General features: G+C 37.7%; 1 non-coding gene across 1 annotated transcript; it reads right to left on the bottom strand.

The window, feature by feature from the left end:
• Window positions 1-10,523: 10,523 nt before the first annotated feature.
• LOC111754076 (U6 spliceosomal RNA) lies at window positions 10,524-10,633 on the bottom strand. The gene has a single exon (XR_002788802.2). It is a non-coding gene; the product is annotated as a U6 spliceosomal RNA (small nuclear RNA).
• Between the last annotated feature and the right edge of the window lie 133,546 nt (window positions 10,634-144,179).

The following is a 144,179-nucleotide window of genomic DNA, read 5'->3' as shown; positions in this document are numbered from 1 at the left end:
CTGTTTATTGAAACTCCTTGAAGTATTCACTATCACCATACCACAACTTCAGCCATCATACTCTCCAAAAGTGTTGTAATAAAATATAATCACTGGGGGGATGCAGAAAACATAAGGTCATAAAAATAGAACTCATGTACATTAGAGATCAATCCTTGTGTCAGACATCAAGGGTCATGAAAAATCTACTACTTTTTTCCTTCCTGATCTTGCTGTTCTGCCTCAGGTGGACCACACAGCATTCATCATTTCTTCTAGAGTCTGTTCAGCGCTATTACCATTATGCATCTTGGTGTGGTTTGAGATCATTTTAATGGAGATGAGGCAGTATAAAATCAGATATCTCTAGATTTTTACCTTCATTTCACAGAAGTCTGTAATAGCTTGTGATATAAAAGAATGGTACTGGGGGCAGTGCCTTACTCTCCTTCAAATGATGATGACTGTCATTTCTGAAGCACTTCATTGTTTAAAAAGCACTTTATATGCATTATTTCAGCTCATTCACCCAGGTTTTGAGCGCCTATTTTATGCCAAGCACTGAGAACACAGAGTGAATCACACCCCGTTCATTTTCCTTAAATTTCTCCAATCGATTCATATAACACTCAGAATAAAAAGTCAATTTTATTCTTCCCAAGAAGCTGCCCCTTCCTAGCTGTCCACCTTTATCTCCCCTCACTCTATCCATTCCCATGTCCTCTTTAGCCACCAAGGCCTCTAGCTGCTCCCCAAACATGCTGAGTGCCTTCCCGCCTCAGAAACTCTACTTACTTTTATCTGGAATGTTCTTTCTCCATGTTCATAGAACTTACTGCTCCTTGTCATTCAACTCTCAGCTTGTTACTTCTCAGAAAGGTCAAAACATCCTGCTTTGAACTATCAAATACTGAAAGCAAAAGAATTTTACCTCCACCAAATCATTACTTGATTTACCTGCAATCAGTTAGTCAATAAAAAATTGGTGCCCCATTATGAGTGAAGCAGCATGCTGGACACTATGACCACAGTGGGCAATAGCTCGTCATTCCCCTGACTTCTTGGAATGTGCATTTTCTTAGTGCCAGACAGTTTTCAAATGGACAAGATCTTGCTAAAAGGTGAGTGATGTCAGCCTAAAAAGGATGCTGTAATCCTCTCAAATCCCTTGCCAGGAACTCCCATTTGTTTCTTCTCTTTAATTTCTAATCTGCTCATTTATAAACTCAGATTCTGGAGGAAAAAGGATTAATTTTCAAAGTGACCCAAAAGCTCTCCAAGAGCACCATTAGCCTTACCTATTTAGGAACCTGGCCTGCTTCCCGGCTCCAGTTCCAAAAGTGATTCACCCTATTTAAGTGAGGACACAGAGGCTTAAACTCACTCGTCCTAGTGTTTGCCCACAGAATGTTCAATGGACGATCTATTTGACTTTTTTATTTTCCCCTCCTTGTGAGGAGTTTGACTAGGGCTAGTTGCCATGGTGACACAAGATGCTGACACCCTTGAGTTGTGCTTCAGGGAAGATTTTCTTTGTTCTTTCTTCTTGGTGAAGGAGGGGTAAGGTGCATGTGGTTGCAAGATTGTATCCTGGAATCCAAAACAGGCAGATATCTCTATTCAAGAGGCCACTAGCTGTGGCTTTTAATCCCCTAACCTTGTTATAGTTAAACTATGAAATCCTGATAGGTTACTTAGCCCTATTAGCAAAACCTATTAGTTTTCTCTTCAGAAAAAAATAGAACAAGCAATCCTGTTTTAGAAACTCTTTGAAAAGTACCAAAATTTATTCCTTTAAGTGCTTATGACAGTATCTGGTGTTCACAGTTATTACTTTATGACATGATCATCATTACTTCACCGTCATTACCTTCACCATCACAATCATCAACATCCCCAAACAGAATGAAGTTCCAATCCTGACTCCACCATTTCTGAGCCATGGAATTAATGTAGTGTCTTGGTTTCTGAATCTATACGATGAAAAGAATAGAATCTATTTTTCAGGGTTATTTTGAAGATTCAGCAAACTTAGTCAAATGATAATGTCTAGAACACAGTAAATGCTTAACACAGATTAGCTGACCATGGTTTGGAAAAGAGATCTAGCAGGAATACAGCCTTTGATTTTAGGATGGTAGACATTGCTAAAACTGGAAACTCTAACAATTAAAGAAAAGATAAAAATGATATTTCTCTCTCCAAGTATTGGGAAAATAGAGTATTTTAAAACCTGTTTGAAGTATAGTCAAAGTAGTTGAACATTGTCAAGTTCATTTGGATTCACCAAATTGCTTGGCATCCTATATGTGACTCTGTTCACTGAAGAGGTGACAGTGTAAATGTGTGGGCTCTGGTATCTGACTACTTTGGTCCAGTGTCAGACTACGTTATGCAGAGCATTTGCTGAATATTATTTGAATGTGTTACTAAATATCAAATGAAGCTCCAGTTATAGATGACCAATAAATATTTATTGAATAAGTAAAGACCTGCATTTGTATTCTAGTTCAGCTATGCATTAGCCGTGTGATTGTGGGCAAGCCATTTAACTTTTCTGCACCTCTTTTTTAATCTGCAAAATGATAATTTTGAGAAATGAGTTTTCTTTCTCTTAATACGTTTACTTAATACTGTAGTTACCAACTATTTCATTCGTTTTACGAACCTTTTTATTTCCTGCTATATATGTGCCTGGAAGTACACACACTGCCAGAACACTCTGGTGGTAAAAGTATCTTATTGACTGTTCTTATTCTCCTTTATGTAAGGAGTTATCTATAAAAAGAGTCTATATTAGATACAGAAATAAAGAAGTCTTAATCTGAAAGCTTCCCGACTGATAGAGAAAAATGAAGCATTTATGTGAATTCTGAGGCTTGAGATCACGTAGTAGGTCAATAACAGTCCATAATAAGATTTTTTAAAATATTGCCATCAAATATATGACTCACAGTCTGTGACATGAAATTAGAAGTAATTGCTTTTCCCACAGTGTGAGGAACTTTGATATTTGTAGACATGTGTACATGCTGCAGAGGGAAGGAGGATGGGTGGTAAAAAGATGAGGAGGTTAGGGAAAAGAAACGGAAAAGATGGTTGTGGGGGTCAAGGTCATTGGCTAACAGTCCCCCCTCCAGTGCCCTAAAACTTTTGATGGAATAGCTTGGATGAGCAGTATAGTTTGTTACTTTGGATGTGAGCCAAGTTCATGTACTAATCTTGTTAGAGGTTCTGTTTGATCTCGTTGAGTGAGATCAGTTGTTTTAAAATGATTCTCTTCCCTAATTCCAAACTACCCCCACTATGTGACAGCCCCCAGAATAATTCCTCTATCTTCATCCAAAGTGTCTCAGCACAAGGTACACACAGTAATGAAGAAGGAGATGGAAACTATTCATTCAGGAAAGGAAACATCAAGGCAGATGAGTAACCATTAGTCTGATACAGAATGTGGAGAAACTCACTATAAGGCCCCATTTGAGCATCTCCTGTGTGCCAGACCCTATATAGATAATTTATACACACTGTTAAAAAAAGTGTTCCAGAAAATCATTCTTACTGTTTTATAAATGAACAAAATTAGAGCAGAAATGGTGTGCAATAAAAATAAGTTGGCAGTAATCTAAAATTATTTTAAAAATTAAAAAGTTTGAAAAGTTGCAGTTAATTTGCTTCCTAAGCATTGACTTTTGGTTGCAAATGAGAAAAATCTTATTAGTTTTAAGGTTGACTCATGGAAACCAAGGAGCCGTATGGCTGGACTCTAATTAGAACCATGGACTTTTGAGTGCTCTTGTGACAGTGTCTTCTCGCAGCTCATCTCATCTCTGCATGGCTGTTTCATTTCATTCTCTCTATACAGATCAGCTTTTCCCATTTCTCTGTTTTATAAAAAAAGGAGACTTAGGTGCCAAGATTTACATGTTGATAATCCTGAATACAAATGGAGCTTCTTAATTTCCATATTCCCCAAATCTCATAAGAGGACCCTAACTGAACAATATGGTTATTCAAGGACCACATGGACTATGGTAACATTTTGGGGGGGGAGTCATTGTTTAATACACAGAATTCCATTTTGTCAGCATTAAAAAGTTTTGAAGATGAATGCTGACAGTTGTACAGTACAGTATCATTAAGGCCACTAAAGTACACAGATAAATATTCAATTTCATATGGTAACATTTTTCTAACATGAGCTTCTAGGGTAAACCTGTGGATGTGCTGAGTGTGGCACATACCTGCAAATATAGCACTAAGATTGCGGCAAGAAGATCAACACAAATTCGAGGCCAGCCCCAGGTACACAGTGATTAAAAGGCCAGCCTGAACTACATAGCATGGCCTTATCTCAATGCACACACATACCACAGAATAAAGAGAAATAACAATAAGAAAAAAACCTGTGGATAGGGGCCAAGAGGACTGAAAAGATGTTTGGGCAGATACTCAGTATGGTGGTTAAAGAAGCTATATGGTATAATAACAAGAAGTTTGATGTTGTTATTGCAACATAACTTCTCTAATACACCTGCCAACCCAAGCTTCCTATACAAGAGGCCTAGCTTTAAGTGTTAGGAGTACTCATATTTATGGTCTAGACTTGATTTGAAGTCCTGTATTGCTCTCACCATCTTGTTTTGACTGATTTTACGCTATTCTGTTTTGTTCAATAGTATCAAGTTGGAGGACATAGGCAACTACTTTGAAGGCAATAAGATTCACTATGATGCCCATTTGTTTTGACTATTATCTTCTTTTGAAGTCCTGTAATGTCTCCAATGCTTATGTTTTATTGGTTTTGTTCTTTACTGTTTTGTTCAATTTTATTATACCTGATGATATAGGCAATTCTTTTTAAGGTAGCAAGAGACATTATGGTAACCATTGGTGATTACCTTGTATTCTGTTTTTACACCATGTACTATGTCCATCCCTTGTCTTGACTGACTCTGCTTTGTTTTGTCACATTTGGTTTTATTCTCTTAAAAAAAGTAACAAGAACTGAGGGAGTAATAAAACCCAAAATGTGTAATTGTTATTGTAAAAAAGAGAGGAAAAGACAGTGTTCTAAAGGATACAACTGCAAATGTGTTTAGGTGTGTAAGGTAGATGACCATATTACTAAGTTTTTGTTGGATCATTGAACACAACTGTTTGCAGTCTCACTGTTTGAATGTACACTTTGTGTGCTTTAAATTTGTAACTTGAACAACTATTTCTAAGATGACAATATGTAATCTATTAACTAGTGATTTCTTATTGTTTATTTTTTTTGAAATTCTGTATTACTTGTACCCTTTTACTGTTTTGGTTTTTTTTTCTTTCTTTAAATAAATTTTTAAAAAAGAATAAGGGAGATCAGCTGAGTCTATATCTTGCATTGGGGCATTTTATACATACGTCTTATTAAGCTCTTACCCCTGTTTTGCTGACATGGAAACTGAGGCTCAAAAAGGCAAGATAACTTGCTCAAAGTCATACAGTGGTGAAGACAATTCTAAACTCTGCAATTTTTGAATCAAGCTGAGACTGCCACATGCTCTTGAGACGACCGCTCCTTTCAAGCCATCTCCCCTCTGAATGGCTGTTTCACTTTCATTCCCTCTATCCAGATCAGCTGTTTCATTTCTCTGTTCATAGAAGCCAAGATTTACATGTTGGTAGTCCTGACACAAATGGAGTTTCTTAATTTCCATATTCCCCAAATCTCACAGAAGGACTCTAACTGAATTATATGTTTATCTAAGGAATATATGGGTTATGGTAACATTTTTCTAACATGGCAGCTTTGGATAAAATTGTGGATGTAATCAAGTTGGGCTGTTTTGTGACCAGTTTTCTCTTCTTCCTGATGTCTTTTCAAACTCAGAAAAAGTTTACAGAATAAATTTGGCAAATATCTTTTCTTTCCAAACTCCATAAAGCATTTGATTTTTCTCTGGTCTCAGGGGTGTTTGCCAGAATCACTGAGTCAGTCAAACTGTCCCTTATAAATGAAAAAAAAATGCAACCCAATTCAGCCCTAAATGATTCATGACATCCAGCATACATATTTATAGGCTATCTCAAAGAGTGAAATCCACTTAACACTCTCTTGATCGCACCCCCATGCATCTGCAAGCCTGTGTTAGGCACTTGCAAGAACCAAAGATCACGCCGCTTATTCACTCACACGTGTCTATGATGGGGTCTGAACTCTCAGTGAACCACCACCAGCCCTCAGAGCCAAACTCTGAGTGCCCATCTGTGCAAGCGGAGTTCTGAAATGAGAATTCTGCTCCTTCCCCACCCTGATATACTTCCAGTTAGTTTTTCTGTGCATTGCATATCTCAAACCCAGGATAGATAGATAATAGATAGATAGGTAGGTAGGTAGATAGATGATAGACTTCAGATTTGGAGATCTGTTCCTATTAATTCTGCAACTCTTGCATGTTATTAGTGACCTGTCTTATGAAACTTGTCATGAGGAGAGTGTGGGTAGGGCTTAAGGAAACCTAAAAGGCACAGTGAACATCTCAAGAGTATCCACAGAAGGCAGGTAATAACTCCTATGCCTGCAAGGAAAGCCTCGTGCCCACAAAAGGCAGCTGTATGGGGAAGCCAGAAAACAGAGACTGTGGTCTGCAGCAAGGGAATGTAGCCAGGTCACCCATAGTGACTCAGAAGGGAATGTACCAGCTGATCAAATACCCTGACCATGCTCTTTTCTCTCCCTCTGACTTCCACTGGTGCCTCTCACTAGGTGAACACATTCTCTCAGTATTGGTTAGCATCCTAACATTAAGGGAGGATGGACAAGATGTGGAGGAAAGACAGCAGTGGTCAGTTGAGAACCCACTCAAGTTACAAATAAATAGCATCATGCATGTGGAGTGTTGCACCATACTGTGGGATGTGTTATGTGCGTTTGATAAATATTGACCCTGATTACTTAATCCATGTAGATAGAATTAGAGAACTTCCATACTGTGGTACATTTCCACTTCAAATTTGATGTTTAATTTTACAGAAAACTTGGGAAAAGATAGTTTCCATTCTCAGTGTTATTGGCCTGTCCCATCATTCCAGCAATGACCTCTGGCTTTCTACTTTCCCTTTAAGAGAAGAATACATTCTTTCACTGATTCATTCAGCAGTGATTTACTCAACACCATCCATGTGCAAGACATGGTGCAAGGTGCTGAAGACATGGTGGTGGACATACAACAGGTCTCACATATTTGCAGACTGGTGAAGATTGGAGACACACAAACCATCAGTTAGGAAATGGTACATGAGATACAAGATTGAGGAAAGACAGGAGGCCGTGGAGGAAACAGCATGCTTGGGTCTCTGGGCTGACACCACCATTGCTAAACATTTGAAAACAAATGCTCAGGAATATGTAAAGAGGAGAAGCTTTGCAGAAGTGAAGACCAGTCTTTAATTGCAAAAGTTCAAGGATTAGTGAAAGCAATTGTTCAGCTCCAAGTTTGGTGTCTCTCCAACTGTTTGGTGTCTTTCCAGCTTTGCGATGGGGTGTGCATTTAAATGAATAAGACTGAGGTTGGTCCTAATTACCTATAGAAAAAAGACTCTTGTTCACGGGCTGAGTACATTCTTCACCAACTAATTAGTTTGACAAAGCAGAAGAGAAAGTTGTCTCTGACCCTCCCTAAGCAATTAAACATAAATGTTTTATCGTGTCTACAATGCTTCTGAGTTGCTGCTGCCAAGGAATGCTGCACAGGGGCTGGCCACACATATCACTCCTTTTGTAGCAAAGGAATCACTGTGGCATCAGGAGGTCTAATCCTGATGGTTTCCTTGGATCATTATTAGTCTCTTATTTGGGTCCGCATATAAAGAAAGCTTCCACAGCAACTGGGGTAGGAATCTTACATGGTTTACTACAGAGGATGCACAACATAGCATGATAGAAAGAGCACATCTCGGCCAGACATTGTGGCACATGCTTATAATTTCAGTACTGTGGGAGGCTGAAGCAAGAGAATCACAAGTCTGAGCCCACCCTGAACAACTTAGTGACTTAGCAAGACCCTGACTCAATATTTTAAAAAGAGGACTCAGGACGTAGCTTAATACAAAAACCCTGGGTTCAGTTCCCAGTAATGCCTCTCCCCCCAATGCAAAGTAATCTATATTTATCTTAATTTAATTGTATCATATTGTATATAACTATTCAAATATCATATTATACTATATGAATGTATACAATTTTGATTTATCTATCAAAATTAACATTGTTAAAAAAACAAAGCTCTGGAATGCCCCATACCATTATCATCTAGAGAAAACAGAGGATAAACAGAGATGGAGGTTGTTCTGAGGTAGCTGCATCAAGAGTATCAAGGTTCTGGGTGACCAGCAATGTCTGGAGAGCAGAAGTATGCTGGCACGGTGGTGAGTGCCTTAGGCATGTTTCCTTCCCTGTTTCATGAGCTCTGAGAAAGAGCAACCAAATATTTCCTATGTTCAAGAAAGTATATTTCCTGCACAGTGCTAAGAGTGACTGAGTCTTCAGTGGCTCTGCTTTCATGAGCTGGTATAAGCAATTTGCAGGAAGAGGTGGCACAGACTGCTAATCACAGAAAAATCAAACATCACCTCCTCCAGCACAATGTCTCCTAGTAATCCACAAAAATTAGTTACAACTGTTTGAGAAAAAGAGTAGAGTCCTAAATAGCCAACAATTTAGTTTTCTTCGTTTGGTGGAATTGAGGTTCAAGAGAGAAATGGGCCAAGCAAAGCACAGGCCCAGGAGTCAAAAGAACCAAATAAAGGAGTCTGATCTAGTGCTAATTGTTGGTTAATAACTGTGAGAATCCACTTTGAAGGTGAGATAACTGAAATACAGGGAGATTAAATAACATGTCAAACTTAATATAGCCTACAAATAACAAGAATAGGTTGCAAATTAGATCAATCTTGCCCCTGAGTCATCTTGTCTTAACAGACACTAATCCAGTGGTGGTGAGCCTACAGTAGGCATGCATCAGAGGCTATTTGTATCACTGATAATTCTAAAAGGTTCACCTTCATTGTATTATTCTATGCTTTGAAAATAATATAATTTCACAAATGGTGATTTCTAACAGACAGGTTTGCAGGTGATCCCTATTATCTGGTGATATATATGTAACAAATGTTTCACTGACATCTTCTAGAGCCAGTTCACTGGGTTTTACAAAAAATCACAAAGAGAAATTCTGAGACCCTCAGAAATTCTGAGACCAAATGGGCTAGTGATACAGGTTGAGTAATGGCCTCCAATGTTGTCCACATTCAATACCAATTGTCACTTTACATGACAGGGACTTTGCAGGTGTGACAGATTTAAGGACCTCAAGAGGGAAAATTATCTTGGATTATCCAAGAGCACCTAATACAATGACAAGTCCCCTTCAATATGGGTGCCTGAGAGTGAAGAATCAGAGAAGGGCTGTGACCAAGGAAAGAGGGAGCGGTGCTGGACCACAAGCCAAGGAAAACTCTCCTGAAACTTTAATTTTAGTATAACAAAGGACTTCTAAACTTCCAGAGCTGTGAAAATGGTCAGTTTGTATTGTTAAGCCTCTATGTTTATGATAAATTGTCACATAAATAAAAGAAAATCAGTACAAAGTATTACCTGTGCGAACATCAGAATCATCAAGAGTGTTGTCAATCAACTGACATCTTGCTCAGTATAGGACTGGAACATAATCCTGAAAGGCATAATCCTGCACTGAATAATTCCAGAGTTGAAATCCTGAAAGATCAACATCCCTTCCGTCTCAAATATAAAAAGAACAAAATCCCTAAGATGTAATTCTGGACAAAGTAATTTTAAAAATTCTTTAACAGGTTTCATTTTTAAAAGGAGATTTACTTGAGGAATATAAAAACACTTCAAAGTCCACTTTTACAATAAAATAGTTTATAATAACATAAGCTTTAAAAATCTTTGTCAATATATTTTGGCCATGTACTTTTCTATTAGTGCATTTAAATGTACCAAATGTTGGGCTACAGTGGGACATTTTCAGAAATCTGTAATATACCTTGATCCTCTCTATCTTCTGTATTACCTTCCCTTAGCTTTTCCTCTCTTGATCCCTTTGTCTGGTCTAATAATCTCACTTCTACTTTAATGTTGTGAATGTTAAGCTTAATTGCCAACTTCATTGGCTGGGAGCCATCTAGGAAATTAGTAAAGCCCTTGTCTGAGCGAGTCTAGGACAGTCATGAAAACATGACCTTGATGACTGTGTGTGGTTGCTTGCCCTTTACTCTCTAGCATGTTCCCATATTCTGCTAAGTGCCTTTTTAAGCAATACCTCTCTGAGATGGTGTTTCTACCTTAGACAAAGTGACAATGGACTGAATCCTTTGAAACCTTGAACCTAATAAACCTTTCCTCCTTTAAATTGTGACTGTTGAATAATTTTCGCAGCAACAAGAAATCTGTTTAATACATATGCCATTTTTTCTTTCTTCAATTTTACAAATTAGAGAAAACATGGATACTTGTCTTCCTGATTCTGACTTATTTCAAAAACATAGAGCACTTCACAAATATATATGCCCTCCTTGAACAGAGTTTATGTTAATCCTGTCTGTATCTTTCAGTTTTAGTATGTGTGTTGTGAGTTCAATAATATACATTTTTTGCAAGGCTAAGCTCTCAGATATACTAACAGATCAGCAGTTGCATAGATATAAACAGTTAGGAGCAGATGAACCATATCAATAAATAGGTCAAAAAGCAAAATGTGTAAATGCACTTTACTATGGTTGGTGTTTCCTGCTGTAGTTATCTGAAATGCTGTGAGAGACAATTTAAGTCTTTTGATGAAATCAATCAAAACCCAAAATGGGTTACCATTGCCTGTGCAGCCTAGGACCTCTGCAGGCCAGTGAGTCTGAAGTTCTGATATCTACCGCAGCAGTAGAAAGCTGTACCAGCTCCTAGGAGAGACTTCTTAACCTTTAGTGTGTGTCCTCTATGAATGATTGGATGGTGCCTCCAACAGTAAAAGAAGATCTTCACCTCCTCCTCTGCTCAGACTTATCCCTTATCTCCACAGGAAACATCGTCACAGATAAACCCCAAATAATAATAAGTATGGCCAAATAATAATAATGCTGGTTTTCTGGGTATTCCTTCTATCCTGCATGATACGACTACCCTGTGTAGAACTTGAAATGCACCTATTCTTTCCCCAGAATTATTGATTCAGCCCTTTTCTATATATTTTCTCCAATTGCAGTTAGGGCTTTTGATGTTTTTTTTTTTTTTGTTTGTTTTGTTTTGTTTTTTTTTTTGTTGTTTTTTTTTTTTTTTTTTTTTTTTTTTTTTTTTTTTTTTTGTCTTTTTCCTTTTTATCGGTACCAGGGATCAAACTCACGACTGCCTGCTTCCAAGGCAGGCGCTTATGTCGCTGAGCTAAATCCCCAGCCCCCAGTTAGGGCTTTTGAGAGTTCAGCTTTTCAGATTTCAACTTTTGGGACTGTGATTTTAGGAACTTTGGACATTAGAGATTTTGACCTTCCAGGATGTCAGCATTTGGAAGCACAGTGATTGGTGTTATGTCTTTCAAGACTGTGATTACCCACAGTTAAATGCGTCCTGACATCAGTGTTTATTTAGTCTGATTCCAGTCTGTGAGGCTGCACCACCCTTGCCCCCTACCTCTCAAGGTGATTCTGATTCAGGAAGACTGGGAAACACCCAAGGAGGCAGGTGAAATCTTAAAAAATATTTCAAAGCCTGAGTGAAGGTTTTGAATATGTTTGGGAGAAACTCTAAACCATAGGGATTATTTATAAAGTCTTTGCCTATTAGAACTGGAATGAAACTTCCAGTGTGATTCAGTCCAATTCCTCAATTTTACAGAGGCAGGAACTGAAGCAGCAGAAAGTCCAGGGATTGTGGAAATCTAATAATGGAGACTGAGTCTGGCCCAGAATCTAGTACTGCTAAAAAGAAAACAATCCCATTGGGGCAAAGCATTCCTTCTAGGAACAAATCTTTGGTTTTGTGCAGATAACATTGATTTGAAAGTGTATATTTCCAGATGTTGTTTCTGGACAATTTAAAGGCAAATTTAAAAACTAGTTTTCATGCAATCCTATGTAATCCTGTGGAAGGTACATTTGTATAGTAATCTTTTTCCTTAGTCTTTTATCTCCTTTCTCTCTTCTTCCCTCTTCTCTTCTCCCCTCCAGTCTCCCCTCCTTTCTCTTCTCCCCTCCCCTCTCCTCTCCTTCCCCCCTTCCCTCCTTTGTCCTCTCATCCCCTCTCCTCCTTTTCCCTGACCTCCCCTCCTTTCTGTTCCCTTCTATTCTTCTTTACTTCTTCTCCTAGTATTTTACAAAGTTTTCCATTGTTGAATTTTTAAAATCCGTATTGGTTTTTGTTTCATGAAAAGGATTTATCTTTAAAATTTATTGTGGAATAAATTGTTGGAGAAATATACAAAAATGGGGTAAAAGACAAATCAAACATGAACTTAGATAACTGCAGGCATCCCTGTGAACTGCTTCCTTCAGTAAGACCAAGGGCAAGCAGGGTTCTCACTCATGTTAGAATTCAAGCCCTCACAGACCAGAATTATGTATTGCATGCTGTCATTAATAGTTCCTGTAGGAATCTGCCTTTCTGGAGAAAAAAAAGCACTGGGAATGTGTGTGCACATGTGTGTGCGCCTGTCTTGGAGATATAAAGAGATGAGTGCAAGCAAAAGACAAATTAAGTGCAATTTTCCCTACGTGGCAGAAGTTAATCCAGGAGAGTTTGCAATGTATGACTCTGTATAAGGAAATTTTGAAACTCTTGACAGTAAGAGCAGAACTTTGGCAGTGGACCCCAGAGCAGGAAACACAAGGAATAGGGAAATGTCCTTCCGTGGTTTGAGATCTCTTTCATGTTTTTAAAAATATACCTAGAAAGTAGAAGCTGTCAAGTTCCTGACATGTTCCCCTTGGCAGGTTTCCTTTTTAGTTAAAGAAACTTAAAGAAACAACTTTGTAGAGGAGGGACAGAAAGAATTTCGTATGAAAATTCTAAGATTTCCTCCAAACTAAGAAGATCCATGTTCAGAGTAAAACAAGTATCCAGAATGTAAGATGGGGAGAAAACCAGCAAGCCAAGTCTTTCAAATGCAGATTTAAGTCTGGATTCTCTCTCTCTCTCTCTCTCTCTCTCTCTCTCTCTCTCTCTCTCTCTCTCTCTCAGAAAAAGACAAGGAAAGAGGAAAGATTACTGGACAAAGATACTTGATAACTTTCACTCGGGGCCACGCTAGGAGCCCTCTTCAAATCCACCTCACCTCCCTTTACGATCCAAGCACATCAGAGCCCCAAGAATTTATCAAGCTATCTAAAGCCCCCATGATTTTGTCTGTCTGCCTTAGAATTCTATCTCTACTTTTGTCTGATAAAACCCTTCTCTCTTCCATCACTTGCTCTAAGAGAACTTTTCCAGTGGACTTTTCCCATTCTAAAAATATCCTCTAGTGTGACCCAAGGGTGCCCTGTGATTCTATCATGACACTAATTATGCTGCATTAAAATAGTGGTGTATGATTGTATTTCCTTACTCACCAGTAGGCTGCTGAGAAGGGAAAAGTATATTATTGTGCTTCTTCAGTGGTTACCTCAGTGCACGGTAGATATTTCGTAAGTATTTGTCAGATCTCCCACAGTGACCAATGGGCTATATTACAGAAGAGTGAAAAAAAAAAAAAAGAATTCAGTGGTGCCTATGGCTGACTGACAAGAACCCAGGCAAGGAAGGAGGTGGGCTAAGGGGAATGGAAGTGAGGTCTGTACAGTCCTGGCTTCTGGATTCCTCCGGTAAATCCTGGAAAATTCAGCCAACTAAGAGATAGGTATATAAGGGCTTTGATGTGTAAGCACTGTTTGATATCAGATTCTTGTAACTAGTTTCATAATGCAACAAAGTATTTTCTGTGTCTGAGCATACATATATACTGATTTGTTTCTTCTCTACAGCTTAAATTCTATGGAGGACCATCACTGTCTTCACTGTCCTGTGTCTACCATACTTGAAATGTATTGGTTGAATCGGTAAATAAGTACATGATAAAGAAAAGTTCATGTGTTAATAGAGAGCTTTGGCAAACTACACAATTTTTCTCACATATAACATCCCTGATGTATAATCTTTCCTTGTATGAATGTGAATTTCCATATTTATGTATATTTATAGAAATATATAAATGTATATATTTCTTTTAAAAACAGTAAGATTGATCCTTAATTCCCTTCTCTCACATTCTATAGCCAATCCCTGAGTAAGCTCTGAGAACTCTTCCTTCAAAATGTAGTCCAAATTTATTTCCAATTTTCTGTCTTTCTTGTCATTATATCTAAGCGAAGTTTTTTCATCCTCTGAACAACTATAAAGCTCCCTAAATCATTTCTTTACTTCCATTCTTTCCCCATATAATCTATTCACTAAACATCAGTAGACTGATATTGTAGCACAGGAAAGAACTCATAGCAACTCCCTTGCTTAAGATCTCTCAGTTGCCTGCCATTGCACTTGGGATGCTGTGAAACTTTGGACCTTACCCTGCACTCTTTCCTCTCTAAGTAGGCTCCTGCCAGCACCTAATGTACAGCCTCAACTCCTCCTGTCCTCCTCACCCCAACACACTGGCCTTTTTTGATATTTTTATAACCCATCATGATGTTGCACTAGCTACAATTTCCTTCTGAACTTTTCACATTGTTGTCACATTCTTGGCGTTCAGATTTTACTGTATATGGAAACTTTTCAGAAATGTCTTCCCCCAATGGCCTGATCTAAAGTCATCACTATCTTTATCTTTATCACATCAAATGTTTTAATAATTTTGAAAGATTTGCTCGTAGTCATGAACTTTTATCTTAGTTGCTTATTTGATATTTATTGGCTGTGTTACAAGAACATAACTCCAGGGGTGGAACGCGTTTATGTTATGTCCACAGATATACAATAATTCTAACAATTCATAAATAATTGTTGAATAAAATAGAAACTCATACATCATAGCATAGTTGCAAATACTACTTGAGATAATTTATGTAAAGCTCAGCATCTGGCACTGAAATAGCAACCAATGAATAAAGTTGTTTTAATCATTTATTACCTTGCTTAAATGAAAAATCTGCAACTGTCGGTTTCTATTTCTGCATCAGTCCTATCCAGCTCATTGTGAATTGGAGAGGGGGAGATCCTCCTAGCAAAACTGAGCTGTGTCTTTTGTCTATGTCTTGCATAGTGATATAAAACAATATTCTATGACCGTTGGAGGATAGGAGCACAGGTCAAAGCTCAGCTACAGGTAATGGAAAACATAAAAAACATTGACTCAAAAGAGTATTTTCCTTTTGCACAAGAAATCGGTATATAAACAGCCTAGAACTCTTACCCAACATCCTGCTATCTTCCTGCTCTTTAGGGCTTACAGTATGGCCACTCACATACACGCCACAGTGCCCATCTTCAGTGTCAGCATTTACATTGCACTCAGACTCCTTTTCACTGTTCAGGAAGAGTTTGATGTAGATCAGTTCCTAAAACCCAAACACCCTCCTTTTGACTGTTAACATATTCATACTGTGCTAAGGTCACTAACCTGACCCCATCTTCGTTTGTCTTTGCAATTCTATATTACTTACACTAAGAAGCAAAGACAACAGTTCAGTCTTTCTTTGGCCTCTCCTTTGTTTCCACTATAACACAAGCTGACCTGTATCAAACATGCTGTGTAAGAAATGTCCTGTATCACAGTGACTTTTGATTATCTGTGACTGAGTTCTCTAAGACTGTCACATTACTCAGGGTGAGATAGACTTATCTTTGGTAAAAAACAAAGCTTTAAATTCTAATAGATTAACACACAAATGTTGATCTCTTCTTCATTGAAGTCCATTGCAGTTAGGTATATCCTGGGAAACTTTCTTCCAAGATCTCTTTGAGATCCCGTCTATTTCCTTGTAAACATCTCAAAGGCTACATTCTGAGATTGTCAGTGCAAGGGAATCAAAAGATAGTTAGAAGGGGGTTTTATTGCCTCAGCTTGGAATGGAGTAAGCCATTATAATGTTGTAAGCCACTATAATGTTAATTTATTGATCAACATTAGGCATTTCTTAAATTCAAAGAAGCAAAAAATTCAGACTTTTATTTTCCCAGGATGGAAAAAGGGGAGACCTAGGTTTATTTTTTTAATGTATTAATAATTTCAGACACAGCATTGATTCCTGAGCTATGTACAGACAATTCAAATTTTGAGATGTTAACAAAATAGCAGTCTAAAACATTTTAAAAGGTATATGGTGCAATAAGAGTTTGTGAGGACCATACCACATACCTTCAGCTTTCCTGACTTCAGAACTGCTGCTAAGGACAATTCTGCAACATTGTTCTATGTGTCTCTCATTCAAAGTATGCCCTGTTATCTTTCTATCCATGATAAACTCAGTCACACAGAGGTTTAAGATGCTCAGGGCAACTCTTAAGTCATAAGAGACTATGAAGAAATAGTCTCTTTCTTTCTATTCTCTAGTGAGGCAGTTCTATGATGCTTTCTACATCGATCTTTAAGGGGGCTCCAACAGGATGGAGCTATGGCTGGTTGTACAGAGCAGCCACTAGCTCATTAATGTACAATAGCATTCTCCCCACCCTGATTCTTTTTCCTATTTCCTCACTGCTGTTTCCTAAAATCATCTCTTAATAAAACAACTACTCTTTATTTTAGGGTTCATTTTATGGAAACAAAACTAAAGTATTCATGATAAAATAAATTTGTGAAATATTGGGTTGACCATATTTTATTAACATGTTTTCTTTGAAAAGGTTTTGGAGCCTTTAATACGCTAACACCCATTATGATCCTTCCAGGGGGAAATGTAGAAAGTGAAGAATCCCAATCTTAGACTGTAAGCTTTCCTAAAGTCAACTTTCAGAATTGGCACTCCAAGAAACACCTGTTAGGAGGCCTGATCTAAATTTTTAATAACTTTTCTAATTTTTTAATAAAGAAAAATATTAAGATTTCTTTAAAATATAGAAGAATAGATAGGGGAAAGAAAAGGGCTTTAAAATGTGTGAAACTATAAGCAGTTCATTTTGTTTGGCCAAGAAGAAAGAATCCTTTAACATGAAGGTATGCAAGCATGGGGTCATGAGTTCGATCCCCAGTTTAAAAAAAAAATGTCTAATCCAAAGGAAATGTTTAGCGTTGGGTTACAAGAGGGAAGGTTAAATGGCCAACCATTAGAAAACTTCATTCAACTTTCACTGGTGAATGTTGCCACATGTTCTATAGTTGAAAAGAGAAAACTCTCAAACTCTCTCTCTCTCTCTCTCATATATATATATATATATATATATATATATATATATAAAACTGAGCTTTTTTTTCATTATTATAACCTCATGGCTTAGGTTAAATAATATATATATATATATATATATATATATATATATGTGTGTCACAGACCAATATACACCCCTATTACTATGCCTGACAGTGAAATTAAAACCAACAGGTAAATTTTGGAATGTCTCATGCTCTGGTTAATTGTATCAGTCTATGGAGACTGATTAGCATAATTAATCTTAGCCTGTGATTACCCTGAGGAAGAAGATGTTCTGAATTTCACAGGTAGGGTGAGGGGAATTAGTGACTATGTCTGTCTCTAAGTGCCAAAGAAGCACAGGCGGGAGAAGACTTGGGAACAAGGGCTAGAGTCTCCTATGATCATGGAACTTGGATTAATGGAATAGGAGAAGAGAGAGAAGAGGCAGTTTGTGAAGCCAACACCAAAGCAGAGGATGCCTGGGAATGCCGGGTTTCCTCTCTCTGATAGGACTTCATTGAGGAGCAATGTCTTCATTGAGGACAGTGTCAGTGTCTTTAACCTCTACAGTTCTCTCATCACTTGGGGCAAGGATAGATCTCTGATTATTTTGGATAGAAAAACATGGGAAAGAAAAATATAAGAGAAATACATGATGGAATTAGAGGAAGAAATGAAATATATATATACACACACACACCAGGGATCAAACTTATGACCTCATGCTTGTCAGGTGGACACTCATACCACTGAGCTAAATCCCCAGCTCTGAGAGTATTATACTTACAAGTTAGGAGTAGATGGATGATGATATATGTCAATGTAAGGTAGATATAACGACGTTTACACTGCCCATGTGCTAGGCTTGATACATTTTGCTTCATATATAGCATCTTGTTTAATTTTCAAAAAAATTCTCTATACTAATTGGTTTAAGACTCGTCAGTGCATATGAACAACCACTAATAGTTAGTTGTTTGCTGTGGTCTATATCTAAATATGTCCCCAAAGCCTCATGCAGCCATGCTGGGTGGGGAGTTTTTAGGGACGGCTAGATCTAGAGTGTGTGGTGCTGGGAATGACTCATGGTGCAATGTGATGATCAACAACAATAGGGTTAAGGAAGGATGTGACTGCTACCCACCCTAACTAGTCACGCATAAAGTATAAGAAATAGAAAGAGCGGCGGGCTTCCCTCTTGTTTTGCTACTTCCTGCCTACTGTGGACTGCTTTTCCTTTTTAATGCTTGTCTGCCATGACACTCTGCCTTAGGGTCAGCTGACTGTAGACTGAAACCTCTACAAACTGTGAGGAAAATACACTTTTCCTCCTTTTGCTTTGGATATCAGGTATTTTGTCTCAGCAAGGAGAAAAGTAACAACGGTTGTTAAAGGAAGACTTCAGGACATAAGAATCTGCATCCTTAAGAAGAAGCACTTGTGATTGCACTTGGTCGCAGAGCCTAGTTTTGACATGCATTGTCTCTTTATGAACAAATGGATAAGCTTTTTGAGGAAGTTCTTCTCATAATCATTTTAGAAAAGTATGGACTGAGGAAGAGAGTGAAAGAGTAGTTTATTGAAATTCGCACTGTTGGAAATGTCATATATGCTACATATTTGCTCTCCCTGATAGATCATAATTTAAGAGAAAGTTATAAAAGAGACCATGAATGCTTTTTAGCCCAGTCCTTACAGAAAAAAGGGTGACAGATGTTCAGGGAGGGTGTGCCCAGTCTGAATACTGTAACTCTTTCCTTCATTTAATCAATATTTTAAGCATTTAACCTAAGCCATGGGGTTATAATAATGAACAAAGCAGTTCAGTTTACTATCTTTATGAAACTTACACTCTACAATAGATAGACATTAAGAATATTCTCACAAATGTCACTTCATAAAAGTCTTTAAATATTCTTATCAGTATGTGTTTGCAGTATATAAGAATAACAGTCATTATGAGAAATTGTTACAGGGATATAATATATCTAATTCTTTTTAGTTCCCCTCTTATCTTTCAACCCCCCCATCTCATTCCTTTTTGAGGATTCTGACTGAAACTATACAGTACCCATCACCACCAGAAATTAAACCCAAGGCAATTATGCTGAACTACATCTCTATCTTTTTTTTCAGCATTGGTCTCAAAATTAAGTTGTCAAGGCTGGACTCCAACTAGCAATCCTCCTGCCTCATTCTCAGAGTGCTAAAACTACAAGTGTGCATCAGTACATCTGGCATGGTCTTTAACTTAATTTTAGTTTATTTTTATTAGTACATGTTTGCATGTTTGATAATATTTATATTCCTGTGCCTTATATATCTCTGTGTAAGAAAAGTTACAATAGGACCTTTTACACTCTGGAAAATTTTCCTGGTTTAGCTCGCATGCCACTCAGGAATATGAGTTAACCAAGTCAACGGGGCAGTGAAAAACACAGGTGTAAAACCTGAAGTAAAGGGTGGGGAAAGAGAGCACATGACTTGCAAAACTGAAAGCTTATGAGTTAGGCTGGAGTATTCTTAGAACAACGTTTCCTTGGAAGCAGAATAGCTGGACAAGATGCATCTTCAGTAACAAAGGTGGCTGTGACTGATAGTTTAGGACTGGATAAAGGCAAAATTATCTCACGGCAGGGCTATATGTTGGAGAAATTAGATATAAGGAGGCTATTACCAGATCAGATCTTGTTTGAAATGTAAAGATGGTCTAGAAGGATAGGTTTGGGAATAAGCTGCTGATTAAAGTGAAGGAGCTGGAGACCTGCTTTATTTGATGTCAGCTGCAAAACCCAGAAGATTCAAAGAGTCCTGTGGGATTAAACAAGTTTTTTGAAGTCATAAAGAAAGACAGAAAGACAGATTCTTCCAATCCCACTTTCTTGTCATGAATCTTGATGCTTTGTAATCCAAAGTATGAAGGCCATATTGGCCAGTTAGCCAGTACTTGAATACTGAGCACCATGTGACAATATTTATAGGACAGTGAACAGAATGAGAATCTGGGACCAGAACTAGTAAATATTTGCTGACTCAGTGGGCATAAACATACTTATTTTCCAGCTGTGAGCTTTCTCTAAAGTAGAGTGATTTATTCCCTCTAAAGGGCCTCTTGAAACATAAGAACAGCTTTTCTAAATGGTGTCTTGCTGTAGATTAATATGTTCCAATATTAGATGAGAAGAGCAATAAAACCACATCCATTTAAAATCTGACAGGCACAGGGAGGTTATAGCTCTCTCAGTCTAATGGTGGGATAGAGATGGGTTTTATTGTAGTGTTAGTTGTTGTTAAGCTTCTCAGCTCTTTACAAGGGAGATAAAATACCATCAAGTATAGTGATATCTACAAGTGAGTTTCAGGTACATTCACACATGCAATTTGCGTCACAGATCTTACTTCACGAATCCTTGTCACTTTTCAGTCACAGGATTTGGAGATGAAACCGGTGTTGACAAATATGGAAAAAACAAGAAATATAGCTATGCTCCCTGACTCTGCACAGAAGAGAGTTGTTTGTCATGACCCAGATTACAGGATCTGTCTCTTGGTACAGGATTGGAGAACCCAGCACCAGAACCACTTGGAATGAACAGGAAAATGAGACAAGCCAATACCTTACTGCTATTTGGCTCCAGCCAGTAGGCAACCACTGGAGAATATCAACAAAGATTCATTTTCTAAACTATGGATTGGCAATTTTTTTTCAGCAAAGGGCCAGACTAAATCAATTGGGCATTTAGGGCAGTGCAGTCTCTGTTGCTTTGTTCATGGCACAAAGGCCCTTGTAAGTAATAGGTACGTGCAGGGATTTTCTGTACTGCAATAAAACTGCTTATAAAATCAAGCAAAGGGCCACATCTAACTGATGAACTATAGTTTGCTATCTCCTACACTAATTGTCTTATGAGCTTCCTTCCTCTCCCCGCTCTCCCAGAAACAGAGGAAAGAGAGAAAAAGATACAGTTAGACAGCTGTGGGCTTGAACTTGGCTCTGCCTTCCCAGGTATATAGACTTTGTGGTAAGTCGCTCAGTTTCTTGAGAGTCTGCAGAGGACATCTGTTGTCTTGCTGCCTAGCATTTCTTTCTTCTAAAGACAAAGGGGTTTGGTTTGGTTTGCTTTGGTTTGGTTGGATCATCCTCTTCCCAGATCTCCTCTTGAATAGTCTGGTGAACCACTTTACACCATTGTCCTGTCTACAGCAATTGCTAATAGTGTCTAGTGAACAGAGGCCAAGGGTGCTGCTAAGCATTCTGTTATCTACATCCCATCTTCCTGTAACATATCTATCCTCAGTATTAATAGTACTGAAACATATAATCCGGCTATAAAGTCAATGACTAATATAGCGTTTTCTTTGACAAAGATACGTGTTCTAGAATGGGGTATCTGCTGTCTTTCAAACAAAACCTTTGATCATCTCAATCCCTAAATATTAATATTAGAAAGAGACTACTCCATTTTTAAGCCCTTAGAGAAGTCTTTATCTAGTTAAGGAATAACCCATGACCTTATTTTTCCTAACCTATAAAAAGAGTCTAGAAATAGAACCTTCTTAGGAATTGTATGAAGAGGAAAAAATAGTAGGCATATTGCCTACAGGCTCAGAAGTACAGTTTGTGTTTAGAATATATAGCTCTGGTCTGGCTTTCAGTACCTCCCTAGAAAATGAAGGATAAAAGAAAGGATATTATACATGTGAACCTCTAATCAGGGTGCCCAGTACTTGGCCAGCATTCAATTTCAGTCATTGTTAATTTCCTATATTATTCTTTGTCAGTCATATGTTAATTTACCATATATTATTCTTTGTAGTCGACGGAAAAACTTCCTGGTTGCTCTATTTGGGGAATATGAATCAATGTTTTGGGAATGAAGGAAGCAATTCCAGCTTAGAGCAAGACAAAAAAAAAAAAAAATGAAGTTCCAAGAAGGAAACTTTAGCTTTAGAGGATAAAGTCTAGTTCAGGCTCATGTCACAAAAGGGAAAAGTAGGTTCAAGGCATCTGAATGCTTAGGCTAAAATGGAGATGCCAGCACTGAAGTTGCAACCGTGTGAGTTTTGGACTGATTTTGTGTGAGACTTAGCAGCTACCCTTGAGAAGCCCTGATGACACAGGCTTAGGAACGATGAAGCCTCTCACATGCAGTTTTAAGATGTTTTATTCCTCCAATAGGTCAGGGAAGCCCTGGTAGCATCTCCTCTGCAAACAGAATGATATTTTTTTTTGTCTTTTTCTTTTTTATCGGTACTGGGGATCGAACTCATGACTGCCTGCTTGCAAGGCAGGGGCTTATGCCGCTGAACTAAATCCCCAGCCCCCAAACAGAATGATTATTATCTGTAATCGTTCTTCATTCACCTCTAAGTGCCAGGCAAGATACTTACTAATCTTCACAATTACTCTATAATGGAAGTGACAGGGTTAATAGAATTATGCCCATTTTAAAGATAAGGTAATGGGGGCACAGAAAGGTTAAACAAAGGAACTTCTAGGTAATTCTCAAAATGAGCAAGTACTGGAGTAGGAAGAAAGGAGTCTGTGCTTTGAATGTGGGAGAGCCTAGGCCTCCCTATTAATTAGCATTCCCTTTGGGCATAAGTGAACCAGGGAAAAAAATTAAAAAGAACAACCTTGGCAACTAAATAGTGAAGTAATTAGATAAAAGTCAATATTAACAAGCTTGTGCCATTCCAGGGAGCCAAAGGCATAGATTCTGAAGCCTCTACCACTTAGCAATTTTGTAGACTTGTGGCCTAAGGGCAAGAGATGTGAAAAGGAATCGATTCTTTGTCAACTGATTTGTTGCTCGATATTTTCTTAGCAGCCAAGAGTCCTGTCCCAGCCATAACTACAAAGATGCTGCCAACTGTAACTGGTTAAATAAGGAATCATCTAGGAAAGCTTTTTTCTTCAAGGACAGAGTGCCCTCTCTGCTATATACCTACACATGATTTGCAGGGGTTTTTCTTTCTCAAACTTGACTACCCAAAGCACCAAGAGAAGTACCATCACCATCAACATAGTTGACATTCAGTTCTCTTATTTCTGCAGTTGTTGTGGGTGAGATAGTCCACTGAGCATTCTGCAAAGAGTAAGTCAAATCTTCCGGTCAGAACAAATCCAAGACCCTTTCCAGGCTCCTCTATATGCTCCAGGATTTTTAACTTCAGTACCTTTTCTGATTATCAATTGCTGTGTAAGAAACTATAACACAGGATTTAACACTAAAAGACTTACATCACTTGCATATCTTATAGTATGAGCAGGGCACATAAAGAAGGCTCCACTCTCCATCACCAAGGGTCAATTGTTGCCGCTCAGCTGTGGACTGAAGATCTGCTTCCAAGATGATTTTTCTACAGGTTGCAAATCTGGTATTGCTGGTTGTTGACTGGGAGATTGACTGGGACTAAAGTAACTCTGTCTCTGCATGAGTGTCTTCATGTTCCTGACTGGTTTCAAAGGTGACTATCCCAAGGCAGGGCTATATTGTCCACTAAAGCAGAGTCCTGGGAATCACATAATATCATTTTCACCACTCTTTTAATCTAGACAGCTACAAAGGCCATCCAAGTTTAAGGAGGGGGAAGAAAGTCTACCTCCTGATAGGGTGGCAAGGCTCTACAGGGCATATGGGACAGGGAAGTACAAATCTACCATAGGAATACTGTAAAAAATAAAACTAATGTATATGAAATTCTTAGCTTGGTATCGGGCACAGAGTATACATTTCACAAGAATTCATTAGGTCAATTAAAAATAAAAAATTTCAAGAGGGGAGTAAGATCATGTGCTGTTAATTTCTGTATCATCCATGCTTGGCCAATGGCCAGACACACAGCAGATATTAAAATAATGTCTGTTGAATAAATAATGATGTGTTGGGAAATGGTTTTGTACCTGAGGGAGCCAAAAATACAAATGGAAAGGTGAAAGTATCTTTAAAAGGAGGGCAATAAAGGACGAGGATGGTTACACTCATGCCACACTGAATAGCTGGTTGGAAAACTCTGATGATTCTGGAATCCTAGTTTAGTTTCTCTGAATGTGGAGCATATGGTCCTGACCTCAGGACCTCCTCACAGGCTTCTGCAGCCTTACAAATACAGACCACCTGTAATTGACCTAGGATGGGTCCTTGTAGGAAACCTCATGTCAGGACATTATTGGAAAGGAAGGACGGAAGGAAGGAGAGAGAGAGACAAAGAGAGGGAAAGAATGGAAGGAAGGAGACAGTAGGAAGAAATAAAAGACAAGCAACGAAGGATGAAGAGAGGGAGGAATGAATTTATGTGACTAGGGAGAAATTCTCTGTAAGATTCTGCCTAAAGAGTCCCTAGACATATTTCTTATTTGTCAAAGGAAACTATTACTCCATTTAGCTTTCTTCTGACATTCAGTAAACAAACTACTCAGGCCTTCAGTTCCCGTTTGAGGACTGTCCAAGTTTAAAGGGTGATAATAGGACGTTTGGGGGATTGTGATGATTGGTGGTTGTGTAACCAGTACAAAGAAACTCCCTTCAAGAGGGATGAGTATTAACAAATGGTAAAATGGTTCCAGGTCAGTTAAAAGAACAAAGGAGATCAAATAGATGCTGGAACAGTTGAAAACTCTACAGAGCTGATATTGGTATAGAGCATCCGCCAAAGAGAGCCCTTCAGCATGAAGGCTGTGGGCTGAACTTGGTGCTGGGTCTTCACTGATATGGTACTGTGCAGCAGGGATAATGGCTTCAGAACTCACAAGACTACTCTCAATTCTGGTGCTAATTTCAAGTCAGACCTCACAAGACTACTCTCAATTCTGGTGCTAATTTCAAGTTCAGGGGTAAAGGGTAAAGCTATCTTCAGTTTTGGTAATCAACCAGAAATATGGATAGAACTCACTCAAGTCATATAATCATAATTTATTACAAAGAGAATGCAGGTTAAATCAGTCACAGGAAGCAGCAGGGCAAGATCTAAGAAAAGTCCCAAATACCAAGCTCTCCATGGGGAGAGGACATCTACCTATGTATACAGAGTAATATGTACAGAGTATTGCCATATGGGGATGCTTACTCATGGTTTGATATCTACAGTTTTGATTTGATCTTGAATAACAGATTCTCTAGAGTTAGAATTGATAACACAGGGCTAACCATTAGGCTTCAGTCTCTTTGCAAGTAGAATTGAGGCTCTAGAAGGCCAATACCTCCATCATCAGTCACATTGTTAATGGTTGAGTGGTGAAGATCTCCAGGCTAACAAAGACATTCTATCAGGTATGACATTCCAAAGGCCTATCAGTTGTAAGGCAGTAGCCAACAGCAAAGACTGAAACTCTCTTTGGCTAGGATTAATTCTCCTCTGCTGATGGTCCCCGATTTACACAGCTTGACTTACATTTTTTTTTTACCTTGTAATGTTGTGAAAGTGGTATGCATTCAGTAGAAGTCATACTTCAAATTTTGAATTTTGACCTTTTCCTAGGCTACTGATATGCATGTGACTTAAATATACCGCATGAGGTAAAGAGGAGCCCTGAGCCAGATTTTCATTCCATTTTATTTTCTTGGCACTTATTACATCTGAAATGGTCTTGTTCATGTGTATGATTAGTGTTTATCTCTCCTAAAAGAGCAGCGAATGGTGCTTGCCTGTCTCTCTCATCACTGTAATCTAGGAAGAGTCTCCTGGGTAGACATGATTATTCATTTGTTAAATAAATTTGATTTTCATCCTATGCCTGAAGGGTCTCTGAACTCTCTAGATATAGAGATTATGTTTCTCTAGCTAATCAAAGAAAAGCATACTCCTTCCAACACTGTATAGCTTCCTGTCATCTCCTTTCATTTCTTCCAGCAGGAGGATGATGTATCAGGGGAAATGGAGGTTTCTGTGAGCATGGTTCACATGTCCTTTTAGACCTTCTTAAAAGCTGAGGGATAACTGCAGATGTAAATCTGCTCCCTTTAACTGTAAAACTTCACACTGATTTAATAAAGAGTTGGGCACTTAGCATTATGTTTATGCATCTTAACAGGTGAAGGCACTTTGAAAAGTGTTGAATGGACATAATTATCAACTTCCACATGCATATTATTCAGCTGAAGACAGGCAAATGCTTTCTTGACACTTTCTAGGTGGTTGACAGTGGCAATGAACATTTTTACTTAGTTCTGTCACTCACTATGTCAAAATTGTGTCACTTGTTTTGGACTCTTATCTTACTGATTGCCAAATAAATCCTGGTAAATGTAAAACACCAAAATCATACCTGAAGTCTAGTTGCAGTTAGGGGCCAAAAAATCTGACTTATTTTTCTGTAGAGTAAATAATGCATACATTTTCTTGGGGGGGGACATATAAATTGGCTGAGAATACTTGAGGCAGTACAGAGGCGGTCTTTCATTCTCTGGGAGATAAATTCAGACAAAGTTTGGGGCAGAGGACAATGCAAAAATATTGAATGGAAAGAAAATCTTTTGTTTTGAAGAAGGAATGCATATTGAGTTATTTCTATAGAGTGAATTTAACTAAATGGATTATAAAGGTATAATTATGTGGTTACATATATTTGGAAATAGTCTGCTGTAGAAATTGAATGAACTAAAATAGTTGAATAAGAACATGATTTGGGCAGAAAGATAAAAAGAGTGGTAGCTGGTCATGTTTTTGTGACAGTGATAGTGAGATGAGCCAAGGACACAGATTAAATTCACCAGGTCACATGGAGTGTCCTACCAAGGGTAAGCGTATCTCCAAATTGCTTGTCTTCAAGACTCCACTCCCTCAGGTTAATATAGTGAACAAAACTAAAAGCATAGAAGCATGAAACTATCTGGGACAGAATGACTCAGGTCTAGTAGCTCTAATTTGAGAACCCAAGGTGGGACATGGAAGAAATGATTCTCCTTCCCTCTGTCCATTGCTGCTGATCCACACTCCATGACCAGTGCACGATATAATGGGCTACAAATGCTCAGTGTAGCTGCTTTCTTCAATGTAGCTGAAGTACAGAAGTCAGAGCAAACCTGCTGAGATTTGTATACTAATCCTGGCTATGTAGTTCTGAATAGTTTCCTTTCTGACTCTTCCTTCTCATCAGTTAAGTGAAGATAACAACAGAACCCACCTGTAGTGTTATCAAGAAGGATCATTGAGAGTTTGTGTAATGCCTGACATGGAGGAAGTTGCTCATCAAATATGCACCATGACAATAGGTAACACTTCAAAGATAGGACCTGTGAGTGTGCTTCTGGGTGGGGAGTGGAGGAATGTCAGTGACGGTCAGCTCCTTCCATAAAGATGTTTCCTATACTGCCAGCATCATTTAGCTCTTCTTCATTCATTTGTTCCCTCATGCTTTCCTTAGGGGTTTACAATGAGATTGTTTCTCCGTCATTTCCTAAAAACAAACACACACTTATAGGGAAATGGGGCGTACAATGTTTCTGGAAATGTCAATTTGTTATAACTGTGCGTAGTCGATTAAATATATCCTGTAGGGGGAGCCATCTCCTTTCCCTCCCATTTTGTAACCAGTCCATGAAAAAGAAATTACTGACCACTCAAAAAGATCAAGTAGCTATGGCTGCCTTCTCTTTACCTCTCACTAGACTCTTAAAAGAAGTAGTTCTTACTTGATGTATGCAAATAAGGAGATTATAACATAAGTTGGACCAGTCTCGCTAGTGTTTTAAAACTTAGTAGCTTCGAACAACAATAATCATATTAATAGGCTATCTGGGTGGTTCTACCAATATGAGTGAGTTCTTTCATGTACCTTCAGTCAACTTGTGATTGATGCTGGCTTATACAGATGACCTTGACTGGGACAACTTAGCACTGCACCATGCATTTCTCAGTCTCCACAAAGAAACTGGCTACTGGGCCCAGGCTACTTCTCGGATGATGACAATTGAGTAAGAATGTGTGTAAAAGGGCAAGAAACCCACACGTGCTTTGCACATCTGCTCATGTGAAGTTTGCTATCATCCCATTTTACAAAACAAGTCACATGTCTGATTCAGACAACTGCAAAATTATAGGCAAAGGCCATAGATGAAGACAGGTCATTAATTAGGGATATAGATACAGTGAATATACCCCAGACCCAAGCTAACCATTTGGGAGTCAGTACGCAGATTCCTATATTGTAAGAATGAGAACAAAGTGAAAAAGATTCTTGAGTGAAACTTTGGAAGACAGGCATGTATTCTTTAAAATGAAGCAGGATAAACCAGGAGGAGAGCCCAGCTCAAGAAAAGCTCAGAGGCCCCACACTGCTTGGTGTTTTGAAGAACTGGAAATAGCTTAGCAGAGTAACTACAAAGGTGGATGATGAGATCTGAGGTTGAATAAGGTTGTGCTAAAAAGCTTAGGCTTTATCTTGCAGTCTAAGGGAAGCCACAAAGGTTTTAATGCTATTAAATAACATGATCGGCCTTCCTTTAGAAAGATAACCCCTGTCCAAGGAGTAGGGAGAGGAAAAGAGACTTACACCCACACGATCTTTAAGCCAGGAGACTTTTGGCGTCAAATAATACTCTGTCTTGTACCCACCTTGCTTTGTTTAGATCTATTGTTTCTCTCAGGAACACAGCTAAGTGATTCTAATTCACAATCCTAGAAGCCAGCTCTTTTCATAGTTGTCAGACATTAACATATCTGGCATTCTGGCCAAAGGAGAAAAAAATACTGGAAATAATGGCTGAAATAAGAAGCAAAGCCCCCGTTTGAGGCCCTTTCTTGTATTTTCATCCTGATGTATCTATAATTAGGCTGGAGAGAAATCATTTACTTAATTCATGCTATTTCCTGCAATATCATTAGCAAAACTCAGTCTATCTTTATTACCTCTGTGCTTGCTCCTTCTCTAACCATTGAGAGCAACAATGGGGCTTTACTTATCTTCAGGAAGCCAGCCCCTTCTTTCGATGAAGGAAAAATGGCCCATCCCCAGGTTGCCATAGACACTGGAGAAGGCTGTCACCAAGCTGCAGTACACCTATTTCCTGGTGACATGCAGAATTAGAGGTATTGGAGAATCAAAGGGAAAACCCACTGGATGAAACAAAGGATACCTTCAGCGTCTCCTGACATCCTTCTTTGCGGAAGCAGCCTTCCTCTGCCCTTCCCCTCCTCCCTGCAGCCAGGTGAAGGGATCTGAATTGCAAGACTTTTAGTTAGAAGAGTGAAAACAATAACCTACATGCAGGACTCAAATTTACTTGCAGAGCAGGACTTCATGTTAGTGGCTTCCTGGGGCACCAGACGTCTTGACATTTCTACAGGTTTTGAAGGTCTGTCTCTTGCCCATTTCCAAATCTTCAGTCACTATCCAACTGCAACACAGTCTTTCTTTGAGTTCATAAATATGCAAAGCATTTTCTCAAGTTGGAGGACTTTATCTTGTATGTTACCCCTTCTTAGAATTCTCTTTCTTTTGTTCTTTGTGTGGCTGGCTCCTTCCTGTTTTCTGGTCTCAATTTAAAGGTCACTTTTCATGGAAATCATGTCTACCTGTTATATCTAAAAACAATTCTTCTCTCCCACTTACTTTCTATATCATTATTTTGGTTCTTTCCTGGGAATTGTCATAATCTATAATTATTTCATATTTACTGTTTTCTTATTTATGACTGATTTCCCTCACTAGGGTGAAAGCCACATAAAGACTTGTTATAGTTTAGATCTAAAATGTCTCCCTAAGTGATTCAAAGTGGAAAGTCATTTGATCTCATTGGAGCCATAGTTACCAGTGGATTCACCCACTGATCAGTGCAGTAAATAAATGTGCTGCCAGAAGGTAAGGTCTGATTAGAGGTGGGTCATTGGAGATGCAGCCTAAAAGGATATGTTCTTGTCCCTGGCTTCCATGATTTGAGCACCCCTTTCCTTTCCCATGCCACTCTGACATCTTTTTTCTGCCTTGGAACCAATTGACTAAGGACAGAAACAATAAGCCAAACTAAACTTCTCATCCCTTGAATTGTGGGTGTTGGACACTTTTTTTTCCAGCAATGGAAAACTGACTAAGATAAGGCAGGTCCCTGATAAATACAACATTTTTGTCTTTGCTTGGTTTTTTCCTCAGTCAGGGAATTGGGTGGTTCATTTGGAAGGTGAAAGAAATGCGTAAGGAGATGGAAAAGTGAAGCAAAAAAGGTAAGGCAGGAAAAAAGGGTGTGTTCTCACATAAGTTACACTTGGGCAACTGGAGTATTAACCCTCCTGAGGATCTGTAGACTGACTGCATACCTCAGAATTACAACTCAGTGGTTGGAGAGCTGGGGTTGCTGCCCGCCATGCTGCATCAGTCACTGAGGGCTGTTTTCAGGGAGTAGCCCTTTTCAGTCTGTCATGTCCCTGGGCAGAGTGGGCTTCAGTGGCCAGAGAAGAGTTTTAAATGAGGAGTTGTGGATGGTGCCCTTGGAAGTTAGGCTTTATGGACCTGATGTTAATAAGGTCTAAAAGAAAAAGGAGAGAAACTGAGAGTATCTGTCTTCATGTATGAAAGAGTGGTGCCTGATGCTGATGACATCAAGATCAATGCTGACTGTCAAGACATTTTCAAGCCTAAGAGAGTAGAACCCTAGCTCATATTAAAGAAGAAAAACACAGATTTGGGGTTTAGAAAGAACTGTACCCAAATTCAGGTTTACAATTTAGACCAATCTTATGTTTTACACTGAAACTTCCCCCTCTCGAATAAAATGGGCATAATGATACTGGCCTCACAAGATTATTATAAAATGATTAGAGATATTGTATGCCAGGTTCATAATTGTGCTGTCATAGAGTGAGTGGCCAAAAAAATGTCATTTCTCTTTGCCATAAAATAGCAACAAATTCTAAATCAGAGTTTGTGGTTAAAGGGTAAACTGGGCCACAAAAACTAGAAGATTTATGCGAATGAATATGGTCATGAGCAAGTTAGGAATGCTCGGAAGAATGACTTAGGATGTTTTTGAGGAATGGTGAGGGTATTCTGGATCAGTAGTGAATGGGAGACTAGTCTGGCTAACAACAGTGTTTGACTCTACTTATTAGAAGCCCACCAGATCTTAAGACCCTGAATGGAGCTTTATACACTTAATCCTAATCTGCACAATACAACCCTACAAGGTAGGTGTTATAAACTCCCTGCCCTCGGCTTTAAAAATGAAACGAAATTAAAGGAAAGTTAAATCCTGAGGGTTACATAGCAAGTTAAGTTGCACAATATAGATTAGAAGTAGGAATTGTCTTTGAAGAACTGTGCAGAAAGGAAACCACATAGTTCTTCCCTGCAGTTGTCTACAATTTTTTTGGTACCAGGGATCAAACTCACGACCTTGCACTTGCAAGGCAGACACTTGTGCTGCTGAGCTAAACTCCCGCCCCCCCCCCACTTAGTTGTCTACAATATAAAGATGAAAGTAGGACCATGTAAGTAGGAATGACTTAATAGGAGAGATAGGAGCCATGTGGAAATGGGCTGGCATGAAGAGCACAGAAGAAAGACAAATGAGAATATCACACAATGAAAGGGTCAACAGGCTGTGTTTTTATGTTTCAGGGAAGGTTTATAAGGTGTGTGCATATGTTGGCACAGCCCAATGAATTTTTACTTCTGATTGCAACCATATAACCAACCCCAAATCAAGATATAGAATAGTTATACCGCTTCAGAAAATTCCCTTGTTCCCCATGCCACTGAATAGTTTATATTTCCTTCAGGGAATTACTCTTCTGACTTTTACTTCCTCTACCCCAGTGTTAAAGATTAGGTATTTAAACTAATATCTTCTGCATAAAAGGAAAATTTAGACAATACAAAATAGATTGCAGAGAATAAGTTAAATCACTTATATTTCCATGGCCTAGAAGAAACTTCCTTGAACATTTTGGTCTATTTCTTGCCTTCTTAATTGTACATTTTAAAACATTAGCCATATTGTATATTCGATTTTACATTCTGCTTTAAAAAGAATTATTAGGACATATTCATTTTCCCAGTATGAATTCTTTGTAAACTTCAATTTACACAGCTTCAACTATTCCATTGAGGAAGTGCTTTCTGAGTTCCTAAATGTTAATTCCTTTAATATGTTCCCAAGACTTCAGAGTCATTATCACCTTTTCCCATAAAGCTCTGAATTTGAGATTTTATTAGGAGAGGAAGATCTTCATAAACTAATACGCATTCTTCAGATTCTTGATACCTATTATCAAAAAGCTTTCTGGAAAGCGTCAATTTAGATTCCCATCACCTGGATCCAGAAAATGTGCCCATTGCCCAGCATATTTACCAGCATTAGGCACTACTGGCTTAAAATTCTTTTTAAACTTGAAGGACTTTCCAGGAAAGTTGAGAAAAATGCTTGAACTAAAAGCTCTGTTTCGAACCCACTTTGAAGGGCTATGCTGCTTTGTCTTTTGCCTCAGATTCTGTAATGCTCAGATATTCTGAATAAGGTGACCTCAGAAGTCACTTTGTTTCAACATCTGGAACCACCAGTGAGCTGTAAGTACAGAGGACAGGGGAGAGGCCTCCGTGTCTTGCCTTGGAGCAGGGTCACAGATGGCCTCCTGTTATGTAACCCCCTTCCAAGGAGGACATTCTGTTCACCTCTCATATCATCACAGGCATCGAGAAGGAAAAAGCTGACAGATCCACCTGTGACTTGGGCAGCTTCAGCGGGTGCTTTTGTGAAGACCAGAGCAGCAGGAGAGTTAATAATTACAGAACAGGGCACAGCCAAGAGACATAATGATCGGGACCAACCTAACATTTAGGTCAGACTCTATAATGGAGCCTTTAAAGGCATGTTCTGCTATTTAAAATTACCTCCCATCTCCAGGAACTCTTGCCTTTTTCACAGGAATAAAAGGACAGGATATTTGTGCGTGTTCTCTACAAACGCCTCATAACTTGCTTCCAGGAAAATCACTCACACGAAATTTTTAATTCAGATGAGCAAGAAAACTCACTTGTAGACTTTCAAAAAATTCAGAGGAGTGAACCTAATGATGGCTTGGCAGCAAGGGGTTCATGGGAATGAGCAGTCTTGTTCTATACCTAACCTGTAAGTTCTGCTTCCTTAGTGAACATCAGATGCCCCTGGACCTATGTTTATAGAACATAATTTTTCTTTACAGTTCTTCTCTAGGTGATTTTAGGTCATGAGAGAGTTACTATCATCTAATTACTTCTGTATCTCTTTCCTCAAATCTGTCATATACTAAAATAATAGGCACACGATAATTTTTGTTGTGAATACATGCATGATTTTTTTCTAGGAGACATTTATTAGGTGCTATAATATTTACTCATGACAAAAGCCATCACAATTCTATTGCAGTCTTTCAATACTTGGGATAGAAAAAAAAAAAGAAGAAAAGAAAAAGTGTGTGTGTGTGTGTGTGTGTACAGATGGTAAATTTGTACTCTTCAAGTCTCAATAACCATCATATTCTTGGTTCCTTTGTGTTTATTCTATGTTTTGCTACTTTTTACTGCATATCTCCTTCCTAAAGAAAATGATTCCAATTTCCATGGAGATTAGACTGAGACTGAAAAGGCAAATTTCTGTACACTGGACATCCCAGATAGCGTGGATTTATCCACAGATGCAGCCTTTGAAGTTAGTGGCATGGCAAATGCTTTTTTTTCTTTCTCTATGTGCCCCACATTTCTGGACCAGGCCCCACTTTCAGACACACTGTGAGGCCAGAGACTAGGCCCCCCCCTATATATATATATATATATATATATATATATATATATATATATATTTCAGTCATTCTATATATCTCAGTCATTTCTATATATCTCTCAGTCATTCATCTGACCTTCTACCAACTCCTTGGGGGGAAATGGAATGTAAATTCCCAATGCCTATGGAATTCAGCCACTACTTTCTAGAGTTAGGAATACTCCTATTGCTCCTGAAGCTTATGACCAGATGACATAAAAACACACATATACCATAATCCACATATTCGCTTTAATGAGCTTTGGAGAATAAAGATCTGTTAAGGATATGGGTGATAGTCTCAGTTTTTGACTCAACATACGCATGCTAAAGGCTCACAAATGCCAAACTGCCTTCATTGTAAAGGGGTGGGGAGAAAATAGAAAACCAAATACAGATGAATCCAGACTTTGATGGTTTCTCACAGTGACACACACACACACACACACACACACACACACACACACACACCAAACAAATTGCCCTGTCATTTGTATATTTTCTTGCTTATCTTCTTATTTTTCCAACTCCTGGCTCAGAATCTCCTTATCTTACGACACTATACCATTGTACCAATTAAAATCAATTCATTTCTTCCTTCTCCTGATCTTATTTTATTTGCCTTATGAACTTATCATACAAAATTAAATTTTTGTTTTATTGACCATGAACATCTTGCAGGCAAGTACCAATTGTTTTCACCATACTAGCTTAGGATTTAACCCAGTGTCAAACACATAATAGAAAGTCAGTAAATGTTCTTAATTATATTGAGTGTCACAGAAAACCTCCTAATTTGTATAATAATAAAAGTGAACATCTACTACGTGATAAGTGCTATTCTAAGTTCTTTTGTGCTTACTCCTTACCCATATTGGAGGTAATGCATTTACCTCCACTTTACTAATGAAGAAACAGAGGCCCAGAAACATTGCTGAAAGTCACACAGCTGGCATATATTAAAGTCAGGATTTGAGTCCAGGTAGCCTGGCTATAAGTAGAATCCACAGGTTTAACCTGCCATTATCATCTAATGTTCCCTGAATAATCTCATAGAACTGTTATTTAAGACCAAAGAATTCAAGCAAAGGAAAAATTAGTGAATAAAGTGATTTCAAATGACCTAAAAATAGTACTCCCTTATTATCATTAATGCTTAGGCTCATATACCATACGTTCACTTGTTTCTTTCATTCATTCTACAGCATTTATTGACTTCTGTGTCCTAAGGACTGTGATAGAAACTGGATTTCAGTTGCAAACAGAAAAAAACACAGCCTTTATAGCCACAAACTTAGCACCTAAATTCATTTCAGTTTAATTCTTTTTCAACAAACATCTTGAACCTGCCTTGTGATGAGATTGTGCTAGGTGCTAGAGACACAAAAGATAAATCCAGGAGAGTCTGAGCTCTTTGACAAACTTATAAATGGTGGTGACAAAAACGCATAGCAACAATTACAATATAAATTAGGCATGGCACTGTGTGCCTGTAATCCTAGCTTGGATTTGACAAGCTTGGACAGGAGAATTGCAAATTCAGGCACAGTCTGGGCTATTTAGCAATACCCTGTCTCAAAAAAAATAAATAAATTTAAATTTAAAAAATAAGGTATGGAGATCTAGCTCAGTGCAAAGTCTCTGAGTTCTTTTCCCAGTACTGCAAATAAATAATTAAAATATAAAAGATGAAAAAGAAAATAAATCATTTTCCAGCTATGGAAGACTTCCTAGAGGCGATGCAGCAGCTCCTGAGCCTTGAGGAAGCTATACCCAAGAAGCTTTCCGGGGAAGATGTCTGTAACAGAATTCTTTCCCTCCCCAGTCTTCTCCCTGATCTTTGAAGCACCTCTCCCTCTCACATGATACTTTAAATTGGAAAGTGAGGCCTCTGTGTCTAACACTAACTCCTCTCTTCAACTCATATGAATTGACTTTCAGAAAACCAGTATGTCTGTCTGAAAAGAAATGTCCATGATGGCCATGGGATGTTGAAATTTGGTTCTGTTTTGATAAGGAAAAGAGAGGAAAACTGAGGTCTGCCGAGGAAGGTTCCCAATCAAGCTGGCACTTTCCTCTTTATCACCTCAGTCTACTGCATTTTCTCCATACGACCCCCCCCCCACCAGCAGAAGTGACAAAAAGCCCCTCTGTGTTTATCAGGGTTGATGCTAAATAAAACTATTTCCTTCTACTTATTTGTCTCTTTAGTCTTTTTGTTGAGGAGATGAGTGGTAAACCTTAAATTCTGCTAACGGATCCAAAGAAATTAGGGCAGCTGTCTCAAAAGTCTAGAGATGAGCAATTACTCTCTGCCTGTCACCTCTGAGGAGTCTGGCGGATGCTGGAATACAGAGAGGCAATCAATGACAGGCGTCAAATTGAAGAGTATGAAGAAGATGGACAACAGAAGATCCTGGTAAAATGAAAAAAATTTCCAGGAGACCTAAGAAGACCTCCAGCTTCCTACATAATGCTTAAAAGGAAACAGCCTGGTCTTCATGAAGAGGAAAAAAGGTGTGAGCTGCTTTCTAAGATAGTCCTGGAGACAGAGATCTGGAAGATGTACCACTACTGCATGACAATAATTATTGATATTGCTGTGAAAACTATTATCTTAACAATACAAGAAGTGTTTTGGAAGGAAGTTCCTGGACTTCCAGGCTGGAATCATACTTTGTACTAGAAGGACAGCGCACTTAAACGTGATTGATGACCTGATCATTCTAAAGCGACAGAAAATAATGTTAAGGGAGGAGGGAAAATGAATAAAGACAGGACTAAGAAGAATAATGAGGGGGGATTAGTGGGTGGTTTATGATGTGTGGTATTTTGTTAATGTTAAAAGTTCCCAGGTGTAGCATATAAGCTACAGAACAAGGTGCTAGATGGAAGTTTTATTTTCTTGTTCAAACTATGAACCATTGCAAACTAAATAACAGTATGGGGGCTCGAGTATATGGGGAGCTGATTACAAGGGGTATAAAATTGATCACAGGGCTTTTGGCCTACCATGTAATAAGAAAAACAATCATCACCTCTTATGTGTGTTTTCTACTTTAAAGATTATCAAAGACTTTCAGTTTGTATTATTTCACGTGATCCTATCTCAGACCTGGGAAATGGAGATTTATACCATATCCATTCCATAGATAATGAAGGGTGAGATGAACAAATCTTGCCCAAGGTCTTTCCAGGATTTGTCAGGAAGGACACCAGAATTCACTCTCGGTTGCATTGATTGTAAAATGAATTTATTCAGTCTTTATCACCTCCCCCAGCAGTCTCCTCTAGCCACAATTCCCCCAAGAAGGTTAGCATCCCTCCACCTCTATAGTCTAACATTACATTAACCATCAGTTCTTATAAACTGTCTTCTATATTGACAAAGCTCATTATTTTTGTAATAACTTGAATTCCATAAACATTTTTTCCACTTTTCTCCAGTGAACTTCCCCAGAAGAAGTAGTTTTTGTGTTAAAAAAAAAAAATGAAGCATCCCAAAAAGTCCTCTCTGGCAATACCTCTTACTGATTTAGGGCTTTGAAGATGCAAAGCAGCCTGTGGAACTGGAAGAATGCAGGAAAAATGTGACTGGCAGCCTACTTTCATTTGGTTTGCAGACTGTTGTGTTTTAAGCAATTTCTCTTCCTTTCTCTCTTTAGTCTCCTTACTCTTTTAAGTTTGAAACATATATGCATATATTCATTGGCAGATACAAAAGTAGTACAGAGAAATCCCACCTACCCTTCCCCTACCTTCCTGCAAAGGTGACATCTCACCTATCTATAGTGTGTGAACACGGCAGATTCTTTCCCCTTGAATTAGTTCTCCAATTTAAAACAAAATAAACATCAACAGTAAAACTAGCAGTTCTAACATAAAGCTTGGATTTCTGGCCTTTCTTGGAAACTTGGAAGATTTGGCAGTGTGTCCTTGCATGGACACTATCTATGCCCAACTGGTGGTTGTGCCCTGTCAATAGGCAAGTGCTATCCAGGTCTGTAAACGTAATCCACGCATATTATCCATCTGACCTCTTCAGTCAGCTCCAGTAACTTCCTCAAAGTGTGTGAAATGTTTGTATCTCTCTGACCCTACACAGTTGAAGCATTTTCATTCTAAAAGAATATATTATTATTATTGCTTATGAGTCCTCACCTATGATTCAACTCACACCAGCCCGTTGGACAGAAATAGAGTCTTAAGTACATCTCATATATATTTTTTTCAACTCCTTTTCATCTTCTCACAAGAGGTCTTTGTGAAATAAAATTTATTTTCTCTCTGCCATCTACTGTGCCTCTATGTTTCCTTCCCATTCCTGGTCTCCTTCTCTAATTATTGCTGCTGTAAGCTGGTTTAATTTTCTTCACTTCCTGATGATTGCTCACAGGATGGAGAACATGCCCAGACTCCCTTCTCTAAACAAACACAGGCTAATGGAAAAGACTTTGGCAAAAGAAGAAAATGAGAGACTGCTAATAGATTAACTACTAAAAGGTCAAACTTCATACTTTTTAAATTTATGTATCTTACATTCATTCTGTTTTAAAGCTAACCAATGACAAAGAATTTCTTTTTCCTTTTCATCCTTCAGTAAAATAGCTGAAACTATTCACTTCCTATCCTGAACCAAGCAGGGAACAGGACAGATGGAATCAATTGACAACTCCAACCTAAAACCAAAGAGTTGAGGAGATAAAACACTTCTGGGGGAAATAAAGGCATTAAAAGGATTAAGATTCCCTGGATTATGAATGGGAATTAGAGAGTATATAAAAGACAGAAATTCCTTCTAAGGAATGGGAGCCCCAAGTATCTAAAATAAGAAGCTATCTGCAAATTCATAGATTCTGCAAGTCAGATACCTGGGAGAAGCTGGGCCTGGTAATCTGCCAACCTCCTCGCCCAGCCAAGGAGACAGTTTTACCAACAAATACAGGTACATTGACCCTGCTGGACCACAAGTCTTCCGGCAAGTGGAGACACCTGCCTAAGTATTAACAGCCCCTTAGCAGCATTTCATCTAATCATAGCCCCAGCTACCCATGCTGATAAATCACCAAGATCATTGCCTTCTAATGGGAAGTTTGGAAGGTTAAAAAAAGCAGTGTTGGCTCCCAACTGCGATTTCGAGAGCTGATCTTTTATTTCCTCTATGGCTCTGTGGCAAATGCAAGTCCTTATTTTCCAATTAGGTCCTAGTAATTGGTTAACACAATGGCAGCATCAGAGACCTTGGCAAGATGGAAACTAAGATTCAAACTCAAGGAATTTAAGATTTGAAGATTCTAGAGACCACCAAATGTCCTATTATCTTCTTTTGGTTTCTGGTAATTTTTAATAAGAATGCAGTAAATCTTTGTAACCCCCTAAATTCCAAGCATGTCACACCTGAAGAGCAAGCTTTCAGGACTGTAACTCTAGAATCACTTAATATACCACATTTGTCACTCCACAGTTACACCTGGATACATGTGAAAACACTGAAGATTGACTCTGAACTTGAAGACTGAGGCATGAGGATTGCTTGAGCCCAGGAGATTGAGATTAGCTTGGTTAACATAGTGAGACTCTGTTTCAAAACAAAACAGAAAAAACATACAGGCATAATCCCAGCCCCTGAGGAGTCTGAGTCAGGAAGTTTGAGATCAGCCTCATCCACTTAGCAAGACCCTGTTCTCAAATAAAAATATAGAAAGGGCTGATAATATAGTTCCGTATAAAGCCCCTAGGTTAAATACCAAATATCAAAAGAAAAAGTTATGAAGATATATGTTCCTGGAAAACCTTAGGTATACAATACAGTATCATTAACTCTAGCTATCACACTTGACATTAGATCCCCACAACTTATTCATCTTAAAACTGAAAGTTTGCACCCTGGGACAAACATCTTCACTTTCCCCACTCTCCTGAAAACAACTTGCTGTTCTACTCTCCACGTCTATCAATTAGACTTTCTTACAATTCGCATGTGAGACCATGTAGTGCTTTTTCTTTTTGTTCCTTGCTGATTTCTCTTAGCAGAATGTTCTCCAGGTGCATCTATACTGTCTCAGGGCAGAATTTTAAATGTTTGCTCTCTCGAGTAAAAATGTCCCAAGAAGTGCCTGCATTTCCTTTGCTGTCTTTTAAGGTCATTGCCTCTAGTTTTCTCATTAGCAGAGATAAGAGCAGTGGAGGGATGGAAGGCGACTCTATCTGCAAAGGAATGAAGACAGTAATTAAACTGCCGTTTAGTCTTTTCTTCTGGGCTAAATAATCCCAATTATTTTTAACCTTTTCACATGGGCCTTTTTCCCCTGACCTTTTAATGAATTTTCACTACGTATGCCCACTCCTTCTCCGTGGGTTACATACTCCTCACACTTTGCCAAAGCTTTTCAATACTAATCATGAAATGATTACTATTTTCCCCCCCGTTGTAATAGCAGACTCCCATACATTTTTGAAAATCATCTAATAACAATGATAAGCCTAATTTTTAGTTACGTTTCTGCAAGGACATCAGTAGGATTTTTTCTTTTGACATTTCAAGCTTTACCTGCAAAATGAAATGATTAAGGTTTATTCAAATAGCTATTGTGGCTGGAATGGAAGTGTGTGCTGGGTGCTACTGTAAGAGATGGAAAATAAGTCGATACTAACAGTATCTAGGAGACGCCTGTGATTTGAACACTGTCATGATGAGCACAGTGAACTGACTGGTGACTTTGAGAACCTAATTATGTGTAATACATACTTGACCAATTTAAATACTACCAGAATCCTTGCAGAATGAAAGGTAATATTGCCACCTTCCAGATGAGAAAATCAGGCCCAGGGAAGACAAATACCTTGAAGAAGTTCTCATAGTTAATGAAATAGTAAGAAAAGGACTATCAACCCAAACTTGTCTTACTTTAAAGCCAATGCAATCATCCTTTATTGTATTTGGTGATTAATTCCAGGATGCCCCACAGATCGCAAAATCAATTTGTGGTCAAGTCCTTCATATAAAATGCCATAGTACTTATTATGTATATACTTTGCACATCCTCCTGCAGACTTTAGATCATGTTATTTATAATACAATATATAGTACAATGTAAATGCTATAGAAATACTCATGCATATTGTTTAGGGAAGAATGACAAGAAAAAGTCTATATACTTTTTCCCAAATATTTTTGATCTGAAGTTTGGCTTAGTCTCCAGTGGGATCTGTAGATGCAAAGAGTTTGACTGAATGTGAAATTTTCAGAACTTTCTTTTTGCTCACTTATAGGACCTTGGATCCCTTTTCCAACATGTCAAGGGTCTCCTGGAAAAGACTAAGATGATATTACAAATAACTTCAGAAATGCTATTATGTCTTGGAAGTCAGTGGGGCAATTCCCAGGAAAGATAATTAAAAGCTGCCAGCGTCATCTTAGTCCTTTATGGCTATTGAGATAAGAGCACATGTGATTAGAAAGAGTGTTAGATCCTTAAATTTTTAAAGTTATTACAGCAGGTCATTGCCCTTTATCTCCTTCAGACTACGCTCCTTCCCTTCAAACACACTTATTCCATCATTCTTGCTATGTTCTGAAGGAGCTCTGGAAGTCCTCTTCCTAAGTGTCTGTAATCACTTTCTCATGACTTCCTCAATGTCCTGAATTGATTCCAGATGAACTTCTGAAGTCCTTTTGACTTTGGGGAACAGTCAGAAATCACATGGTGTCAAATCAGGTGAGTAAGCTGGATGAGTACACACTTGAGTTTTTATTAAGTCCACTTTTCCACTGGATAACACTGGGCAGCAGCATTCACTGGATTTTGGGTCACACCTCACGAAGACACTCAGGAAAGAAGTTTTCCACAACTGCTTCAGAGCATAGCAAGAAGAGTGGGATAAATGTGTTTGAAGTGAGGAGATTAATAGAGGTGTGCTTTAAATGTAATTTAAAAAATAAGATGGCCCCTTGTACAGACCTAGAGTGGACAAATGAGCCCAGGAAACAGGCTGGCTTTCACCTCAGGTCCTCGTCTGTGTGGTTATGGGTGAGCTTCTTCACTGCTCTTTACTTCCACCTTCTCATCTATAAAATGGAAAACTTGATAGTGTCCACCTCATTGTGTTGTTGGGTATATTAATACGTTTAAAGTGCTCAAAATTGAGCCTGAACTAGATAAACACTGAGCAATTAGTAACCATCATTATCACAGAACACTTTTCTCCCCGGGATGTAGCAGGGGGAGCCTTTCATTGTCCATCTTCTCTGCAGCCACATCATTCTTATGGTAACCATGGCAAACAGCCTCTCCAGATGTTTCCATGACATTTTTTTTCCTTCAACAACAATTTGAAAATCTCTTTTGAGAACCAAAGGATATTTAATTTTTTCCAGACCAAAAGGAATCTAGTTTTCTATTACAGCCATAATAGGTTTTAAACAAGGAGATGGGGGATTAGACAGGATGACCTGAAGCAATTAACTACACAAATGGTGAGGAAAAAAGTCAATCTATAAGAAGCAGAAGGTCATTATATTTTAAGGTGACTGCAGCAGCTTAAAAAGGAATCGAAATGGGAGAGAATTCTAAAGTGTCCTTGCTTATCTGAGTAGTTTATTCCTTTCTATTCTTTCAATATAAAATTTATATTAAAATATAACACAATATAAGAAAAATCACAAACTCATGAATTTTTACAAAGAAACATATAGCTCACAGAGCTGGAGACAGAACATTGCCAGAATCTTTTCCACCTAGGTTTACTTTCTATTTTTCTTTATATGCATAGCCTAATGAAGATTGAAAATGTCTAAATGTTTAAAAAAATAAACCATTTTTCTTTGAACTGTCAGAGACTATGGGATGTATTATTTTTCTCTCAGATTTTGAGCAATGTTGAACCCTCCAGAAATACTTTTCAAAGGGTTGGAATAGTTTGTGTAATAACTGACTCATTGAAAGTTCTTTTTTCTAGTTATTCTCCAATGAACATAAAATTTTAAAAGTAAAACTTTTTTGGAGGAGATGTTATTCTCTACTAAGTTGGGCTCAACCCACAAAGGTTTCTGTCCTTCTTTGCAACAAAGTTTACTGTCATTTGCCCAGTGTTTTATTATTTAACTTTGTTGTATGATTTTACCTTATCTTCTGAAACACATTTCAGATTCCTTGAGGGAAACAGTTCTTCTGAACCTCTTTGAAGTTTTTGCAGCACTGAGTGCCCGTAGTTATCTCAATTATTGATTCAAAGAATGGGTACATCTATCTTTTCAGGCAATAGATATTGTTAAAATAATAGGAATTTTACTACAAAAACAAAACCATGCTATATTCCTGGAAGCTGAGGTTTTCATTAATCAGCAAAATGAATCCAGTAAGGAAGGAAAAATTATGTTTTAAGAAGAACAGAATATCTATAGAGCTGAAATCTTACCACACATTTGCAATTTTAGCATATTTTTCACTTTAAAGAGAAATTATTAATTAAACCTAAAGGCAGTCCATGCTCACAGTATCCCTTTTTAAGAGCACCAATATTTTCCTAAATAAAGTATCCAACTACTTTGTAATAAGAGTACTGACTAAAGGGCTGATGAATGCTATGTAGGTACTTTGGATTATGTCCTGCTGAAAGCTCAGAATGCCAAGTCTATTTAATCATTAACTTATTTATTTCTGTTTGCTGACAGTCACAACATCTACTGTACGCCAGGAATACCTTTCTAATACAGACATTTCACCAAGCTTACAAACATAAAATGGTGTATGGTCCAAAACCAAAAATACCATGTTATCTGTCCTGATCAGAAGATAAAAATCAGGGCAAAATTCTTCCTCTAACCTCAGCTCAGATTCTAGCTACCTCTTCCGTGAGACTGTCCAGCTACAGTATTTTCCTTGTATTCCTAAAGTTATTAGCAAACTCCTCCTTTCACTGATTTCCTTTTTTGTTACATTATTACCTTGGATGCTGTGAAACACAGGGCTAAGAATGTGAATCTTGTCCTAATTTTAATTTTGACAAAATTATAGGAGGCCACTGTTTTAGAGGATTCTCCTGTACTGGAGACTAGATTAAATATTAAAATATGAGACCTCCATGCTGAAGCCCCATTCACCAAACTAGATTAAAGTTGTTTTCTGAGTTCTGGAGAAATTAGGAGAGAGAGAAAACAGCCCAATTTTCCAAACCGGCCAGCTGTTTTTTGTTTTGTTTTGTTTTGTTTTGTTTCATACCAGGGATTGAACTCATGACCATGTGCCTGCAAGGCAGGCTCTTATGCCGCTGAGCTAATCCCCTGCCCCCAAATAGGTCAGTTTTAATAGGTATGATAATGAAATTCCTTCTTACTCTTTACACAAATAAATTAACTTTAAATGATCTGATGCTAACTTATTGGCTCATTTTTCTATTTTATCTCTCTGTCCCAGTCTAACAAGCAAGACGTGACTTTGAAAAGACAAATCCACTTTGTTCTTTGTTCCTGCTTTCTTCAGCCCTGTCTGTAAAAGCAGTGTCTTCTGCTCAACTTATTGCAAAGCTTACTCTATTTTATGGCAGGAAGTGTTGCTTGATTTTAGAACTGCAAATAAAGTCGATTAAGATCTTTAAACAAAATCACTGTCATTTTTGTTCTTCGATAGCTGTTACTTGCTGTGTCTTTGAACACACTGATTAACCTACACTGGCCTCAGTTTCTTCACCTGTGAAGTAGTGGGAATACAAGATTGCCAAGAAATACAACCTATGTAGTATATTTCACAGAGAGAGAGAGAGAGATGATAGTAATTATAACTAACAAATATAGCACTGATTACATTTTTAAATTAACTAATTAGATAATTAAATAATTGCATATTCACCCCTGTAAATCTTATAATAACTTTGAGAATACATTGATTGCTTAGGATTCACAAATGAGCAAATGAGATGCCACAGAGATTGAGGATCTGTTCCAGCATCGCACGATAAGTAATATGGTGGCCCAAGATATTGTTAAGGTTTCTGCCTGTGTTCATGATTTTACCATATGCTGATGTTTCTAAAAGGACATATTAGGCATTATAAGTGATAGCTATTATTATTCCTGTAACAAACCCAATTGTAAATGCCTTTTCCTACCTTTGTGTTAATAATCCTGGAAACAAAGCCCCATCACACTCATCTTCCCACTATGGAACTAAAGACACAGTAGGGCCACAATATTCATGCACTGGATTGAATTGAATTGAATTGAATTGAAATGCACTTCCTAAAAATAAAAAATCAAAGTAAAATAACACAAACAAACACATACATTATGTTAGATTTTTTAATTCTATCAATTTTGGTGGATGGATGTTTTTCTTCCATAATGCAGGAGTGTGTGAAAAATGTAAATCTTTTAATACTTTAGAATGTCACTCTCCATTTCAAACATTTCACAGCTTATCAGCCTCTAAGTTTCTTCTTCCTCTCCCAACCCCTCAGCATAAGCCATTCTTAGAAAATAATTCTCATTTTACCTTCCAAATTTGCTACCTCACCTGTCCAGGGGACCAGGGGAATGGCATCTATGCTAACAGGTTTAATGAAAATGTAAGTGTACTACATCTTCTGAACTTGAAAGTGTATATGAAAGGGGTTGTGGAGGACTGGCTGGCTTTTGCCTGTTGGCTGTGGAGCTTTTTCATTTTTTAGAGAGTACAGAGTAGAAATGTATAACACAAAACTTTACAAGACTGGATGCAATACAAAGACAAGTGATTTTTAATTTTTTGAGTTAAGTATATATTTCTTAACAGGTTTTAATTCCAAGACAGGTCTTTGTCTATGAACTCACTGTTAAAAGGCAAAAGTGATGAGTCCTTTAAGACAATTTTTTTCAGATATACCAATCAAAGAAAATTCTGACTACCACAAAATGGGCCATGGGGCATTGTGTTATAGTGGAAAGAACAAAAAGCAAAAATATCCAAAACAACAACAACAAAAAAACCACAGTAGACTGAATGTTTGTTTTCTCCTTTGCTCTTGCCTCAAGCTGATGTTTCAAAGCTGGTTATTTGCCCTAAGAAGACCTTGATAAACATAAGCTGGATGTTGGAAAATACAACCAACAGATCACATATTTGAGATGTACAGAAATTTACAGATGTTCAACTTCAACTACCTCTACAAACCTCTTTTGGTTATTCAACTATTTTACCAACTTGACAGCTGAGTATTTACTCAGTCTCCAGCACCACAATGGGTGGTGTGGCTCCAGGGTGTGTAACAGGGACCCTGTTTCAGAGGAGCTCATGTGCAGTTGCAGAAAGAGGCACGTAAGTTTCACAGAGTCAAGGTCAAGGTGCTGAATTCAGGTTAGATGATAAAGGTGATCTGGGCAAGCTTTCACAGGTAGGGAAAACTGAGGTGGGTATTGGAAGATGTGTAGGAATTTTCTCTTCTCTAGCAAAAGAGGTTTTCAACCACTTTTAATGAAGAGAGCCTTTCTCCTCCAGTACTTAACCATTCTAAGACAGCACCCCACCTAGCCAGCTTGAACAACATGCATTTCCTCACAGATCTAGAGGTTGCAAATCTGAGCTAAAGGCCTCAGTGGGTTTATTTTTCCTCTCCTAAGTCTTCTCTCCTTGGTTTGTAGATGGCCATCCTCTCCCTCTGATTTCACATCCTATCTGTACTCTAATCTTCTTTTATAAGGATGGCAGTCATGTTGGACTGGGACCTAGGTTAGACTTTAATAAATGAATTGTGAGAGAGCACATTTCAATGCATCACAAAGACATATAGCTACTGTTAATTTTTACTCATTTGCAAGTACTGACATTTTATGTTAACATCCTCATCATTTTCAAACTACATAAGTTTGTAAATAACCCCGCACATTCTGCTTCTTACAAAGCCATTTTAATTACATCTCTTTGAAATGGGCCTTGTCATAGCTTGAGTAATGTCCCTCTCCCAAATTACATATTAAAATCTTCATCCCCAGTTCCTCAGAAGATGACCTCACTGGAAAAAGGACTTTCACAGACGCAATTAGGGAATAGAGGAAGTCACTAATCCAACATGGCAGGTATCCTTATAAAATTGAGAAATGTGGACACAGACAGAGATACATCAAGAAGGAAAACAGAATAAAGGCACAAAGAAAACAATATGTGAAGATGAAGGCAAAGTCTGGCAGTCATTCAGCAAAATCCTGGAACACCAACATTGCTAATACCAGGAGCTAGGAGAGAGACACAAAGTAGACTATCCCTTCTATCCGCAGGAAGAGTTAACTCTGGGGCACTGGATCTTGGACTTCTAGCCTCTAGCACTATCTGACAATATATTTCTGCTGTCTAAACCCCCTACGCTGTTTGGATGTCCTTATGACAGCCCTAGAAAATTAATACAGGTGCCCTCTTCCATGATTCTGTAATACAACTAAAACCGTGGTCTTACCTTCTCTGATTATTGCAGTCAACTTCAGTGATCTTCTGTACTTCAATACTTTTTCTTTCCATCTATCTTCCTCCAAGCTTCCTAGTGATATTTCTACAATTCAAGTGATCTTTATAAGGTATGGTCATTATCCTCAGAATATGTCCCAAGATCATCAGTCCAGCATACAATTATAAGATCCTTCATTAATAAAATCACGTGTTTTCCCTGAGCCTCATCTGTCTCATTTTTAGACTTCTTGAATTTCTTCTAAGGGGTCAGAATCTATTTGGGCATGAGAAGGAAAAAATGGTCCATTTCCAGGAAGAGGCACACACATTTCCATCTATGCACAGAGTTAAAAATTACCAGGGTACTCAGTGAAAAATTCTCTCTTTAGTTAGCATTTGTGATGTTGGATTAAGGAATTTTAGTTATTTTGAGCTCTTGAGAGTCCAGCTCCTAAATCTTTCTGGTGGTAAATCAAGGAGGGTTCCCACTGATCAAGTCAAGTGGAAGAGAGTTGTTTAGCTTAAGTGTTTTATGATTGACTTTCTCTTTCTCTCTCCTTTTGCTGATGATTGTAAGGACAAATAATCAACTTCATTACACTAGGCTAGAATACGCCTCCACAGAAAATTACATCAGATAAAAGCAATTCCATATGAAAGTCACATTCACTGCAGGACTAGTTAGACTTGACCACAGTTTGCACTGGCATTTCATCGTTCTTGTTTTCTTGGCTGTTTGCCAGCATGTTGGCTTTCTGAATCCTCAGTGACAAATTCAATCTAGAAAATCTACTGCAAGTTTCCCTTATCCTTAGGTTTCAAGTAGTTCTTATTTTTTCCTTGGGGTGAACTCCAAATTTCATATACCTTTTTCTCAAAGTGATTCAATGTACAATAAATATTTATTAAGTAGGTACAATGTGCCAAGCACTCCAGAAATATTACAATTCTATAAAGATGGGACTTTGCCCTCATTATTGAGTATATTTATGCCTTCAGTGACTTTTTATTGTTGTGTATAGGAGTTATTCTAGAATAATACTGTGTTTTAATTCCCTTAAGGCTGGAAAATAAGACCAGTAGTCTCTACTTCCCTTATTTCCTGCTGCCTCATGACTTACCTCCTCTAAAGTTACTGCATACTCTTACCTTAAAAAACCAACTTATCCTGTACTCTTCTGTCTCTGAATCTTGGCTTTCCTTTTTCCTGTGGGATGACTTAATCTTTCCAGATTCAATTCAAACCAGATCTCCTCCTCAATGCCTTTTAACTTTTCTTTTTCAGATGCTTTATCTCCAATTAGAATTACTCATTCTCTACAATTCTTTTGAGATTTTGTTGCTATTATTTAAACTACTATTGCATCTCAGTCATTTTGTATTATGGTAACCTGTTTAAACATTTATCAGAAAGTCAAATCTTGGCTCAACAATTTATCAAGCTATATAACCTTGGCTAAGTTTCTCAGTTTTCCCCACATCCTTCTTTTGTAAGCAGAAGAATAATAACATTTGCCTTCAAGAAATTATTTTATTTCTACTGCTTTGTCATGTGGCTATGACTGATAAAAGCAATGTATGACATTTCTCGACTTGCATATTTAATTGGTGAGATGAGTGCTCTTTTCCTTCTGCAATGCCAATCAGCAATATTCTAAATACCAACCAGACATGCTGCAGATAAAATACTACAGAAAGTTCCAGAATAGTCTTAGATTTCAAATAGTTCTTGAATCTCCTAGTCTATGTGTAGCACAGCCTCCAGGTGACTACAGTAACAAGTAGCAGGAGCAAAAATAAACCATTGCTATGTTAAGCCTTCAGGATTTGAGGGTTGTCTGTTACTGTAGCAAAGCTAGGATTATCCTGACTAAAGCCAATGTTATTATAGTTAAATCTATAGTGTCAACAGAACATTTGGTGATATTTGGCAAGTGAAAAGTGTTTAATCATTGCTGTGATCACTTGTATAGGACAAGTGGAGGTAAGAATAATATCAGTTCTAGCTTTGAAATGCATAAATGTTTAATTTCAGTATTATATTTTGATCTGAAAGATCCCATAAGGAAACAAGCTTTATTAAGCTTCCTATATTGAACTTGCTTCCTTTTAATATATTGCTCTGTCTGAAATTAAGCCCTCTAGCATATCATGAACTTATTTACTAGAAAGGATCAATAGAAATACTTTATTAAGTGACTTTGATCTTAAGAGAATGTCAAAACTCTAGTGCCATTTATGAGGAGAGCCATGACCTTCCCCTGCCTTGGAGGAACTGGTGGCAGAAGCAGTGTACAGACATAGTATATCCCAGAGGGACTAAGTCTTCTTGTTGAGAATGTTCATGGTGTTATATTTAGAACAACTCATTTTTGAGTCAGAGAGATCTGCATTCAAAATTCACTCACCACTTTATGGCCCTGTGAACCTAGGGAAGCTGATTAACTTCTTGACTTTATAGTTTCCCATGCATAAGATGGAAAGGAAATAGTGCCTATCACATAGAATTGTGAGAATTAAATGAGATAACACATATAAAATACTTGGCAAAATGCCTGGTGTGTAGTAAGCTCCCAATAAATGGTAGCTATTATTATTATAGCAAGTTGTATCTCAAACTACATTTTCTGCCAAAATACTCTACAGAACCCATTGAACTGTGAAGTTCCTATTATAACAGGAACCAAAAAAAAAAAAAAAAAAGAAAGAAAAAGAAAGAAAACACGGACCTTCAATGTTAGTTTGGGAAAGGAGAGCTAACTCTTCTATGCTATGCATTCCCTGTCCACTATCCTTTCCCTCAAAATGCTGATAGAGGGGGAAGCACAAATAACTCGACCTTTGACAAGGTCGAAGAACTCCATTAATGCCTACAGAATGACTTAAGCAACAATAACAAGCACAATTTCAAATTTTTTTGTGTGTCTTTGGGTTTCTTCAGAGTTCTACACTAGGAAGAAACAAATCAACAAACAATTGCTGAATTAGTTTTTCCAAGATAATGTAAAATTCAGGAGGACATACTGGGCATAGTGGCTCATGCTTGTAATCACAGCACTTGGGGAGCTCAGATAAGAAGATCCTCATGAGTTCAATTACAGCCTGGGCTAAATAGTTCAAGGCCAACCTTGACTACATAGTGAGACCCTGTCTCAAAAAACAAAACAAAACAAAACAGGATAGCAAAGTTCGGAAAATGGAATGATGAAATATTTAGAGTTTGCTTCTTCTCTTTGTTTGTAATGGAGAGCTTTCCAAGCTGGAACAGGGTTTCTTTCCACTTGGAGTTAAAGGAGCAGAGACTTAGCTCTGAGAAGGTAGATCATAGCCTCTTAGCATTCAGGGTCTAAAGCATAGGTGTTCTAAACCATGACTGATTTTGTAAGTAAATTTTAACTGTGCTACGGCAGCACCCATATATTTATATATCACTGTAACTACATTTGCATTACAATATTAAACTTGAAATAATAGTATTAGTGCTGGAAAATTCTAACATTTATTACTTGGTCCTTTACAGAAGTTTTCTGACAGCCCTACCTCAGGTATTAGGTAAGAGGTTTTCATTAAGGGATTTCTCATGGCCTATGACTTGGACTGGAGGGGAGTGACACCTAGCACTCAATTTTATATAACTTCATTATTACCTGTTTGACAATTATATTCATTTGCCATTTTCTATTAAGAGCTTACTCTATCCATATATCAGCCTTCTGCTAATGCTGTCTGGGAGGGCTGTGATTTATTGAGTTGAAGCAGGATGAATAGGCAGAGACTCATGTTCCCGTTATCAGGGTCACGATCCAGCCAAAAGTAACCAAGAAGAGGGCAACACTGGAACAGCAAATGAGAGAAGGTCATTAAATTCAGGAATACTTTGGTTTACTTAACACTTATTTCTTGAGAACTTAGGAAAGATTTGGTACTGATGCATTTTACATGGAGATATTTTAAACAAGCCTGGGAATTATAAAACAAAATTCAACTGTGGATATCTTGGTGGGATGGGATAAATAGTAAGTGTTATTATTATTTTAGTTTTTGCTTTTATTTTCCTTTGAACTTGTCTCATTTTTGTAATAAGATAAAAAATAAAGAAACAACTTCCAGTAAACACAAGGCAGATGTCAGATGGTAAGAGGCTGATGGTTTTTCTGCAAACTGAGTAGACAACAATTTCCACACTGCCTGGCTGATCAAAGCTTGTATTCTTCTTGGATAAGCACTAGGACATTTGGCCCTCTTGAGCTCATGAATGATCTTCAGAGAAAATGACCAGAACAATCCTATGTTTGTGTCACTGACTCATAAAACTTAGAACTGATTAAGCCACATATCATTTTATAGGAAATGATTCCCAGAGAAACTAAATTATTTACCCAAGGCTATGCAACTTATTACTGGTAAAGTGAGATAGGAATTTAAACTCTGTTACTTACAGTTCAGTGCTCTTTCCTCTTTATTCCAAAGTTGTCATAGGAAAATTAGACTTTAGAACTGGAAGGAACTTTACTCTTCTCTGGAATAACATCCACAGAGAAATGAGAAAATGGAGTTACAAAATTGATAAAGTAATCTCAGATCACTCGGGGATAGAAGCGCTTGCAAGGTCAGAGTTCAGATTTCATCATTTTATCCAATTATCTTCTATCATCCTTTGTTCTTTAGCCAGGTAGCACAAGTTCTGTCTGCCACATCCTTGGCATTTCGCCCTTGATACTTCTGTATTTTTGAAGAATGCACTGGAATCTGACATCAGTGAGTGGGATCTTGAGGGTGACCTGTTCATGACTCTGCTTGCTGTAGAAGCTGACTATCCCTGGTTGTATAGCTGCTGGGTCCCTACACTTAGAGCTGGCTCTACAATGCTAACTACTTATATTAAGGGATTCATGAAATAAAAGCACTGTGCAGAGTTCATATCACCACACAGGGTGTCCTGTACATGTCACCAACCATTTAGTTTTTCTAATATGCTCTGCATATTAGACATTTCTTTTAGTGTGACTGGAAAGGACTTGCTCCAGTGTGAGATTTGTTTATGTAAATGCCCCTAAGGCATCTGGCCAAGTGGAAAATATGGCACATGAAAGGTCTTGTGATATTTTGGGCAAGAGTTGAACACCAGAACAGTCTAGAAGGAAGACAATAGAACTAATATCTTCTGATACCTACTGTGCATCAATTGCTATGTTGGGTCCTTTTACATACAACGTAATAATATAAATTTAAATTCACTGAGTGTTAAATGTATTCTATAGGGTGAAGTTACTGTCTCAGTTTATTAGAGCCCAGGAACAGTATATTGGAATTATATGGCATACAGAAAGTGCTTGTTTTCAGTAATGACACAGAGAAGAAATAGTACTGTCCCTAGGAGATCCAGATGCAGTGGACCTCTTCTTGCCTGGTATTGGCAAGTCATGAATAGTTTTAGCCAGTTACATATGCTTATTGAAGGGAAAGGACCAAGCCTCAAGTCCAAGTGCACTCTGGCTTGCATTAATTGGTTCCAGTTTAATCAGCTTTGAAAATGATTTCAAAATGGACTTACTTCTTGTGTGGTAGAGGCGAAAAGGAGAAGCTGGATCACTGATTTTCCCTAATGTAAAATTTAACTGATTTTCCTGGAGCAGCCATAACACCATTATCTGCTGGTGGAATCCGTGTCTGCTTGGGAGGATTTCACAGTGTTTGTCATCTTCAGAATCTCAGCTGTTCTCAAACAAAGCTAATTACAAAATGTCCTGATGCATGTACTAGAGAGAAATGAATGTATGCTGAAGATCAGATGCTTGCAACCCTTTCTGTTTTTTGGTATACTGGTGGACTCTCAGTAAGACTTCCAAATTTGCCTTTCATCTAGTCCTCCATTTCTGTCTCTACTGCAACCATACTGAGATTCTCTGTTTCTCTAATGGGATATATAGTTCAGTGATAGAGAGCTTGCCTAGTATGTACAAGGCTCTGGGTTCCACCTACAACACTGCTAGAATAAAGATAAATGAATAAAAATAAACTATCTCTCTCATTTCTGTATTTGAAATTTGAAATGTGAAATTAATGATGGATGTTTCTTCTACATGGAACACCTCTGCATGATATTACCTTCTCTCACACTTTCACAAATCATCTGTGCTAAGAACAAAGGTTCTTTCAGTCTCAGACTTAAGGGAAGCCATTTCTGGTTATTCTATTTCTTAAGTTGGGCTATGGGCTAGGGATTTAGCTCAGTGGCTCAAGTACGTGCTAAGGGTGAGGTCGTGAGTTCAATTCCGATTCCTAGTACAAAAAGAAAGAAATAAAGAAAGAAAGTTGGGTTAGATTTTAGAATAACTTTCCCCCTCACCTCTATGCTTTCCTCCAAGGCTGAAGCTCTGTGTGAGGTGAGGGTTCTATTTACCTGTTCTGAGCAGCCACTTGACCAGCACTGTGCCAAAAGCACAGTGGACCTACAGTTATTTTTGACCAAGTGAAAAGCTTTTATACTACACTATATTCAATGGTGAACTCGGTATAGTAATAATTGTCCACAAAATTACACTGAACATCCACAGCAAGAGTAGGAAAGTTATGGATGATGTCTTAGTTACTTTTTACTCACTGAGACAAAATACCTGATGCCCAAAGTTAGGGAAGGAAAGATTTATTTCTTACAGTTTTTAGAGACTTCAGTCTGTACTTAGCTGACTCCAACCAGCAGGGTGGCATGGGGGGCCACCATTCACGGCTCGCTGCAAACACCAAAGCTTAAGCTGGAGAGAGAGAGAGAGAGAGAGAGAGAGAGAGAGAGAGAGAGAGAGAGAGAGAGAGATGCATCTTCTCCCTGCCATTACATCATAAGCTGGCTCCACCTCAAGGCGGGTGTATACTCATAGCACCAATCTGAGCGCTAGACAATGAACCAATCACAAACACATAATTGCATGAGGCTTGGAGGCCACTGACATAAAACATGACAGATCACAAGCCCAATTCAACTTGCCACCTGGCTTGATAAATGCAGTTTTGAGTACAATTATAGCAATACCCATTTGTTTACACATTTCCTATGACTACGACTACTCTTGAGCTAGAACAGCAGAAGTGAAAAATTACAATTTTTTGACCCCAATGCCAATCTGCTTCCTAGATTCTTTCCTCTTGAGGCCAAGAAAATATATGAGAAAATAATCATCATAAAACATCTCTTCTAGTTTTGATTTTCCAGTTCCCTCATGTAACCACTTCTTAGTCTTCCCATGAATCTTCAAACACTAGAGTTCCATGTATGAAACACTAAAAATGGCAACAGTTAAAATTTTTAAATGTTTAGGAGAAAATAATTGTGCCTTGGACCAAGAGTCATTAAAAATATTTCTAGTTTTGAGATTTCTTCCTTTTTGCCTAATTAAGCTATACCAACTTCCAAAGCACAGATCTATTTTCCTCTTTCAAGAAGATGTCTGTTCCTTCTAACTCTCAGAATGTCTTCCTTCTTAGAGGTTATTCTTATAAAATTTAATGTGTGAACCATTTATTCAGGGCTCCCTGGTGACAGTTCTTATGTTGTTTTATGTCATTATTTAATATACATTAATTTCATTTCTCAATTAGATGCTAAACCCCTGAGGGTGAGGTCATTAAATACAAAGCTTGAGCTAAAATATTATAAAATATAATTCTCATCTTCACCCAGTAGTTTGTACAAATGAGCTTATATAAGATTAAAAAATCTACATTTTGGTAGTTTTGCTTTCACTGCTTACAGAGAACCCCCTGGCTTCTTTGAGTGCCCCTAGTTTATGTCTGGGAATCCTACAGGGATTATCTCATTTGTGCTCATTAATCAGACTGTTAGCTATGGCCACTATGCAGTGTACAATCTGTTCTTTCTCTCACTCTGGAAGCCTGTATTTGTTTATACTGCCTATTGACCTGGCTGAGGGCATCTTAGTAGAATCATGCCAAGCTGCTATCTCCTGTGTTCTCAAGGTTAGATTGTTATTTGCAGCCCTTATGGTGCTGTAGCCACATTGTGTAGCTGTAAATTCATGCAGAAGGTGACTAAAATCTCTTCACCTATATGCTGCTTTATTATCTGGGCTCCAGAACACAGTTGTGTGGTTCATATCCTCAAAGGTTCTGCAACTTCTACTCTTCCCAGTGGCCCAGACAAGAGTCTCTGAGTTGAGTACCACAATCCAGTACATTGTGAGACATTCATGTGGTCAGGTGGAGAGACAGCAATGCCAGGTAGCCCCACATGCCCTGGAAACACCAGTGCAGGTGCCAGGCACATGAGAGACATGTCCTTTTAGACATTCCAGCTTCAGCAGATAGCAAGATGAAGGGATGAGGTTCCTTATCTCTTTAACAGTTAAGTTGAATATTAGCTTGAGAGCTACCTGAAAAATTGGTAAAGCACATTTCTGAGTTTGTTTAGGTGAGTTGTGGAAATGTGATCTTGAGCACTATATCTGGTCCCATGTCCCTTTCTAACTGGCACTGTTCTCCTACTGTGCTTCTCAGTCACCATGAACTGAGTTTTGCTTTACCACACCTTTCCACCATGATGTTCCTGCCTTGAAGCCACCTCAAGGATTAAACTTTCAAAACTCTGAACCAAAATAATAACCAATCTTCTTTTAAGTTGTGAGTGTTGCATATTTGGTTTCAGTAACAGGAAAACTGACCAATACATCTACATTCTACAACCTGTTTCAGTCATTCTAGCTATCTCTAGATATATGTTAGCTTGACACTGTGGACCATGGACATGGTTGGGAGGTCAGGCCATCTTACTGTGTGTTTGAAATTTTTGATCCACAGAGACACAAGCATTTTTAATGCTCATTCTTTTTATGTTACTAAGTTTGAAGCTGTTTGCTATGTAGCAACAGATACTTGGAATGCTTCTTCCACTTTATTCTTGAAAGATGATGGTAACAAATACATGTTGGTCTACCACTCTACCAGTAAATCAGACATACCTATACAAGTCATAAGCCTCAGAGATGAACATAATATAGCTTCTTTTAGGCAGGACCTCCACTCAGAAACTCGGCAAGGATGTATTGAATGAAAGACAGAAGGAATAAAAGAAAGAAGAACCTAAAGAACAAAAGGGAGGGAGGAAAATAGGCTCATATTTTCAACAACAAAAATGAAAGAGGTTATGGGTAGTATCATTTGTCATAAATATGCCAAAATGAATTTCAAAATTCTATCAACTTTTCACACCTCTGTTTGAATCTACCATCTGGAAGATAAATCATGAGCATTTTGACAAGTGACCCCTCATGCCTTTCTTGCTCAATGCACTGAAATTAACCTGCCTATTGTCACCAGTCAGGAGGCTGCAATGGGCTGTTCCTTTAACAGAAGCAATCACACACCATCCCTCTATTAATAGAGAGACTGTCTTTGCAGGTGATACCTGCTGAGGTAGCCTGTGACAGTGAGATCTGCCCAAGGTGCAAAATGCTAGTTGCTACACCCTTCTGTCTGACAGGTACATATTCAAAATGAGGGACATGGAAGCATATTGGGTGGCTGTAAGACACCAGTGATGAAGACTTCCAGATGGGTGAAAAGACACAGTGACAGAAACTCAATAACTAACAAGACAGGGAAATCAGATAAATGCAGCAAACAACTGGTTCTCTAGCCTTGCTGCAGACTCTGACTGCCTCTTAATTTCAATCTACTTTTTAATTTAGTAACTCCCTTTTTCATTAGTGGACAAAATCAGTATCTACTTTTTTGTTTTCCTAATTTAAGACCTCTCACTAACATGTGACAAGAAAGCAAGTTGCTTTTCATTCTATCTTTATAGGGGCCTCCATCTCTAAATTCCTCCTAAGTGAAAAAATATATTATAATATATGAAGCCCATACCCTTTGGGCTTCCTTTGGGTACCAACCATCCTTCAACACATCATCACGAATCATGTGCTGATGCTAACAGTTCTCTACCCTCCTGAACATTAACGCATCAATCCATGTCTCCTGCAGTACTATGCAGTGATTTATTCAGTAGGAGACATTGGCAAACAAAAAAATATAGCCCTCTTGATTTGCTCTGTAGCTGTTTGATTGTTTTTAGACAGATTTTGTCCATCTCAGTTAACATTGTGTAAACAATTTCTCTTACTCCAAAGATAACTTTGCAAATTTATCAGAATTTCTTAGGTTTCTGAGATATTTCACTAAGAATAAACTTGTGAATCATGTGTTGGTTTATGTCCCATGTGCTCTCAGTGCACAAGAAGTAGTGTCACATGATGGCTACAGCATGAACCTTGGGTGTGGGTGCCTTCTATCTGAACACCTGCCCTACTGCTTATCTGGTCAGAGATAAGGTAATCGAGCTTTTTGGTCTTGTTTCCTTTCTAAGAATGGAAGGTTAATTGTATACATTTTGTCTTGTTGGAAGAATTAAATAAACCAATGTATAAAAATGCCAAACTAAATAAAAAGACTATGATAAACCGCAGTCTAATATTCTTATCACTTAAATTTTTTTCAAATCATCTTCAGCTGGCTTGTTTTTTTAACTGTGTGTGAATTTTGATTTACATTGTACTCTTGCTTCAAACATGATACATCCAGAAGATTCTGCAGTGATCCTAGGAATATAGCTCTATGAATTTTGAAGAACTAATCACAGTCCTATAATCAGTCCCAGATCAATAAACAAGACATTACAACTATAAACACAGCCTTTTCAGTCTTCTTGAGTCACTACTTCCCAAAGGTAATTTGTTTTCTGACTTCTAACATTGTAACTTAGTTTTCCCATGTCTGAATTCTATATAATCTTTCAAGATGCCCACTTCATGTCTTGCTTCTTTTATTCAATATTATATTTTCATGATTCATCCATGTTGTTCTGTATATAAATATCTCATTGTAATAACCCACTGTGTAAATATACCCATTTATTAAACTTTTTTAGAATAGTTAGGTAACCACCAATTTTAGGATGCTGTGAACAGTGCTAGAACATCCTTTTACATGTTTCAGGGTGGACAGTTGGACACATTACTGTTGGCATTGAAATAGGTGATGAAGATAACATGCACACATGTGAGTTTAGTAGAAAGTGCCCATTGACTTCTCCAAATGATGGTACCACTTTATGCTGTGTTTGACTGTTTGGTTGCACTTTATTTCTACCCTTGTGCCTTTTCCATTTTAACTACGTGGGTGGGTGCATTGTTTTTGCTTTTCAGTATCAGCCTAACAAAGAACATTGGAAAGAACATGGCAGTAAATGAAAATCAATTTTGAGCCTCTAACTCTGAAATTTGCATACCCACTTCCTAGACATGTGACATAGCAAGTCATTTTACTTCTCTGTGCATGTTTTCTTGTGTTTAAAATGAGGCTAATAAAGCCTCCAGAGAATTCATAGTCTTGTTTCCAGGAATGTTCTGTGGGCATTTGTGAACTCCTACTCCATCCTGTTTTCAAGTCCGTTTTCTCACTATGTGCTAGAACTTACTCATCTGCTGGGTTTGCACACCAATAAAAATTGCAATCATTCAGTCTGGGTAGTAATTTCTGTGGTTGGAAAGTCAAGGCTTTAATGGATCATGCTGCTTTTGCAACAGGACTTTTGAATGCAAGATTTTAACAGACATAGGGTTTATTTTTTCTTATTTACTGAACTAAGATGTGAAAATAGAATCCAGTGATAATTTAAAACTGTATACATATTTCAGTGTAGCTCATGCTGCCTCATTCATTAACATAACCCACTCAGTCAAATATAACCCCTGAGGAAAAAAATGATGAAAACAATAAAACAATTAAAAAGTTAAAAAACACAGAAGATTATCCTTCAAAAGTGGGACTAAGAAAGCAAATTAATATGGCAACCCAAACCTCCTGCTTGCTCTGCAGTTTGATTCAGTTGACAGACACAGAGGTCTGTCACATTTTCCCTTTGATTATCTCAAATTAAGGATACTATTCCTGTCCATTGCTGCAGTTATGGGATGACTTTGGATGAGACAGCAGAGATGGGGGAAAGTATAAAGAATAGGAAACAAAAGAGGAAAGAAATGAGAGAAGAGAATTGAGGAGACGTTATTGACAACTGTTATTTTTGTATGCTAAGCAATCTATTTGTTCTCTTTCCCTTCCTTCATTGCTGTGTCACTGGCATTCCTGCTTATATCTGGAAAACCAGTCCTTCCTATACCAGCCCAGAATTTTCTGAAGCTGGCCTCACAATCTTCTACCTCAGAGATGAATATATAAGCCAGGCTTTCCAATCAACTCATGAAGACTGAACCACAATGAAAGACAAAGACAGAGAAGGATAACTCAGTTCTGAGGAAATTATTAAAATCACCAAACAGAAATATTTCTCCTGGTTGCAGAGGAGGAAGCTGGATCTTCCAGTAACAGTTTTGCCACAGAAGGGCAACTCTGTGGCTTACAGAATCAGAGAAGCAGAGATGGTGATGGACAGGGGCCTGATGCTCTGACTTGAGTGTTACATCCATTCATGCCCAAGGCAGACTAATTAATACAGTTACATGAGACAATTTATTTTTTCTAATTAAACTATGAAAACTAAGTGTCTTTCACATGTAGCTAAAAGCACTCCAAGTAATACATGATTTATAAGAGATAGAAGGAAAACAGTAGCAGGAGAGAGGCTTCCGTTATCTTTGAGTTCTACTGATAGGTCACCTCCATGGGCTGAGCATATCTAGTGTAGCCCATCAATTAAGTTAATAGATAAACTTTCCTGTTAGAAAGAGGGAAGGTCACCCTGGGACAGCCTGTAGCTCCTACCCAGTATCCATCCCCAGACTCCCTTGAAGTCTACTCTAGGGATAGATTGTGTGATAGGTCACTTGTTCTTCCATGGCAGAAGGGGGGTCTTGTGACATGGAATTTTCAGTGCTAAAACAGAGAGGTCTGTCACATTTCCTCTTTGAGTATCTTAAACTAAGGACACTGTTCCTCTGCCAAGCTATAGGAATAGATTAGCAGTCCATAGGCAGGGATGATGTAGGGCGTGGCCTGGATGACTTATTGTTCACTATGTGCCGGAAAAAGCTAAATCTTTTTGAAATTATTACCTCCACCCATTATGTGCCCTTAGCCTCCTGAACTTTATCTCACCCAGAAACAAGGGCCTATATTACACCAATCAGTGAAACAGTTATTTTTAGAAACCAGTTTACCCCATGAGTACCGTGGTCCCTTAATCTTTGCAAAATTCAGGCAAGTTCCCCTGCCATGTAAGATGTTCTGCTACCTGGAAGCTTTCCCTTGCATTTTTAATATCATCAATAAACCTTTGCCTCCCGTTACTTTCATTTCTGACTTCCTCATTCTCTACTGGACCTGATTTCACCATTCTCCACCAGGCGCCTTCATCTCTGAGTCAATCTTTCCCCACCTCTCCAGTCTTCACAGGAGAGGAGGCGAGGCACCCAATGACTCCAGAGGGAAGGTGGAGGGCCATTAGGGACCCCTAGCCTTTCAAATATCACCTACCTGATGCATGTGTTGAAGAGTCAAAGCAATTGTGACCTATTTAAAAGTACATTGAGTGCTATCATTTTATTTTAGGGTCTCATAATGACAAAAATAAAATGAGAGACAGAAACACAGAAAAAGAGAGAGAGAGACAGACAGACAGACAGACAGGCAGGCAGGCAGAGACAGAAACAGAGTCAGAAACAGAGACAGAGAGAAACAGCCTCAGGGGCCAAATATTCCAGCCTCTGCAAAAGTCTCACAGAGTTTTCCAAAATGATAATGCTTCTCATTGGGCAATAGAATAAGAGACCCTTCCACTGAGAATTTAAAAATTGACTTTGTGTGGTTCATGTGTTGATCATTTAACAGCTTTCCCTATTCTGTACTGATAGTAGAGAACAAGCCTCCTGTGTGATTAAAGTGAAAGCAGTCCAAAAGAAAAAGAATGTGTTACACTAGACCAGACTTAGGCTGAGAAGCTTAAATGGGATCTCTCTTTCAAAAATGTTTTCATATCTGATGGCCCTATCATAAATTAATGACAACTACAAATTATTGACTCATATGTGCTAAAAACTGTGTATGTTTTATCTCCATTGTGAATTCTCCCTTTTTGCCTGATGGCAAAGAATCCCTGAATTTGAGCTAGGTTTGTGACCGCCCAAAATAAAATCTACAGACCCCAGTCTCTCTTGAATCCACAGACAGCCTTTTCTCTCAAGTTTCAGCCAGTGAATATGAGCAGAAGCATCTGGACAACTTACCAGTTGTACCCTTAGAGCACATCCTTATTTTCCTGACCTCTTATTCATTTATTTCGAAACTTAGAATTTGGATGCCTTGTCAAATAATCTTTTCTGATACAAACAAGAACACCCACTGAGGGACTGCAGAGCAACAGGAAGAAGAAACTTAGATCTGAACAGACTGTAGAACAGAGAGGCCAACCTAGCTTGGACCACTCGCCTCAGTGTCATTTTCTTTATGTTGAAGTCATAATTATTTTGGGTTACTGAGTCACACAGGTGAGACAATTCGCACACAGTATCTCATCTCATCACTGCCACAGCTATTTTTGAAGAGGAGAAGTTAGCATTCTACCCATGACTTGCTACCTAGTTAAGAGCAGAGGCTAGTTATGTTTCACATACAATTTGGACTCTTAATCACCGTGCTCTGTAACTATTCTCACTTTTTCGTCTATGTAGTCTTTTCTAGCTTTCAGATTGTTTTTGCAATTTTATCTAAAAACAGGAATGATTGTGATCCTTTTGAGCCTTGTCACAGTAGAGAATTTCATGCAGTTAATTAATGATGGGTGCGGGATGAAAATTCAGGCCCCCAGACAAGCATGCATTTCTTTGTCTATCATTATGCCTCTCCTAGAAAAAGTTCTTACACTTACAGAATAATCTACCAGTTTCTCCTAACAGTTTTTTACAGTCTAAGCAGCTCATGCAAGTTTTAGATTCCAGGATACTGCGCACAAGTGCTTTCATTGAATTAAGGTGTATCCGACAGAAAAAATAATAACTGGTTAGTTAAAAATAAATGAAGTCATGGTCAACTTTAGTCTCCTTTCCTACATATGATAGCTTTTATAATAGGTGTACTTATAATTTTTATCAGTGAAAGAGAATTTTCTTTAAACACCAATTATTTGAGCAGAAACATAATCCAATTCAGACACAACCTGACAAGCTTTATTTATTGAGATTTAGCAGTGTTACATAATTCTTACAATCAATTTAGCATCCTTGAAACAGTCAGCTTGGCTTCTCAGGGCTAAAGTATCCAATAAACACCCCTTTCCTTGCATATTTTCTGAACTTTAGGTTCTAATTCTGTGTTCCAGTTAATTAGCACCATCTTTAATTTTAGACAACCCATATCGGTTAAGGCACCCAAAATTCCATCTCTGTTCCCAAAGGTGTCTGTTTGTTGTGCCAGAAGGTGTTTAGCTGCCGAAATAAACAGATGACGTGCAACTTATGAAAAGCGTTGTTGCCTCTTTGGGCAGATGTTTTCTGGTGATCGTGATTAAATATAGCATGCCAATTTTAGGGTAAAGTTGCCTGCAAATTTAAAACATAATAATAAAGCTACTGATTGGAAAGATCTCACTTTGATTCTCTGGCCACTGGGATTATGAAACTACCATTTTAAAGCATGAAAATGTTTAACCTCCGAAAATTAAACACCTATGAGGTGTAATTGAAAATACACTGAATATTTAAGTTTTTCACAATTTATTTTAAAAATTCAAAACACATAGTTCCACAACTACCATCAAAATTTCCTTCTTCCTTTCAAACACACTTATCCTATTATTCTTGTCTAAACCAGCTCTGAAAGTCCTTAGTCATGAGCATTTCAGCTGTGTCCTGGTGGCTGCTTCAATCTGTTGAAAGGACTCAAAACACTGACTTGTAATGTTAATGGTGGCTTTGACTTTGAAAAGACCCAGGAGTTACATGATGCAGATACAATGAATAGGGAAGGTGGGTGCACTGTTAGGTTTTTATGAGCCTGAGTTTTATTGGAGGTCACTCAGCAGCAGCACTCGTTGTATTTTTGTCATACCTCATAAAGACACTCAGGAGAGGGAACTTACAGAACTGCTTCGGAAAGTGGCGAGAATGTTAGGATAAGAGCTTTGAAACTGATGAGTAGTATTTTTAAGAGGATTAATGGCAATATGTCTTTTACTGTAACATTTTTTAAAGAGTTTAAACATTCACCATATATTTTATTTTGATTACATCTCATGTATGAACAAATTACATATTTAAAAATTAACTCGAATTCTAAATACAGCCAGAGGTTTAGAAAAACCTTTGATCTAAAGGTTTGATTAAGTGCTTTGCTTGCACCAATGAGAACATGTTCAGAATAATAAAGGAAGTACGGTCAAAGGTATCATTTTAAATATAAATACTACAAAAATACAATAATAGTTACTACATTTCAAAACTATGTGCAGGACACAGTGTGAGACACTTTGCTTCTGTTGTGTGTTTATGCAAATCTGACAATATGCCTATGATCAGAGAAGGGTGTATTTATTGCAAAGCAAACAAAAATAAGGTTTGTGTTTTAGGATTCCCTCATGTGTGTGAATATTTCTAAAGTCCTAACTGTATATCCACATGCTCACATATTTTCTGAAAATTTACAAAAGTAAAATATTTTGACTATGGTGGTTTAACGCTGATGACTCTGTTTAAACTTCTTTGTCCTGTTTCTCATCCTTTTGGTCCATGTTGGGAAAGAAAGCCTGGGGGCACTGTGAAATGCAGCTAAGATTTGATGCTTTAAGGATGATTTAGTCTGCTATATTTATGAGGTTTTCAATCATGTTCATGTGTGATTAAGTTACCACAAGCTGTCTCAGTGTGTGTGGCTTCTAAGGACACTTCTGTCACAACTGTACTAAAGCACACAAAGCAGGGTTGGAATGATATTGCAATAAGAAAAGAAAAAATATGACACATCTGACACCTATATTTCCTTTGGACACATATACAAAAGGAAAGAAAAAGAAGGATAAGAAATGAGGAAGAAAGAGGAGAAGGAGGAGAGGAAGAGGGTGGCCAGGAGGAAGAAGAAGAGGAAATAATGTTGGCAACCAAAGAGCAATAAGATTTAAAGTGTATCAGGCTTTGAACACTCCAACCAAAGCTCATACTGAATTCCAAGGAATCAAGGTATCAGGAATGGGATCTTAAAGGTGTGACTAGACCATGAGGGCTCTGCCCTTGTGAGTTCCTTAATCTATTCATGAATTGATGGTTCAATGGGTTTTTGAAGGAGTAGTTTTATTATAAAAGAAGATCTCTCTCTCTCAATCTCTCTCTCTCTCTCTCTCTCTCTCTCTCTCTCTCTCTCTCTCTCTCTGTCTCTCTCTCACATGCTTTCTGTGCCTCACTGTCATAGTTACTTTTTACTCATCGCTGAGACAAAATACCTGATGCCCAAAGTTGGCAAAGGAAAGGTTGATTTCTTATAGTTTTTGGAGGTTTTGGTCCATACTCAGTTGGCCCCAAGGCAGGGTGCCATAGAGGGACAATAGTTCATGGTGACTGCAAACAGCAAGGAGGAAACCAGCAAGAGAGAGAGGCTCGCCTTCTTCCAGCCATTGCATTGTATGCTGGCTCCACCCCTAAGTAGGTGTACCGCTGACACCATCAATTCAAGCGCTAGACAATGAACCAATCACAAATGCACAATGTAAAAGCATGAAGCCTAGGGGTCACCTACATAAACCATGACATTACACCCCTAGCTCCCAAAGACTCATGTACATCCTTTATACAAAAGACATTTAGTCCAACTCTAAGAGTTGCCAAAGTCCTAACATTTTCAGCATTGCTGAGAAGTCCAACTCTCAAGTTTTCTCTGATATCTAAGGCAAACTCTTAACTGTAACCCCCTGTACAAATGAAACAAGATTAAGCATTTCTGAAATGCAAAGGCACAAGATAAACATTACCATTCCAAAAGTTGCAAGCAGAGGAATATAAAGCATTGAAAACAAAGCAAGTCTAACATCCAGTAGGGCGAATCCAGTAGTCCTAGAGTTCCATGCTCAGCATTTGAAGCAATCTGGTTGCAACCTTCAAAAGGCTTGGGTGATTCCACCCCCACGACACTTCCAGGGATTTCAGCTCCCACAGCTTCTCTCTTATACCCTCTCTGTTCATTTTTTGCAGCTTTCCTTGGATGATTCACTTTCCTGGCTTTTCTAAACTTCTGGGGTCTCTACTGCACCTTTGGCTTCACCCTTACATCTTTACAAATTGCCCTCTCAGGAGCACACTGCTTGGCCTCCCAGGCCCTTTGTAATCAAGGTGGAAGCTGTCTTACCCTCAGAATTTGTGCCTTTTCTTTGCACTTAAAATCAGCACCGTGTGGATGCCCCCAAAGTTTGCTACCACCTGAAGCAGTAGCCAGGCTTTTCTCTATCTTGGCTGCAGGGATCCAGTCTCTAGATTTCTGGGCTCTGTCACCTGATTGTGAGGAAAGCTTCTTTATGTTGCCACCTTTCTGGAACCTCATGTGGCCTCTGTTGCCATTTTGGAGCATGGTGCTCTGAAGCTTTCTCCTCTGAGCAAATTCTTTCACTTTTGCAGTTTTGAGGCTGCAAAAGATGGACACCTACCACTTCCTGGGATACCCTCTGGTCATCTTTTTGATTTTTCTGTTCCTTCTCTGCAATCAAAGTCTCATCTCTATCTTTACAAGCCACAGCTTTATTGGAGTTTTTCTTCTGACCAAACTCACAGTATTTCACCATTATCCTCTTTGCTCTTGATTTGCAACATATAACTGACTAAAATGCCCCCAACAATAGCCATGTCACAGCCTCAACATTCGACGGCCTTGAAATTTCCTTTGCTAGATTAATCAGTCCATTGCCCTTAATCTCAGTCTCAGGCAAAGTCTCTGGGCATGAGCAAAAGGCAGACAAACTTTCTGCTAAACTATAACACACATCATGGGGAGTCCAACAACCAATGCAGCCCTTCTTCCCAGCAGAAACATCCCAAGCCTGGTCTTTACCATCAGGCTTTCTATCAGCCTTCTGATCTCCTGACCTCTGCCCAGAATCTCCTCTACAGAACAGCCTAAGTTGCTTCAGCTCTATGCATCCAAGGAACATGTTGAACCCTTCCAAACTCTTCCCACAAGCCATTTTCAAAGCCTCTAAAAAAACATGGTCAGGTCTAGTCACAGCAATGACCCCACTCTCAGTACCAAATTCTGTCTTAGTTACTTTTTACTCATCGCTGAGATAAAATACCTGATGCTCAAAGTTGAGAAAGGAAAGGTTGATTTCTTATAGTTTTTGGAGGTTTCAGTCCATACTCAGTTGGCTCCAAGGCAGGGTGGCATGGAAGGGCCACAGTTCATGGTGGCTACAAACTGCATGGTGGAAACTAGCAAGAGAGAGAGGGAGAGAGAGAGAGAGAGAGAGAGAGAGAGAGAGAGAGAGAGAGAGAGAGAGACATGCCTTCTTCCAGCCATTACATTGTACACTGGCTCCACTCCTAGGCAGGTGTAGCACTGACACCATCAATCCAAGTACTAGACAATGAACCAATCACTAATGCACAATGTAAGAGCACGAGGCCTGGGGGGTCACAGACATAAACCATGACACTCGCCAAATGATACCCAGAGAAACTTGGTTCTCTGCAGAGAGTCTTCACTATGTAAAGGCTCTCAGAAGATGTGGCCCTTAATTTTGGACTTCCCAATTGCTATAACTTTAAGAAATCCACTTCTTTTCTTTACAAATAATTCAGAGTATAGGACTCTGTTATAGCAACAGAAAATGAACTAAGAAAGTATATAGAACTAATAGCTATTTTGTGATAAATTCTTCTAAAACACACAACTCACTTATGAAACAATCTTACTAGAATTTTCTCTGCACTTGCTAACACCCAAAAAACTTCACATAACATTACCAATAATGAGCTTTGTGAAGATGAAAGAGAATGTTCTAAATCATCAACAGCAATATTAAACTTTTATAAACTATGTTAGAAAAAGTAGAGATAATATATTTTATCTATAGAAAACATTAAACTCCATTAAACATTAGGAAGATAAAATATGCCATTTATCCTATAAGTATGGCTAGAACATACTGAGTAAAATATTTATATTATTAGTCAGTTATTAATAAGACTGATTTATAAAACATTTGTGAGTTTAAGTACTATTTGGAGCTGGCTAGAAGATTAAATCCAGATTTAATTGCAGTTATTTTCAAATCAATTGATCATGGGATAATTCTTAGCCTACCCTATAGTGTTTCCTATGTTTTCTCTTCAAGGAATAACTTTGTTCACTGTGTATCTTCTTGATGAGAACAAAATTCCATATTACCACCATTCTTCACAAAATCTGATTGAATCAAGCATCTTCCTCCTGCCTCAAATTAACTGAAAAGTAACAAGTGATTCAGTAGGTCAGATTCAGGCATCACATTTCATAACATTTGGAGAAACAAATAGACCATCTTTTCAAGATGTCCCTCTTAGGAACAATAAAATCTACCTTATAAGGGCTGGGAATTTAGCTTAGTGGCCTAAGTGCCTGCCTGGAAAGCATGAGGTTGTGAGTTAGATCCCTGGTACCAAAAAATTTTAAAAATTAAATAAATAAATAAATAAAATCTACCTTATAAGCCCACTAGAAGATAATTCCTCATGTTTAATAGTCTACTATTAAGTCATGGTCCCAAACACCTGAGCTCAAGTGATCCTCCTGCCTCAGATTCCCAAATAGTTAGGGCTACAGGCTTGTAGATATTGTCACTACACATGAGTACACATGCCAATTTATAACTAGTTGCACCAATAATTCATAAATAAACCAATCACAAAATAGAAAAATAATTCACTATTACTGCCTTAAGCTGGCCACTTGATATAAAATGAATATTTCAAAGTGAGCTCTAACAATGATTACAGAATCTCTTTCAGGAGTTTTCTGTTTGTATTGGAATACAGGGTAAAAAAAATACTTAGCATACTTGACACAGATGCAGTCTGTACCTCATTACTCATCTCTCCAGCTTCATCTCACAAAATGCCTTTCCCACTATTCTCTGTGCTCCAGACACCAGCAAATTTAAGTGTTTTGTGCTCATTCTGTATTTTCTACCATAAGGTCTTTACATATGATGATTATTTGCCTGGAATTACCTTTCATCCTTCCTTGACCCAGCTAACATCTGCATGTATTTCACATCACATGTCAAGCTTCACTTCAAGAACTTACCTTCCTTGATAAGGACAAATTTCCTGATTATATGATCTTAACATACTGAAAACACTCACAGTTCCTTTCTTACACCTCTTTGCTTTTTAGATTAACACCCATCTTTTTAACTGGACTGTGATTCCTGGAAGGTGTATGTTATTTTTACACACTATACATTGTTGTTATTGTAAGTGAAGAGCCTCAAGTCTTAGGACACAAAATAAACTAAATAACAAGAAAGTGCATTAGTTTGGAGTGAGGAAAAGCTTAATCTAAGGCACATACCATCATTTACAAGAGTGTCTTATGCTGAATTATTTGCTCTTAGAACATTACAAACTTTCAGAAAAGAAATGTCTAATTCTGCCATGACAGACACAAAGAAAAATTAGAGAAAACACCAACTTTATGTTCCTTCCTTTCCAGGGGAGGAAACTGATCCCCATAGAGGTAAACTGACTTGCCCTCATTTCCAAAATTGGGTTCATTATTTCTTAATCCAAATTTTTAAGCATACAGAGTTGACCCTAAGCTGAGAAGACATAATTCTATCATTAATATTGCCCACATAAACTGCTTAAAAGATGACTTGATGCTAACAATGTGCTTCTTTCCTTATGGAAGCATATGTACTATGACTCTCAGCTGCACCACCTAATACTGTGCTGAAGTTCTGCCTCTGAGATACAATCTCCATTTCTAGTACCATATTTGAAAAGTGTCAAACTCAATAGTGATCAGGGATCATTTTCCTAATGGGATTAGGTTAAAGCTATTTGGAGTATATTTTGCAGGAGATAATTCTTTACTTTCGGTCCCTAAGAGTCACTCATTCATGCATCCGTACATCCATCCATCCTGGTAATCTATGCATCCATCTGTCTGTCTATACATTCATGGATATAGTCCACAAAGATGTACTTTATGCTAAATATGCTTCCCTAAACTCAATTTTTATTGTAATCAGAAGTAAAAGAACTATTTAAAATTTGGGTCCAAGAATATTTCATATTTATTTCTAGTTTATTTCTGGTCACATGGCACACAGATCTGAGAAAGTAGACATGAGAAGATAAATTTTTGTAGATGGAATCAATAAAACATCATGGAGCACTATGGTTTAGGATCTTTACTAATCGTAGCAGTTCTTATAATGAGACACCATAGCAGTTCTTATAATGAGGTTAGGTAGATTAATCAACTGAAATTTATTTTTTAAATAGTTCTTGGGTATGAGAGTTAATTTTATGTGTTAGGTTGACTGGATTAAGTGTTACCCAGATAGATGGTAAAATATTATTTCAGGGTGTACCTGTGAGGATATTTCTGCAAGAGACAATCATTTGATTCAGTGGACTAGTAAAGATGATCATCCTCATCACACAGTAGGCATCATCCAGCCCACTGAGAGCCTAAATAGAAAAGTAAAGGAAGATGAATTTTCCCTCTGTTCTGAAGCTGCTGTATCTATCTTCTCCTGCTTTTGAACATCAGAACCTTAAGTTCTTGGGTGTTTTGACTCCAGCACTTACAACAGCCTATTTAATTCTTAGTCTTTAGGTCTCTGATTGGAAGAAGTATCATTGGTTCCCTTGATTCCCATACCTGCAGACCCAGACTGAATTACATAACCAGCTTCCTTGGATCTCCAGCTTGCAGGAGGTGTGTGGTGGAACTTCTTAGCCTCCATAATTGCATGATCCAATTCCCATAGTAAATATTTTGTATATATCTATCCCTCAATATTTTGTTGATTGCATTTCTCTGGAGAATCCTGACTAATACATGGCAATTGGGAATTCTTAGATCAAGGTGCCCACCAACTTGGCTAGTGGCAAGACTCTCTTTCTGGCTTATAGATGACCTTCTAGTTGAGTCCTCACATGGAGGAATTAAGCAGCTCTTGTGTCTCTTCCTCTTCTTATTAAGGGGCCAGCTCGTAAGATCAGGTCTCCACTCTTACATCTCCATTTCATCTTTATTAAATTCTCACAGACCATCTCTTCCACTATAGTCACAGTATGGATGAGGGGTTCAACATAAAAATTTCTGAAGAACACATTCAGGCCATAACAGGGTCTTTAATGAAAATGAAAGTAATACCCATAGGCCTTATAGCTCTACTGTAGTTGGAATGGCATGGCTTCATGGGCAGATTGGCAATTTGAACGCTGTCTCCTCCAGTGTCTAGTTGTGCGACCTTAAATAAATTCCTTTCCTTTTCTGTGCCTTAATTTTCTTATCTGAAGTTGAGGTTGAAAAACCAAGTTTAGCTCATAAATGTATTTTTTAAAAATTAAATAAGTGAATGTAAGTGAAAATCTTAGAACCATAATCTTATTTCATCCTTGGGCCATTCAAGTGGGATGGCCATCACTCTGACAACTCATAGCATTTTTTCCTAAAATAGAACCAGAGTGTTTAGGTTGGTCATGGAAATATGCATATCAGATTTCTCCTCTAGCAACCTGAAGGTATCCTACAGTTAAAGAACCACTAGCTTCCTTTCTAAAATAAATTGTTTAGACCTGTCTAGAGCAGTTTAATTCATAACATTCAGAATGTGCTTTGCATTTGATTCTCAGTGAGGTTGAAAGAAGCCAGTGTCAATAAAGTGGCTCCCTTGATGTTCTGTACAGCTGACATTTAAAGCTTCCTAGACTGTGTCCTTCAACATCTGGTTTAGTTGGGGTCAATGTGACCAACAAACACTGGGTGCATGGACTATTTGGTTTAGACACGGAGTGAAGATAGATCATTGGGCTGAATCATTCACTTGTCACCTGATGGACAGAATTGTGGGCATCCTAAAAAGAGTGGCCTGCCTTATTTGAAATTATTTCATTGGGTGGGCAGGGGAGTTATGGCTCTCTAGACTGATGGACTTAGAAAGGACCTCCATGGTCACATAGGTCTCTCAAAAAACAGTTTTATTTTGTGTTAAAATATGTGTGGCTTCCTGTTGCTACGAAAACATACCTGAGATAATCAAGGTTTTAGGAGGAAAGATTTTATTTTATCTTACAGCTTCAAATGTTTCAGCCAGTGGTCAATTGGTTCTTTTGCTTGGAGCCTGTGACAAGGTATACATAACATTCTTATGGAGTATGATGAGTAAAGGATCTATTCACCTCATGGTAGTCAGGAAGGAAAAAAAAGAGGGGTTTGAGGCCCCATACCTCCTTCAAGAACATTCTTGCATAAACTAACTTCTTTCTACTAGGCCTAAACTCAAAGTTTCACTGAAGACCAAACCTTTAACACGTATTCTTTGGGGACCTTTCCTGATTCAAACCATAACAAAATGATTTGGTTTCAAAAGTTAATGAAACAGATGCAGAGACAAAGTTTCAAATGGAAGATACTTTCAGAAAATGTGTGTGTGTGTGTGTGTGTGTGTGTGTGTGTGTGTGTGTGTGTGTGTGTGTTGAGGGCAGGGCTGCGGTGGAGTAGAGGTGAATAAGACAGAAAATCAAAGAAAGCAAACTAATAGGTGCTGTCCAGCACATTTCTAACCTGGGAAACAGAGCTTCCATCCTTTGAGTATCATATAGAACGTGTGCCCTATGTGTGGAGGGTTTTATCTGAAGAACAAGACAGAAGGGATCATTTATTTCCCAGTCACCTATCATTGGTTAAAGGTTGCTATAGGGGGCATTTATTCCTTAGCATTTCTGCCCTGCTTTGTATAAGGACCGATTATGTTCCTACTGGCTGATAAAAGCATCAAGTATTCCACTTTGAAGCTTGGGACATAGAGGTGAGTTTTGAGTCAGGTGACCAAAACACTGACAGCATCTACCATACTTCAAGAAGCACTGAGAAATGGCTGTCTTCATACTGGGTTTGAACACATAACAACTGACACAGACTGAACATTTCCTGTGCCCACCACAACTACCCAGTAGATCCTCACTGCTCAGAATGTGGTCTGTGGTGCAACAGACTCAGCATCATCTGGAGATTAACTAGAAATGCTGGTCTCAATTGCTAACCACACCACTGAGTCAGTCAGAACGTGAACTGAAACCTCATCCCTTGGCAATTTGGAAATGAGACATCTTTCTCTATTCTGTGCTAGACTATTATGGATATATTTGGGTGACCTCTTAGCAGCAGTTAAAATGTGGGATGTCTCTGTGCTCAGTGCAAGGCAAGAAAGTCAGATCACCCTGGAAGGAACAGGAAGCAAAAGTGCCAGGAACAATGTGGCAACTTGACTAAGGCATGAGGGATGAGAACATAAATGCTTCAGCCTCCCAAGTGTTTAGATTACAGGTGTGTGCCACTAAGCTCTGCTAATTCTGTTTTTAACATCTATTGTATGTAACTGGTGATAAGTAAGTCTTGATGAATAACCTAATGAACTCCATTAATTCATTTAACAAACAATTGCTATCTCTTTTAGTCCAGGCACTGTGTTCCCAAAAAGGGAACTGTGGGACCTTAGCCACTTCATATTTTTCTCATGAGTTTGTTTTTTGTCTCATGAGTTTGAACAGCTTTCTCTATTATTTGTTCCCACTCTTGTCAGAAATCAGAATCTGAAGTCACTGGATCATGAACTTCAACCTCCAAATCCATGAGCCAAAATAAATTTTAATAATTTATTGCCTCTGATATTATTCTACAGACATAAGGAGCTAATACAGTGCTGTAAATTGTATACAGCAATATGTAACTATTAAGGTGAAGGAGGAATATCCATAGAGAGTGTATAAAGAAAGACATTTTGAAGACTGATATTTAAGTCAAGAATTGAATGAGAAGGATAGAGTCATAGGTAAGTGGAAGAGAATGCTAAGAGCAACATGCCATGTGCAAAAGCCTGAAGCAAGAATTATTAATGGAGTGATTATATGACTTAATGAAAATATACCCCACATTCTAAATTTCCATACAGTGAACAACATTCTATTTAGGCAACAGAAAATCTGAAGAAGCAATTGAGTCTGATCTGTCTGACAGAAGTCACTGTTATGCTGTGGGCTCCTGGGATTGATATATTTTGTGCTTCTAGATGGGAGCCATCCACTTGGAAAATTCAAGTACTGCAGAGTTTGAGATTCTATGAAATGTTAGCATCTGGGGCCTCAAGACAAAATCTCATCTTATGCAGGCTTCTAATTTGTTTCACCTTTTCTCCCTCTTAGATCATAGAAGATGAAAAGTGCGAGTCATAGGATTTAGACTGTGTCACACTGTTAAATTTCAATGCCTGTTTCAAATAGAAAGGAATACATTTTTCCTTCTGAATATAATGAAAGAATTCTACTTCTGCTGTTATCATTGATGTGCCCTTGGGCGTGATAATCTCCCAAGCCTCTTTTCTCCTCACTAAAATAACCATCATGATATGAGGTATTGTAGGTACCCAGCCTGCATAGATTAGATGGTACTCTTGAGAACTGGCTTAATTTCATTCAATAATATTTATTTGGAACCTAAAATTCAGTCACTAATTTGACCAGTATATATTAAACTCCTCTCTGTCATGTTGCAGATACAACACAAATTCTAGAGTTACAATAATAAGCAAGTTGGAACCATCCCAGCATATGGTCCAACAGGAAAAACAGAGAACTAAAGTGTATTAGATGTGAATTTAATACCTAAATGTAAGAATGAAAGAAGTACCAAAGATACTTACTTTCTGCAAATTGAGTTTTCTGTTTCTTAGCCCCCACTAGATCTGAAAGGCAGGGTTTTGCTCTTACTGTGGAATTTTGCAAAGTCCCTGGTTTCAGCCTTGCAAGGACTTAAACAGAGAACCCATTTTTTCTGTGCTCAGAGTCCTGACCTATAAAAATTCTGGGACAGGAGCTTTGTGTTTTTTTAAGCCATTAGACTTTTTGTAAGTTGTTACACAGCAGTAAAAAATACAGTTTCCTCCCTTTTTGTGTTGCATACCCACCCTATTATCCAAGCCAGAATGTTCATAAAGTCTTCTTTGGTTTCCGTGACACATAAGAAACAGGCATTCCTGATGATAAGGAGCCCAGAGATCAGAGTCCAGGCTCTCAGAAATCCACCAGATTTTCAAGTTTTGTACAGAACACAGGCCCATGTCGATCCTAGGGCCCACAGCCTTTGTCCATCCTTACACTGGAGAATTTTCTTACCAGTGGAGCTTAAAGCCACATTCTTCTTCACCATGCCTTTTCTGGGACCATACCAGAATTGGTTAGGATTTTACAAAGTACAAAAAAATTGTTTTGATTCTTCCTTTCCTTTAAAATGGCACAAATTGGATGGAGATTTAGCTCAGTGGTTTTAGCACTTACCTGGAAAGTGTGAGGTCCTAAGTTTGATCCCCAGTACCCAAAATAAAAATATTTTTTAAGTGGTACACTTGGAAGGCAAGAGTCCTATAGATTACTGGCGAATTGAGTGGGAGTCAGTGTGGAGGCAAAGCATCATTATCTCCATTTGTTCTGATTCTGCTGTGGCACTAAAAGTAAAATGCAAATAAGCATCTCCATACACTTCCCAGACCTACTAATGATGACAAAATGCCATTGTTAGTGCTGGGATATGGATGCACACAGTGCAAGGGGAAGACACCAGGGGCTGTTAGTGTGTTCTGCCGAATTGTAAGGAAAATGTACTGGTGGCAATAGGCCTTGGGCGGAGGTCTAAAGAATGAGGAGGAGATATAGCCAAGCAGAGAGGGCCTGCGGTGGGGACTGGAGAGAGTATGTGTAATTGGCTCAAAGACAAGAAAGAACATGACACATTTGAAGAACTGAGTGTGTAAAGGAGAAAAAAGAATGTGGGAAAATAAGGCTGAACAGATAGAAAAATGACCAAGTCAGGAAAAGTCATGCAAGCCAGTTAAGAAAATGGTATTGTTCTGTACCAGTCAGCTCTTGCTATAATCATTCAGTATAATAAACACTTTCCAAACTCACTGGCTGTATAACAAACATTTAAGTATTTTTGATGGGTTTGTGAAGAAGTTATGACTCTTCTGGGCTTGGCTAGCATCTACAAAGTTTGTATTCATGCCAGGCGCTGGGTCTGTTCCACCTGTCTTCTTGTTCTCCTTGGACCAGCTTCTGCCTAGAGGTATTTTTCTCATGGCAGATGACAGATATGCAAGAGGTAAGTAGAAGTACCCAGTGTTTCTTCACCTTAGCTGGAACTCGGCACACTGAAAGTCCCAGCCAAATTTCATTGGCTACAGCAAGTCGCATGGTTAACTCAACATCAATGGTTGGGGAAGGTTACTCTGCTCACAGTGGGACACCTGTGGATATGCTTTGGAATGGATGTGGGTGTCTAATTTATAATTCATGGAGGAAATGAAAAGGAATAACAGTGATCTAACTTGTCACACTATCCTGAGGATAATAGAAAGCTCTAACAGGGTTTCCAAGGAAGTTGTAATAAAATGATCACACTAACAGAACACTATGTTATTATGAACCAGACATAGCCAAATACCCTGAGGAGTCCTAGGGGTGACGTTCTCCTTGTAACTCACAGTCAGAGCCAATCACCTGAGCTCCAAAGCTGGACTGCCATGGCAGGACTCACAGAGTCTGTGACCAACATTTATTGTATGTCAACTCGAATGGGTTAATAAACGCTTCCGAAATTAGTGTTTGAATTAGTGTCTGAATATATCTATAGTGACTCACGTGTAACAGAAGACCCACTCCAGATGTGAATGGAACCAACCAGTACCTTTACAGTCTGGACAAGATGGGTTTCAGAAAAAGAAGGAAGGGTCCTTAACTGAAAGAGCTTTAGTTTTCACTGTTGCTACTGGCTATCTGTGCAGCTTCCAGGCCTTTCACCTTGGATTGGTGCTGCACCTTTGATCCCTTTTGTTCTTTAACCCGTGTTCTCTTGGGTTGAGCAACAACTGGATCCTTCTATTTTCTTGCCTACGGACATTATGAACTCTTTTGCCCCAATCTGTAAGCCTACCTAACAAATTCCTGTGCACAACAATACATATGATTTCTATTGGGTCTGTTCCTTTAAAGAATCCTAACTAATACACATCCTTTCATAAACTACTGTTCCATTCTTTGGTCACCATTTCTAAAAGGACCAGCAGCCTATTAGCAAGAAAGTTCTAATTCAAATTGGAATATTTGATTAGATACTCAACACACACCCTTTGCCATCCCCTCCTACCTCAAGTTACTGTATATGACAAAAAACTATTAAAAGGGGAAAGTCCATACAAACATTAGAAGCAAGAAGAGGTTGACATAGCAGATCAGATATTAGAAATTCCTGTGAGGAAGTAGGAGCAAGATCAGTTGAAGATTTGTGGAACCCAGTGCAAAAAGCAGCAAATGTTGGGGCTTGGTTTAAAAATGACTAAGAATTTTTTAAAAAGATAAGAACAGAGAATCAAAGCAGATGTATGGCCCTATACAACGGTACATGGTCAGAGTCAGCCATTCTTGTATTTCACTCTTTTTGCAACTGGATATGGTGAACAGGAGTAGATCATTCACGTGATGGATTTGGTGTTAGATTTGGAACTGGGATGGCTGATTAGCTCAGATTCATCATTCCAAGCCCCAGGACTCTTCTACTTGTTCTCTGAGCTGGGGTGTTGTTTTGGATTCCTATAGCTATCCCAGGGTACTACTTACTGGAGAGCCTAAAGATATAAACTTATTGCCAAAATTCTGGATGTTTGAAGTCTACAACTAGATATCACGTGTAGGGTTGCTTCCTTTTGAGAGATCTGAAGCAGGAATCTGTTCCTCTTTCTCTGCCAGCATCTGGTGATTTGCCACAAATCTTTGATGCATTTCATCTTCTTTAGTATCACTCTAATCTTTGTGTTCTTTACGTGTTCATGTCTATGTGTCCAAATGTCTCCTTTTTATAAGGAACCAGGCATATGGGCTTAGAGTTGGACCATCTGAACTAATTATATCTGCAATAACCCTAATTCCAAATAAGACCATATCATGAAGCCTAGAGTTTGGATTTAGAATGAGGGGTAAAGCTTAACTCGCAGTAGGAGTATTGTGAATGCTTGAGGTACAATTAGTGTCTCAGCAGATTTACTTTTTCTGCCTTGGCACACACCTGACCTGGCACCACATCACTCCCCTCCTGCACAGTCACTGGCAGTGAATGCCTATAAACAGACATTAGCAAACCAAGGCCATTCAACGCTTGGGGCCAACCACATGTCAGGGGATTAGGTGTCACTTTTGAAGAATATTATATGATCACCTACTTCGTCCAAAACAGATGGAGCTTTCATAGTCCTCTGACAGTCACTGAGTTGTTTGTTACCTTAATTACCCAACAGATGCAGTCATTTCTTGAGCCTCCTCACCCTCAGTCACTTTACAGAGTTCAAAAACACTGCCTTGATTTACAAGGTTACTCAAGATCAAAGTTTGCCAACCTTACCTACACACTGGAGTTAGCTGGATAGCTTTAAAATAATGATGGCTCAGTCCCACTATTATTTGATCTGAGGTGTAACCTAGGCATCTATATTTTTTAAAGCTCTCAGATGACTACAGTGTGCAGCTAAGGTTGAAAACCACTGGCTTGGAACTCTCCCAGAACCCAGCCATCTGCGTAACTGTAATGATGCATATTGATTGCAGATGGCATAGCACGGATTTGTTGGGGGTTGATTTTGTTTGTTGCTTCCAAATTAAATGCTTCACTATTTCTTCCCTTTAAGTCTGAAACACTAGGCGTTCTGTTTTACTTTTTTCTGCATAACTTTTTGTAGTTGCCATGGAGCCAAATCATTGCTGCATGGAGCTATACTTTTGCTTATAAAGACAGGTGTTCAGGTGGAAACTGAGGCCTGAATAGCACAATGACTTCTCCTGATACTGAATTGAACAGATAAAAAGATCACATTTGGTGTACTTTATTTTAAAGAACAATAAGTTTGGACCAGAACATCTTTTTCCTAGGATGCATATTGATCTCACTTACTGTTCAGCATGGCATATAGGTATAGTTTAACAGAACTCAAAATGTCTCCCTCCCTCCTCTCCTTTTGTTGTCAATCTTATCAATGCTTTTATTCCTTTCTTTAATTCTTACTTTTATATTCTCCCTTGTATTGTCTTTATCTTTCTTTTCTTCCTCTCCTTAAAAATTTTGTATTCATGAATATGATGGTTGGGGTGGAGGGTGGGTGTGAGGACAGATTCAGGAGCAACCAAAAGGTCATGAAAATCAAATCATGTCATGTATACCCTGAAATCGTCTGAAATACCATAAAAGATGTAAAGAGAAACCATACAGCCAGTTGTACAGTCTGGATCTTCATTCAACCCATAGACTATTTGCTAGTTCCAGGACTACTTGAAGAAGCTGACCTCAAAAACATGGGCAATATTAATAGTGAATAATTATAATATATTTGTTACCTGCCAGGCACCCTTCTAAGAACACTGTCAGGTAAGGAGACTGAGGACTGAAACAAGAAGGGCTTCAAACTCAAATGATTTTGCTTAAGACTGAGCTTTTATAAAATTGACTTTATGTGGCAGGCACTAAAGCAAGAGGCAATGGGAGAGAAAGAAAGAAGTATAAAGAGACATCAAGAGAAAGGCAGAGACAAGGGAAGAGTCACAGAAGGATAGAGAGCCAGACATGAAAATGTGGAGGACCAGCAAGACAGAATCAGACCCCATCAGCATTAGTAACAACTAAGCCAACAGAGAGAGAGAGAGAGAGAGAGAGAGAGAGAGAGAGAGAGAGAGAGAGAGAAAGAGAGAGAAACCAGCAAGCATACTCTGTATCAATATGATGAACTGGGTAAAACAGTCCCATATCTGGGGCCCAATTTAGATTAGAGACTCCATTTAGATGCAATTTAGGTTCTGTTCAGGTGGGATTTGGAGGGTGCTGTGATCACTGGTTTTATGAAATTCATGTTTGCTTCTATTTCACCTGGTGTCTTAGGGAAAGAAAAAGAGAAAGATTTGGAGAGAAAGATATTAAAAGGAGAGAGAGAGAGAGAGAAAGATATTCTCCCTGAGGTCTAGTCTCAGTACAGAAAAAAAATTAAAATATAATTTAAAGTTGTAAATTCTGAAGTTCTGTTCACTCTGGGCTTCAGCAAACCAAGGCAAAATAGTCTGATTTTTCTCAGGTCTTATCATTCACTCTGGTACTGTTATTGAAAGTAATTGGAAGTGGGAAAGAAGAATGGGATGCATTTCCTAGGATTTGATGTTCTGAACAAATCCATCCTAGACAAGTAGATGAATTGGAGGTAGAATAAATGAGCTTGTTAGTGATTGTATTTGGTAGACATAGTACCTTGTGATTCTCTAAGCCAATCCTAGCACCCCAGAAAATTTGTTTTTGTTTTTAATCTCATAATGTCATTAATGTTTTGACTTTAAAGATTCAAGATCTGCCTTTTGTAGTATGTTGGTATAAGAATGGGTTAATTAAAGCACCTATTGACTTCCAAGTAATCTGGAATGTGGCCATCTGCTCATTCTATGCTATATTCACTTGACTATGTCATAAAGATTATATTTAATTCAGTAAAAGCTTTATCCTTCAGCAGGTGAATGGATGCATATGAAACATCCAGACAATGAAATAATGTTTCTTTTTAAATATACATATTCAAGGTATATAAATTAATGTTTTGATATATGTATACATATGGAAATGATTTCTACTTTTACCACAGACAAAAGAATCTCATTCATTACTAAAAGAAAATGAGCCCTGAAAACACATGATCCTTAAAAGCATATGGCTAAGAGAAAGAAGCCAATATGAAAAGACTACAGTCTGTATAATTCCAACTATACATTCTAGAAAGGGCAAAACTAGGAAGAGAGTTGAAACATCAGTGACTGTTAAAGAGAAAGGGAAACTAATAGGTGGATTATCAGAGACTGGGCTGCAAAACTATTCTGTGTGACATTACAGTGGTAGATAAATGTCATTGCACATTTTTAAAACTCTATGTAATGTACACTATCAAGAGTATCCTAATATAAACTGTAGACTTTGGGTGGTAATGGTGTGTCAATGCAGGTTCATCATTTGTAACAAACATGTCATTCTGGAGAGGAGGGGATGTTGGCTATGCACTTGAGAGGGGAGGGGACAAATGGAAAGTTTCTGTGTCTTTTATTCAATTTTCCTGTGAACTTAAAACTGCTCTAAAAATAATGTCTATAATTTCTTTTATGTATTAAAGATTTGATAATCTCTTTGGAAGCATGGCATTTGACATGGAAATTTCCATCTCACCTTTTCTGTCTTCGCTGGAATTATGTTCTGTATTTTGTTCCTATGGGATTTTCATTTTAATCTAAATCTATTTATGATGAAATAACTCATATATGACAGGATACACACACACACACACACACACACATACACACACACACACTTAGCGGGTACTAAGAATTGAACTCAGGACTTCATGCTTGCAGGTAGGTGCTGCATCACTGAGCTAAATCCCTGACCAGATTTTTTATATTAAAGACAAATGGTTTTATAGTCAAACGGCTGCTAATAATTCTTAAGGCAAGAAAGTTAGCACATGAAAGACCCAGAACGTACTAACACAAAATGACCAAATTCTGGGCTAGCTCACTGCATTGCCTTCCCATCCAGCCAGTTTGCTAGAGAAACAGCAGTCATTCATGCGGATTCCAATTTGACTGCTAGGACTGAACCATCCTTATGCTTCAGATCCACTTTTCAGTACAGAAAAAAGAACTCAGGACCAGTAAGCTGAATCCTCGGGGATTCAGTTTTCAAATAGCAGGCAGTGAGCTGCAGAACAAAGCTCTCTAGGATACGAGCTGCCTCAGGCACAACTCAATTCACAACAGGTGTATTTCGAATGTTTGAGGAGTGTTCCTGCCCTACCAGATACACCTTCATTCCCAGGGAAGCTGCCCCGCCACACACCTGACTTGGCAGAAGGCCACTATCCCTCCCCACAAGTCACTGGCAGCAGATGGCTATAAACAGATATCCACAAACCCTTATTCTGCATTCCATTCAAACCTGTCTTAATAGTTCTCAACAATTACAGTTAAATTCAGCTTTGCAAATCTGATGAGAATCTTCTCCAAAAAAAAAGAAAAATGCACATAATGCCTACACTCAGAATTTGGCACAGTCAAATTCCCCAGAGGCGACCTGTGAAATCTTTTCTAAGAAACCTTAGTCTTTTTGTTTGTCTACTTTTTGTTTCCATATTTAAGTCTCCTTTCCAGCCACCATTAGGGATTGCTCTTGAAAGCATTCTTGAAATTACCTTCCCAAGCCTTTGGATTTAGCTCAATGGCATAAGCACCTGCCTTGCAAGCAGGCAGTTGTGAGTTCAATCCCTGATACCGGTGTAAAGGAAAAAGACAGGAAAAAAAAGTAGAAGTTACCTTTCCCTCTACTCTATAGTTTGGGTAGGGATAAAATACTAATATGAAAACCATTATTAGTCAGGATTTTGAAATTGGAGGAATTCAAATATTACACTGATTTCCAATACTTTGTACACTACCTTCTGTGTTTTCTTTTATTATACTAAAAATTTTTCTCTTCATGCTGTGTGTTTTAAAACATAGTGATGATAGGTCCTTGACTTTTTTTCTTTCTTTTACTTGCTTTCTTTTTCTTTTTTTCCTAAGCACTAGACTAGAAATAATATCCTTTAAACTGAATAATGTTATTCACAACTGGGAAATTTTCTTGTATTTTTTCTTTAACATTTTTCTTTGTAATTTTTGGTCTATTTTTGACACCTCTTTTTAGTGAAAAAATCGGATCTCTTAGATCCATGTTCAAATTAAGCATAAGTATATATCTTTACTTCTTTGTCATTTAGCTCTACTTCCTCTGAAATCTTGATTTTATTCTTAATTTTCATATTTATTTCTTTCTTTTAAAACACTGGTTGTGAAGTTTTAATTTAAATGAGTTCTTCATTCACTTTGAGAATTTATTTATGCTATACTGTTTCATGAATTATAATAATATAATGCCATGTTAGCTATCAACTAATATTCATTGAGCAAAGAAATATTTCAATAATTTTACAAAATTAGCTCATTTAATTCCAAGAACCACATAGATTTAGGTAAGGGTAAATTTCTCCAAAAGTTTTTTATGATAATAAAGGAAATGGATGTGGGACAAATATAAATGACAGATGCCCACCGTAGAATGACTCAAAGTATCTTGTGCCTACCAATATCCAGGCACTATTGTTAGGCACAGAGGCTGCAACAGAGAGGGGAATAAGGCACCATCCCTGCTGTGTTCAAATCCTTTAATATAGCTGAAAGCTATTGCCATTTGCCACTTGTCAACCCCTGATGAATTCCTCCCCCAGTGCCTTGTAACAGCCAGAAGCTCTGCAGGAAAGGCAGGCTGGAGCAGAAGGAGGGAAGTGAGAGAACCGGGGAGTTGCTCCTTTTTCTTGAAAAACTCTGATGGGAAAATTGTCAGCTACACTCCCACTCCCTCTGAAAGTCAGTATGATGCTGCATCTATCTTAATCACCATCAGAGAGAGCAGCATTTTAATAAGCAGCATTATTCATGAAAACTTTCTTCTCTTTCCCACTTCCTTCCATAATAAGAGAAGCATGAACTTGGAGTGAACTCCTTTGTCTCCAAGGCAGGGTGGCCTGGCACAGGGGCAATAGTTTAAGGCAGCAGAAGACCGCAAAGAAACAAAAGCAGAAAAAGAGGGTAAAGAGCCTCTCTTCCTCTCTCATATTGTATGCAGGCTATCTTCCCTTAGGTAGCTATAGCACTCACACAATCCCATACCCTCCTCTTGCAGAGGCTGAGGATGTTTACAAAATGAGAGTCCTGGCCTCTTGTTGAATCATTTAGTTACACTTTAAACTTCTCAAGTTGATACAGTGAACAGCACAGTAGAAGTAAGGGCTAAACTTCTCAAATCGATACAATGTATGAACCATTACAACAGTCTTGTATCTGATTTTAGAGTGAAAGCTTTCAGCTTTTGTCCATTGGTTATGGTGTTGGCTGTTGATTTGTCATAGATAACATTTATCTGATTGAGATGAAGACCATCTATTATAATTGTCTGTGTTTTTAAATCATGAACAAACACTGGACTCTGTCAAATGCTTTCTCTGCATCTATTGAGATGTTCATATGTTTTTCCTGCCTTGGCTCTGTTAAAATGGTGTATACTTCTATTGGCTGCATATGTCAAACCATCCTGCATCCCTAGGAAGAATCCCATTTGGTCTTAGCATATAATCTTCTTGATGATTTGTTGCTATGTGTTTGCCAGTGTCTTGTTGAGGATTCTTACATTTAAATGTATGAGGAAGATTGGCCTGTAGTTCTCTTTCTTAGTTTTATACTTCTCTGGCTTTTGTGTCAGGATAATGCTTGCTTCTAGGAATGAATTTGAGAGTATTACTTACCTTTCAGCTTAATTAAGTAGTTTGAGAAGTCACCACATTAGGTCTTCTCTAAATTTCTTGTAGAATTCAGCAGTGAATCTGTCAGGGCTTGGGCTTTTCTTTGTTGGTGGTTTTTAAATTGCATCTTTAATTTCATTGATTGATATAGGCTTAATTGGAAGTGTTTATTCAGAGTTGGTAATTCATGCATATCTAGGAATTCGTCCCTTTCCTCCATGATTCATATCTTATTAGCATGCAAGTTTTCAAAGTATGCATTGATGATCTTCTAGATTTCTGTAAGATCTGTTGTGATTTTACCCTTTTCATTCCTAATTGCGTAAATGTTTTTTCTTTCCTTTTTTTGATAAGATTAGCTAAGGATTTGCTGATTTATTTAATCTTTCAAAGAACCTACTCTTCAATTCATTGATTCTTTTTATTGTTTTCTTAGTCTCCATTGCATTAATTTCTGCTCTAATCTTTATAATTTTATCTCTAGTATGAGCTTTGGGCTAAGCCTGCTCCTTTTTCCTAAAAGTTTGAGGTTTAACGTTAAGTTGTTTATTTGAGTTCATTCTATTTTCCTGAAATACGTATCCATTGCTATAAATTTTCCTCATAGGACTACTTTCATTGTGTCCCATAAGTTCTGGTATGTTATACTGGTATTATTGTTTAATTGTGGAAACTGTTCTAATTTCTTCTTTAATTTCATCTGTGACCCACTGGTTATTTGGGAGAGTGTTATTTAATTTCCATGTGCTTATGAAATTCTTATAGTTTGTTTTGTTGCTGATTTCCAATTTCATTGCACTATGGTCAGATAATTCCAATTCTTTTGCATTTATGTAGTCATGTTTTCTGAGTTAGTATGTGGTCTATTTTGGAGAATGTCTCATGTGAAGCTGAGAAGAATGTGTATTCTGATATTGTGGGATGGAATATTCTGTAATAAGCCCATTCATTCAAAGTGTGGTTGATTTTTTTGGTCTGGTTGATCTATTCATGACAGTGGGATATTGAGTGCACCTCCATTACAATTGTAACAGTGCTTATTTGATTTTTCATGTTTATTAATATTTGTTTCACTCAGTTGGTGTGCTGGTATTTGGTGCATATATATTTACAAGTGTTATCTCTTCTTCTTGGATTGTCCCCTTTACAAGGATGTAGTGATCTTCTTTGTCTCTATTAATCAGTCTTGACTTGACTCAACTTTGTCTGCAAATAGAAAGCTATCCCCTGCTTTTTTCTGGCTTTGTCTCATACCGTATTATTTTCCATCCTTTGACTTTCTGTCTATGAATTTCTTTTGAAATAAATATGCTTTTTGTGTACAGCATATTGTTGGATCTTGCTTCTTGGTCCATTCTTCCAGTCTGTCCAGACTTCTGATTGGTGAACTGAGACCATTAACATGGATGGTTATAATTATATGTACTGACTTATCCTTGTCATGAATCGTCCTATTGTTAGACTCCCCCTTTTTCCCCTTTCCTCTAATTGTTTGCCTTCCCTGGTATATTCCTTCTGTTGGGGTTCATGGAGCTATAGTCTTTATTGTCTTTTTCTAGAATGTCCTTCAGAATACTTTGGAGTTCTGGTTTGTTGGTAAAAAATTTCCTCAGGTGTTCTTTACCATGAAAGTATTCTTATTTTCCATTAATTTTGAAGGATAGTTTTGCAGGATACATCAACATGACCTGGAGTTTGCTTTCTTTTAGAGCTTGCAGTACTTCACTTCAAACTATCCTTGACTTGAGGATTCATGTTGAGAATTCTGCAGTGATTCTCACAGGCTTCCCATTATAGGTGATTTGTTTCTTTTCTTTAGCAGTTTCTAATATTCTGTTCTTGGGTTGGGTTTCTGTAATCTTGACCATTATATACCTTGCTGTAGTTTATTTTTGATCATGCCTAACTGGAGTTCTATATGCCTCAGTTATCTGTGTGTCAAATTCTTTTTCCATGCTTGGGATGTTTTTCTGCCATTACTTCCATCAATAAGTTGTTTATGTCATTTTTGCTAGCTTCTGCTTTTCATTGACTCCAATCCTCCTTTGCATCATCCAGCACTGTTGGCATTATTTTTCATGGTCCCTTGTTATTTTTAAGAAATCTTTCTTTCATCATTGCTAACTGAAATTCTGTCTTCTGTATCTGATATTCTGTCCTCACATTGGCTTATTCTCCTGTGTACACTTTGAACTTTTTAATCTCCTGAATATCTCTTTGAATCTGTCTCATCAATTCCATTTCTTTCATATGTTGAGCATTTATGGGTTCTATTATTATCTTAAGCTCCTATCTTTATCTTCTCTAAAGTCACTAACCTTTTTGCTCTACAGTCACTAAGTTTTTCAATATGTTCACCATTTTTGTAGTTGTCTGAGAAATTAATTCTGATTTGATTTTTTTCTAGAGCCTGATTCTTCTGCTGTTACTACTGCTGAGAGTCCAGGAAGGTGTTTTTTAATTATTCCACCACATTTTTCCCTGGGTTTGTCTTGGTGAGCTGGAACTCTGAGATCACATCTTCCTTAAATGTCTTCTCATTTCAGTTTTTTTAAAAGTTTAATTCCTGTGTTGATACTTGTAAATTGATTATGGTGAGCAGCTTTATTGCTAGTATTTAGAACCATCAGTAAATGACTACATCTCAAAGATGTCTTCCAGGTGTAGCTGGATTTTGGGCTTTGAGTTTATTGTAAAATCCTACCCTTTCAATTTATTGGGGATGAGAAATGCTGCCTATTTCATCTAGCCCCCGGTTCTTTGGTACTGGTGTATTGTGTTGTTTATGACCCTTAGGGAGTCTCAGTCTTGACATTCCAGGAAGAACAACTGATTGGAACAATTATGTGAATTTGGCTAACGCAGTACAATCAGCAATAACAATAGCATAAAACACAGCCCAGAGAACGACAAAAGTTGATGCTATTAGTTTGTCACCTTCAAACATATGAACTATATTTCTGATTGTAGAATAAAATCTAAAACAAACCAGAAAATTTTATATAGTAAATATATACTGTGGTGATTTTACCCCAGAGGAGAAAGTTTAAAAGGGGTTATTAGGCAAATAGAAGAAGAGGACAGAAGCAAGGCTGCAGGACAAGGGAAGATTACATAAACTTTGGAAAAACAGTGAAGAAGACAGAAGGGAAAGAGAGAAGGAAAAACGTAAACAAGAACAGACTAGAAAAGTAACAAGATCTAGAAACAATACTAACACTCATATAAAACAAGATCAAACAAGCAAGAAAAAAGAAAACCAAACAAAAAAGAAATAAAAGAAAAAAATAAGAAAAAACGCCCACTTCAGTGTGTGTCACTGGTAGACAAATTGGGCAGAATCCATATCCACCCTAGTTAGTGCCAGCAAGCCAGCAATAGTTTTACACCAGAGCAGAGGATAATCCTTGCAAGACTCCACCTCTAGTTCCAATGAAATTTAGGCTGTTTTTGTGTGTGAAACTGGAACCCAATTCATTCAGCCTTGAACTCACCTTGCTAGCTTGAACTTGGCTCCTTGACCTCCTGCAATTTGAGCTCAGTTCTGCCTTCCTCTGACTCTTGGGCTTATTCTTTTATACGAAACGGATATTCCTGAGGTACTACCATAGAGTTGTTTCTTCAGAAGAGACTTCCTTTTCACTTTCTGTCAAACAAACTGACCTGGAGAATATATTTTTACACAAAGAACTACATTCTCTGTTTAATTAGCATATTACAAGGCAATAAGGATCAAAACCTGTGACTATCAACAGAATCAAGTCTTTTAGCTTTGCTCTCCACCCACTATGGCCAGTAGTTCCCCTAACAAAGTTTTCATCTGGTATTTACCTCTCTGACTTGTGTAGGAGGTAGCTGCACCATGGAATCTTGCTGAAATCCAATTAAGAAATGTTCAAAATAATATATGTCAAGTTTCTCAGGAGACGAAAAATAGGAGATTTATATTTAAATAGGAGATTTACATGTAGTTATATCTCTATATAGATATCTACATGTCTATATTTGTATCTATGTGTGTGATTATGTGTGTGTGTGTGTGTGTATATATATATATATATATATATATATAATCATTATTATTAGAAATTAGGAATTGACTCATGCAATTTTGGAAGATGAGAATCCCATGATTTGCTATCTACAAGATGTAATTAGGTTTGCCTGATTTCAAATAAAAGATTTTGACCGTCATACTGTAGACCTCCTATGTTTATCTCTCAGAAAAGGTATTCCTAACTGATAGTCAGTAGAAATTTCATGCAAAGATTGTGTGTGTGTGTGTGTGTGTGTGTGTGTGTGTGTGTGGACACGCATGCACACACGTGCAGACATGTTAAAATAAGTATGTGCATTTTTGTTGGGTGAAAGGAATCCTGAGTTTCCTTGCCTATTGAATATCTAAATGGACATGTCAGAGGGTGTACTGAATATAGAATCAGAAAGTGTATAACATAAATTTTGGAAAAGAATGTCAAAGCCCATGGATTCTGTCTGTACTTCACCTTGAGTAACCTTGAGAGATGTCTTAGTCTCTCGTAACATTAAATCTGTTCTTCTATAAAATGGAAAAAGCAGTAGAACCCTCCCTACAGGGGCTTTGTGCAAACGAATGTTAACAAACATTTTTAAATCACTTAGATCTATGTGTGGCATATTCTAATCAACCAGGTAGAGTAACGATTAAGTAAAAATAAAGAACTGAGAATTATGTTAGACACTACAAATTGCTTAATTATCAATAGTTCTTGCTGTTTCTCTGATCCTCCTTTGTGGAACACACCACTGGCCACTCTGTGTCTTTCCTCGGTCTGCTCCTTCCAGTTTTTTCTGGTCATTTGTCTACAACTCAAATAGATTGTATTCCCTTAGAGCAAGCACCAAGTCCCAGAGAGTCAGCTGCATGTAAAATTCCCTGTACCTATTACTGGAATAACTATACATTCGTTAGCCTGATGAATGCATGTATTAAATTTAACAGAAATCTTCACTCTAAACATTTATGTCAAGCACCCTTTCAAGTATTAACCTAGATGTAGTGGCCACATCAATCAAGAAAACAAAGTCCCTGTCATTGAGAAGTTTCTGTTCTAAGGGAATCTGCCCATAACATGATAGGTCATGTCGTTATAACATTTAACGCATGCTTTGACCTTTCTAAGTCATTTCTTTCTGGATCCCTCCTCTAGGAGTAGGGGAAGCAGAAATCAAGGCTTGGGTACACCATATTAATGTTGTTATTCTGTCCTCCACCAAGGTATTTAGCTAAGTGGAAGTTTCTGCTTAGTATCAGTGTTCTCACTTATCAAATGGGAACAAGAGGTCTCTTCTCATGAGGTTAGTGTGAAGGAAAGTACTTTCACAATGTTAAAGTGCTAGACAATGTGAACATTTTTGACAAACGAGAAAATAAGAAAAACAACCAGGATGATTACAATGCTTACTTAGTAGGTCTGAAACAAGAGCCCAAACGTTGGAGACAAAGTACATTAGAGAATACTTTCTTTAGTGCTCTTAAGTGGTAAATATTTTGGATGAATTATGTGGACCTTAAAAAACTTCTCTGAACTTGGTACTTTATGCACATTTTACAAGGAGAAAACAGATGCTTAGAGGGATAAGTTGAGCAAGGCCGCATGACAAATAAGAGCCAAATCTTTGAAACTTAAATCATTTTTTGCTCCGAAGGTCCTTTACTGTTTGTGTCTGGATGTTCCCCCAAAGCCTCATGCAGCCATGGGGGAGGTGGGCTTCCTGAAGAAAGGTGAACCTAGGATTTGTGACTGATTCATTGTCTCGTGCTGGGATTAAGGGTGTGAGTGCTACATCCTTGCTAGGGTGAGCAGCCTGCATACATATAAGGAATAGAAGAGAGGCTTGCCCCTGCCCTTTTGTTCTTATTTTTGCTGTACACTGCCGCTGCCATGGATTGTTGCCTCTACCAGGCCATTTTGCCTTGGAGTCAGCTGATTATGTACTGAAATCTCCACAAACTTTGAGCTAAGTATACCTTTCCCTCTTTAACTTTGTGCCGGGGGTATTTTGTCCCACTGAGAAAAATGTATCTAAGACAGACCTATAAATACTTTTTCACCAAGCCAGTTTCCTAAATTTGTTTGTTTGTTACTGCAGAGAATCCATTTATGTCTCAAAGAATATCTGTGACCCATGATAAATAGCTGCAGCTCCTCCTTCCTTTACCTCAAGATTTTCCCCCATGCACTCCTGTAAACATTTCACCACCAAACTCCAGTAGAGGCAAAGCACTGAGTTCTTTGGGTCAAAATAGCATTCTTGAGTCAAAAAATAGTTTTTCTATGCTGCCTGTACTCTAAATAATTCACAAAGGAATCATGACGTATTTTACCATTTTTCTGATTTTAAAAATAGTGCACTCATGGAAAACTCAAACAGTACAAAACATTTACAATGAAACATGCATCCCTTTCCCAGCTAATGAGTCTGTGGCTGGTCCAGAAATTATCTGTCCAAACACAAGCATTCATAGCTCACAAACTTCACACATCTACAACAGTGTAGCTATCAAGGGTGAGTATGCTTCCCCCACTCCTTTCTCCATAGATGATATTTGGCAGTGCCTAGAAATATTTCTGATCTTTGCCACTCAGGACCAGGGGCAGTCACTACTGTCATTTAATGGGTAGAGGTCACAGATTCTGTTAAACATCCTGACATACACAAGACACCCTCTTTCAGCAAAAATTCACCTAATCCAAAATGTTAGTTTGGTCAAAATTGAAAAAAACTCTCATCTCAGGGCATCATTTTGTGTCTGCGTTGAATGCTTAGCAGCATGTGTTGAACATCTTTCCATACCAGTTACAGTTTATTGTTTTAAACAGTTTAGATCTTCTTATAATAGAGATGTACCATTTTTATTTAATTACTCCATTGTTGATAAAAATTGGGTATCTATAAGATTTACCCACAGAGGATCAATTCCTGGACCAAAGAAAATGCTCTTTTTCTTCACTTTGACATGTGTTTGCCCCTGCTCTTTAAAGAAGCCATTCTAATTCACAAACCTTCAGCAATGAGTGAGAAAACCTATTTGCTCATACTCACTGTGCTGGGTTTTAGCAAACATTTCCATTTTTTCAATTTGGTAGGTAAATAGTCTGATCTCATTGCTATTTAAAATAGCATTTTCTTAATCATAAATATAGTTGAACATTTTGGATATGCCTTAGTTATCTGAAGTTCCTAGAAATGGTTCCTTGTTGCCACGGGCACAGGAGATGTGCCCTTTCAAAACAAGGCTTCGCTTTAACACTTCTTTCTCCCCCTTCTGGAGCCCCTGGGTTCTCTGGCAGAGCCCTCAGAAAGTGTGAACATGATGTCAACACACTTACATGAGTGGAGGCTTCTCAGAAGCCTGTATATCTAGAGCCAGGTGGGGAATCCCAAATCAGCCCACCCACCTCCCTAATGTTTCTGAGGCCATTCCAGTTCTTGCCTCTATAAGCAGAGTTTATTTTTCTATAGAGCTCAAGAACGAGTAGTAGAACTCATAAGCTGGGCCTGAGAACAGATAGACTGATTTCTCTTGCATTAATTACAAACTAAATTTCTGATTGCAGAGGTGGAACAGAAGGAATTTCACTTACTCTGTAAACAACGGTGTATTTATATCAAGACAACTGATAACCAAAGGGAAAGTACATCAGAAAACAGCTTTTATTCTACTTCCATCATTCTAAAGGGCAAGGGATAGAGGAAAAGGTAATAGTATCTCACTACTCAGAACAGGCATGCGTAGCAGTATGTGCACAGTAGACTTACAAGAGGTTGACCTCACCTGAAACACTCTAACAATGAGGATTTCTTATTCCATCATGGACAAGTGAGGCAGTCTGTGAGTAGTGTAAGAACACGTACTCAGATTTTTAGGGAAGAAAGCTAAAAAATGATCTGTTTATGCAGAAAACTGAGTATTAAAAGCAGCTAAGTCCTCAGAAATGAACTTCCCAGGTAAAGTAAAACCCACCAATTCTTTTTCATTTGAAGCCAAATGCCAGTCATTCATTTACACTTCAAGCATCATATTTGTTCTAAAATTAATGTCACATTCACTTTCAGGGAGGGGAGAGCAAAAAGAATTGTCACCCTGTACAGTCTTGTTGCAACCAAACCCTAAATTATACCATCACTCTATCTGACATATAGATTATTACTGCTGATAGTTCTGAATATTATTTCTAAAATATTTACTATCTCTGCTTAAGGAAGGATGATATGTTTGCATCCGTTGATAACAGGCTTGTGTATATTACTTGCTTAGGCCAATGGACTGTGAACCAAATTGATAAAGACAGTTGTAACCAGAAGTTTTAGAAGTAATTGTGTGCTATGCCATTTCTCTTTATATTTTCTAAGCAATATGATCATTAATCTCTCAAATAGACATCTTCCTTAATGTGGGTACCTGATTTGGTTGCTATAAATTTTGAAATCTGGATGTGTAAGTCCTCTAACTTTGTTCCTTTTTAAAAATTGCTTTAAATATCTGTGGCCCCCATTTCTGTATAAGTTGTAGAATCAATTTATAGATTGCTGAAAAAATGGGACCTAGGATTTTGAAAGGAGTTGTGTTGAATCTTTAGATCAATTTAGGGAATATTGGCATTTTAGCAATACTGAGTGTTTTCATCCATAAATATAGGACAGATTTGCATTTAGAGTTTTCTGTAGATGGCTTCAATATCTTATAGTTTTCTAATGAGAAGTCTTATTTTTTTTCAGTATAAGGTTTACTTTTTAGCAGCACTAATGAAATTGTTTTCTTAAATCATTTTAGAGTTATTCAGTGATGTTAAATAAGAATAAAATCGATTTTTGAACATTTGTTTTGTGTCTTATTATTTTGCTGAAATAACTTACTAGCTTTAGTCATTGTTAAAATTTACCTTTAGGACTGTTTGTTCAAATCATGCCATCAGTAAAGAAATACTGGGATAACAGTTTTGCTTTCTTCCCAAATTCAAATGCCATGTATTTGTTTTCCTTGCCAAGTTATGATGATTAAAAACTCTATACAGTGTTGAATAGAAATGACAAGACATTTTGTCTTTATGTTAGGGAAGAAGTACACAGCATTTCAACATTAGGCAAATGTTAGCTATGGGTTTTTTTTGTGTGTTTACGAAGACATCTTTTATCAGATTGAACCTGTCCTCCTCTACTACTAATTTATTGAGTGTTTTTGTCATGAACTAATGTTTAATTTCTCTAATGCCTTTTCCTCATATATTAAAATAATCATGTGGCTTTTAATTTTTAATTCTATTACTATGGCACAGTGTGCTGATTTTCATGTGTTCAACCTTTCTTATAGTCTTGAAATAATTCTCATTTGGTCAGAGTATAAAACTATTTTTATATTTTGTTGGTTATGGCAGTAGTGTTGAAGTTTTTGCTTCTGTATTCACAGGATATGTTGGTCAACAGATTTGATTTCCTGTCATACCTCTGTGTGAATTTGGTATCAAGTTCACACAGACCTAACCCAACTAGTTGAAAAGTATTCCCCTCTCTTTTGAAACTTTTGTTAAGGATGGTTGTAATTTCCTCTTTAAATATTTAGCAGAATTTGTCAATGAAATCAGCTACGCCTGAAATTTGTTTTTGTGAATTTTCTATGATTAATTAAATTTCTTTTGGGGTCAATATTAGCAATTTATCTCTTTCTAGGAAAATGTCCATTTCATCTGAGTTTTCTAATTTGTTGGCATATTATTGTTCCTAATTTCCCTTATAATTTATTTTGCTTTTGTAAGATCAATAGTAACATCATCACTTTCGTTTTTATTTTAATTTTTTGAGCCTTTTCTGTTTCATATAACTCTCCCTTAGCTGTTACTTCCTGCCTATGGGGAGCCTCAAAATCAGCCAGAAGTGGAAGGTTAGGGAGCCTTTTGTTCTGACTTGACTGTGTGCATATCCCTGAGCACACACACTGTCTTATGCATGTGTGTGAATGTCTAGATTTTCAACAATGTGTCAGAAATTTTCCATACTATCTATGGGCATGTCATTTTATATCTTTTCTTTCTTTTTATTTTAAAGAGAACAAAACAAAACAAAATAGAACAGAACAAGTCAAATCAAAACAAAACAATACAGCAACACATGATTTCAAATCAAGACAACAGGAAATCAACAGTATCCACATCACTTGTTTTCTACAAAATAGTTTTCCATATCTTCCTACACAATGAATTCAAAGAAGAAAAAATAGAATAAAACCACTAAAACAAAATACGTGCCTTCAAAACCAGACAATAGGAAAGTCACCAATGACTACCATAAAGTCTCTTGTTCTCTTCAAAATAGCTGTCCATATCTTCATGCATATTGAAATCAAATAGTAGAAAACAGACTAAAACCAATTAAAACAATGAATAAAAGCATTATTGGACTTCAAAACAAGATGATAGAAAATCAGCAATGGCTACCATAATATCTCATTTTCTACTAAGTAGCTGTTGATAACATCATATGTAATAAAAATAAATTCTTATAAACTGTTTAGAAGATCTAGACATGTATAAGGCTATACAAGTACATCTATCCTTTCTGTATTACAGGAAAATCAAAACAGTACAAAACAAAATGTAAGAAGAGACAAATAGCAATAATGAGGAATCCAAAACAATAACAATATAGGCTTTCAAAACAAGGTGGTAGGAACAGAATTAAAGTTGTTATTTTGCATTGTTATCTTCAAAAGAATTAGTCAGATTACCAGATACAAAATAGATCTAATCCTATGAATGTTAGCTATTTTGTTCCCAGAACTAATAGAATCAAGTGTATAATTATAGTAGCTATCTTAAGTATAAATATACAAATTTATATCTTTTTTTCCCTTCCTTCTTTTCTCCTTTTCCTTGAGTTATCTTTTCCCTTTGAGCAGTTTCTTAACTTTCACAATATTTATTAAAGAATCTGTATCTTATTTAATCTTGCAGTGTCTTACACTAGGAAGACGATATAGTATTTACACATGTGAGTTTGATTTATTTCACTTACAGGTATGGTCTCAAATTGTATCCATTTACCTATAAAAACCTCAATGTGATCTTTTTTATAGCTGAGTAGCACTCAATTGTATAAAAATACCACTTTTTAAAATTTATTCCTCAGTTGATGAGCATTTAGATTATTTCCAAGATTTAGCTATTACAAATTGTGAAGCTATAAACAAGAGTGCACATATATCACTGTGGTATGATGTTTTCAGTTCTTCTAAGAATATGCCCAGAAGTGGATTAGCCAGGTCAAATGGAACTTCCAAACACAGTTTTTTGAGGAGCCTCCAGACTGATTTCCACAGTGATTGTACCAGGATACACTCCCACCAACAATGCAGAAGAGTTCCTTTTTCCCACAACATGTCCAGCATTTGTTATTGGTGGTTTTCTTGATCATGGTCATTCTTTCTGAAGTGAGCTCGAATCTAAGTGTGGTTTTAATTTGCGTTTCTCTAATGAGTAATGATGATGAACATTTTTTCATGTATGTATTTGCCATTTGTATTTCTTCAGCTGAGAAGGGTGTACTTTTCTCAGATACCCATTTTTGGATTGGGTCTTTGAATTTTGGAAGTCTGATTTTTTCAACCTTTTGTATGTTCTAGATAGAAAACTGAGGGACAGTTGACTAAGATTTTTTTCCCAATTTATGGGTTTTCTTTTCACTTTGTTGGTGATTTCTTTTGAAGTGCAAAAACTTTTTAATCAGATGAGATCTCAGTTGTTGATTCTGGGATGTATTTTCTGTGCAGTTTGATTTCTATTCATGAATTCTCTGCTTACCCCTTTGTCTTCCAGATTTATGCTACTTTGTCTTCCAAAAGATTTATATTTCTGTTTTAATATTTAGTTCTTCCATCCATTTTGACCTTAGCTTAGTGCATGGTGATAGGTATGGGTTTCATTTTAATTTTCAGCATATGAAAAGCCAGTTTTTCCAGAACTACATACAAAAGACGCTATCTTTCTGCCAGTGAATGTGTTTAGCCCCTTTGTCAAAGACAAGGTGGCTGAATGTGTTTATAGTTGTGGTTGTATCTTCTAAACTATTCCATTGATCTTTGTGTCTGCTTTTATTCCAGTACCATGCTAATTTTATCGCAGTAGCTTTGTAGTATAGCTTCAACTCAGGGATAGTGATGCCTCCTGCCTTGTCCTTGTTGCCCAGAATTGCCTGACCTATTCTAGGTCTCTTCTGGTTCCAGATGAATTTTAGGAATGATCTCTCTAGATCTGTGAGGTGTGTTAATGGTATTTTGATTGGAATTGCATTAAATCTGTATAAAAATTTTGGGAGAATGGCCATTTTCACAATATTTGTTTTGCCTATCCATGAACATGGAATGTCTTTCCATTTTCTGAGATCCTCTTGGATTTGTTTTTTCAGAGTGCTGTAATTTTCACTGAATAGATTTTTTACTTCCTTTGTTAGACTGATTCCTGCGTATTTAACTTTGTGGATGTTATTGTGAAAGGTGTGATTTCTCTTATTTTTTCTCTGAGTTTGTTGTTTGTGTACAGGAGTGCTATTGATTTTTGAGCACTGACTTTGCATCCAGTCATGACTGAATTAGGTTATTACATGTAGAAGTCTTTCAATGGAGTTTTGGGATCTTCTATGTAGAATATCATGTAATCTGCAAATGATAATTTAACTTATTCCTTTTCTACCCTTATTACTTTTATTTCTCTCTCTCTTATCTAATTGCTTTGGCTAAAGTTTCCAGCACTATATTGAATAGGAGTGGTGATAATGGATATCCATGTCTTGTTTCTAAATTTAGAGTAAAAGCTTTAGTTTTTGCATTTAATATGATGCTGACTATTGATTTGTCATAGATGGCTTTTAGCAGTTTGAGGTAAAGACCATCTATTCCAATTTTCTGTAGGGTTCTGTCTTAGTTACTCACTACTCACTGTTGAGCCAAAATATCTGATGTACAAAATGAAGGAAATAAAGGATTGTTTCTTATGGTTTTGGAGGTTTCAGTCCATATTCAGCAGGCTGCAAGACAGGGTGGCATATGACCCCAAGCAGCAAGCTCTAACAGGCAAGAGAGAGACACCTTCTTCCTGCCATTACATCGTATTCTGGCTCCACGCCTAGGCAGAAGTAGCACTCACACCACCAATCCAATTGCTAAACAATGCACCAATCAGAGATGCTAGACTTTGTTGAGGCCATAACTGCATGAAGCTTGGGGGCCACTGACATAAACCATGACAGATTCTTATCATGAATAAGTGTTGGACTTTACCAAAAACTTTTCTGCTTCTATTTGAAGATCATTTGGTTCTTTGGTTCTACTGATGCTATGTATTACATTTACTGATTTGCATATATTGAACCATCCCTGCATTCCTGGGATGAATCCCACTTGGTCATGGTATATAATATTCTTGATTCAGCCTGCTGAATATGGACTGAAACCTCCAAAACTGTAAGAAACAATCCTTTATTTCCTTCATTTGGTACATCAGATATTTTGGTTCAACAGTGAGTAGTGAGTAACTAAGACAGAACCCTACAGAAAATTGGAATAGATGGTCTTTACCTCAAACTGCTAAAAGCCATCTATGACAAATCAATAGTCAGCATCATATTAAATGCAAAAACTAACGGGGAGAGGGAAGAGCAAAGATTGCGGACAGATAACAGCAGGATACAGAGGCTTCTTGAGATAGCCAACTTAGAATTCAACATAATACAGCATGGGGAGTACCAAGCAGAGGGAGATGAATTCTCTTGTCCCAAGAAAAAACTAAGGTGAGAAGAACCAATAAACATATAGTCCCAGTGCTACTATTGGAACAGCTGAAGGTTCAGTGCTCCCACTGCAGCACCCGAATCAGAGTGGCAGTGACTTACTGAGCCTTTGGAATCCCGCCGCTTCGACTCACTGTAAACCCAGCCACACTGAGGTTGGGGGTTGGTGAGTCAAAGAGAGAGCTGAGCAGGCAGGGAACCTGCATCCACCTGTGGTGAGTGACGGGAATAAAACAATTCTACAGAGAAGAGGGCTTCAACAGACAACATTCTGAGACTGGGAAGGACTGGCAGGAACAAGGGGTGACTTCCATCAGTTGTTTCCTTCCCAAATGGGACTGGTGGAATGACCTTGGCCTGAGTCACGTGACCTGGCTGAGACTCGATAGGTTATCCAAAATCAATTTCCTACCAGGCGGCAAACACCAACACAGTGAAGGCCTCAGCAGGTTGACTGACCAGGAGGGGAAGTGGCACACACTAATACAGTGAAGACCTCAGCAGGTTGACTGACCCAGAAGGAAAGGGCCAGCATACGCTGCCCCTGTTGGCAACTCACTAGCACTCTGCAGTGGGAAGGATCCCCTAGCCAGTGTGCTTCAGAAGAATTGTAACCAACAAAGAAAGAAACTGGGGCCTCCTGGAAGAAACAAAAAAAGATGGGAAGATGAAGCAATAAAAAAAGTCCCCAGGTCGCAACCCTGAGAACATTGACACAGAACAGGTAAATATAAAGGAGACTGAGGACAGCAAATATGCAATATCAGACACAGTACCAGTGGACATAAAGAGATATATTCAGGACCTCACAGATGAGTTCAAAAGGGAAATATTTAGCCAAGTAAAGCAAGATATGAGAAGATTAATAAAAGAGATGCTAAGCACCCATCAAGAAGACACAGATGGAAGAATGGAGGAACTCAAAGGAGAGAACCATTTGATGAAGAATATAAAGAAAATATAGAATACATGAGACAGATTCAAAGAGATTACCAAGAAATTATAAACTCTATGGAAAGATGGCAAAACTACTTGAAAGAAACTAAGGATAGGGGACTGGGGATTTAGCTCAGTGGCATAAGCCCCTGCCTTGCAAGCAGGCAATCATGAGTTCAATCCCTGTTATCAATAAAAAGGAAAAAGAAAAAAGAAAAAAAAGAAACTAAGGATAGAGTATCCAAACTGGAGGACAGATTTGCAATGCGGGATTATGAAAGGAAAAACTTTAAAAATAATAAGGAAACAAGCAGTAACAATACAAAGGTTAAAAGAAAACAAGAGGATCTATAACTTGATAATAAAGAATGTGAATGAAGAAGCAGGGGTACAACAAAGAGACTACAAAGGTTATTTGCAGAAATAATTAAGGAAAACTTCCCAAACATAGGAAAAGGAAATGATACGAAGATGTATGAGGCATACAGAACTCCAGTCACACACAACCAAAACAGAGCCACACCCAGGCATATAATAATCAAGATCCCAGAAATTCAGTATAAGAACAGAATATTAAAAAATGTTAGAGACAAGAAAAAGGTCACTATAAAGGAAGGCACATCAGAATCACAGAAGACTTCTCAATACAAACCATCAAGTCAAGAAGAGCCTGGAGCAAAATATTCCAAGCCCTGAAAGAAAATAACCTCCAGCCAAGATTGATATACCTTGAAAATGTGTCTGTAGAAATTAATGGAGGAATAAGATGCTTCCAAGACAAATAAGAACTTGGGAAATTCACAACCACCAATCAAACTCTACAGAGAATACTGTAGGGCATTCTAGAGAGAGAGAAAAGTACTAGGATTCCAGGAACAGTGGCAGAGAGGCCTCAATGAATGGAGCAGAAAACAGAATGAAGAAGAGAAGCAGACAACTGATGGCAAAAAAAGAGCATAATAGAAATGAGGCAGAGAAGGTTGGTTATAATCTCTAATATAGATGGCCTTGATACACTAAATTAAAAAAAAAAGAACCACACATAGAGCAGATCAGGAGGTAGGGTCCACCAAGATGCTATTTTTAGGAAATATAATTAAGATGAAAAAGAGTACACGGACTGAAAATCAAATATGAGAAAACAATGCTCTATGTGACAGAGAACCAGAGAGTAATAGGGACAATTAGACCAGTGTTTGTGGATAGGTTGGAAAGACAGGCTTTAGTAGGTAAAGGAATACAATTAGAGATCCAGGAGAGAGAAGGTTCAGAACCACTTAGGTAAATAGCAGGTTGCCCCACCCACCCAATTTAAAACCAAGAGTCTTGGTGAGCCACAAAAATGCCCTGGGGAAGTGAAAGAGGAGGGAGAGTCTTAAAAAAGATGGCAGAAGATATTGTTAATAGTGTATCAGGATTTAAAACCCACATTACTTGCACCACTCTGCTTAGATAGATTTTATTCTGTCCCAGTTTGTCTACTTGCACTAGATTTGAGGGCATAGACAGCTATCCCAAAAATAACAGGATATATAGTACAATAATCATCTTTAATTTCCTATTAACTTATTCTGGAGCCCTGTATGACTTATACTGTTTTATCATGACTGACCTTAGTTAAATCAGGTTTGTTTGATTGCTGTTTGGTATAAACAGATTTTATTCAAAACTGATATGATTGATAGTATCAAGTCTGAGAGTATAGGCAACTACACTGAAGATGACAAGACTCACTACAATACACATTCTGGTTTGATTACTGCCTGTTTTTGAAGTTTTATACTATATACAAAGTTATGTTTTTATGAATACTGTTATGTACTGATATATTCAATTATACTATGGCTGATGATATAGCCAATTCTATTGAAGATAACAAGAGACAACACAGGAACTATGTTATAACTCCTTGTACAATGGTCTTATATATCTTTTTCGTTTCATGTATTTATAGGAATATGCTTTATTTTTTCTTGCTTTGTTTCTCTAATATAGAAGGGATAGAAATACATGTTAAGACTCATGCATGTGTAGAACCTATAAACAGTTTATGAAAACTGATCTTACGACATATGGTGAAATGAACAAATACTCTGAAGAAAAAGAGACACTAAAGTACCCAGAGCTGGTTCTGGAGTGTCATAATGTGACACCCAGAAACAGTATTATTCTTTGTTCAGAGTGATATTAGCCTGCTTGGGCTAGTTCAATCTCAACATAATTGAAGATATGGATAACTGCATGTATATTTAAGTATATAGAATTGATAACCATATTTCTAAGTTTTTGTTGGATAGTTGAACAGAACTGGTTGCAGTCTCACTATTTGAATCCCCACTTTATATAGTCCACATTAGTATCTTGAATAACTATTTGTAAGAGGACAACCTGTAATCATTAGCTAGTAATTTCTTACTGTTTATTTTTTTCTTTGAAAGTATATATTATTTCTACCCATTTTCTGTTTTGTTTAGTCTTTCTTTAAATAATATTTTAAAGATATTCTTGATTGCTGCATTCTGTTTGTCAGTATTTTATTGAGGATTTTTTGAATCTATGTTCATTAGGGAAACTGACCTTTAGTTCTCTTTTTTGGTTAGGTCTTTCTCTGGTTTTGTTATTACTTGTTTCCAGTTATGAGTCAGGGAGAATTCCTTCCCTTTCAATTTCACTGAAGAGTTTGAAATAGTGTTGGAAATAAGTCTTCCTTGAATTTCTTGCAGAATTAAGTGGTGAATCTATCAGGACCTGGGCTTTTCTTTGTTGGCAAGGTTATAATTACATTTTCAATTCCTTTAATTGAAATTGGGTTATTCAGAAGTTTTATATTTTCTTGATCCAGCTTTGGTAATTCATATGTTTCTAGGAATCTATTTCTTCTGTGTTATCAAATCTATGAGAGGAAAGTTTTTCAAAGCAGGTAGTGATGCTCTTCTGTATTTCCACAAGGTCTATTGTGATTTCATTCTTTTCATTCCTTATTGTATGAACTAGATTTTTTAATTTCTTTTTTAAAATAAGATTGGTTAGTGGCTTATAAATTTTATTTATTCTTTCAAAGAGCCAACTCTTTGATTCATTAATTCTTTGTATTTTTAATCTCTATTGCATTAATTTCTAATCTGATCTTTATAATTTCCTCGCTTCTTTTGTCTTTGGGCTTGACTTGTTCTTCTTTTTCTAGATGTTTGAGGTGTAGCATCAGGCTGTTTATTTTTGTTCCTTCTGTTTTCCAGATGTGGGTATTCACTGCTATGTACTTCCCTCTGAGGAATGCTGTCATTACATTCCACAGGTTCCAGTAAGTTGTATCAGTATTTTTATTTGCTTGTAGATATTGTTTAATTTCTTCTTTAATTTCTTCTGTGACCCATTGATTGTTCAGGCATGTATTATTTAATTCCCATGTGTGTGTGGAATTTTTGCAGTCTCTTTTGTCATCAATTTCTAGTTTCATGGCACTATGATTGGAATAATATTCATGGGATAATTTTGATTCTTTTGAATTTACTTAATCATATTCTATGGGGAAGTATATGATCTATTTTAGAGAATGTCACATGTGAAGCTGAGAGGAACGCATATTATGATGTTGTTGGATGGAACACTCTGTGTGCATCTACTAAGTCCATTTGTTCCCAAGTTTGGTTCAGTTCTGTTCTTTGCTGATTTTCTGTCTAGTTGATCTGTCTCTTTGTGTCAATGGGGTGTTAAGGTCTCCGATTATAATTGTGCTTTTGCTTATTTGATATTTCATTTCTATCATTATTTGTTTTACATATGGGTGTTCCCATATTTGGTGCATATATATTTAAGATTGTTATCTCTTCCTCTTGAAGTTTCCCATAACTGGTATGTAGTGACCTTCTTTATCTCTTTTGATCATTCTTGATTTGAAGTTCACATTGTCTTCAAACAAAAGAGTTAACTCTGTTTTTTGGGGGTTCCTGTGGCATGAAGTATTGTTTTCATCTTTTTTTTCCATCTACTTTCATTCTATGAATTTCCTTTTGGGTTACAGGGGTTTCTTGTATACATCATATGATTAGATAATGTTTTTTGATTGATTCTGCCAATCTCTTTCTTTTAATTGGTGAATTGAGGCCATCTACAATAATATATATATATATATATATATATATATATATATATATGGCTTATTTTTATTATGTTACCTTTCTGCTGTTGGTTCTTTATCTTTTCCCTCTGCTTGTTTGCCTTGCTTATTTTTCTGTTGGTGTTCTTGAAGTCATAGTTATTTTTATGTTTATCTAGAATATTTTTTAGTATTCTTTGCAGGGTTGGTTTGGATATCATGAAGTTCTTTAGCTGTTCTTTGTTGTGGAAGTATCTGATTTCTCCACCAACTTTGAAGGATACTTTTGCAGGGTACCTCAATCTAGGTTGGGAGTCATTTTCCTTTAGGACTTGAAATATTTCACTTTATACTATTCTTGACTTCATTGTTTGTACTGAGAAGTCTTCTGTGATTCTGATGGGCTTTCCTTTATAGGTGATCTGTCTCTTTTCTTTTTTAATATTCTGCTCTTATGTTGAATTTCTAGGGTGTTGATTATTATATATCTGGGTATAGATTTATTTTGGTTTGGTTAATTGGAGTTCTATGTACTTCACTGCTCTGTATGTCAATTTCGTTCCCATGTTTGGGAAATTTTTGGCTATTACTTCTGTAAATAGTCTTTTTATATTATTTGTGTTGTCACCTTTTTATTTATACCTATCCATCTTGCATTGTTTTTCTTTGCCATCATCTTGAAACTTCTGAATTGTTATTTCATGATTCCTTGTTATTTTTTAAAGATCTTTCCTTTCTTGTTCACCACCTGCAATCTAGTCTTCAAGATCTGGAACTTTATCTTCACATTCATTGAAGCAATTTTGCCAGCTTTTCATGGAATTTTTTATTTCCTGGAAATCTCTTTGAATTTGCTTCATGCATTCTATTTCTTTCTTATATAGTAATTCAAGGTTTCCATCTTTTTGCAGTGCTCCTCAATTTTTTAAACTATGTCTTCTTTAGATGTGCTCAGATTTATTTTATCACATTTATTATTTCTTCTTTTACCTGGGAGATTATTTCTGACCTGAGTTCCTTTACAGCTTCATGGAGTTTTTCTTTACTTCAGTTGCTATCATTTCAGAAGTTTCAAGTATATGGTTTACACTTTCTTCTACATCCATATCTGCTAGGCTTGTTTTGGTTGGTTGCAGCTTTGATATTGCATTTTACTCTTTTGTTTTGTCATTTTCTCATATTTCCCTGAGGAAGCTTAAATGTAAAGTTTCAATTTTTCCTGGGTTGAGAGTGTCTGTCCATACTGCAGAAAGTTTCCCCAGTTGAGTAGGTGTTGTTAAGATCTTACCAGGTCCCTAATGACCTTGGAAAGCTTCTCAAATTAGGGGAGTATGAGAAGACCTTCTGCTCATCCCACGTGGCACCTTCAAGACTCCTGTCTGCTTGAGGTTGCTGGGTAGAACTCTACCAGGTTCTGAGTGGTGTACTAAGGCTGAGTAGCTAGATGGAGTATGCTGTACAAGCCTTCAGTTCATGCCACATAGTGCACCAAAGTGCCCCAACTGTCTGCGGACACTGAATGGGGCCATAATGAGTTCTGAATAACACACAGAGGTTGCACAGCTAGGTGGAGTTCACTGTGCAGGCCTTTGGCTCATGGCATTCAGTGAAGGAGGTTTCCCTGCCACTTGGGACCACTGGGAAGGCCCAGCAAGACCTCAGTGACCTACCACAAGTCCCCAGCTGTTTGGCGGCACTAGGCAGAGCCATTCCTGGTTCCAAGTGTGGTGTTAAGCTTGCACAACTAGGTATAATTTGCTGTGCAGGCCCTTGGACCACACTGATCAGTGCAGGTAGTTTCTCTGCCCCTCAGGGTCTCTGGGCAGGGCCCAGCCACGACCCGAGGGACATACCCTAGGTCTTGGCTGTTGGGGGTGCTGGGTGGGGCGCTACCAGGTTCCAAGTGTGGTGCTGAGCTTGCACAGCTAAATGGAGTTTGCTGTGCAGGCCTTCAGCTCATGCCACTCAGTGCAGGCAGTCCTTTTAAGGTTTTTCAACTCTTTGCTCAAATCTTTATTGCTGCCTTAGCTGTATGCAACAACTGACTCTTACTGTTTCTGACAAACACCTCCAGGGAAAAGGTGATTGGGTGCAAATCTTTGAATCTGTTTAAATGAATACAAGCCTGTGTGTAGAGGGAACTGTCAGACAGATCAATAATGACAATTATCTGGGAATCATGTTTATAGAGAACTCCAAGTCTGTGCACTTTTCAGTAACTGCCAGGTTTCTGGTTTTCACACTTGCATATTGCTGGTTTTCAAGGCTACCATAAAACTAAGGAGGCACAGGGGAGTAGAGCTAGTGCAAATGTCACAGGTCTTGCCACTCTTAACAGTATCTAGCTGGTTTTTTTTAAAGAAAATGCCAATAAATTTTTGAAATCATTTGATTAATTTCCACAATTCTGAAAATTTTGATTTTGACAATTTCTATTATTGTTTCCAGTGTTTTTGTGAAACAGTGGTGGGGGAGGTTGTTGTTTTCTGGAAGGCTTTGTGATGCTATTCCCATTGATCTCTCTCTGATGGGCATTACATCTGTGTCTAAAAGCTTTAATAAGCATTTTTTAAAAATATTGCTCCATTAGACTAAAGGCTTCAGAAAGGCAGTAATTCAGTTTGTCATATTCTTCATTATGTACTTCTGTCTGCACAATGCCTGCTGTGTAGCAAGCACTCAGTATATATTTGATGTATCAAGAAATAAATGAATCTATCCATAGCCAACCAAGTGTTAAATCAATGAAAATTTAAAACTAATCAGTTATCTTCCTTAAGTGAAGCCTTATTGATGCCTCTTCTTCATTCTGAAAAGCCATAGATTATAAGATGCACCATCAATTTAGAAACCAAGGAGTAGAAAACCAACATTTTAAATGCCTAAATCAGTTGTATGTTACATTCTAATTTGAGAAGTATTTTAAAATGTAAAAACAATATATCCTAAATTTAGAAATGACAATAATTTCTCTTTTATAGAAAAAAAATTGAAGCTCAGGTTTGTAGTAATCTTCCCAAGATCATTCAGCAAAGACAGATCAGGATCTGATTCTGAAGCTGGTATCCTTTCCTTAACTGTGGAAGAGGAAGGATAGTCAGAGGCTCATATATTCCAAGTCTGGAGTCAGAAGAATTCTGAGTTCTAACTCTGGTGCTAAACATAAGAGCTGTTTCCCAGATAGGTATGCAATCTCCCCACACCTCAGTCTGTTCATCTGCCTAGTGGGGGTAACGTTACCTACCTCCCTTAAGTTGTGGTGCAGATTGGATAAAATAATTTATGTGTTGTCTCTATATAAAAAATGCTACTTGTATGTCTTATGCAAATCATAGATTTAAGTTAACAACACAAAATATCTTAGCAGGTAGAAATGAAAAGGGGTAATGATAGTTGTGGATTGTTCCTTTCCCTCTACTAATCCATGTTGTGTAAAAATAGTTCATTTGTTAAGAGGCAGTTAGATCCTGTCCTTTTGGGGAAGTAATTCCACTTTTAAAAGTTGGATTGGGAAATTTGAAGCTCAGATGTTACTCTTGTTCTCTCACATTGGCCCTGTTCATTTTAAGTAAGTACACTTCCATTTTCTGTGCCTCAGTTTGGGGTTCTATAAAATGGGTGTGGTCAATTGAGTCATATGGAGAGCCTCTTCAAACTTAGGTGTCAGTGATCATTGGTAAACTGTGAATAAAGGTTTACTGGTGAAAATTTGAAAGGAGAGATATTGGAGTATATCGGACACCTTCACCAGAAAAGAGAAAATGTTTATAGGGATACATTATTGGCCAGAAAATTCTTCCCTGATGGTAATTTTTCCAGAAGTGGTGGCCGTCTTTGCTGTTTCTTTTTTTCTCATTTATAAAATGATATCTAAAACTTAGAAATTTTGAGACTCAACAGTTTCTTTTCCATCCCTGTTGCCCTGCCCTCTTTCAAGGTGGCTACCATCATTCTGTTGTTTTTTATTTTTACCCTGCCACTCATGGGAATGAGCTCTGGGTTACAGGAAGACATTTGTCATGACTCCAAGGTGCAAGTGAATCAGGGACTGCAGCTTGCGGGCCACATCCTAACAGACTTATCCAGATGCTGAGAGGGAACACAGATGAGGCAGCAGCATTTCCCTTCTACTTGCACAGAGTGTCAGAGTGGAGATGGATGCATGGAGGGGTGAATGCATCTGTATAACTGCATACCTGCATATTTTCATAAAGCTATGAATCTTCATTTGTTCCTGGGGATATTAACAGCTCAGGATCTAGAAGTAGACTACCTTAGTTTATATTTTAACACTAACAGTAGCCTAAAAAAGTGACATAATCTAAGTCTTAGTCCTGTCATCTGCAAAATGGGGATTGTTATAATACATATATAGCCAAGACATTAAGATTAAATAACATTGTATGCGAAGAATTAGCAGTGCCTGACACATAGAAAAGCCCAACTAAATACTGTCTTAAATTACAACTACTTACCAGTCCTTATACTCTGTGTGCTTTTCCTCCTTTGAACTTATTGGTATCTAATATATTTTACTGCTTAGTCATAAGTTTGCCATTTTACCTCTTTTGTTCTGCCCAAGAAAACTCACCAAGAGCCAGCTTATTATCACTTCCTCTAACATGTATGTCCCAAGTTCTCAACATTCAGTGGGTACTTGATAAGTATCTGATCTTTGGTGTTCATGTAGGTTTGTGTGTATCTCTGTGCAAGTACGTGTGAGTGACTATGTCTAGTGTGAGAGAGCACTTGTGTCTATATATACATTTATCATGAATGTGTCTGTGTGTGTGATGAGGAGAAAGAGGTCAGCCACAATTTTGGAAGGCAAGAGGCTGAGTTCTAGGCAACTTGCTGTAATGTGCTAACACCTGCAAACATATCCACTAAAGTCACAGACTGTATGTTGCACTGACCTCATAGACTCGTGGAATATGGAGCAACTTGCTGAGCTGTTGAGGGAACCTTGCTCTCCGGGAAGTTGTCTTCCTCTATTGTTCATCTTATTTCTACCTCATCCATCAGCTCATTGCAATGGGCCTCCTAGTCCACAGGCTTGCACCCTTAAAAATCAGTTAGTCCTCATCGTCATTTGTCCCACTTCAGAAAGTACCCTTCAGATAATTTTAGGATACAAGGTTCCATAGATGATGTGGTATTAGGAAATAGGGACATTTCCTTACTTCCCTTAGGGTTAACTTGTGATATGATCGTGGAATTTCTTTCACAAAAACCAAGATGATAATGTTGATTGTAATTGTAGTAGACATGGAGATTTGCTGCCTAAACTTTCTTCAAAGGAGTACTTGCTGAGCTCCTGGGAAGAGTGTGTTAGCAGATAGCCTACAGGCCTTTGTTCAGATGCAGATAGCCACTGGGTCAGAGGTCACTCCATTCCCAGAGCATCCTGTGATAGGTGAAGTGGGAGGAGACAACCCTGGCCATTTTGTCTTGATACTGATCAGTCCGTTAGACACTACTTTCTCCAGAGTTTATAGCCCAGTTGGTCAAACCTTTGTCTTCATCACACTCTATATCTCTGCCTACTGTTTTCTCTCACATGCAACTGTCACTAAACATTTTGCCTCCATGCCTTTCTTATCCAAGTGTTAATGCCTAAAGAACATCTAATATTCCTAATTCCACTTCACTGTCTGCTTCCAGGAAACCAATCTGTAGCCATACAAACTTACTATGAGATCTTACATGCTTGTCTGTGTGCTGATCACCTCACGTACAATAACTAATTCATTCACACAAGAGTCTCATGGGCTGGCACTATCGTCTCTGCCATTTTATGGATAAACGAACAGAGACTCAGCACGAACAGTGGCATGTTTCATGTCAAGGAGATAAGATATGGTGGTTCTTGCTTTAACACTGGGTAAAAAAAACAAGGTCTTTGCAAAAACGCAAGATTTTTCATTATTTGTAGATAGGATAGAATACATCTTAGGCTATACACAAGTGTGTGCAACAAGGATCCATGTTTTATGGTGAATCAACCAGCCAATGTTATATTACTCTTTTAACCTTGGGGACAGATCATATCAGTTAGGATATAAATGGCCTTTTTGTTGCTGAACAAGGAGTTTTGGTCATAGTTAGACCAGCATACCAATAATTCAGTGGATTAGAGGAAAGCAACTTTATTTTATTCTGAACATCTTGGGATGACAGAAAATCACGTGTACCTGAAATCTAATCTTGTTATTTTTAAAATTGGTGACTTTGGGCAATATTCTTCATCTGAGCTTACATAAAATGGAATCATTTACATACCACATGAAGTGGCTATGAGGAATAAGTAAGATGAAATATCTGTGATTCCTGTCAGAATAATGATTATTTAATAATAGTAACCATATATTGAAAATCTGGAGTATATCAGGCTTTCTGTGGAACAACTTTGCATATAACATGAATTTGTATCTTTAGATCAACACTCAGGGATTAGGGGTGTAGTTTAGTTATAGAATGTATGATTAGTATGCATGAGGCTCTGGGTTAAACACACCTACACACACATACACACACACACACACACACACACACAAACACACACACACACACACTACAAAGTCACTGTGCTTAGCCTCATGTTATAGATTGGAAAATGAAGGCTCACAGAATGTAATAAGTCACCCAAATGTCGTAGAACCAGTGAGTGGTATAACCTGGACACAAAGTCCACATGACTATCCATGGCACAAAAGAGGTTCACAAACTGTCTCTAGTCTCCTAGAAGAATTAAATTTTACCATTTTGAGTACTCAAACCAAAGGCACAATATAAAGCATCCTAAGAAAATAGATGAACCTGATGCTGTATTCCACAGGCAGTTTTCTCATTTCTACGCTTTTCAGTCAGTAGACCATAGGGAACAGACCATGTGGCTTTGTTTGGCATAATCCCTCCCTAAAAGAGTCATTGCTTTGTAGTGATAGATCCCCAAGAAGCCTGTTGACTCCGGTCAAGTTATGGGATAAAATGGACTCTGTTTTTTTTTAATTTTATTTAAAGAAAGACTAAACAAAACAGAAAATAGGTAGAAATAATACATGCATTCAGAGAAAAAAATAAACAGTAAGAAATCACTGGTTGATGCTTACATATTGTCATTTTACAAATAGTTATTCAAGATACAAAAATGGAACATGTAAAGTGAGAATTCAAATATCGAGACTGCAGACAGTTCTGTTCAACTGTTCAATAAAAACTTAGAAATATGGTTATCAATCCTATACACTTAAACATACATGCAGTTATCCATATCTTCAATTGTGTTGAGAAAGAAAAAACCCAGGCAGGCTAATATCACTCTGAACAGAGAATAATACTGTTTCTGGGTGTCACATTATGACACACCAGAGTCAGCACTGGGTTCTTTAGTGACTCTTTTTCCTCAAAGTATCTGTTCATTTCATCATGTGTCATAAGATCAGCTCTCATAAACTGTTTATAGATTCTACACATGCATGAGTCTTAGCATGTATTTCTGTTCTTTCTATATTAGAGGGAGAAGCGAAACAAAGCAAGACAGAACAAAACATATTCCTATAAACACATGAGACAAAAAAGACATATAAGACCATTGTGCAAGGACTTCTACCATAGTTCCTGTGTTGTCTCTTGTTATCTTCAATAGAACTGGCTGTGCTCTCATAAACCTATTGTGATGCATGTAGAGTATTTCTCTACTCTGCACTGGAAAAAGAGTGTTTTGATGTAAAGAAAAGAGAGATGTGATCCTAGGAGATTTGAACCACAGAATCTACCCCTACATGATGTGGTGAGACCCCTAGGTCCTTGCTCTTACTGACTGATCCTTCTGGAAAAAGGAAACATCACTTCATGGCAATGCTTTCTCGTGAAAGCAAGGAATATATGATAAAATACTTGAATGATAAAGTCCCAGTCTCCCCTTTTGCCACTCATTAAATAAACTATGATCTGGTGTGTACTGAAAAGCAACACAATAAACCAGAAGAAACAATATGAAATCCAAATGCACTGATAAGGTCCTCAAAACACACTACAAAACAGAAAAATATAAATGACAAGAGAGATAAACAGTATAATGTTATTTTACACAAAACAACAGCAGCAAGAAGCAACAGAAACATACGTGTCCAAAACCTGTTCTTGGCATCCCAGTACAATGAGCTCTCACCATGGATTCTGTGTCTTAGGTCCTGGTACCTCTCCCATCTCCTTCCCCTCTGATCCCCAGTGATCAGAGCAGCATAATAAACTTACACCAGCTTCTTGTTTTTGTTCATGGGCACCCTGAAAAGCTTCCTGTCTCTGGATCTTTGTGCCTACTGCTCCCTGTCTGGGACTTGCTCACCGCGCAGTTAATGTGCCTTGTTCCCTCACTTCACTCAGACTTCTGTTCCAATGAGATCTCTATAAACGGCCTTCCTCCTGTAATGTTTACAATGCTTAAGTTTTATTGGTCTTGTTCTCTACTGTTTTGTTCAACTTTATAATATCTAATGAGATGGACAATTCTTTTTAAGGAAACAAGAGACATTGTTGATAACCATTGTTGATAACTTGTACTCTGTTCTACATCATGTGCTACGTCTATCCTTGGTATTGACTGACAGCTTTGTTTTGCCATATTTGACTTTATTCTCTCCCCCCCCCAAAAAAAAGTAATAAGAACTAAGGAGTAATAAAACCCCAAATGTGTAAATTTTGTTGTAAAAAAGAGAGGGAAAAAAGAGCTCTCAAGGATACAACAGCAAGTGTGTTTAGGGGTGTTAAATAGCTGACCATATTAATGTTTTTGGTTGGATCATTGAACACAACTGTTTACAGTCTCACTGTTTGAATGTCCACTTTGTATGCTTTGATACTGTGATTTGAGCAACTATCTATCTCTAAGATGATAATATGTAATCTATTAACTGGTGATTTCTTACTGTTTTTTTTTTTTGTAGTTCTGTATTACTTGTACCCTTATACCGCTTTGTTTTGTTTTGTTTTTTCTCTTTTTCCTTTTAAATAAAATTAAAAAAAAAAATAAACAGGCCTTCCTTAGCATCTCCCCTAGATGGGGTCACTCTCTTTGCCCCTCACTATGTCCTTACTTCATTCTTACTTCTTTCTTCTTTATTACTGCTTGAGTGTACGCATTTGCTGGTTACTTAACTCTCCTATTAGAATGTAAACTTCCTGAAGGCAGAGACTTTTACTCATGTAATACCCAGAACTGTGCTTGGCATGTAATAGGCTTTCAGCAAACATTTTATGAATGAATGAATGAATGAATGAATGAATGAATGAATGAATAAGTGTGTATACACATGAAGACATGCCCATAAACAAATTCTGAGATATTATGTTTCCAGTCACTTAATACGATTATCCAGCAAACCTTCTTTGGGGAGTGAAGAAGGCCCTTTTTTAAATTCTGTGCATGCTTCTACATCATTCAACTATTTCATCATATATTCCTTGCTTGCATAGGAAAGCATTGTCATGAAAAAAACATTTCCCTTTTGCAGGGAGCAGATAGAATTTATACGTTAAGCTTTTGAAAAAGTTTATAAAGACCTCAACACCCTTTCCTAGGGAAAATGAAACCTTGCCTCCTTCTAATGAGAAATATAGTTTCTAGAAGATCCTTTGTCAAAAGGTTCTTTTGCTTCAACAATTATTCTACTTTCATGAGTTCTTTGTAAAACAACAACAAAAGATTCCCTTTGTGGATAAAAAATTTGCAGCTTACCCTATGTAGTCAGTCAGTGATCAGAGGAAAGCCTATTCATCCTTGTCCATTAAAGGAAGGCAGTTAAATTTTACCATGGACCCTCCCTTCCTGTCCTAAAAACATAGATGTCATACCTGCACCCTGCCCATGACATTCCTAATTGCAGGGTAGGGAAAGTGTTTCCTTTGCTGTTAGTCCCCATCCCTAGAGGGCCCATGAGATGTGATCAGAAAATACAAAATTTTAAATTTTAAAAAATTTATTACAGTGAATGTTGCCATTAATTCCCCTCAAAAATACTCTTCTTCGCTTGAAACATACCAGCCCATTATTCTTGCACTTTCTGAAGCAGTTCTGGAAGTCCAGTTTCCTATCTTTTCGAGGTGTGATCAAAAACAGTGAATGCTCACTGCTTCTTTCCATCCAAGAGAAAAGTAGGCTTGTAAAAATATCATGTATCCTCATCCATCTTATTCCCTGTACCTGGAACCATGTGACTTCTAGCTCTTCCCCAAAGTCAGAATGGTCAAGAGAGGTAAAGATCTTCAACTGATTCAAGATACCGAGTCAGTCGCTGCAGGATAACTCAAGATGCTCAGGAAATAGGACTTCCAGAATTGCTTTAGAGGAGGATTCAGGATGAAGTCTGATGAGGTACTGGATAAACTGCTTTAGAAAGTAGCAAGAACAATGGGAGAAGTGTGTTCAATGTGAGGAGTACTTTGAGAGGGATTAACAAGAATATGTTTGTGCTTTGATTTATTTTTAAATTTAAGCATCATTGTATAATTTGATTATACCTTGTATGCACATGCTGGATAACCCTTGCCAGTTCTCAGAAGGGACCAGGGACATAAGAATCTTAGGTTTAATGATTATCAGGAATGAAACAGTAAGTGATACCTTTGGGCCACTCTCTTCTCAGAAGAAGTAGCCTTTAACTGCAAAAATCTTAGCATACCTGTTTAAGAATAAACGTCTCACCTTTCAAGCCCCAGTGCAATCACCACACCACCTCTAGAGAGTCTCAAAATACATAATGGACTCCATGGTACTGGTAACTCTGTTTATAGCTCATTGTTAAATTTCTAAGGCAGCCAAAACAAAGTACCATGAAGTTTGTGACTTAAATGACAGCACTTTACTGTCTCAGAATTCTGGGAGCCAGAAATCCAAGCTCAAGGTGTCCACCGGGTCACGTTCTCACTAACGGTGCAAAGCAGGATATGTTCCAGCTTCTCTCCTGGTTTCTGATCATTCCTGCTCTTGTGGCAGCAAAAATCCAATCTTCACCTAGGGTTCTCCCTGTGTGTTGGCTCTTTCTACACATTTTACTTTTTCTAAAGGACACCATCATACCAAGTAGGAGCCACTTAAATGAGTTGATTTTTATTTGATTACCTTTATAAAGATCATCTCTCCAAATAAGGTCACATTACGATGTGCCGAAGTTTTAAGATACAACATACCATTTTGGAGGGACCTAATTTAATCCATAGCATCCACTGTGGAGGTAATTTGTGAATATTCGGCATGCATTATCCATACTGGGCAATAGCATATTTTGCACACATTTGAAATATAGCAGGGTAGTGTTGCCTGATGATTGGGCATCATTTTCAGCCAGAGCGTTGTAGTTCCAACAAGGTAAATATTGACTCTGGAATTTAAAACTCATTGATTTTATGAAAGATAAAAGCAAAAGAATATGCACAGTACATTAAATCCTATATGTACAACATTCAAGTAGTACATTTTAAATCAAAATTTCATTGGGAAAGATGGTTCAGAAAAAAATTTGCTTCCAAAGGTTTCTTAGGGATATAGCATCAGAAAAAAATTAAGAAACACTGCTCTGGAGTGAGGTTGTTTGTGGCTGAATCTCTGGTTCTGTCATTTTTCATACAACCTTGGAGCTATTTGTTCTGAGAATAAAATGAGGTAATTTCTTTAGTTTCATGCACATAAAAGTGCCTAATATGTTACTCATCATTACCATCTCAGCATCTTTGCTATGCATGCTGAGATCTGGGATGCCTGGCTGACCAGAGCCTATTTCAGGGACCCAAGTACTATAATCTCATAGGTCCCAATCTCAGTCGTATGGTCCACATTCCTGCCTCTGAGATGATGATGCTTGTATACGTGAGTCAGGGCAGTTTTGGCAGGACATGCCATACTCTTTTTACCTCAGGACAGGTTGCCATTTGTTATTGTTTGGGTGTGTCCTCCAAAGTTTTAATGTGTTGAAAGTTTTGTTCCCACTGTAATGATATTAAAAAGTGGAAAGATCTTCAAGAAGTGGGCCCAAGTTAAGGAGGTGCTTAGCCGTTCCACTGCTGGGCACAATACCCAATGCCACAGTTTAAAAGAGGAGATGTTTAATTTGGCTTTGTTTTAGGGGAATTCAGTCTATGTTTGGTTGGCTTCAAGACAAAGGCTCCATGGCTAAAAGGTCTGATGGAACAGTATTTTAGGTCATGGCAGCTTGGAATCAGAGTGGGTTAACAGTACAAGAGAGGAAGGGGAGAGGGACTAGACATAGATCTCAAAGTTGCATTTCCATTATACACCCAGCCACACACAGAAACCTAAGGTAGATCCCAAACACAATCAAGTTAATATTCCACAGTAACGGTCTCAGGAGATTATTAGTTTATTGGGAGGGATCAAGGTAGCTCTTGTGAGACTCTAAGTTAGTTTTCACAAAATTGACCTATTAGAAACCATCTCCCCATCCCCTGCTCATGTTGATTGTCCCCACTCAGAACTGCTTTTGCCATTATGAGGTCATCCCCCATGAGGGTCTCACCAGAGTCAAACTGATGCAGTGTCCTGGTCTTTAATATCTAAAACTGTGAGCTTAAAAAAATCTATTTTCTTTACAAAGTTACCTGACCTCAGGAACTGTGTTAATAGAAAGCAGGGTAACACAATGCTGATTGATAGTTCTCATCCCAGGTTATAGGAAACTTCTAAGGAAAGCAGGATCACCTAATATTCCCCCTTCCAACCTATTGATTCAATTACAAAAAGCAGAAAAAACCAACAATGTTCTGCTGAGTGAGGGAAAGTTATTTAAAGTGATCTCAAATTGAATTGTCAAGGAGTTAAAGAATTTATAATGAGAGTGAGGACTGGTCATCTAACGCAATTAGAACCAAGACTCTGTATCTGTACTTACTAGAAAGAATCCATGTCTTTGGACGTAAGTACAGTGAAGACATAGTACATTTGGACTTAAGTACATCGAGTCAGAAACATTCTCTGCATCAGCTTTATTTTCCGATGACTGAGCCCAGCACCCGGCACCTACTGACATGCATTTAATGACTGAAAGATGTTAGGCATTACCAGTTCTGAGGTTTCAGTGTTATCTCTAGCTTATAGTATTTTGGATACTTTCAAAGCCTGGCTGTAGGATACAGCATCCCAGGCATCCACAAAAGGAAAGTAACATGATGACAACCCTCTCAACTCTCTGCCCTAAGGATAAACTCCTCAGCAGCAACAAAGTACTAAACCACAGTTGGGTATTTATGTAGTAGCTCCAGTAAGATCATTATTTGAGTTCTGGATGCCTAGGAGGGACCAAAATATAGAACAAATAGGCTTCACAAAGAAGAAAGAATGCAAACATAGTATAGCATATTGTGTTGCCTTGTGGTGGATGCAACTTCAGGAGTTCTTGAGAGGGAAATTGAAACTGTGAACCTCATTCTTTGAAAGGGTAGATGGGTTGCAGTAGAGAATTTGGTGCATCTGACCGAGGATAACACAAACCGTTTTCTTGAATGACACCTTGCTTCTCAGGCCTGTACCTATGCTGTCTTATTTTTCATAGCTCTTCACTGAGCTCATAGTAACTTCTCAGTGTGCAAATGTTGAACTAACTGACGCAAAAATGAATATTCATATGTCAGGAGACAGGCAGGTCCTTTATCATGAAGACGATCACCCATCTCTCCTGATTATTCCTTATCCATAATGTTTCAACCCTGTGGATTCACTTAATATCAAATCAGGTCAGAGACAGAAAATTATTTGCACAGATTCTAACCTTGGCTCCCTTGGTGAAATCTCTCAGTGGATTCCACTGTGCACCAAGTAGATCACAATCTCCCCAAGTGATTCTAATGTGCAGCCAGGACTGATAATCACGGGGCAGAGTACCACTCCATATTTCAACTTTACAGGATTCCAGGGATCCACCCCTAAACATACTTCTTAGACTTTATGAAGGTAAGGAGGGGTTTCTAAGTCCCTAATCTGCTCAAACAAATTGAGAACTGATTGACTTTAACTTTCATTGTTCATGTGAGGAAGCACAGTAAAGTTGAAAATGATTTATCCAAGTCTGTTCTTTTCAGTTTTCATTTCATCCCTAGAAACTGTGCTTGGCCTTAGTGGATAAATATGTTTAATGACTGAATACTTGTTCAATGACTTTTACCTTGTATTTTAATAGAGGCAGTATATATAGTTGGTAGAGCCAGGCTTTGTTGGTTCAAACCCCAAACCCTGCCACATAGAAGCACTGTCATTTTGGACTTGCTAATACTAAGACTGCTAATACTGCTTCCATTTTTCAACCACATCATGATGTATTAGTCAGCTTTCTGTCACTATGACAATACACTGGAGAATAACAAATTAAAGGAGGAAAAGTTTAACTTGGCGCATAGTTTCAGAAATGCCAGTCCATGGCCAACTGGCTGCCTTGCTTCAGACCAATGAGGAGGCAGAAGAATCATGGTCCAAAGCCCTGATGGAGTAGAGCTGCTTACGTCAGGATGGCCAGGAGCCAGTAAGGAGAGAGGAGACAGGAGAGAGAGAGAGAGAGAGAGAGAGAGAGAGAGAGAGAGAGAGAGAGAGAGAGAGAATGATGTGCTGGGAGACTCCTTTCTTTAACTTTGCTCCATTCAGGCCCCACCCTATTGGGTAGTGCCACCCACAATCAATCAGGGAAGTCCCTTCACAGATACACCCAGAAGTGTGCTTTACTAATTTTCTAGATATTTCTCAATCCAATCTATTTGGCAATCAAGATTAATGATCATATATGGGACTAGTCAAATAACCTACCTTGCAGGAATAAAGAATTAAATGATACTAATTATTAAAGCTGACAGAACCAGTAAAGAAAAACATAGGAATAAAATATAGGAAAATATATAGGAATATATATATATATATATATATATATATATAGGAATAAAATATAAGACCAAAGAAAAATATAGAAATATATAGTATATATGTATTTTCTCTCATACATACATATATGTATGTATACTATATATATATATATATATATATATATATAGTAACAGGAGTTGACCTCAGGATCCCATACTTGCTACACAGGCACTGTGCCACTGAGCTATATCCCTGACCCAGATACACACTTATTTACAAAAAAAAATCTTTATCTAAATTTCAAATTATCTGGATGTCTTATATTTTTTTATTTCCTAACTCTGGTAGTGCAATCACTTAGAGCACATTAACATTGCCCAGCAAGTATAAATAAAAGTCTGCTATTATTATTATTCAACCCTCCCCATTCTCAGTATCTCACTCAGACCAATGGGTTCTTCAAAAGCTTATTAATTTGCCTTCCAATAATTTCAATGCATGCTAATTTGAACAGAGTGTAGGTTAGAGCTTTTCATTGCTAATCAGTATTCTCTCTAGAAATAAATTTATCTTAAAATGAGGTTGGTAGTGGAAACATTCACAATAGTTAACTAAACAAGATGCTTTTATGGCCCTTCACATATTTGATAACTGTATTTTCATATAGTTAGGGTAATTTTAAATTATTCTGTGCTCAAAAGAAGATCTGTCCAATAATACTTTTTCAGGCCAGTTCAGGTTGACAAAAGCAGCTAAGGAAAATAAACCCTTATCAATAGGACTTTATTTGGTTTTCAAGATTGTGTGAGAAAATTAGCATGTGCAACTGAGACCTATTATGAATTATTATTTGTCTTTGGGCTAACATAGTTCTCATTTTAGAATCTTTGTCTCTTATTTTGAAAATGGACAGCATATATCCTACGATCCTTTGAGAAGTCATTGTCTCGAGATCTGGGGTGCCCTCACTGGCCTCTCTGCGTGTCTGGAGGACTCTGGATTTCTGCGCCCAGACTGCTGGAGTTCCCTCAGGCTTCCAGGTGCAGTGAAGGAGAGAGGTGGGTTTAAGGCTTCCACATCAGCCTCCCCATTCCCGGCTTCATTTGGAGACCTGCTGAGCTCCCGATAGGTGGGCTGGCCCACACTACCAGCCTAGCCCAGCCTGTTTAGCTGCCGCGCCTGGCCACAGGTCTGCAGAGGAGGAGCTGGGCAGATCTGGGGTGCCCTCACTGGCCTCTCTGCGTGTCTGGAGGACTGTGGATATCTCTGCAACCAGGGAGGGTCCACAGGTTCCTGAAGCACTGCGGCCTGTGGTGAGTACCCTAACCCGGCTGCGATTGAAGAACTGTGGAGCTTCCAAGGGGCAGGTGGGCGCACAGTGTCCCTGAGGCCCAGCTTGTCTGGAACTGCGGAGTTCTGAGCAGGCAGAGGAGGGCCACTGGTTCTGTAGGCCTAATGGCTTGGAGTAGCGTGGCGCCAGAGTCCCAGTAGCTCCAAACATAGAAGGGGATTTTCAACAGATCCTGAGGAAGCTTTCAAGTAACACTTGAAACACAGAAATATAGGAAAATGACAAAACGAAAGACCAAATTACAACCTCAAACCTCCAGCCCATCTCAAGAAACCCTAGGAGCGATGTATATAGAAGAAAATATATCCCATCCACCTCATATATCGGACACAATAGCCACTGAAATTGACAAGCAACTCCAGGAAGCTTTAAAGAAATTCAAACTCGAAATAATCTCCCAGATAAAAGAAGAAATGATAAAAGAAATGAAAGAGATTCTAAATATATCTAAAGAAAACACAGATAAAAAATTGGAGGAACTAAACAAAAAGATAGAATCCCTAGACGAGCAATATAAGAAACAAACAATACATAATGCAGATGCACAGAGATATACAGGAAATAAAAAACTCCACTGAAAGTTGTAAAAACCGCCTTAATGAAAGTGAAGATAGAATTTCAGACCTTGAAGACAGGATTGCAGCTAGTGAACAGGAAAGGAAAGATCTTTTGAAAATAACAAGGAACCAGGAAACAACAATTCAACAACTGCAAGACGATGCAAAGAAGAATAACATAAGAATGATAGGGATTAATGAAAGAGAGTGAGACAACATGAAGGATGTCAGGAGGATATTTAGAGAAGTAATAGCTGAAAATTTCCCAAGCATGAGATCAGAAACTGACATCAGGATCAGTGAAGCATATAGAACTCCAAACATTCATAACCAAAATAAAACTACACCCAGACATATAATAGTCACCATCCCAGAAATCCAACACAAGAATAGATTATTAAAAGCTGTCAGAGAGAAAAGACAAATCACTTATAAAGGAAAACCTATCAGAATCACAGCAGACTTCTCAGCACAAACGATAAAGTCAAGAAGAGCATGGAGTGAAGTATTCCAGATCCTAAAGCAAAATGATTTCCAACCAAGACTGATATATCCTGCAAAACTATCATTCAAAATAGATGGTGCAATACGATACTTCCATGACAAAGAACAGCTGAAGAACTTCATGAACACCAAACCAACCCTGCAAAAAATATTGAAAGACAGTTTAGATACACAAAGGAAAAAACCACTAAGCAAAGCAAATAATTAAACAGAACCGAAAGATAAAGATGCAACAGCAGAGAGATAACATTCCTACAATTAACCAGCATTTAACAGTAATAACCATTAATGTAAATGGTCTCAATGCACCAATCAAAAGAAACAGACTAGCAGAATGGATCAAGAAACAAAATCCAACCATATGCTGTTTACAGGAAACCCATCTAACCCAGAAAGATACTCACAGACTGAAAGTCAAAGGATGGAAAACAATTCTTCATGCAGCAGGAATCCAAAAAAAGGCAGGAGTAGCCATTCTGTTTGCAGACAACGTGAACTTTAAACCAACAATGACCATAAAGGACAAAGAAGGTCACTACATACTCGTAAGGGGAAAACTCCAAGAGGAAGAGATAACTATCTTAAATATATACGCACCAAACTCCAGAGCACCCAGTTATATAAAACAATTATTAACAGAAATGAAAACTCAAATTATCAGTAACACAATTGTAACAGGAGACCTTAATACACCACTGACACCAAGGGACAGATCAACCAGACAGAAAATGAGCAAAGAAATAACAGAACTGAATCACACCTGTGAACAAATGGGTTTGATAGACATATACAGAATGTTCCACCCAACAACATCAGAATACACATTCTTCTCAGCAGTACATGGATCATTTTCTAAAATAGACCATATGTTAGCTCACAGAACATATTTAAGCAAATGCAAAAGAGTTGAAATCATCCCTTGCATATTATCGGATCATAGCGCTCTGAAATTAGAAATTAATGACAAAGGATACTGCAAAAATTCCGCAAACACATGGAAACTAAATAACACACTCTTGAGTAATCAGTGGGTCACAGAAGAAATTAAAGAAGAAATTAAACAATACCTAAAGGAAAATGAAAATGCAGATACAACTTACCGGAATCTGTGGGATGCAATGAAAGCCGTTCTGAGAGGAAAATTTATTGCACTGAGTTCCCACATCAGGAAAACAGAACGAATACAAGTAAATAACTTGATGCTACACCTCAAACAGCTAGAAAAAGAAGAGCAAGTCAAGCCCAAAGCCAAAAGAAGAGAGGAAATTATAAGAATCAGAGCAGAAATCAATGCAATAGAGACTAAGAAAACAATCCAAAGAATCAACGAATCAAAGAGTTGGTTCTTTGAAAGAATAAATAAAATCGATAAGCCCCTAGCCAACCTTATTAAAAAAAGGAAAGAAAAAGCTCAAATTCATGCAATAAGAAATGAAAAAGGAGAAATCACTACAGACCCAATAGAAATACAGAGGATCATCAACACCTATTTCGAAAACCTCTACTCTCAAAAGTTTGATAACACAGAAGAAATAGACAGATTCTTAGAAGCATATGAAGTACCAAAGCTAGATCAAGAGGATATAAAACTGTTGAATAACCCAATCTCTGCTAATGAAATTGAGAATGTAATTGGGTCCTTGCCCACCAAGAAGAGCCCAGGCCCAGATGGATTCACTGCAGAATTCTACAAGAAATATAAAGAAGACCTAATGCCGACACTCCTCAAACTATTCAATGAAATTGAAAGGGAAGCAATCCTTCCTAAGTCATTCCTGGAAGCAAATATTACTCTAGTACCAAAACCTGAGAAAGACCCAACTATAAAAGAGAACTATAGACCGATCTCCCTAATGAACACAGATGCAAAAATCCTCAATAAAATATTGGCAAATAGGATCCAGCAAATCATCAAGAAGATTATACACCATGACCAGGTGGGATTCATCCCAGGAATGCAAGGATGGTTCAACATACGCAAATCAATAAATGTAATCCACCATATCAATAAAGCCAAAAATAAGAATCACATGATCATCTCTATAGATGCAGAAAAAGCCTTCGATAAGGTCCAACACTTATTCATGATAAGAACTTTACAGAAAATTGGAATAAATGGTCTTTACCTCAATATAATAAAGGCCATTTATGACAAACCAACAGCCAGCATCATACTAAATGGCCAAAAATTGAAAGCCTTTACTTTAAAATCGGGTACAAGACAAGGATGTCCTTTATCACCACTCCTATTTAATATAGTACTGGAAGTACTAGCCAGAGCAATTAGGCAAGAAAGAGAAATAAAAGGGGTAAAGATAGGAAAAGAAGAAGTTAAATTATCATTGTTTGCAGATGACATGATACTCTACATAGAAGACCCACTAAACTCCATTGAAATATTCTTAGATACAATAAATAAATTCAGTAATGTGGCTGGATACAAAATCAATACTCAGAAATCAATAGCATTCCTATACACGAACAACAAAATTACAGAGAGGGAAATAAGAGAAACTGGACTATTCACATTAGCAAGCAAAAAAATGAAATATTTAGGAATTACTCTTACGAAAGAAGTGAAAGACTTATACAGTGAAAATTATAATACACTGAAAAAGGAAATTGAAGATGATCTCAGAAAATGGAAAGACATCCCCTGCTCATGGATAGGAAGAACAAACATTGTGAAAATGGCCATTCTCCCAAAACTGTTATACAGATTCAATGCAATCCCAATAGAAATACCATCAACATACCTTATAGATCTAGAGAAATCACTCCTAAATTTCATCTGGAACCAGAAGAGACCTAGAATCGCAAAGGCAATTCTAAGCAGCAAAGACAAAGCAGGAGGCATCACAATCCCTGACTTGAAGTTATACTACAAAGCAACAGTAGTAAAATCAACATGGTATTGGAATCAAAACAGAGCCGAAGATCAGTGGAATAGATTAGAAGATACAACCACAACTACGAACACACTCAACCACCTTATTTTTGATAAAGGAGCCAAGCAGGTTCACTGGAAGAATGACAGTCTCTTTAATAAATGGTGCTGGAAAAACTGGCTCTCCATTTGCCGAAAACTAAAGCTAGACCCATGTCTATCACCATGTACTAAATTAAAATGTAAATGGGTCAAAGATCTGAATATTAAAACAGAAACACTAAATCTATTGGAAGACAAAATAGGTAGAAACCTTGGAGACATAGTAGTAGGTAAAGAATTCATGAACAGGACTCAAACCGCACGGGAAATACTTCCCAGAATCAATAACTGGGACCACTTCTTATTAAAAAGTTTCTGCATGTCAAAAGAAATCTCCAGCATAGTGAAAAGAAAACCCACAAACTGGGAAAAGATTTTAGTGAACTCTCTCTCAGACAAGGGCCTCTTGTCTAAAACATATAAAGAATTAAAGAAACTCAGACCTCCGAAATTCAAAGATCCAATCCAAAAATGGGCATCTGAGATGAATATGCAATTCTCAGATGAAGAAATGCAAATGGCAAATAAATACATGAAAAAATGCTCATCATCATTGGTCATTAGAGAAATGCAAATTAAAACCACACTGAGATACCATCTCACTCCTGAAAGAATGGCCAGGATCAAGAAAACCGACAACAAATGCTGGAGAGGCTGTGGGGAAAAAGGAACTCTCCTGCACTGCTGGTGGGAGTGTAGACTGGTACAGCCTTTGTGGAGATCTGTCTGGAGATTTCTCAAAAAGTTGGGACTGGAAATCCCATTTATTCCAGCTATTCCACTTCTAGGCATATTCCCAGAAGAACTGAAAGCATCATACCACAGTGATATATGTACACCTATGTTTATAGCAGCACAATTTGTAATCGCCAGATCTTGGAAACAACCCAAGTGCCCATCAACTGAGTTATGGATAAAAAAGTTGTGGTATTTCTATACAATGGAGTATTATTCAGCTATAAAGAAGGATCACATTGAGATATTTATCAATAAATGGGCACAGCTTGAGACCATACTCATAAGTGAAATAAATCAATCTCGCATGTGTGAATACCGAATAGTTTCCCTAATGTAAGTAATGATTCAAATATATAAAAATATGTGGTAATCATGATTCCCCATTAGGTGGCCTTGAAGCCTTATAAAGTTTTCACTCATTAATTAGAAAGGCTTTATTCTGGGCTTCTTGATATGAAAATATTTGAAGCTAGAGTATATGAAGTTTTACCCAAATATTTCAAGGAAAAAGACACTATGGTAACTACTATTAAGTCAGGTTATAAGGTGGTGAAGTACTAGGTTATTGAAACAGTCATGCTGTGACCTCTATTGTTATATTGTTATGTCCTGTTTTATCTCAATCTCCCCCTTATTGTTTCAAAAAAAATTATTTAGTCATTTCTTATGTTTGTCTTAATTAAAGAAAAAATTCAAAAAAATTAGGATATATAAATAGTAACTCTTTTCGATTTCCTATTAACTTGTTTTGAAGTCCTGTAGTACTCCCACGATCTTGTTTTGACTGATTAGACTCTGTTCCATTCTATATGATAGTATCAAGTTTGAAGACATAGGCAACTACTTTGAAGACAATAAGATTCACTAAGATACCCATTCTGGTTTGACTATTGTCTTCTTTGGAAGTCCTGTAATGTTTACAATGCCTAAGTTTTATTGGTCTTGTTCTCTACTGTTTTGTCCAACTTTATAATATCTAATAAGATAGACAATTCTTTTTAAGGAAACAAGGGACAACGTTGATAACCATTGTTGATAAACTTGTACTCTGTTCTACACCATGTGCTACGTCTATCCTTGGTATTGACTGACAGCTTTGTTTTGCCATATTTGACTGTATTCTCCCCCCCCCCCAAAGAAAGTAATAAGCACTAAGGAGTAATAAAATCCAAGATGTGTAAATTTTGTTGTAAAAAAGAGAGGGAAAAAAAAAAGAAAAGGAGCTCTAACAGATATAACAGCAAGTGTGTTTGGGGGTGTTAAATAGCTGACTTTATCAATGTTTTTGGAACATTGAACACAGCTGTTTGCAGTCTCCCTGTTTGAATGTCCACCTTGTGTTCTTTGATACTGTGATTTGAGGAACTATTTTCAAGAAAATAGTGTGTAATCTACTAGCAGGTAATTTCTTACTGTTATGGTTTTTTGTTTTGTTTTGTTTTGTTTTGTAGTTCTGTATTGCGTGTACCCTTACGCCGCTTTGGTTTGTTTTGTGTTTTTCTCTTTTTCCTCTTAAATAAAAAAAAAAAAAAAAAGAGAAGTCATTGTCTCTACTTTCCATTCCACTGAGGTTTGTGTCTGAGCACAAAAGGCAACCAGCAAGACAGGTAAGGTAAGGTATATTTATAAACACAAGTTCCTTGGTTGTTACCAGGTTAGAAGTGAAAACAAATCCCATGCTTAGAGAGTCTAGAACATACTTGATAGCTAATGGCTATCAACCCAGGATGTACATTGCATTAAGCTGAGAATTTTCATTTAGATGCTAGTGTCAGGTCTCTAACCTTAGAGATACTGGTTCAATGAGTCTACAGAAGAGTCAAGCATAGTCTAGCACCCAAAATATTGCTAGTCTGCAGTGAGTGTTGAGATCATTAGCCTAGCTGCTTCTGTGAGCTCAGAGGTCCTTCTTTCATATTCTTCTCAAAGTCACCAAACTCCTCCAACCAAAGCAAAGGTTCATAAGATCACAAGTCACACTATTCATGATTACTTGATTTTCATTTGCAAGTGACTGTGCCCATTATGATGCACTTAGATGAAGGAGGGAGTCATCTAAAACTAGGACATGTCAGCAGCAGGTTCATCTTGGCACGGTCTCTGCTTCTTATGGTTGAACAGTATATTTTCAGCTCACCTTACTTCTCTCACTCCAAGAAAGTAACATTTTTCAGCCTTCTAAACTGCGACTTAGCCTGACCATCCAGGATACATTGTTCTCAACCTAGTAGGTGAGGTATTTTATTACGTTATGAAATTGTTGGAATATATAGAAGAGGATAGATCCATTCAATAAACTACAAGCAGTCAAATCACCATCTCCTAGATTGAACAAATGTTAATGTTTTTGTTCATACCTTCCTGTATGGTCATCCCCTAGACATTGAACACTATTCTGAAATTATCTATCACCATCCATGTCATATGTGAATGTCAATAAACAGCACAGAATTCTGCCTTGTATGTTTTTCTCTGTTTTGACCTGAAATAATTCTGTTGTTATCTGAGTTGCTTTTAGTGGGACACAAACTATACTACGAGATATCTCCACCTCCAAGTGCAAAATCCCCCCCAATCTTCCCCAGCCAAACAAACAAAACCCAAAAACCACAACTAAGCTTCAATTAAGTTCAGAAGAAATTAGACTCTAAATACTTACTTCAGGAGCAAGAAATAAATCATAAATCTAATAAAGCCAAACAAACTTATATGCATTAACAATTTATACCAGTTCACAAAATATTAAAACATAAAATATACTGCATAAATTAAAGAACTCAAATTCATGATCTAAGATTTTTTAGAATGCATCTCTCATGCATCATGGTTAAAAAAATCAGATTTTTCTATCTCTGAATCTATAAAACCAGTATTTTTATTCTTTGAACATTAACAGTACTAATCAGATAAGGAAAAAGATCCTCTGTTCACATTATACATTGCAATGTGTTTTTAAACAACACAGGAATTAAGTCATACCAAATGCAGCATGCTTTTTTCATTGACCTTTGAGATTTACCTAAATCTTGCTAACTTGTTTTAATGTCTATCTAATGTTTCATCACATAAACATCTAAAACTCATTTGATCCATTCTAGCACATTACCATTCTACCAGTGACACTAAGACTATTTTCAAACATATTCATGTATAAATGGTTGTGCTAAGAGCCCCATCCCTCCTAAGAAATATATTTATAGTCTTTTATATAGTAGGTACTTACCTTCTGTCAGTTAAGTATTAAGTAAAGCTTAATTTCCTTCTTAATGTCTAAGGAAAAATAAACATTACTAGTAGGAATAATATTGTCTTCACATACCCTAATAATTTTTTTCTTTTTGTTTGCTTACATACATCTTGCTTTGGAAGTAATGGCTTTAACCAAATGTATTTTATATGCGTATTAGTTAACTGAATGTTTTTACTCTCTCCAAGATAAGAATTGACAAGAGATTTTACTTCTGATCAAAATGACACATCATTTTTCTACCAGCTGCATGTGTTTTTTAAAGGTCTTCTTTCAGTGTAAAAACAAGCCCACACTCTATTTTCTATATTGTTCTATCCTCATTCCTAGAACAACTCACTCCCACAAATAAGTTTTACCCAATGTATAATCCAATCATTCTCTGAGTTTCTACTGGCCTTTCTCCTGTTAGTTGAAAAGTCTTGTCCCTCTCAATTAGTGTATTTCTGCATGCAGTGACAAAAGTGTGTATTTGTGGTTTCAGAAACAATGTAAGATTGGTCTGTTGTACATCTTTGGATAAGGAACCATCTGTGCTACTAAATGTCCTTAAACTTCATGTTTTCCTACTGTACTGCTTTAGAATACACTTCTAGCTTAACAAGAGTTGGAACAGTCTGGTTGCAAAATCATCCCCACAGTTCCACCTACCAGTGCCAACTACTCAGATATGGCTGATTGGAAATGTCGGAGTAGATGAACTCCGCATGGTTTGAAGGGCTGGGTGACGTGGTTAAATTAAACACTTGGTGCACAGTAGAGAACTGCCACTTTAGGAGTTTTTTTTTTTTTTTTTTTTTGAAGAGGCTTTTTGAGCTATAGTTGATTGGAGTTATTACCACTACAGATTTGAATCGGAACTAGGAGACTAATGACCTGGGTATGACTGACTCTGTGTGTGCGTGCATGCATACATGTGTGTGTGTTCAGGAGCTTCACTTTTTGGCCCATTCTGCTTGATGTTCAATCCTTTACTATTGGGCATATATTTTCCACTTCAAATGATACAAAATTCAACAACATATGCTACGAATTCATAGACTCTGGAATCAAAATCTCAGTTTCATACTTAATATGAAATTGAGCAAATGGCTTGACTTTTCTGGATCTTGTAGTCTTGTTTTGAAAAAAGGAAGATAATAATAACATTTCTCTTTTGTGAAGATTAAGTGAAAGGATAATAAATGTCAACTATGGGAGGTTTCTTCCCTCCATTTAGTTTCTGCCTCTAGTTTATCAAGATAACTGGTACCACAGAGTAAACCCTGCATGGTGCCTGCATTCAACAAGCCCTCAACATGTAGTATTTGCAAAAATACTGAATCGTTGTTGGCAAACATTGCTGGATGTTTTATTTAGATGTTTACCCTGGTAGTTGATTTTATTGTTCAAGTTTAAAATCTTTTGATTGGAATTCCTGCCATGGTAAACGATTTTTAGAAGGAGTGAGATCTTTGAGAAAGGAAAAGAATTGTGTACACACATTAGCTATATCTGTGCTACTCAAGCGTAATCTAGGTACTTGCAATATTAGCATTTCCTGGGAAACTTACAAATATACAATCCCAGTACATTCAGACATACTGGGTCAGAATTTGTGTTTTAAGAAGATTCTTAAGTGATCTAAAGCGCAATAAAGTTTGAAATGTAATATATATATATATATATATATATATATATATCCTCTCTCCTTAGATAGACACATCTTCTATTTCACAAGGTAATTCTGTTTGTTTCACAAGACTGCAAGAAAGTTAGTGGACAAAAGACTCAATGCTACATTAAAGCACCAGTGTACACAATCTGTTTAATTGATGCAAACCACTTACATATGATTCTGGATATGTCTCAACAGATGAGTAACTGATGGAGGTTTACACACATTTTAAACATGACCAGTGGATGGCCCATAATTTTCTAGATCCACTAAAAAAACTAATAGTATTGTTTCATATGGTAATAACACCAAAGCAGAAATTCTGTGCCTTTTAATTCAAGATAATCTAGACGTATTCAGTAGAGCTTTTTAAAATTTTCTATAAAATGAATTTTCCTTAGAGGAAAATTCTTGAGTTATAGAATCATTTCATTCTTGTCTTTGATTTTTTCCCAGTATTTCAAGTGCATAGGTCATCCATGAAGTCCTATGGACAGATACTAATTTAGAAGTCATTCCTGACTCCCACCATCATTTCCAATAATCACAGAAAATATTTCTGCTCCAAACATTACTGCAATCCACAAAATGCATTTATTAGTAATATATTCTCAGTAATAGGATTCAGTATGGTAAGGTATCTTCAATGTGAGCACAGTGCCTGTCACATAGTATACATTCAATGAAAAATATACAACATGGACCCATCCTTACCTTTCCTTATCTCAGGTCCTCACTTCAGAAGCAATGCTATGCAGTAATTAAGAGCACAAGTCTGGAGCAAGTTCCCTGAACTTGAAGCCTGATTAAATCTCCTACCAGGATGTAGTCATGTGGGACATCTCTTAGCTTTATGAAGGCTTGGTTTTCAAAAAATGATGCTAAGATGACCTTCAGTTTGTTTTGAAAGTTTAACAAGTGCAGATGTATAAAACATTAGCACAATATCAGTACATGATATACATATAATAACTTTGCTATCATTATTGTTGCTATTCTTATCATCATCATGTCCACTGGATTAGAGTTGTGGTGTCCCAAATTCATTAAGTGTTTGAACTCAGCTTCCCCAAGTGCCCCTGAGTGGAAATGCAAGGTCTTGTATGTTGCTATCCACTTTTCTCTCTTTACTGTTCCTTACCCCTAACTGTTCATTTTCTCATTCTTGCTGTTCACACAAAGACTGAACCCTCTACTCTTGATGTTACTGACAATGTACTCAAATCAGTAGTCTCCAACCAAAGAAATTAACCAAACACAGATGTTTTCATTATAAAAATCACTTGTATTGTTCAAAAAATGATTAATATCCAAGGAAGCCACCCATTCCTGAGCACAATAGCTTATATAGAGAGAATCAATTTTCTTCCAGAGGTTGATCCAAGAATAAATGAAATAGGAAACAATCTTCAAGAAACCTCTTATCATTAAGTTGTCTATTTAATAAAAATATTTCCCGGTGTTCATTATAATTGGGTATTGTCTGTTTAATATTGTGTATATGGTATATTGTCTGCTGAATAAAAATACTGAATGGTGCTAATTATATTTGGGTAAAAAGAACCTCTTGCATATTCACTGAAAGACATAAATCTCCCAAATTTTGCATGTTGAATGAATGCTTAATAAGGAAACATCTCTTGTTGCTTGTTCTAAATTTGCTTCTCTTTATTTTCACTGGGTGTCTCTTGTCTTTCTATGATTCAACATCTATAACAAAGACACAATTGCTTTTCTTTCCTCCTTGGAGCATGTGATCCTCAGATACAATCACTCCTCACTAGAAAATTCTTGTCTATTCCATATTTCATTAAGGACCTAGTGGGTCTAGATCTCTTGGAGGAAACCTAGACTAGTCCCAAAAGGTAGAGTAAATCCATCAGTGTGTTGCTAATCTAATGGCAATAAGGATTAGGACATATTTAAAAAGAAATTCTTAGACTGAGTAGATCCTCAAAGATGATCAGGATTAGTTTTTAGTATAATTTCTTAGCCCCTTCTATCTTGATTACTTTTCTCTCATTTCTGGGACAAAACATCTGACATCCAAAATGAAGGAAGGAAAGGTTTATTCAGCTCACATTTGTGGAGGTGTAAGTCCATAACGTGTAAGTCAAGGCTGAGGGGGTGGGGGTGGGCCAACGGGGCGACACTTCAAGGAAGCAACCAGAGCAAAAAGTGAGAAATAAGTCTCTTCTTCTCCCTTATATTGTACACAGGCCACTCCCCACCTTCCAGAGCAGCTATAGCACTCATAAAAATCTCTGTGCCCTTCTTTTGCATAGGATAAGGATATTTACAAAGTAAGGATACTGGCTCCCTGCTGAGTCTCAGTTAAACTTCTAAATTTTCAAGTTGACACAATGTATCATCCATAACACCTCACCTTGAATAAGAGGCCCTCAAACTTAAGTGTTCATCACTTGGTTTCACATGGAAGAAATCACATGGAAGTTTTGTTAACACATAGATGGCTGGGCTCCACCCTAGGAGTTTCTGACTCAGAAAATCTGGGAGGGCCTGGGAATATCTCCTGCCAGTCTCCAAGAATTGCTGATGTTGCTAGTATCTGGCCAGTCCTCTGAATATTTCTTCCCTAGAGTTTCTCACTTCTAGCACGCATGCTAAAGGAAAAATTTAAGCCACCGATCCATTGCATCGCTGCTCTGTACTGTGTCCTCCACAGTACATGATCCCATACCCTTGCTTTTGGTTCCAAGTTTACAAATGCTTTACAGTGTTCCAATTCAAAACTATTCAGTATCTTTTTGTCTTTTCCCATGGCTTTTCATGTGTCCAGAATTATCTTCCTGCCTCTCTGCTTTGTCCTTCCAAAGCCAAGTTCAGACACCAACTTCCTCAGTGCTGTCTTTTCCTTCCTCCCTATCTTTGCCAACAACATTTATTTAAAACTCTACTCCATCATTTATTTTCTCATCCAACAAACACTTACTGAGCTCCTCTTGGGAGACTTTCGCTATGCTAATCACCTAAAATGAAATGATAAATAAAGAAGACTCAGATTTTCCTCAAGGAAAAAAATTCCCTCAAAGAAGCTATAATCTGAAGACATAATGCAATGAGAGATTTTGGATAATAACACCATATCTGCATTTTGCTCGCCGCGCAAACTTTTAACATCTGATTTATCTAACAGTAAAACAGTCCTTTTCCGTATCTGCTTATTATTAGAGGCTGTGGCTTGTTGGAATGTCAATGCCATATAGTTTTCATCTCCATTCCCAGAGCGTTCCTAGAGTATTGATCACAGTGCTGAGTATTTTCTAAACATTTTCTGAGTTCAATAAAGCATAGCTTTTCTTCCCAAAAGGCTAGAAATCTAATGCTAACACAAATTTAGCAGATGTGGAAACCTTAATTATATTACTAGTTGGCATCAGAATTCTTTCTATACGCGAGGGCTCTTTTTGCTGAGAGAAATCCCCTAAGAAGTCCTTTGGGGAATGAGAAGATGTCAATGTCTGGAATTTGGAGAAAAAACAAGGCAGTGAAAGAAAAGGTTATGTGGCCCTGTGTGAGAAGATAAAACTCAGTGAAGAGGCTGAGTTTTCTGTCTGAAACAACTGGTGAGGATTTGTAGAACAATGGTAAAACTACCTCTGAGGTGAAGTGATTCCATTGAGTTAGGATGACATTTGGTGAAGAAATACTGATCATGATAGCAGATCCAAAAGATACTCTTATAGCTGTGGATACAATACAATGGACATAATGGGAGGGTCCTTGATGTGGTGTGTGTAAGGGGAGACATGTAATAACCTGAAGTGTTGCACGCTAAGAAGGAAAATGATGTTGAGCAAGATGATGGTGTCATGGTGGCAAATGGTCAAGTATATCACATGCTCTCTGGGGAAGGGATCTCTGGACAGAGGGGACAAGCACAGAAGCCCTGTGATGGAACATCCTTGGCACATCTGAAGACAGCAAGGACTCCAGCACATCTGGAACAGAGCTGGAGCAGGAAGGAGTGGAGGGAGATGGGGTCAGCAGAGGCCAGATCATGGGGTACTGTAAGACAAGGAATCGGGATTTTTTCATTTTTATTGAGTAGAATGGCACACAGCATAGAGAACGTTGATAGGTTTTGAGTAGAGAGGTAACATCTGGTTATGAGTTTGTATGGAAAATAGACTGAAAATAACAAAGATAGACAGAGGAAGAACAAATGACTTGTGCTTGCAGAACTCACACAGAAGGCTGAGAAAATGAGGCTAATTGTAAGTGGCTGGGAGACTCATGTGACGTGTAGATTTACTGCTCTAACTTCTGTCACTATTGTTGCTAATAACACTGTTACCATCACTATTATTACTGTTGCTGCTACTGCTAATACAAGGTAATAAACACTTCTTACGTGACAGAAACATTGAAGAATGATTTCCATAATTTAAATTATTTCTTTCACTTCTTCCCAATAAACCCATAGTTAGAAACTATTTATAATCCATGCTTTGTAGGTGAGGAAATTAAGTCTGAGAAATGTTAAGTGAGTCACTCAAGGTCACATAACTAGCAAGTGATGGCAATGATGTTTGACTTTTATCCTTCTTTATTCCAGAGCCCATAATGCTCTACTTAGTAATGACAAAATATAGTGAACTCAATGTTAATACAAATGATAATAATCCATTACGTGGTGGCTCATTTATGAAAGCCAGTTATATGAAACAGAGAGGATTTCAATTGGTGAAAGTAGAAGAAAAGAACCTCTGAGATAACGGGATAGGATGGTAGAGCCACGGTGTGAGACACCTTAGAATGTGATGAGTAGTGATGACATGCCTTAGAAATATTCAGCTGGAACAGCAGGCATGGCCAAGCCTTCCAATTAGGACCAAGATTCACATTTCAGATCCCTGTATACCTTGGGCAAGTTTTTCTACCTCTCCATGCCTCAAGTTTGTCACCTGAAAATGAGAATAACAGCCCATTCCTCAGTAGACTAAGACAAAGCATGTAAAGTTTATGAAATGTGTAACTTACAGAAAATACTCAACCAAGGTTGATAAAGAGAGAAGTGGGTACAATTAAGGAGTATTCAGATTTGATGCTGGATTCAGATCTGAAAAAGAAGATCCTCCCCAGGTGGCTGGTGTAAGGAGCAAAGGGGAAAGATGCATCCTTGATTGAAGTAAATAACCCTAGAGATGGATGGAGAATCAGATTTATTCAAGGTAAAATAAAAATATCAGGAAGATAAAAAGGAGAAAAAGAAAAGAGGGAGGACTGAGAAACTATTTCTCCAAAAGTGGAAGGGTGTAAGGGAGAGAAAGATGGCCTGAGAAATGTAGAAGAAAAAAGGATGTCTCTTCTCCATCTTTAAGGAGATATTCAGTCACCCATCCATGTGGGAAGGAAGGAGAAACGGGGTACTGAGAAAGGAGGACGATTTTTACAAGGGGCATTGTCATTTTGAATCTCAGCAAAACAGAACCTGAGGCAACAACTTAAATACCAGGACATTATCTGACAGGTGATTTGCAAAAGCAGTGAAGAGAGTAAGGAAAGGGAAGAGAGGATGGGTGAGAAGCTGATAAAAGAGGCATTATGGAGCTATTTACCACTATGAACAACCAGAGATTACTTTTCTGGAGACCCTTGAGTAGCAGTGAAACATGCACCTCAGAATGTTTTGCCTGCAGGCTGGAGCCTGGGGCGAGTATCTGGTGAGCCCCATCTCCCATTCTGAGGACTGTGCGGTGGATGTGAAACTCCCTGCACTTGCAAACTCTGCCTGTGTGTGGCAGGAGTAAACTGACATCATTTTGATACAAGAAAAGTGATAAGATTATATAGTGCTTCCAAAAGATGAGAAGTATAAAACAAAAGAGGCCTTTATTCTGAGAACGCGGAGAGAGAAAACCAAAACACACACCCCCTCCCCCACTGCTGGAGTCCAGCTTTCTCTCTGGCGGACTTGTGGCATGGGGGGGTATATAAGTAGCCTAAGCTTAGAGTAGTGCCTAGGACCATTAGAGATGCACATGTATCTCATTGGCATTCGTTTGGCGCCAGGGGCAAGTTCCTAGGGGTGGGGGAGATAGGAGCTCTTTGGTTCCCGCTTGAGGCTTTTCTGGCTACAGTCCTGTCTGGGCCAAAACTCCTTCAAAAAGTGAGACAGAAATGTGAAGAAACCCAGCAAGGACTGAGTGGAGGGGATGCTGTCTGCAAGCTCCAGCTGCAACTGAAGTTGGAAACTGGGCCAAGAGTGCAGGACCAGTTCTCCGGTTGGCCTTAAACTGACCTCGCTGCCCTGTTGCTTTCCTTTGGTTCTCAAAAATTACTGTCAAATGTGCTGGGAATAAAATATTCCGAGGTAAGAAGGGAAGAGCAGGCACAGTCTGGGCTCTGTTCCTGTCCTCTCCCAAAGAAGAATGTCCTTCAACACTTGAGCAAAGCAGCTCTTGCATTATAAAACCCGAAGTGAACCTCTTCCAGGGCTGCTCTGCTGTGGTGCACACAGGTGGACTCCATCCATGCCAGGCAACTTTCCTTGGAGCTCCTCCTGAATCCTTGGTTCCCGTGGATTCTCTTGATGGCCTGCAATAAATTCACACTTCACATGACTTTGGCATGAGTGTTTGTTCTCACCACAGTCAGGCAAGTTGGTAACCACGGAACAGTGTAACCACTACCCAGAGGGAAAGTAACCTTTGGCACCAGCAGCATCTGCTAGAAAAAGATAAGTGACCAATAAACTTCATATTTTACTAAAATCGTAAAACTGATAAATATTTCTAGTGTCATTTAACCTATGAGGCTTTGAGACTTGGAGAACTGAGGGTGAGGTGGTAAACTGGGGTTTAAATTCATATTGGATTAAATCCAAAATTCCCAATTTTTCCCATACTGCCAGCAGTCAGCAGAGAATTCTATTAAAAGGAAAGCGGAAGTGGTGTTAATGGGCTGATTCTCTCCAGCACTAATTATTGGAATTTCGCTGACTTATTATTCTGTAGACCAGGACCTAAAAATATACATTTCTTAAGAGAGTAGAACAGTTCATAGAATGAAGAAGAAAATAAGAGCCACAAAGAATCTGGAATGGGATATTCTTCTCCAGCTGAAGTCCAATGGATGGGAATTGCATTTCTCAGTCCAGTCAAGAAACGTTTTACCTCCAGTAGCACAGAGCCATTAAATTTCCAGGCTTCTGGCCTCTGAGGAGAAATTCCAAAAATTCCACCTGCAATCTGCTTAGTTCAGCAATATATGCAGCATTTCAAGGTATTTTTTGTTTGTTTGTTTCCCTTATTCTGACAGGTCCTTCTAACACTATTTGATCCCAAGAAACCCGCTGTCTCCTAGGCATATCAACCATGTGGAGTGCATTGTCTTAGGAGCCTGCTGAAAACAGCAAACAGAGCAGGTTCTGCAACTCCTGCTGACCCTGGCACTTGAAATTGTCCTAAGTCTGAGATCAGCAGACAATAAGGTGGGGAGGGCATTTCCCACCCATCTCTAACCTGCAGCCTTCACTGACTGGTTGAAGCACTTAGAAGGGAGCAGATGAGAAAAAGAGAAATATAATGAGCTTTTATTTATGCCAATTATATAGCCACAAATTATTTCATGCGATTCCCCATCGATGGTAACAGATAGATGATTTTTTTTAAGTTGCAGTGTTGTTGTTTTTTTTTTTTTTTTTTTTTAATTTTAAAGCCCATACTGAGATCCATCACATTCTCTCCCCATACTCACACATGGCATTCATCTCTCCAGCCTCCTTTGATTGTCAGCAAAATCACTTTTTGGATAGCCCAGAAGGAACTCAGTGAGTGCACCACTTGTCATTCCCTTCCTGCCCCTGCCCTTTCTTCCAGCAGTGAATTTGGAAAACTACTTCACGGGAGAGCAGTGTTTGCTATCCTACCTCTGTTCCTCTCTTTTGATCTCATGTTTTTTGCCTAGAGCTCATATTTCAGACTAGAGTAAATTATTTACTGGTTTTAGCAACCAAGTCTTGCGTTACTCAAAATATAAACCTGAAATATTGGAGCAATCAGATCTCACCAGCCAACGTTATTTGTGCTCTGCAGATATAGAGACAGATCAAAGGATGAATCATAATTATCCCAACACAATGATTTTTCCAAGTGAAAGAAGAAAGAGAGAGGTAATTTTCCCTGATGACTAGAAACTTCAGGAAATGTATAGCAACTTGAGCAAGTGTTTACTTTCCCTCCTGGGGCCATCACAGCATCAAAGGAGGAAGGCAGAGGTGGGTGGGGAATCAGGACCTGGAGTTGACTTGCAAACCGTCCTAGCTTCCTTTTTTGCACTTCAATGGTCTGTGCATCAGATTTCTGCTCATCACAGTGTTATCCTTGCTTTTTATTCTTCTATCTTTACTGCTATCAGTCCATGAGCTCTTAAAAGGGCAGTGTAATGATGTTGATGGCCACCTCGATTAGAAATTAGTAAAGCATTCTTCAGGGTGGGTCGTGGGGGTTTGACTTGGGAGACTACATTCTTCTGGAGCTCTTCTGCTTCTCAGGTGGTTTAAACTGAACAGCTTTCCTCTATCATACCCTTCTGCCACTGATGTTTTTGCTTAGATCTAGATGACCATGGATTGATACCTCCGAAACTGAGCCAAAAATAAACCACTTAGCCTTTAAATTAAAATGTCAAACGTTTTGTCCCAGTAACAAAAAGCCATTAATACAGGCAGGAAAACAAGTTATAGAGAAGAATGTGTTTATTTAAGACAGCTACATTTGTTTGAAGACCTATTTTTCAACCTTCTGGGTGGCCTCGGAGAAGAACAAGTGGCTGCTGTCAAGCAGTGTGATTATGTGACCAGGAACCTGGGCTCTGCTGTGTACCTTGTTCCACAAACTTAATTTGATCTACAATTTGGGAAAAGATGGCCCAATTTCTGTTTGTGTGGGAAAACTGGCCACAGTGGTGTTTGTCACCCAATCTAGAGTTTGTAAACAAAAACAAAATTTTGTCAAATGCTTCTGTTTGTGAATCAGATTGTTTGCAAACCAAAGTGTTAGTGAACTGAGGTACCATTGTAGGTGTAATTTGAGACCTAATTCTGCCACTTTATGCCGCATAACCTTGAGAAAGTTCTCGAATTTTCAATTCTCTCACCCATATAATAGGGATTGTTACAAAAATTAATTAAGACAATACATACAAAATTTATATAAAAGCTGAATTCTTATAAATTAGTGATCAATAAATAGTAGCAAAGGAAAGAAGATGAGATGTTTATTATAGGAACTGACTCACCCAATGATGGAGGCTGAGAAGTACTATGATAAGCTTCTGAAACCAGGGAGATCAGTCCAAGTTCGAAGGTTTCAGAGCAAAGAAAACTGATGATGTAATTCAGCCTGAGATTGATAGTCTGAAACCTCAGGTCTCACTGCTGTGTGTCCGGAGTCCAAAGGCTAGAGAATCTTGAATTCTGATATTCAAAGGCACAAGAAAGGCTATAGAAGATTGGGTCAACACATGTGCCCTTTCTCTGTCTTTTTCTTTCTATCTAAACCCTCAACTTATTGGATAATGAATGCCCTCCTCACACTGAGGGCAGATCCTTCCCTCTCAAATCAACTGACTCAAATGCCATTCTCTTCCAGGCGCATGTTCAGACACGCCCATAAATAACCTCTTCCTGGCTACTGAAGTCTCCCTTAACTTAAATTAAAATATTACAGAGGTTTCTCAGAGAACTCCAGTAAAAATAGTGGATCTCCTAAGGTTTGCATGTGTCTAAGGAGCTAGGATATGATTCACATCTGATTTAGTCCCACCTTTCTAGGTCACATGGAGAACAGACCTCTGTATATGCTGATCTAAACAAAAGTAACCATTGTGGCAAGTGATTTATCATAACATTTCACCAGTCTGAGACATCACCTGTTCAAGACCCATCACGATTAATAGGAGTTTTCTGGTTCAAAGCACAAAACTTAGCGTACATATCAATGGTCAGGTGTGCTTTCAGAAATGGTGAGCTGTGCAAAGATGTGCAACTTAGAATTAAAAATCTAATCACACTAACTAAAAAGATTCTTGTTACACCACGTGTTCTTGAAGAGTCAATGACTGGGAATTGTAGCAGTGGCTTTGTGTGAAATTGAGGCTTTCAGCACCCTTTTCTCTCTTCTGTGGACCACAGAAACCTGACACACACCCACTGGAGAACTGGTGTTTATCAGCACACTCATACTCACATTCACATCTCTAAGTCCGTTCCCTGTGGCTTCCATGAGTCATTGGTTAGGCAAGTTTTATATTTTCTGAAGAGCCAAGAGATGCCGCAATAAGATCCCCATCCCTTTTGCTCATGTGTTAATACTGTGAGGGATTTAGACCCACTGAGTATCAGGCAGTTAAGAAGCTCTAAAATGACATCTACCTTGCAAATCTCAAGTTCTTGAAGCATACAATACAGTTGGGATATCTTGGTATTAGTTTCATAGATATTAAGTTTGTTTGTTTAGAAATCAAACATTAATTCTAGAAATACCCTAGTGTTTATGTCAGTCTGTGGCACCTAAAAGTAAATCACACCATTCTTTGTTAATATACTCTAGAATTTTAGTCTTTTCTTCATCAAGAAATGTAACGTTTTCTTGAAAGGAACCCTCAAGATTAATTACTCATGCCCTCTAAATATCCATTACCTGTGCACTACTACCTAAAAAAGGAGACAGATACAGAATATACTCACATATTACCACTCTTTCTTTAAGAATCTATGAACACTTACCTTGTACTGTGTGATTTCACTTGGAATTAGGTTGAGGAAATTTGAAGAAAGATGAATTTGAGTCCTAACTGCCTCCTCTAAGTTGTGGAACCCCAAGCAGATTAAAAGCCTCTCTACATGTATAAAGGAATCAGAAGTCAAAAATGCATTCTGAGCTAATAATAGTGGTACATTCCCGTAATTCCAGGCCCTTGGGAGGCTGAGGCAAGAAGATCACAAATTTGAGGCCAGCTAGCACAACTTAGTAAAAGCCTAGTAAAACTCAATTTTTAAAAAGTTCTGGAGATGTAGCTTCATGATAAAGCTTTTGCTTAGTGTGAAAAAGGAAGCCCCTAGATTCAATCCCAGAGCTGCAGGAAAAAAAGTGAAGAAGAACTAACAAGAAACTACAATGTAGTATTTGTTTTTGATTGTTTTTGACTCAACAAATATAGGCAGACAATAGGAGATGGCCAGAAAGTCACATACCTGTGAGCTGTATTATATAGAACAATGCAAATAAATTTCAAGCACCCAATGTAAGTGAAGAAAGGTAAGAAATAGGTTAGGGTTTAAAGCCCAATATAAATTATGCAAATTAAAAGCATGAACACACAAACAGCACCATATTTTTCAAGGGCACAGGTACATTTTAAATGTGTGTAAGATATGGAAATGACTTGAAGGATATATATTCAGTGCAATAATATGTGTACCTCGTAGATAAAAAGAGAAAATAAAGATAATAAAGTAAAATAGATGTCTACCATTAGCTAATAATGATAATACACATGAGTGTAAGAGTAAGATTTTTCAATTCCTTCTTCTGGGGTTCTTTGAACAATAAAGGATCAGTAGTAAGCTTTCTTCTATTATTTGAGAAGAATTGTTAGAAAACACCTACACCTAACAGAAAAGTTGTACTAGTCTATACTGGCCTAGTAGACTTAGTGACCTCCAAAGATTTAGGATAACCTATACCACCAAATCTGTCCTAATATTCAGTGTACTCAATTTTGTCAGAAAGCCTGGACATCACGAAGGTACATGGACCTTTATCACATGAAAATCTGACAGCATCACAGCTGATTTAAACTGTTTCCCTATTTCCTGCGTGTTGAAATGTATCCAATCCAGCAGCAGGGCAAACTATTAAAAAAAGTCACAGCAGACAGATTGAATCAAAAGCTATGGAATTCCTCTAGCTGGCACCTGCCATTTCCTTCGAGGTGATATATGCTTGGCGGAGCACTGCAATCCATTGGGGACGTGGTAGAAATGGAGAGGATGCCTTGTCAGTTCTTTCATGATCAGTGAATACAAAACATTAATTCCTTCTTTGTGATCCTTAGTGTAGCACAGTGGCCCAGCATATAGAATTTAGAGTCATGTTTCATAGGCTTGAATTTGGGCTATGTTTGTATGATTTGGAGCATATAACTTCACCTCACTTGGCCTTCAGTTTCTCTTATCTATAAAATAAAAATAAGAATATCTATCATATTTTCTTAGCACCATGCCTGGCAAATGATAGCAAATTCAATAAATGTTGCCTTTATATTATTAATGTTTCAACTATTTTTTATTTATAGCATTACCATTCTTGTCAACATCATTACTGAATCATACCATTTGGAAGCAGATGCATTATGGAGAAACATACTGCAAAGATCTGATACTTACAAAAGAATGTTGAAATTTGCAACAAATCTAGATAGCACTTAGTAGTAAGAAAAGGACATAGAAAAGGAAGAAAAGCCAAAGAAGGAATGGTGCAGAAAATGAAATTGGCGATTCTTGGAGCCATTCCTAGTCCATAGTAGTTTTTGTCTCCCCTACTCTTTCTTCTGCCTCTACACACACACACACACACACACACACACACACACACACACACAGAGGAATCATTTATAGATGCACTGTTATAAAACCAAGAACTAAATCAAGACCAAATACAGATTATGGCTGGTCTTGGCTAGGTCTCCAAACACGTAACTTTCCTTCCTTGATCATCCATAAAGTCACTGAATGAGCTTTGATTCTGTTCTGTAATTCATACTCACTGAATTTCTTCAGTGATATCATTACGTGTGAAATAATTCAAGAGTTTTCCTGAGGATAATAGTATATATTGATGAAATTGCCATTTATCTCTGCCATTGGAATATCATAAGCTGTGAGATTCTGAGGGATTCTAAAGTTGCGATAGACTAGGGCATCATCTTTAATGCTATGGATTCATTTCAAAAGCTGTTTTTCCTTTTGTATTATGACAATAATGATTAATTTCATCCAAATGATCCTTTCTCTCATTGTTAACCCACTGTGATTTTTAGAACACTTTCTTATGGATTATATTGATGTTGGGGCTCCTTGGAAGACCCAGCCAGTGCAGCAAAATCTTCCCAAGATGTTTACCAATTCTCTTCTCCTATTGATCTAATTAAAGATCATGATGCTTAATATAATTAGCTCAGTCAGCCTTTCTGTCAGGATAGCTCTGACACTTGAGGACGCATACACACTGAAACTAAATTGCCTTGGAATAATAAATTGCAATTCTGAAGAAAATGGCTTTCAGGGCATAAAAATGGGCATTGACTAAGACTTTAATTATGGTATTTTTCCACCCCTGTTTTTTTTTATTTTTAAAACAGTTCATGCTTAATCTTTTACACAAAACCTTTTGCTATCTAGAGGTTAAACATCCTGTGCCATTTTATCAAATATGCATTAAATTACTGGGATTGTACTGAGCCTGGCATATGTAAGATGATGATTTACCTGTTTGTTATCAAGATTACCAGTACTTTATTCACGGTTCAAGAGAGAAAACTGGAACAACTTAACAGTCTTAAGAAAGCAAAAGTATGCAATATCTAGACCATATATTGAGGGACTGACCTTAAGAAGATAAAAAATATTTTATAAAGAGCATAGAAAGAGAAGATTCATAGATATATTGCTAAGTTTGGAGACTCAGTGATAGTGATATAAGGATTTTCATCTCAAGTTTTCTAGTTTCTCAGATGGGTATGAAATAAGACCATCAACAGAAAGGAGGAAAGTTATCAAAAACAACAACAATAATAATTAATATTCACTGAGAACTTCCCAAGTGTCAGATACTATTTAGATCATTTTGCATATATTAATTCTTAGTCCTCGCAATATCTGTAAGAGGCTAGACTACATCTTAGCATAAAAATAAACTTTGTAGGAAAACACCATAAGATACAAATTATTCAAGTATTCTGATTTTCTGTCTGATTATTTCCAGCTGCTCACGTGTAGCACAGACAAGGAATATGTACCTAGAGCAGGGCTTTGCCAGGAAGATACAGTGGAGAAAGAAAAGGAGACAAGAACGTTAAGTAAATAGCATTTGGAAGCAGGAGATTGCAAGTGATGGACCGTGAAATCTAAGCAGGAAATAACAGAAGTGGAAAGATGCGAGGACTAACATATAGGAAAAGTAGTGATGATAAATTAATGTCAGAATGAAGTTGAAGAATTACTACACCAGAATAAGTCACATATGAGCTGAAAGCATATGAGTTTTCAGTTATGAAGGATGAAAGATGGTACCTGTGATGTTAGAATATTGGGATAGTATTCAGCAACAAAGAGTACTAAAGTGTGATTATAGGGCAGTAACTGAAGTGGAGCGGAGATGCAGCAATAGACATGATGAGATTTGTGTGGAGAAGGAGAGTGGTGTAGTGAGGCAGACTGGAACACTTTAGGTCATCCTGGAGAAAGGTCATGGAAGCTTGGTTACTACAGTGGCAGTGAGGATGTAGGTGCACAAGTAAGTGGGTCAGGGAGGACCTCACAGGTACAATACTGGACCAACACAGAAGATTTGAGTTCAGGAGTTTAGGAAGGAAAAAAAGTAAAATGATGCCCCAATTTTCAGGTTAGGCTTCCAAGATGATGTTGATCCAGTTCAACCTAAAAAAGGACTTAGGGGCAGAGAAGTAATTATTTGAGAGTTGAATCTGAGATACTTGAAAAGCTTTAAGATGATCAGGATGCCTCTGCTATGTATAGACTCGATACTTAGGAAGCTTTCAATAGTACATCTCCTGCGTCTTGATTACTTTTCTCTTGTTGTTGAGACTAAATACCTGACACCCAAAATTAAGGAAGGAAAGGTTTATTTAGCTCACAGATTTTGGAGGTTTCAGTCCATACTCAGCTGGCTCCCAGACAGGGTGGCATGGCTAGGAGCAGCCATTCAGAGTGGCTGGAAGCAACAAGTTTAAAAAAAGAAAAAAATGGGAAAAGACACACCTCTTTCCCTCTCTTATATTGTATCTTGGCTCCACCCTTGGGTGGGCACAGCACTTATACTGTCAATCCCAGTGATAGCCAATCACAAGTGCTAGATTCAGCCAGCTCTATGACTGCATGAAGCTTGGGGGAGGCATCTAAACACAAACCATAACATTCTCCACCTAGCCCCCCAAAGACTCATACACATTCCTTTAGGTAAAAGACATTTAGTCCAAATCCAAGAGTTTCCAA

This window comes from Cavia porcellus, unplaced genomic scaffold (genome assembly GCF_034190915.1).
Source record: "Cavia porcellus strain 051 isolate PalLab524CR breed Dunkin Hartley unplaced genomic scaffold, mCavPor4.1 scaffold_16, whole genome shotgun sequence".
NCBI classification, from domain to species: Eukaryota; Metazoa; Chordata; class Mammalia; order Rodentia; family Caviidae; genus Cavia; species Cavia porcellus.
This window is presented reverse-complemented; position numbering and strand designations above follow the sequence as displayed.